Source organism: Salminus brasiliensis, chromosome 6, assembly GCF_030463535.1.
Source record: "Salminus brasiliensis chromosome 6, fSalBra1.hap2, whole genome shotgun sequence".
NCBI classification, from domain to species: Eukaryota; Metazoa; Chordata; class Actinopteri; order Characiformes; family Bryconidae; genus Salminus; species Salminus brasiliensis.
This window is the reverse complement of record NC_132883.1, coordinates 32,467,036-32,611,214: the sequence shown is the minus strand read 5'-3', so window position 1 is coordinate 32,611,214 and position 144,179 is coordinate 32,467,036. Positions and strand designations below refer to the sequence as shown.

At 38.8% G+C, this 144,179-nt stretch overlaps 2 protein-coding genes across 10 annotated transcripts; both read right to left on the bottom strand.

Annotated features, from left to right (window-relative positions):
- Nucleotides 1–60,794: 60,794 nt before the first annotated feature.
- On the bottom strand, nucleotides 60,795–113,768 carry gapvd1 (GTPase activating protein and VPS9 domains 1). 7 transcript variants are annotated; one of them, XM_072682057.1, is made up of 29 exons: nucleotides 113,399–113,768; nucleotides 101,479–101,694; nucleotides 98,373–98,640; nucleotides 97,631–98,206; nucleotides 87,134–87,220; nucleotides 86,830–86,964; nucleotides 85,779–85,971; nucleotides 85,243–85,323; nucleotides 81,941–82,098; nucleotides 80,121–80,250; nucleotides 78,882–79,007; nucleotides 78,366–78,539; nucleotides 76,797–76,934; nucleotides 75,361–75,495; nucleotides 74,752–74,871; nucleotides 74,430–74,507; nucleotides 72,795–73,144; nucleotides 72,484–72,571; nucleotides 70,920–70,952; nucleotides 70,460–70,531; nucleotides 69,001–69,135; nucleotides 68,423–68,549; nucleotides 68,185–68,297; nucleotides 67,039–67,198; nucleotides 66,715–66,902; nucleotides 65,745–65,958; nucleotides 65,576–65,648; nucleotides 64,970–65,167; nucleotides 60,795–64,307 (listed from the first exon to the last, which is right to left on the bottom strand). In XM_072682057.1, exons 2-29 carry the CDS (start codon nucleotides 101,661–101,663, stop codon nucleotides 64,167–64,169), a joined length of 4,476 nt encoding a protein of 1,491 aa, XP_072538158.1. In that variant the 5' UTR covers nucleotides 101,664–101,694; nucleotides 113,399–113,768; the 3' UTR covers nucleotides 60,795–64,166. The 7 variants fall into 7 exon arrangements, with proteins under 7 accessions (XP_072538158.1, XP_072538160.1, XP_072538159.1 ...); XM_072682059.1 differs by having other exon boundaries at nucleotides 81,941–82,095; XM_072682058.1 differs by having other exon boundaries at nucleotides 101,479–101,672.
- Nucleotides 113,769–115,457: 1,689 nt separating this feature from the next.
- On the bottom strand, nucleotides 115,458–127,495 carry unm_hu7912 (un-named hu7912). 3 transcript variants are annotated; one of them, XM_072682054.1, is made up of 3 exons: nucleotides 127,226–127,495; nucleotides 121,162–121,228; nucleotides 115,458–120,532 (listed from the first exon to the last, which is right to left on the bottom strand). In XM_072682054.1, the coding sequence occupies exon 3, from the start codon at nucleotides 120,488–120,490 to the stop codon at nucleotides 117,344–117,346; it is 3,147 nt and encodes a 1,048-aa protein (XP_072538155.1). In that variant the 5' UTR covers nucleotides 120,491–120,532; nucleotides 121,162–121,228; nucleotides 127,226–127,495; the 3' UTR covers nucleotides 115,458–117,343. The 3 variants fall into 3 exon arrangements, with proteins under 3 accessions (XP_072538155.1, XP_072538154.1, XP_072538157.1); XM_072682053.1 differs by lacking the exon at nucleotides 121,162–121,228; XM_072682056.1 differs by lacking the exons at nucleotides 121,162–121,228; nucleotides 127,226–127,495 and adding an exon at nucleotides 125,664–127,209.
- Nucleotides 127,496–144,179: the final 16,684 nt, after the last annotated feature.

Sequence of the window (144,179 nt, the reverse complement as noted above, 5' to 3'; positions counted from 1 at the left end):
GATTATTTTCTCATGATTGTTTTCTTTTTAATGACTCACACATATTGTTACTGCACCCTTGGTGGAGGGTCTTGCCTTCCCTGGCATGCATTCACTACATAATTAGTACTTAATAAAGGACAGAGACAGAGAAGCAAGAAGAAATAACATGAAGGATCAAAGACCCCCGTGAGCAAGCCAACGGCAACAGTGGCAAGGAAAAACTCCCTCAGAGCTGGAGGAAGAAACCTTGGGAGGAACCAAGACTCACAAGGGGGACCCATCCTCCTCTGGTCAGACTGTTTAAACATTAATGATAAAAATTACCAAAGCAGATACAACAGAAAGTTAATAGCGGCAGGTGGGTGAGCCATGGGTGGTGGCGGGTTGGGGGGGACCCGCTGGCCGGACTGGTAGGTAGCAGCTGGTTAGACGCAGGTAGAGGGGACCTCAGCGGGCAATCTTCCAGCAGGTCGGGCTGGGTGGCCATTTACTCGGAGAAGGTAAAAAGAGAAAAGGTAAGTTCTAAGAGGAATTTTATGGAGGGCAGAGAATGTTGAGCATCAGCATCAGGGTATGTCTGACGACCCCGGCAGGTCTGATTATCACAGCATAATTAAAAGGAGAGAGCCAGAAGGTAACACGGACACGGGCGCACCCTGAGAACACCAGCATCTATCTGCTCCACCGTCAACAAACCTGAGTGATCACGTGTAAGCAGCGAGACGACAGCTCCAGCATCTCAGTGTACTACAATTCCCTGGGTCCGGGAACCCCTGGACCTGCAGCCCTTATCTAAGAAACATTAATTACTAAAAGCTAAACTAAACATATAAGTTTTCAGCTTAGATTTAAAGATTGAGACTGTGTCCGAGTCCCGAACATTATCTGGAAGGTTATTCCAGAGTTGGGGGGCTTTATAAGAAAAGGCTCTTCCCCCTGCTGAGGTTTTCTGAATTTTGGGCACGAGTAAGAATCCAGCACCCTGAGATCTAAGTAGTCTTGATGGTTCGTAGTATACAATAAGATCCTGCAGGTACTCAGGAGCGAGGCCATGTAGGGCCTTATATGTTAATAGAAGAATTTTGTATTCGATACGGAATTTAACTGGGAGCCAATGAAGTGCTGACAGAACTAGACTGATATGGTCAAATTTTCTAGTTTTAGTAAGGACCCTGGCTGCAGCATTTTGCACCAGCTGAAGTTTATTGAGGTTCCTGCTGGAACAACCTGACAAAAGTGCATTACAGTAATCTAGCCTTGAGGTAATAAAAGCATGTACTAGCTTTTCTGCGTCTTGTAGTGATAAGGAGTTTCTTAGTTTGGAGATGTTCCTAAGCTGCATAAAGGCTGTTCTACTAATATTAGCTATATGTTGCTCAAATGATAAATCTGAGTCGAATGTGACGCCAAGATTTTTAGCTGCTAAACCAGGAATGATGGAAGCATCAGCCAAGTCTAACATTAAGTCTGATAGTTTATTTCTAGAGTCTTTTGGACCTAAAAGGAGAACCTCGGTTTTGTCACTGTTGAGGAGAAGGAAGTTATGTGACATCCAGAGTTTTATATCCTTTACACAGTCCTCCAATTTTTGTAGTCTGAATTTATCGTCAGGTTTGGCTGATATATAGAGCTGTGTGTCATCTGCATAGAAATGGAAATTAACGCCATGTCTGCTTATAACTGAGCCCAGTGGTAACATGTATAATAAATAAATAAATAATAAATAATAATAGCGGTCCTAAAATTGAGCCTTGTGGAACTCCATATCTTACTTCTGCGTAGTTTGAAGATAAATCTTTTATCTTTACAAATTGATAGCGTCCCGTTAGATATGATTGGAACCATGATAGGGCTGTCCCTGTGATTCCAACCATTTTCTCTAATCTTTCTAGTAATATAGTATGATCTATTGTATCAAAGGCTGCACTAAGGTCTAGTAGGACTAATAAAGATACATAGCCTTGATCAGAGGCAAGAAGGAGATCATTCGTAATCTTCACTAGGGCAGTCTCTGTGCTGTGATTGGGTCTAAATCCAGACTGGAATTTCTCATAGATGTAATTTTTACTCAGGTATAAGCAGAGTTGTTGGGCCACAGCTTTTTCTAATATCTTAGATACGAATGTTAAGTTTGAGATGGGTCTATAATTAGATAATATGCTAGGATCAAGATTTGGTTTCTTGATTAAAGGTTTTAGAACTGCTATTTTAAGGGTTTGGGGTACATGCCCAAGGCTAAGGGATGAATTTACAATTGTTAAAAGAGGTCTGATTATAATTGGGAGAATTTCTTTTAGCAATTTAGAGGGAATCGGGTCGAGTGTACATGTTGTACAATTAGCCGAGGAAATAATTTTTTCTAGTTCTGGCTGTGGAAGTGGGTAGAAGGCTTCCAGCCTTTGTTCTACAACTAAGTTATGTTCTAAAGCAACTACATCAGGTGTCGGCCATGTTTGATTTAATAAGCAGGGTTGGATTTGTTGTCTATATATTTGTTGTCTAATATTTTCTATTTTATTATTAAAAAGTGTACTTGTTGTGTACTTGTAGTTATTACAACTTCATTAAAAAAGATCTGTAAAATGATTACAAACATTCTTCCAACTCAAAACAATTGAGCAGTATGTGGGATATATCCAGTTTTATGTACAACAGGCTTTATTTAATTGGGTAGAAAAAACATTTTTGGGATTACATTATACTTATATTATTTTATGTGACATTTCAGGTATGCTTTGTGGATTACTGTAGTAGCTATTTTCAAAACATTTACAAAGGTCTATTACAAGTATTTAAGAAGTGTATTCAATTAAAATGAATTACATTTCCACTAAACATATACATAGTAATGTATTTATACAAAAAGTACTATACTATATATTGTGTGATCAACGTTTACTTGAATAATAGCATAATTTGTATGTATTTTTAACATGTTAAGTAAGTACACACATTTGCTAGTATATTAACAACATAATTAGACAAATCTCAGTATGTTTTAAATACGATTAAGGAAGCCTTCAGACTTCATTTTGCCCATTTAGTTTGTTTTTACTTGCCTCACCCATCATCACTATCTTGGTGATAACACACTGACTATTGGCTTCATCCAACATCCCGGATACTAGCTTCATCCATGGACATCTGAAACACATGGATACCTCAGTGATAGCACACTAGCTACTGGCCTCACACAACATCGCTACCTTGGTGATAACACACTGACTACTGGCTTTGTCTAACATTGCTACCTTAGTGATAGCACACCGACTAAATTTGCCCAGCTTTGTTACCTCAGTGATAACACACAAGTTACTCGCTTCATCCAGCATCGCTACATCGGTGATGGCACTTCATCTACTGCCCTTGTCCGACATGGCCTCACCCAAAATTGCTACATCTGTGATAACACACTGGTTACTACGTTCAAAATCAATAGCTCGGCAATAGCACATCAGTTACTGACCCCTGCTTAACTCTGGCACAGTATTAGCACCCTGGCTCACTTAGTGAAAACTAGCCTACCTTAAAAAGGCACTAAAAAGCGATTTACCTTGTTTTTTGTATCATGTTCACGATTTTGTAATTGTATATCATCTGTCAAGCTAGGATTAGACTATACAATGTTTTATAATGATCACTATGTCAGATTAGATGTTATAATAACCTAAATAATAATAAATAAAGTCCCTGTCATGTCTTGGCTGGTAGACTGACAATGCTTTAAGTTTAATGCTGATCAATCATCATTGATGTAAATTCATAGGTCCTCAGGGATGAGGGTCAAGAAATTCAGTCATGGCCCTATATGCACTATATGTGATACTGCTGGTTTTGTCTTCTAAAAAACATAACAATTGTGGACTTATTTCTGATTTCATTTCTACATTTATTAGCTCTGCCCTACATTTTCCTGTGCTACAACTTCACCCAACAGAAAACATGTGTTAACAAAATAGGTAAGTAAATTAAATAAAACAAAACAAAAACACAATATTATTACTACTACCCAGAAAGAAAATAAATTATTAACTTAAATATCAAATTATCAGTGTGTTCAAATTAAGGTAATTCAGTACAGTTTAGACAATAAATTCACTTTCAACGAAAATGAGCAGTATATTTTTGTGTAGGTGCTAATAAACGTCTGTTTGGGTCCAACAGGATATGAAACACTTTGCAAATGTTCGGTCTGTGGAGAGTGAACAATGGTAAGTGTTCCTCCTACCAGTTCTTGGAAGTATACAGTTCAACACAAAGAAGCAACTGGTCTCAGTTTAAATGATGTCCATGGCACTAAAGAATCACCCTCTAGGTTAGAGTTGGGAGGGTCACCATCAAAGGGAATCAATCCATCACGATCACCAGGACAAAAAAACCTGACCAATGCCACAATTCAACAAAAATTAAAAATGCAACAATTCAACAAATAACTTCTTGTTCTTCAATAAAGACTTTCACTGTGTATGATACGATACTTTTATTGTCATTGGACAATGTGCAACGAAATTGAGCAGCAATCCTTAAGGTGCTTAAACATACAATAAATAACACAACTAAAAAAAATAAAATATACACACAAATTTACACAGTGGATGATGAAAATATATACAATATAATTACAGATATTGCACAACTCTGAGTAGTAAGATATTTTTCAAAATAAGTGAAAGTTTTTTCAGGTCCATGGTAGTGCTCTGTGAATGTGTGTGTTCAGTTCCCGTACAGCGCTGGAGTAAAAACTGTTTTTCAGTCTGTTTGTCCTGGATGTGATGGACCTCAAGCATTTTCCAGAGGGCAGCTGTTGGAACAGATGATGTCCAGGGTGAGAGGAGTCCTTCAGGATGTTAGCTGCCCTGTTGAGGCAGCAGGACCTGAACAGGTCCTCCAGACTGGGCAGTGGACAGCCGGTGATCTTCTGGGCTGAGTTGATCACTCTCTGTAGTGCTCTCCTTTCTGCCACTGAGCAGCTGACATACCATGTTGAGATGCAGTAGGTCAACACACTCTCAATGGCACAGCGGTAGTAGGACACCAGCAGCTTCTCATGGAGGTTATTTTTCCTGAGAATTCTCAGGAAATAGAGTCTCTGCTGTGCCTTCCTGACCGCAGCTGTGGTGTTGGTGTTCCAGGAGAGATCTTCAGAGATGCGCGTACCCAGAAATCTGAAGGAAAGCACTCTTTCCACACAGTCCCCATTTATAAAGAGAGGTGTGGGGTCGATGCATCTCCTCCTGAAGTCTATAACCAATCTGTTCAGCAATAAGTTGTTAAAGACTGTTTCACAGTGTTTTATCCATGGTACTCATCTTTTTGTTTTGCTCCATTTCTTTAACAGAAGGAGAACCTTCTATCTCGTCTGCTGGCTGCACAAAGAGAGAGTTGAAACCCATGCCTGAGGGAAACCACACTCCCTCAGCTCTTTAATCAGCCACCCTATTGGCCGGCTGGATACGGAACTTTCTTTTTATTCATGTGCTTATTTGTTATGAACTATTTCTCATTTTACTTAGTTTAGTTTTAGTTTAGCTGTCACATTTAGTAATGGTATTTTTTAACTTATTTAATTTAATTCTGTACATTTTAATTAACAGTTAGGTTCTGAAGTACATTATGTTACTCTGGCTTTAAAACCTGGGTTACATGAAGCTTTCTGAATTCTAGGCACCCTGTGATCTAAGTAATTTCAAAGATTCATATTAGGAAATAAAAGGAGCTTTGTGTGACAATAGTAGTATCTATATAGAATTCAATGCAGTTCTGATATGACTGAGCTGTGATGATCAAATTTTCTGTTTTTGGGTATTAATCTGGCTGAAGCAAGTTTACTACTGAAACATCCTGATAATAGTGCATTGCAATAGTCTAGCCTTAAGTTAATAAAAAACATATATACATGACATACAGCTGTGTATTATCTGCATAACAATGGAAGTTTACACCATGTTTGCTATAATAATATCAATCTTAAAATAGAGCCTTACAGAATTCCACATCTCACTTTTGAATAATTCTAAGATAGATCATTTATCTTTATGAACTGATAATGTTCAGTTAAATGTGATTTGAACCATAGGGATGTGTCTGTGATTCCTACCATGTTCTGTAATCATTCCAAAAGAATAATGTTGTCTATTGTATCAAAAGCTGCACTGAGGTTGAGCAGTGCTGATAAGGATACACAGCATTGGTCAGAGGCAAGAAAAAGATAGTTTGTTATCTTCACTTGAGCTGTCTCAGTGCTATGGTAGGGTCTGGATATAATGAAACTGCATTTACTACCAGAAAGAGATATTCCATATTTTTTATTGGAGGTGTGCAAGAAGGAAACGAAAAAAAAAGACGCTTTAGAACAAATTGGACAAATTAATTCCAAATTTAAATAATTTACTGTTACACAGTAACAGAAGACATATTTGGCAGCAGCATTTGAGCACAAAAAGCTCATACCAACTGTGAAGCATGGAAGTGGAAATGTCATGGTTAGGGGCTGCTTTGCTGTATGGCCTGACAAGATCTTGATCATAGAATCAACTATGATTTATTTATTCTATCAAAAAATTCTAGAGGAAAATGTGATGCCTGAAGCTGAAACATTACAGAGATCCTGGTGAGTCCAGACACATCTCTGGGTTATGAGCTGAATGACTTCTAGCAATGCTGATGGAACTCGTAAGAGTACAGTGCCCATTCATTATCATAGAGAGAGACATGTGGAAAGAGTTAAGGGGAGTGAATACCTGGACCTGGACCAGGCGGTATCAGCGTCAGCATCTCTCTACCACCTAAGGGACTGCCCTCCAAGGTGTTGCGGAACTACACACATGGACAAAATTGTTAGTACCCCTCGGTTATTGAAAGAAAAAGCGTAAATTAAAACTTAATTTAAAACTTTAATCTGACAAAAGTAATAACAAGTAAAGATAAGTAAAAATTATATGAAAATGAACAAATGTAAATCCGACATTGATTTTGAACCATGCTTCAATAGAATTCAATAGAATTCAATACAGTAAACTCATTAAACAGGCCTGGACAAAAATGATGGTACCCCTGAAAATAATGTGACCAAAGGGATATGTTAATTAGCATCACAGGTGTCTACAATCTTTTAATCAGTCAGTGGGGGTCTATAGGGCTACAGGTAGTCACTGTGCTGTTTGGTGACATGGTGTGTGCCACACTCAACGTGGACCAGAGGAAGCAAAGAAAAGAGTTGTCTCAGGAGATTAGAAAGAAAATTGCCAAAGCTAAAGGTTATCAGACCATCTCCAAGCAGCTTGATGTTCCTGTGACTACAGTTGCACATATTATTCAGAAATTTAAGATACATGGGACTGTAGCCAACCTCCCTGGATGTGGGCACAGGAGGAAAATTGATGACAAATCAAAGAGATGGTTAATATGAATGGTAACAAAAGAACCCAGAAAACCTTAGAGATTAAAGGTAAAGAGATTTAAAGAGATTAAAGGTAAACTATAAGCTCAAGGAACATCAGTGTCAGATCGCACCATTGTTTGACCAAAGTGGACTTTATGGAAGACGACAATGGAGGACACCCTTTTTGAAAACAAATCATAAAAAAGCCAGACTGGAATTTGCCAAACTACATGTTGACAAGCCCCAAAGCTTCTGGGAGAATGTCCTATGGACAAAAATGGAACTTTTTGCCAAGGCACATCAGCTCTATGTTCACAGATGGAAAAATGAAGCATATCAAGAAAAGAACACTGTCCCTACTGTGAAATACGGAAGAGGCTCTGTTATGTTCTGGGGCTCCTTTGAGGAGTGGGCCAAAATACCTGCTGAGAGGTGCAGTGATTGCCTCAAAGGGTTGTGCAACAAAATATTAAGTTAAGGGTACCATCATTTCTGTTTCATGAGTTTATTTTTTAAAATAATTCTGTTGGTTGAAAAAAATGTCTGACTTTCATTGGTTAATTTTTATAGCATTTTTATTTATTATTACTTTACTAGATTCAAGTTATTTCTGTGACCATTGTGGGTTTTCTTTCATTAACCTAGGGGTACCAACAATTTTGTCCACGTGTGCATTTGTGCACTGTCAAAAACACCCTGACACAGAATATCACAGCCTGGTTTGGAGACAGCACCAAGCAGGACAGACAGGCTGTCCAAGGCCTGGAAGATCATAAAGGACCTCAGCCATCCAAACAGTGGACTGTTCTCTCTGTTGTGGTCAGGGAAGTGCTTTCGCTGCCTGAAGACGAATACAGAGAAGATGCGAAAAAGTTTCTTCGCACAAGCACAACATTATGTTGCACATCCACTTTGAACTTGAGCACTCTGAGCACTTTACACTTAACTCATCTTTGCCCTGTACATTTGTTTGTGTGTGTAAATGTAGTGTATATATTGCTGTTTGTATTCTTATATACTTATTGTTATCTCTGTACATATTTTTGGTTATTTTGCTTATCTTTGTCTTCTCTGCTTATCTTATTTTATATATTCTATCTTATATTCTATCCTGTTTCATCTGAGCATTTCACTGCCAGTTGTACTGTCTATAACTATGTATGGGACAAATAAAACTTTAGAACATTCTTAAATTGTAAGGTTTATCAGCAAGCATTTGATGAAAGCATAATATCAACATATTTCATAACTTATTTTAAATAAGTACATTCATTTGTAAGTATATTTACATCTTGCTTCAACAAACCTCAGTATGTTTTAAATGCAATTAAGAACTATTAATTGCATTTAATAACATAACTGTTATTAAATAACACTATTAATAACATAACTGATTCACTACTAATGCTACTTAAAAAAGTGGACTTAATTATACTAAACTTTGTGCTGTGTTTGTAACATTGTTGTTCGAGCGAAATTCTCCTCTTCTTTCTCATGTTTATTATCATTATGATTGTACTCTATATCAATAGATCTGCTGTCACACAGAAAGCTCTAACAAGAAGTAAACAGATGCCCAGGTGAATAATAACTGTGTAACTCATTAATAACAGATTGGTAATGGTGGTGATGTTTCAGCGAAAGTTTGGCTTCAGATTCTCATACTGATGCACTTGTAGCCACAATAATGATCAGAGTGCTTAAAGAGTGTTAAAATAGAACCACTATTTTTGTACTTATTTTACCTTAATTTGTTAATAAAATATAAAAAAATATATTAAAAATATAACTTTGTGTTAATTGTTACTCAACTGTGAATAACGAGGGGGTGAACTAAAAGGGTGAGTAAACATAAAGCTTCAAGTCTAGCTTGGGCAGAAAGGGCACAGGTCAATTGCACAGGAGAAAAAAAAGGAAAGTGAGTGAGTGTTTGATTATATGTAAAACATTGTGAGTTTCAGAAACAAAAAGAAAAATCTTGTGTCCTACTTTTAACCAAAACTTACAATTAGGCTTCTCTTATACTTATAAATATACTTTTTAAAAATCAAATCTGACAATAATCTACACATAACCAAGCACTTCTTTCTTTCTAAATGTCTGGAGAGAACAATTTCACATTGATGGTGAGTGAAGGTGGAAAAGACACACCCAGCATGCGAATAAGTAGTGCCAGGAGCCAATGGGAAAGTTCACTGTATATTATTGAGTATTATTAACTGTACATTTGTAACTGTATATTATGAAACCAGTACACCTGAATCAGTTGCTAGACATGTTTAGAAATATCAATATAGGATAAATCATTAAATCCAACATAAGTGTAGTTTATTCATTTATTTAGTTTGTGTGTCTGTGCCATTTTTAAGCTTGCATGGGGCAAGCAGAATCAGAATCTCTTTATTTCACTAAAAATGTTAAAAATGTCAGGAATTTTATTTAGTTAGAGCTTAACCTTGTGTAAATTGTACCTAGCAGTTTATTTATTTTTTTATTTATTTAGTTATTTAGTCACGCCCTCGCCGCCGTGCCCGCCCCAGGGGCGGTCTCGGGCCTCGGCTCACAGGCAATCTAGAACTCCCCCTTCAAAGTCTTGTCATGTTCATGTCCGGGGGGGGTGGTCCGCAGTGGATTCGAGCCAAAGACACATAGACCCTGTTAAGTTAAGTGGTTGTGGTCTTTGTTTGATCTTTGGTTTTCGGTCATGTTCATGTTTTCACCCCGGTCTTGTTTCTTGTTTCATGTTTTTCAGCTGGCCTGTGGGGCCCGGGTCCCGGGATGTGGTCACCCCGGAGGAATCGCCACCAGGGCCTGCTGAGGCAAGTCCCCGGTCCGCGTAGTCGCCCCCGGGAGGTTCGCGCCTCTGCTGATGCTGTGCCCTCGCGTCTTCGGCGGTCACGTCCCAGCAGGCTAGGCTAGTGGGGTCCCTTCATGTTCTGCACGTTGCTGGTTGGCGGCCGGGCGGTCACGTCCCAGCAGGCTAGGCTAGTGGGGGCCATTCATGTTCTGCAGGTTGCTGGTCGGCGGCCGGGCGGGTCCCCCACCCCAGGGGCGGTCTCAGGCCGTGGCTCACAGGCAATCTAGAACTCCCCCTTCAAAGTCTTGTCATGTTCATGTCATGTTTAGTTATGTTCTGGACTTTTATGTTGAAAAGGACTCTTGTGTTGACACCCATCGTCGCCATCTTGGTTTTAGGTTGTGTTTGTCATGTGTCTGTTCTTTGTTTGGTTACACCTGTGGGCTGGTGTATTTAAGGAGGGCTAGTGTCAGCTGCCGGTTGCCGAGAATTACTTTTAGTGCACCGCATGCACCCAGGTTATTGAGTTCACGGTAGAGACTCAGGATTCATCGGTCTAGTCTGTAGAGTCCATCCTTGTACAGAGGACTCTTTCAACCTAGCTAGCTTAGCAGGGAAAGCTAACTAGCTAGGCAGCTCTCGTCTCAGGGTCCATTAGGGAGCTACTGCAGGTCTGCGGCGATCTCTTGCCAGGCTTCTTAGGTTCAGCGAGCTTGGGTCCAGGAGCTCCGGGAGTGAGCGGCTCTCCAGCTCGTTTCAGCAGTTAGCTCTCCTCATCGTCGGACCGGATCAGTCGTCTAGGTTTGGCGGCTGACTCCTCACGCTCTCAAGTCTAGTAAGTTCAATGCGCCTGACTAGCGCTACTCTTTATGTCCTAGTTCTTAGTTTTCCCAAGCTCGGCTTGGAAGTTTATGTTTCTGAGTAGCGGTATTGGCTCAGCCCCGGCAGCTAGCACAGCCCTAGTGCCTCACCAGCCCCAGGTGTGTTCTTTTGGTTTGCCCAGTATTGGTTGTCACGGTTGTTGTTTCTGTTCCTCCTTATCCCTGGTAATCATTGCTGCATTTCTGTTTTGTTTACGGTTTATTGTGATCAATAAACTCTCTCGCCTTGGTCCATCCCCTGCGAGTATTCACCCATTCTTGTCAGACCGTGTGGATCATGACAGTGTGCCATGGTTAAGCTTGCCTGGGACAAGCAGAATTAGAATCTCTTTATTTTGCTAAGAATGTTAAAAATGCCAGGAATTTTATTTGGTGAGAGCAACACAAGTTTGACATGTAACAACTACATAGGCTGTTAACAAGGATTACACAACACCACTGTATATTTGCCAATGTCAATGGTAAAGACTCAATTATTACAAGTACATTGAACTTAAACATCTTTAAAATTATCATAAATGTTCAACTCAGAATAGCTAAATAATATGTAGACTATTATCAAAAGCCTCATTATTTATTTCTTTCTTTAAGAAATAGTAACATGCATTCATCCTCTTATATTTTATCTCTATGTCAAGCAAATGCATAGGGGAATGTATCCTGGAAAGAATGACTACACAATGATGGTGAGTGAAGGTGGAAAAGACACCGTATACAAAAAACACAGGTGGAACACAGACACGGGTGGAAAACGCCCAGTATACAAATAGGCAAATAGGGGGTGACACAAGTCAATAGGAAAGTTTTGCCAAGTGGAAAAAAGGTAGACTCAAGTACACTAATCTCCATTTTGCAACAGTGCACTGAAGTGTATTTATATCCACACTAATAATTAATGTACTTAAAAAGTGCTAGCAAACAACTTTTTTGTACTTGTTATACTTTAATTGTACAAATATAGTACAAAAACAACTTTGTATTGTGTGCTTAACTTTACTAGGGTAACACTCAGAGTTTAATGTTTAGGGCTAAAGTTTCTATCTCTGATTATTTTCAGGTTGTTTTGCTGTTGCAGTTTAATGGCAGCCTTGTACATTTGCTTTCTCACCTCTTTGGACCACATTTTACATGTTCCCAAGAAAGGCTACCAACACTTTAAGACTTTTATTTATTTTATTTGTCATGAAATAATGAGGGACTGGGCCACACATGGCCATGAAACTGTTTATCATTAACAATAAACAGATAAAAGTGTTGGGCACCTGCTCATTTATTGTTTCTTCTGAAATCAAAAGTATTAAAGAAACTTTCCTGATTTTCTTGGAGAAACTGTTTCTACTGTTCAGGGACGGATATCTGCTAGGTTTTGAAGTAAAAAGTAGACTACAGTGCACTAAAGTGTACTTGTAGCCACACTAATTATTAGTGCACCTAAAAAGTGCTGAAATGGAGCAAGTATGTTTGTGCTTATTATACTTTTAAAAAAAAAATTTAAATAAAGCTTAACTTTGTGTAAATGTACCTATCTGTACCAAATTAGAACTATTTTTGATAGACTTTGCACACACTACTGCCTATGTGTTTAAGGCCATATGTTACAACATACTTTAAAATAAAGTAAAGTACTATTAATGAGTGTAACAACTGTTGAGAACAGTAGACATTTGCAAAGTAAAACAAACAGACATTAGTGATAATTTCATTAAGACAATTATTGTGTAGCTATGTTCATCAGCAACAAGAGCGATAACACACATTTTCAACCTTTAACATATACTTCAAGGGGAAGGTAGCTTGGGAGGAGTGAATTCACACTGATGGTGAGTGAAGGGGTTGGGGAGACACAATCAGAATGTAAATATGTGGTGCCTGTGAGTTTTATTCAAGTAGGTTGTATTCCACACACAAATCTGCTGTATGTTATAGAACCAGCACAGCTCGGTTACTAGACATGTTGAGAAATATTAATATGGGATAAAGGATTAAATCTAACTTCATTGCAGTTTATTTTGTTTTTGTGTTTTGTGTGAGCTTGTACATCAATTGTACCTCAGTTGTAAACCTATTTGCATACTGGCTATGTCTTTTCTGTCTTCATGTCATGCTGGCTAGGCGAGACAAGGGAACACTCGCAGGGACAGAGCAATGCAGGGAAACAGTCTTTAATGACAACACAAAATGACCAAACACAAACAAAACGAGGCAGCAAAGTACAGGGTCCAATAAACAGAAACAGAAAACAAACAGGTGATAACTGAAATGGGGCTTAACCTGGAAAACCACCTGAGGCTGGAAAGTAGTCCGGGAGCAAAGCAAGAGGGGACAAACCAAACGGGGGGGAGGAAGGCTAGAACGCAAAAGAACCAATGAAACTAGCAAACAAAAGCCTCTCCCAAAACCGCGCTCGTCAGGCGCTGATGAACTTACTCGACTAGGGTGCAAGGGAACCAGACGCCAAATCTCCCTGGCGACCAACCGGTGAACCAGACAGTGAACTCCTGAACGTGAAACCGCTCCGATAGAGCATATACTACTTGAACTCGTAGACCTCCCTAGAAGTCTCCTGAACGTGAAGCCAACCTTACAGCTTGGCATCGCAAGAGTAATTCTCGGCACCGAGGCATCTGCGTTTGCTCCCTTTGTACTCCAGCTCTCAGGTGAAACGAATCAGAACTAAACAGAAAACATGGCGTCTTACTTCGACCGCTGTCAACATAAAAGTCCTTCGTGAGAAAACCAATGGGAGGAACATAAAGTATGTGAACATTGAAATCAACCCAACATCAACTGAAAAGTCCCAAGGAGCCTGTGGACCACGGCCCGAAGCCGCCCCTGGGGGGCCCCCCCCGAGGCGGCCGGTCGGGTCCCCCGACGGGGACGCCCCGGTCGCCGGCCAGATGCCTGAGAACCCAGAACGTCCGGGAGCGGGCCCACTCGGTCCGACGAGACGGGCTGCGGCACCTGCCGACTGGAGAGCCCTCCACGGGCGGGGGCCCGCGACTTCTTGGGGCGACCGCGAGGCCTGGGAGCCGGCTTGTCCGGACAGCGTTCATGGTACTCCTGGACCAAGGCCGGGTCCAGGACGTTACTAGCCGGTTCCCAGGAGCGTTCCTCCGGACCGTACCCTTCCCAGTCCAGCAGGTACTGCATTCGGCCCCCGCACCGTCGGGAGTCCAGTACTCGCCGGGCCGTGTAAGCAGGAGTCCCTTCCACCTCTACAGGCTCCGGCGGCGTGTCCGCCGGGATGGCCTCATCCAGGGGCCCAGACACCACAGGCTTGAGCTGCGACACATGAAACACAGGATGTATACGTGAGTGCGGGGGTAAACGAACCTTAAAAGAAACCTCGTTGATGTGCTTGACAACCTCGAATGGACCCATGTACTTAGCTGCCAATTTCTGAGACGGAAGACCAGTCCGAATGTCCCGTGTGGAGACCCATACGCGATCTCCAGGCGCGTATGACGGGGTCTCCCCACGCTTCCGATCGGCCTGTGTCTTATAGCGCCGCAGGAAGGTCTGGATGTGCTGATGGGTCTTGGCCCAGACGGCTTCGCAGCGGCGCATCCATGCATCGACTGCTGGTACCTGGGTCTCCGCAGCAGTCCAAGGGGCCAACGGGGGTTGGTAGCCTAACATACACTGATAGGGGGTGAGGCCAGTGGTCGCGCACCTCAGCGAGTTCTGGGCCATCTCGGCCCAAACCAGATACCACGACCAGTCGCTGGGGTAGTCGTGACAGTAGATCTGCAGAAACTTCCCCAGCTCCTGGTTAGTGCGCTCGCACTGGCCATTGGTCTGAGGGTGGTATCCTGAGGAAAGAAACGTGCTCGGTACGTAGACTTTGTCTGGGGGGCACACCGCAGGAACGACGGTGCAGGAAAGCGCCTCGGCTATCTCCGTATCTAGGTCCCATTGAATCGCCGCGACTGAGACAGAAGGTTGGAATAAGGGTACCAGGTCGACCTCCCCCCCCCTCCGCCGTTTGGTGGATGCGGGAGAGGGCGTCCGCCTTAGTGTTACGGGAGCCTGGCCTGTACGTGATGTGAAACTGGAACCTGGCAAAAAACAGGGACCACCTGGCTTGCCTGGGGTTCAGACACTTAGCTTGCCGGAGATACTTGAGGTTCTTATGGTCAGTAAGTACTAGGAATGGGTGGGCAGCTCCCTCCAACCAATAACGCCACTCGGACAGCGCCATCTTAACTGCCAGGAGCTCCCGATCCCCTACCCCGTAGTTCCTCTCTGCTCCTGTGAGCTTCTTAGAATAAAACGCAACGGGGTGCAAGCGGTCGCTTACCTCCTGTCTTTGTGACAGGACGGCCCCCACCCCTGTACTGGAGGCATCCACCTCCACCACGAACGGCCTACGGGGATCGGGGTGGCGCAACAATGGGGCCGACGTGAAAGCACGCTTGAGTGCTTGGAACGAGTCCTCCGCGGCCAGCGTCCAAGTGATGCGCCGCGGGGCTCCCTTAAGCAATGACGTGATGGACGCTGCCAAACTACTGAAGAACCTCCTGTAGAAGTTTGCAAACCCTAGAAAGCTCTGTACTTCCTTGACCGAGTCTGGTGACGGCCAATCCAGGACCACCTGAACCTTTGCCTGATCCATAAGAACCCCCCGCTCGCTGATAATGTAACCCAGAAAAGGTATCTCCGGCATGTGGAACACACACTTCTCTAATTTAACAAACAGCTGGTGGGACCTGAGTCTCGCCAGGACCAGGCGGACGTGGCGCACATGGGTGACCAGGTCGGGGGAGTACACCAGTATGTCGTCCAGAAAGACCACCACGAATCGTCCGAGGTAGTCTTTCAGGACATCATTAATGAATAATTGGAAGACGGAGGGGGCGTTGGCTAGGCCATACGGCATGACCCGATACTGGTAATGCCCCCTGGTGGTCATAAACGCCGTCTTCCACTCGTCCCCCTCCCTGATCCGTACGAGATTATACGCACTGCGCAAGTCCAGCTTGCTAAACACTCGGGCCCCCTGCAACTGTTCAAGGGCAGACGGGACCAACGGCATGGGATAGGGGAAGCGCCTGGTAATAGTGTTAAGTGCCCTGTAGTCTATACACGGCCTCAACCCCCCCTTTCTTCTGAATGAAGAAAAACCCTGACGCTACGGGAGACTTAGACAGCGTGATGTACCCCTGTGCTAAGGCTTCGTCTATATAATCCTCCATCGCCCGTTCCTCCTCCCTAGTGAGGGGGTAAACTCGTGCTTTAGGTAAGACCGCTCCCTCTATTAGGTCAATGGCGCAGTCGTACGGGCGGTGGGGGGGAAGCTTAGCAGCACCGGACTTAGAGAAGACATCTACAAGGTCCTCATACTCGGACGGCAAGACAACTAGGGATTCTGGTTCAGGCCTCTCCACAGATGTGGACCCGATGCTAAGGGGGCGAGATTGAGGAAGTGTGTGCGGCAATATGAGGACCAAGATACTATCTCCCTGTCTGGCCAGGAGATGTGAGGGTTGTGTTTACTAAGCCATGGCAGACCTAGTATCAGAGCATGCTCGGAGGCCGGGAGTACCAGCAGTGAGGCCTCCTCCTGGTGTAAGAAACTCGCGGCTAGGTGGACCCCAGTGGTCACATGGGTAATGGGGCGAGGACCCATGGGCTGCCCGTCCAGGGTGGTGATGCGGAGAGGTCTCTGGAGTTCCTCCACCGGGATTCTCAGATGCTCCACGATGTCGGCCCTCAGGAAGCTCCCCTCCGCACCGCAGTCGATCAACGCTGCAACACACACACACTGGGACTGGTAGGTCACTAATACTGGCAACGTGATCGACCTAGACACTAGCCCCGGAACGGGCAGACTCACCGCATTAGCGCGAGGAGTCCCCTCCCCGCGCCCATCGGTGTTTGGGCGAGAAGCCATCAGGATCCTCCTCCGGCAGTCTCTGCGACGATGCCCCGCATCCCCGCAGTACAAACACAGCCCCTCTCTGGTCCTACGACTGCGTTCCTCCGGTGCCAAGCGGCCGATACCCACCTCCATGGGCTCACTCTCCGGTGTACTTGGTGAGGCAGAGGCCGCCGTACCCGCTGAACTGGAGAGTCCTATACTCCCTGGTGCACCTTGGCTGGCCTGCTTCTTGGGGCAGGCGACCGATCCCCCAGCTCTGTGGGGTCTGAGGTGAGTAGGGCGACCTAGGAGCTGGTCCAGCCAGATCGCGAGCGCGATGAAGTCGTCCAGCTCCAACGTCTCGCCCCGACAGGCCAGCTCCCGCTGCAAACGGGGGTTCAACCCGTTACGAAACAGGGCCAAGAGGGCCGGCTGATTCCATCCGCTCCCTGCTGCCAGAGTACGGAACTCCAGGGAGTATTGAGCCGCCGACCGGGAGCCCTGCTCCATGCGCAGCAGCAGGTCGCCCTTGGTGAGTCCCTCTCGGGGGTGTAGAAACACCGCCTTAAAATGTTTAAGGTATTCCAAGAGGGATCCTTCGCTAAGCTCCGTCCAGGTGGCAGTGGCCCAATCCAGAGCCTTCCCTGCAAGCCGGGATACGTACAGTGGCAATCCGGAACTTTGCGAGGGGTTCTTGCTTCAGTGCGAGGTCTTCTTTAAGAACTAGGTGACTAGGTGACTAGGTGACTTGGTGCTGCTGGCCCACCTGTTGCTGCGCCAGGTGGCCAACAGTCTCTGACACGCTCAACAGAGTGTGTTGCTGCTGCCCCAAGAATTGACCTTGGGCGCGAACAGCGTGATCCAAGGCGTCCATCCCTGCTGTTCGGAGGGTGTCGGCCGAGAATTCTGTCATGCTGGCTAGGCGAGACAAGGGAACACTCGCAGGGACAGAGCAATGCAGGGAAACAGTCTTTAATGACAACACAAAACGACCAAACACAAACAAAACGAGGCAGAAAAGTACAGGGTCCAATAAACAGAAACAGAAAACAAACAGGTGACAACTGAAAAGGGGCTTAACCTGGAAAACCACCTAAGGCTGGAAAGTAGTCCGGGAGCAAAGTGAGAGGGGACAAACCAAACGGGGGGGAGGAAGGCTAGAACGCAAAGGAACCAATGAAACTAGCAAACAAAAGCCTCACCCCAAAACCGCGCTCGTCAGGCGCTCATGAACTTACTCGACTAGGGTGCAAGGGAACCGGACGCCAAATCTCCCTGGCGACCAACCGGTGAACCAGACAGTGAACTCCTGAACATGAAACCGCTCCGATAGAGCATATACTACTTGAACTCGTAGACCTCCCTAGAAGTCTCCTGAACGTGAAGCCAACCTTACAGCTTGGCATTGCAAGAGTAATTCTCGGCGCCGAGGCATCTGCGTTTGCTCCCTTTGTACTCCAGCTCTCAGGTGAAACGAATCAGAACTAAACAGAAAACATGGCGTCTTACTTCGACCACTGTCAACATAAAAGTCCTTAGTGAGAAAACCAACGGGAGGAACAGAAAGTACGTGAACATTGAAATCAACCCAACATCGACTGAAAAGTCCCAAGGAGCCTGTGGACCACGGCCCGAAGCCGCCCCTGGGGGGGGGGGGCGCGGCGCCGCAGGGCTGACACTTCACTCACCATCATTGTGTCTCTCCAGGCTTCGCTCCCCTATGTATTCACTTACACAGGAGAAAAAAAAAGTGTTTTGATTATATGTAAAACATTGTTTTATAAATGCAAAAAAAAAATGTGTTCTGATTAAACAAATCTAAAAAAAAAATAGTCCAAAACTTACTATAAAGCTTTTATCATACTTATGAAAAATATGATATAGTATGTTTGTAGCCATATGTATCTTGTATCTTTAAAGACTTATACATTTGCAAGGTGCATTGAAAACAATTTGTACATGAATTCACTTAAAAACCACCTGAAATGTCACGTAAATTATGCAAGTATACCGTAATACTCAAAACGTTGTTTTTACTCAAATTTATTAAGTCTGATGTTCATCAAAACAATCAAACTTCTTTCATTCTTTCATTCTTTGACAAATCTCACAAAATTCTACCAAACACAATCAGAATCTCCTCATTTTGCTAAGAATGTTAAAAATGCCAGGAATTTTATTTGGTGAGAGCAAAACAAGTTTAACATGTAACAACCACACATACGATTAACAAGGATTACACAATATCACTGTATATTTGCCAAGAACAATGGTAATTACAAAATTATTACAAGTATATTATACTCAAATATCTGTGAAGTGACCACAAATGTTCAACTCCATATTGTTGAATATCAAGTGTGTGACATATCCAGTGTTACATATGTACATCAGACTTAATAATAAATTTGAATAAAAACTAATTTTTGAGTTTACAGTATACTTGCATTATTTTTTTTTGTTTTAAGTTAACTATTGTACACATTGTTTTTAATACTAATCTAGCAAAATATTTAATAAAAGTTTATTGAATAATTACTCTCAGTTTTAACCCAAAGCACACTTTGTAATAATGTATTTATACAAGTGTGATCAAAGCTTTCGTGTATGTTTTGGATGAAAGCACAATACAAACAAATTTGTCACATGCTTTAAGCAAATTCAGAAATGTGCTTGTGCATTCACTTTAACAAATTTCATAATGTTCTACATATAATCAAACTGTCATACCTGCCCCTTGTCTGTCTTTGTTTTGTGTTGCTATGTGCTCCCAAGCATGGCTCTGTTTGTGTCTTGTCTGCTCTAGTGGCGCCTGTCTATTAGTGCTTCCACCTGTGTCTCCTCTTTAGCCATGCCCCCTTCTTAGTCCCAGGTGTTCCTTGTGGTTCTCTTGTTAGCGTCTGTATGAGTACCCCTTTGTTTCAGTCGTCCCTGGTCTGGTCTTGTGGTTGTGTGCATGTGCATGTATGTACATTCGCAAACTGCGTTTGTCTTCATGCCAGCACGGTTTGTAGTTTTGGCCTGTTTAGGTGAGTCTGGTGTTATTTATTTTGCTAAACTTTGTGCTTGTTTGGTTTCTCCTTTCTTGTCTTGGATGAAAACATTCTCCTGCGAGTACGTCCTCCTCTGTCTCGTGTCACAAACACTTCTTTCTTAACACACATTTCTTTCTTAAAGAAATCCCACAGTGTATTCATTCACATTTATTTTTCTTGTTCTTTCAGGATAGTGTGGATACTGATGCTCTAGTAGCTTTCAAAAAGGGAATTATGTGACCATTACCATTATGTTGAACTGTCAGTTCCATTCTCTTGAACCTTCTCCTTACAGGTCCCACTGTTATTTGATGGTATTGTTAGCAGTCCACTAAGCACACTGGTTCCACACTGTAAAAAACAGAGCTTAAAATTGCTTGCCTTAAAAGGATTTTTAAGTCAAATATAATAAAGTCATATACAAATCATGTAAAATGACTTGCCTAAACTAACAAGTTAGTACTTAGTAAATATTGACCTCACTATATAACCTATATAATACAAATTGTGGTTGAATCCTAGTTGAGGCCAGGCCAACTACTGCACATGCTCATTTTTACCCCTTAGTTGAACAGGGTTTACAGAGTAATTCAGGCAGGGAGAGGGGTTTGTCCACTTCCTGTTGGATTTAATAATTTCTTTAAGATTGATTTTTCTCAACTAATACCTGGAACGGAGTCAGCTGTGCTTCAGTTTCACTAATACAGCGGTTTTGGTTGTGCCCTCAAACCCATCCCATTGGCTCCTGGCACCAGCTATTTGCATATTGGGCATGTCACTCCACCTCTCACTCAACATTGGTGTGTAGTCATTCCCCACAGGCTAAATTCTCTTAGGTATACAAATAAATCTTATGTGATGGTTGACTTTTTGGTATAAGTGTTGTAGGCTATAGAAGCAAGTTTTTTTTCTGTGCTGCTCTTACTTGTCAGGTTCTAAGTTGCACACATTTGCATTACCAAATGATTATATTGTCAGTTTTTGCCAGATATTAGTTAATATTAGACAGTTACAGGGTAAAAGAATAAGACATGTCTTAAAATGCCCAGCCATTATCTTAATGTAACACTAAATATTTTGGTGGACTAACTAGATGTATTTGATGTATATAAAATGTTTATTGACTGTTGAGCGGGTTTTAAATTCTAGTGTTGTCAGCAGAACATTCAAAACTAATTTCATAGAATTTATAGAAATTAGACTAACCAAAACAGAAAAATTTTTGATAGTGCATATGTAAGCTAAACAATTTAAAATTCCTATAAAAATTCACTTAAAATTTGAAGTTTTTAAACATGTGAAAGATAATTGAACTGAACAAAAGACTATTTAGCTGGCATAACTGTCTGTGAGGTTTGAGTTGGCCTTCATTCTTTACAGTGTACTGGGTGCTTGGGCTGAGCAAGCCAATGACCCCTGCCACCACAATTATAGCATAAACCATTGACCCAATTAGGCCTCCAGCTATCAAAGCACCATCTGCCATGATCACATCCCTTGTATCACCTCCATAAAAGGCTGGTGCCTGTCCAAGAGAAGTAGAAACAAAAACATGAACAGGGGCTCTGCCAATGCTAAACTAACATATTATGCTTTTGTTGTGATTTAGTGTACCACCCAACATGGACTATTTTAAGCCAATCTCAGTCAGATAGAAGACCATCCACAAAAGCCTGCTCGCCAGTGTATGTGTGCAATATTTTTCCTGAGTTTCATTGTAAAATGATTAGGAATTACACTCTGGACTATAAACTTTGGTCAATCTACCATCTCTACCAGACCTGTGGTGTTGCTTAACTGGCCACACTATAAAAGGACAAGTAATGAAAGTTGAACAGAGTGGTCCACTCAACCCCTTATCTAAGGCAGCATTCCCTGTGAAGGAGCAAAAGAAGGTGGTGGCCCTCTACTTGGCCCACAGGCAGGGCTGCTGGAGGACCAGAATCATATTCCTGAGTTATTCCATGAGTTTGAGTCATTTTCATATGGAAGAGGAGTTCAGGAGAGGTATAGCTGAGTGACCATTAACCTTACATCTTATCTGTTTTAATAAGCTGTTGCCACAACTTCAATTCACTCTGTGAACTAAGTACTAAGTAGTACTAACTATTCAAGAAGAATTTCAGAACTTGTGTTTAAGTACATTATCCACCAGCTCATTCAAAAATTCAGTTTCAATTGTACCATTTGGTGGAAATTTCCCATTGCTACATTTTAAGCCAATCAGACTTATAATGAACTGGATAAAATCCATCTAAATCGTTCATGGAGCAGCCCAGAAAGCTATGAATAACTGAATAAACCCTGCTTTTACATTTTATCATATGCCTTAGCACATGACAAAAAAATCATGTTCACACTCCACTCACTCTCTTTTCCTGTCTCTCTCTCTCTGCACAAACAACATATACATACATCTTCAGCACAAAGTCACTTACTTTTGTGCAATGTCTCTCTTTCTTAAACACGCACGCGCACACACACACACACAAACACACAAATGCCTCCATCATACTTACTTCACTTTCTCCAGCTAAACCAATACCTAACACAAGCTGAGGGACATTCACTTGCAATCATTTAAGCCTTACACAAAGACAGTCAGTTAAAACCACACATACATACAAAACCTCCCACTTTGAGCAGATAATTGAACACCAGCTCTATCTGTCATAAGCCATATTTGTGTAGCTGCCCAGTCCCTACTCCAGTTACACGCAAACAGCAAAAAGAAAACTTTCCCTTACCTAAATACACAAATTTGTACAGGAGCTCCTTATGTCTCATGCAGACTGTGAATAACCTGCTCAGAGTCGTTTGAGCCTATTAAACCTATTAAACACAAACATTGTTGTGGAATGTGTACTATCAGGCCCACATGGGATTTCATTGCGTTATTCCTAATAAGGAATATGGGTTTTTAGGTATAAATCTTTTTCAAATAAAAGAAAGTCAATACAACTATGGGTTGACACAAGCTGTGATTGAATCCATCTAGCCCTCCACACACTGCAGGTTTCCTGTGCAAGAGGAACCAAAGTAGCCGCAGAGCATCACAGATGCTATGCTTAACTGTAGACAGGGTGTTATTTTCAGTGTATGGTTCGTTCTTCCTTTTCCAGACATACAGTTGATCCAAACACATCAGTTATTAAAAGCTTTGGGGTTCTGTGAATTTTTTCCCAATGGATAATGTGATGTGTGAGAGTGGGAGAGAGTTGAATACCTCCAAGATTGTGTAATGTTCATTAATATGATTGTAAATAATTCATTTTAACCTATAAAGGGCTTTACTTTTAACAAAATTAATGAAATTAATAACTATATTATCAAAAAAATATGTATTAAATGTGACATGAAATGTATATTTATATTGATTAATATTACTACATTTGTTTTCAGTTATGTATTCCAATGATATAACATCAAAATTAAATAAGCCATAGATGTAAAATGTCATTTTTGAAACATTAACACCGGCATTTTATGATACTGTCTCATGTTTGCCTTTTTATTTTTAGGCTGTGTTTGTATCTTAACAGGACTGCCACTCTTAGTGAGAATAGCAACAATCCTCTATATGTAGGTGATTTGTTTTACTGTGATGTAAAACAAATGTAAAATGCAAAAGAGTAATGCTCTTTTTTCTATCAGTATCAGTGTTACCTGTAGCCAAGGATGAGGTTCACAATACAATACACCTTTTATTTTTTCCCCAAATTAAAACGGCAATTAGCCAACCCATATTTATTCTCCTCTTATCACATGCAATGCTCCCGACCCTGGGAGTGTGAAGACAGACACATGCCTCCTGGACATGTGCCCAGCCAGTGCCTGTTTTTTTTTTTTAAATGCCACCAATGTAACGTCACCAGACAACCAACGCTTTTGAATGACTGTGTACCCAGCTCTAATGCCAGCCAGCATTGAACTATGGTGATTATAGTGATTTTCTTTTTTTCTGTGTGTACAAACAACTTTTCTTTCTTTTTATTGTTTGTTTCTTGCAAACATCCCTTTTGGACGAAAAAAAAAAAATGTGTCTCAATGTATCCACCCTAGTGAAAAAAAGTGCACTTAATGGTATCTAAAATGTGTTGTAAAATGTTGTAAATGATTGACCCACCCTAGTGAAAAACAAGTAGAATCAAGTATACTAATGTAAATATACTACAGTGCATTAAAGTGTACTTGTGACCACACTAACAGAACAACTATTTCAGTATTAATTACACTTTTATTGTCCAGAAAAATGTAAAAAACATTACTTTACTTGTGTTAAGTAATCATCACTGAGGCTAGACAACTAAAACACCATGAACATTTCAGGTGACCACTTAGGGAAAGATAACTTGGTGAAAGTGACTATATATTATATATACTTTATAAGTATTAATATGATTTTGGGCCTGTTTGTTAGGATCGAGAATGGCTTTAAATATCAGACTTGCCAAATCAAATGTATTGCCATCTTAGAGATTTAATAAACACGCACACTCCTTACAAGAGATTCCACACTTGAACACTCACATAAGACAGACTACTAAAATTTCAGCTTAGTGTTTTGCAGTATTGCTAGATATATCCTGAACGCTGATCTGCTGTAGCAAAGACACAAAGAACAATGGGTGGTCGGCCTTCATCACTAAGACAGAATTGATAATGAATACATATTCTTTTTAATGAGCACAAACATAAAAAGGCCTGTCAGAGCTAATGAAAAACTACTCTCTTCATGCTACACAGTCCTGTATTACACTATAGGACAATAGCAGCCTTTGAATGGTCATCATCATCTATTTCAAATAGCCTATTTTTACTGCTGATCTTTGCATTTGATCTTTTGTCGCTCACCAGTGCATTAATTAAATGAAGTCACACAGAGTGACCCAGCATTGAGGCTTATCTCTGCTCTACTGGGAAAAGTAGGAGTGCAGGAGAATAGACTATATTAATTGCAACATATTGAGAAGAGAAGGTGCATTGAGACTCAGTGAAGCGTGAGAGCTCTACGCAGCTACCTGCAAATGCCTAATCAAAGCTCTGGGATGAACCTTGCTTCTGACAGGATGCTTCTGTGCACTCTTCAACCTAGAGAACCTCACATCACAGATGTACTACTCCTACCGTAAACTCTAAGAGCACTTGAGATTCACAGTAATTGTAGAGGTGGAGAAACTTAATTTAATACCCATTTGTCATGTGAACACCAGCTAAAATGTAGTGTGAATTACTGATAGATATGCTAAATTAGATGTGACTGGACATCTAGACTAGACTAACGTATTGATGTCAGCAAAGATGTACACACTTTCTTGACTTTAAGTCTTCTGTTGATGTTCTGATTTTATTGGCTACAGTGGTGGAGAGTATGTTAGCTAAACGATGGTTTTGTGGTGGCTCTTCCCTGGCAGAGATACAGGGGGTTAGAGGAAGTTGGAAGGTTTATGCAGGAGACAGATGCTTAACGACTCCCCTGGGGCCTTGTCACTGGCCCTTTATCTCATCCCCAGTTTGCACAAGTTGCTATAGAAACTGCCCCTGAACACATGAGGATGATCTTTCCTTGCATTACACTATTGTCTGGGATGTGTGGACTCTCTCAATCATTTGAAAACACAAGTATCAATGGTCTGTCTGGAGTATTAACTACTACAATTGAAATTAAACTAGTAATACTCTCATTACAGTATAAATATCAAATTCTGTTCTGTCAAAATGATGTGAATAATGTAAGCTACAGTTCAGCAGGTTGTATCTAAATACTGTGGTTCCATAACTGCAAAAATCTGTAGAATGATAAATGTTTTGCTTTGCAAAACAGGATAACAGCAGCCACAAGTAGTTCTGTCCACCACTCAAGTTCTGATGCCAGCAAGTGAAACAACAATAACCACAACGAATCAATGATGCTCTTTTGACCCTACACCAATTCTGCATAATTGTTTTGGATAGTTTTCTATAACTTTATTCACATATAAACTTCAAGGTATTTATATGAGATAATCACATATTGCATGTTTCACTAGGGCACTAGGCTACTCATTTGTCATTATTTGAGATGTAAATATTAACAGAATTTTTATTTTTAATTAATTTAATGTATAGTTTTTGACTTGGAATGCATGACTTGAAACTTCACTTAGACTTGAGACAGCCACCACATCATTCAACACCACCCATCACCACAAAACCCACAAAGAAAGGTATGTGTCGTTTTAGCTAACTTATTGGTTAGTTGAAATTTCAATATGTGAAATGGCAAATCCCACTGGATTTTGAACTTCTGACATGCTGTTAATATTGACATGCTAATTACGTCCTAGCTATACTGTTTGCAGATCCAAGGTTAATATTATTTTCATTTGATTCTCATTATTTTAAAAAATAGCTTTGACCAAAATATATCCCCAATCCCTCATTAATAATGCAATATCTAAACTATTTTGTTTACTAAATCCCTATAAAAAACATACGAATCAGTACATTAGACACTTTCTCTTTATCAGCCTGCCTCAGTGTTCAGTAGTTGCATGAACAAACCAGCATTCATGTTTAAGCAAGACAGAAATTTCTTTTAAGAACACAATGTAAAATTGTGAAAAATGTAGGGATTAAAAAAAATCCAATGAGATCCGACATTGATTTTGAACCTTGCTTCAACAGAATTATTTAAAAAAATAAACTCATGAAACAGAAGGCCTGGACAGAAATGATGGTACCCTTAACTTAATATTTTGTTGCACAACCTTTTGAGGCAATTTTTGTAACTGTCAATGAGACTTCTGCACCTCTCAGCAGGTATTTTGGCTCACTCCTGCTCCAAACCTGCTCCAGTTGTCTCAGGTTTAGAACAACGACGGATGGTGCGGTCTGACACTGATGTTCCTTGAGCTTGAAGTTCACCTTTAATCTCTTTAGAAGTTTTTTCTGGGCTCTTTTGTTACCATTCGTATTACTCGTCTCTTTGATTTGTCATAAAATTTCCTCCTGTGACCACGTCCAGGGAGGTTGGCTACAGTCCCATGGATCTTAAATTTCTGAATAATATGCACAACTGTAGTCACAGGAACATCAAGCTGCTTGGAGATGGTCTTATAACGTTTACTTTTAACATGCTTGTCTATATTTTTCTTATTAATATCCTGGGACAACTCTTTCCTTCACTTCCTCTGCCAATGTTACCTTCTGGTTCTCTCATTTTTAAATTAGGCTGTTATAGTCAGACCTGCTGGAGTCATCAGACACAATCTGATACTGCCCAACATTCTCTGCTCTCCATAAAATTCCTCTCACAACTAACCCTCTCTTTTTACCTTCTCCAAGTAAACAGCCACCCAGCTGGAAGATTGCCCGCTGAGGTCCCCTCTACCTGCGTCAAACCAGCTGCCACCTACCGGTCCAACCAGCAGGCCCCCCACCTACCACCACCCATAGCAGACCAGCGGCTCACCCGCCTACCACTGCTACCTGTTTAGTGACCATGTTAAAACCATTTTTAACTATGTTATACCTGGTTTGGTAATTTTTATCATTAATGTTTAAATAGTTCTGACCAGAGGAGGATGGATCTCCCTTGTGAGTCTTGGTTCCTCCCAAAGTTTCTTCCTCCAGCTCTGAGGGAGTTTTAAGATAAGATAGTCCTTTATTAGTCCCGCAGTGGGGAAATTCTCAGAAACCTTGCCACTGTCGCCGTTGGCTTGCTCACTGGGGGTCTTTGATCCATCATGTCTTACGTTATTTTCTTCTTTCTTCTTTGTCTCTGTCTTTTATTAATCACTATTCATGTAACGCTGCTCTGTGATGACAACAGTTGTAAAAAGCGCTATACAAATAAATCTGACTTGACTTGACATGTTGAGTGTGGTACACACCATGTCACCAAACAGCACAGTGACTACCTGTAGCCCTATAGATAGGCCCACTGACTGATTGTAGACACCTGTGATGCTTTAGTGGACACACCTTGATTTAACATGTCCCTTTGGTCACATTATTTCAGGGTTACCATAATTTTTGTCCAGGCCTGTTTAATGAGTTTACAAATAAATCTTTTGAAGCATGGTTCAAAATCAATGTCGGATTTTCATTTGTTCATTTTCATAGATTGTTTATTTATTATTACTTTTGTCAGATTCAAGTTATTTTTTGACCATTGTGGGTTTTTCTTTCATTAACTGAGGGCTACCAACAATTTTGTCTGTGTGTGTGTGTGTATATATATATATATATATACAGTCATGCCCGAAAGTATTCATACCCCTGGCAAAGTTTGACTTAAATTTACTTTTATTTAACCAGAAGTTATATTTTTGCCTTGAAACGACACAGGCATCTCCCAGGAGATAACACGATGATGTACAAGAGGCATCATTGTGGGAAAAAGTATTTCTCAGCTTTTATACACATTTGAACAAAAAGTGGCATGTCCAAAATTATTCATACCCTTTGAAAACTGTCACAGTATATGGGAAAATCCAAAGTTCTATACCATTCCAATAGTCCAAGCTGTTTTAAAGCATCCTAATTTCCCTGATTCATTGGGAACAGCTGTTTTAATCAACTCAACAGGAGAAAAACAGCAGCTCTCTGCAGTTGGTTTGTGGACAGTCATGGCTAAGACAAAGGAGCTCACTAAGGACCTGCGGCTGTGCATTGTGGCCGCTCACAAGTCAGGAAAGGGCTATAAAGCCATATCAAAATGTTTTCAAGTTCCAGTGGCTACAGTGCAAAGTATTATTAAAAAATACAAGAAGTTCCGCACTGTGGAAAATCTCAGAAGATGTGGTCGGAAGCCAAAAGTGACACCTGTGCTGGCCAGGAGAATAGTGAGAGAGGTGAAGAAAAATCCAAGGATCACCACCAAGGCCATCCTGGTGAATCTGGACTCTGCTGGTGGCGACATCTCAAGGCAGACAGTTCAACGGACACTGCACACTGCTGGGTTCCACGGACGCAGGCCAAGGAGGACACCACTTCTCCAGAAAAAGCACACAAAAGCCCGCTTGACCTTTGCAAATGCTCATCTGGACAAAGAAGAAGACTTCTGGTGTTCTGTTTTATGGTCAGATGAAACAAAAATTGAATTGTTTGGCCACAATGATGTGTGCACCATTTGGCGTAAAAAAGGAGAAGCCTTCAACCCTAAGAACACCATCCCCACTGTCAAACATGGTGGTGGGAACCTAATGTTTTGGGGGTGTTTTTCAGCCAATGGACCAGGGAACTTGATCGCAGTAAATGGCACCATGAAAAAAGAGCAATACATCAAGATTCTCAACAACAACATCAGGCAGTCTGCAGAGAAACTTGGCCTTGGGAACCGGTGGACATTTCAGCACGACAACGACCCAAAACACACAGCCAAAGTGGTGAAGAAATGGTTAGCAGACAAAAACATTAATGTTTTGCAGTGGCCCAGCCAGAGTCCTGACTTGAATCCAATTGAGAATCTGTGGAGGGAGCTAAAGATCAGGGTGATGGCAAGGAGACCCTCGAACCTCAAAGAGTTGGAGCTCATCACTAAAGATGAATGGGCAAAAATACCAGTGGAGACATGCAAAAAGCTGGTCAGCAATTACAGGAAGCGTTTGATTGCTGTAATAGCCAATGAAGGCTTTTCTATTAATTATTGAGAAGGGTATGAATAATTTTGGACATGCCACTTTTTGTTCAAATGTGTATAAAAGCTGAGAAATATTTTTTCCCACAATGATGCCTCTTGTACATCATCGTGTTATCTCCTGGGAGATGCCTGTGTCATTTCCAGGCAAAAATATAATTTCTGGTTAAATAAAAGTTAAGTCAAACTTTGACAGGGGTATGAATACTTTCGGGCATGACTGTATATATATATATATAGATATATATATATATATATATAGATTATAGTATTTGGTCACCCACAAACAAGCAAGATTTCTGGCTCTCACAGACCTGTAACTTCTTATTTAAGAAGCTCTTCTGTCCTCCACTCGTTACCTGTATTAATGGCACCTATTTGATGGGACCTGATGAATGACCTGCAGAGAGCTGGGACCAAAGTAACAAAGGCTACCATAAGTAACACACTATGCCGAGAGGGACTCAAATCTTGCAGTGCCAGCCATGGCCCCTGCTTAAGCCAGTACATGTCCAGACCCTTCTGAACTTTGCAAGAGAGCATTATGGATGGTCCAAAAGAGGATTGGAAGAATAGCATGTGGTCAGATGAAACCAAAATAGAACTTTTTGGTAAAAACTAAACTCGTCGTGTTTGGAGGAAGAAGAATGCTGAGTTGCATTCCAAGAACACATTTACATTTACATTTACGGCATTTAGCAGACACTCTTATCCAGAGCGACTTACAAAAGTGCTTTGCTATTTACCCAAGAAAAACATTAGCTAGTTAGAATAGACTAATAGTTCAAAGATACCTCTAAGCTTTAGACATTACTAAGCACAAGTCAATAAGGTGACCATAGTTCTCTGCTATTCGTCCAAGCATTCTCTGAAGAGGTGGGACTTCAGTCTGCGTTTGAAGACAGCGGTTCGGCCGTTCGGACACCCAGGGGAAGCTCGTTCCACCACTTCGGTGCCAGGACAGAAAAAAGCCTGGACGCTTGTCTTCCATGGATTTTGAGGCATGGTGGGTCGAGCCGAGCTGTACTTGAAACTCAAAAGGCTCTAGGTGCGGAGGGGCTGGTCCGTTCTTGGCTTTGTAGGCCAGCGCCAGGGTTTTGAATTTGATGCGGGCAGCTACAGGAAGTCAGTGAAGAGAACGCAGCAGTGGAGTGAAATGACTGAATTTAGGAACATTGAAGACGACCCGTGCCGCTGAGTTGCAGGGGCCTGATGGTGACACCATACCTACTGTGAAGCATGGGGGTGGAAACATCATGCTTTGGGGCTGTTTTTCTGCTAAGGGGACAGGACGACTGATCCGTGTTAAGGGAAGAATGAATGGGGGAATGTATCATGAGATTTTAAGCCAAAACCTCCTTCCATCATTGAGAGCATTGAGGATGGAATGTGGCTGGGTCTTCCAGCATGACAATGATTCCAAACACACCGCTCAGGCAATGAAAGAGTGGCTCTGTAAAAAGCATTTCAAGGTCCTGGAGTGGCCTAGCCAGTCTTCAGATCTCAACCCCATAGAAAATTTGTGGAGGCAGTTGAAAGTCTGGGTTGCCCAGCGCCGGCCCAAAACATCTCTGCTCTAGAGGAGATTTGCATGGAGGAATGGGCCAAAAAAAACAGCTACAGTGTGCGCAAACCTGGTGAAGAAACTTTTGACCTTTGTCATTGCCAACAAAGGTTATGTTACAAAGTATTGAGTTGAACTTTTGTTATTGACAGCATCTCAGCCATGAAGAGGTAGGCGGAGTCAAAGCACTACAGACCTCCTGATATCACCAAGTGTAATGCAAAGTCAATCTTGGAACAATTGGTTAATCCAAGATGGCATAAGCATGGCTGCTGTGTTGCAAGCTCCCTCTAGTCTTGATAGTGCTTTGTTAATCGTGTGTTTGTATGTCACTTCTATTGCACTGCATATTACACCTTCCGAGGGGCCTACAAAGCCCTGCCCCGACCATGTGGCAAATCAGATCACTCCTCAATCCTGCTCTGCCCACCAATAGGCTGAAGATCCAAAAGGAGCCGCCCAGGGTGTTTCATCGCTGGTCAGACCAATCAGTTATGCTACAGGACTGTTTTGATTAATTCGTCAAACAACATTGACTTAGTCACCAGCAGGTGTTAAACACAATCACTGACTTTATGGGGAGCTCTCGCTCTGTGGTAAAAACCAGTGCCATGCTACCAGATGAGCTAAACTGCCTGTAAACCAATCACACTGGTGCCAGGAAAACCACCTTTCTCTTAACGACAGCAAGACCAAAGAGCTGGTATTGGACTTTCAGGAAACAGGAGAGAGTCCACACCCCTATCTCCATCAATAGGACCACTGTGGAGAGGGTCAGCAGCTTCAAGTTCCTTGGTGTTGACACTACTGAGGAACTTACATGGATAGAACACACCACATGGGTAGCGAAGAAGGTACAACAGCGCCTCTTCATCTTAGGTGGAGGTTTGGCATGAACCCCCACATTCTCTGGACGTTCTACACCTGCACTGTGGAGAGTATTCTTACGGGCTGTATCACCACCTCGTACGGGAATTGCACCGCTCTGCAGAGTGTAGTGCACACAGCCCAGCACATCATCGGGGTTCAGCTGCCAAACCCTCTGGCTTTAATCTTCTGGATTTATACGCTAGTCATTGTTTAAGGAAGTCAAGGAGGATCATCAAGGATCCACCCACCCAAGCCACTTCCTGTTTTTACAGCTGCCCAGCAGCAGGAGGTACAGAAGCTTGAACACCAGAACCAGTCGGTTCAGAGACAGCTTCTATCCTCAAACAATTAGGCTGCTGAATGAACAATAGCTTGTAGACTCTGGACCTCATCTGTATCATCACACCTCCTCCCCATAAAAACTGCACACTGCACCTTGCACTTACAACTGGAAACCCTATGCTCAGTCACACTACACCCACAAAGACTTTTCCCCACCCACACTACACCTGAATTCACACCCATTCAGTGCCTTTTGTAAATAATGTAAACATTCAGATTATATCAAACCTGTACATTTAAACTGCTTTAAACCAGTGCAATATTGTAAATAAAGAGAATGTATAATGTGTGTATAGGTATAGTATAAGTTAATGTGTAAATATTCATTGTTTCTATTTTGTAAATATGTGTTCTGTTTTTTGTACTACTGTGAGGGATGACCCAAGTTTTTCACTCACCTTAACACCTGTGTAATTTGATGTGACAATAAAAGTGATTTGATTTGATTTGATTTGATGAGGTGGTGTATGGGCACACCACCACTGGACTCTAGAACAGTGGAGACATGTTCTCTGGAGTGACAAATCACATGGACAAGTCCGTTTTTTGAAGGTTGTCAGGAGAGCGGTACTTCTGCATTTTGCCAAGTGTAGTTTGGTGAAGGGGGGATTATGGTGTGGGGTGGTTATTCAAGAGTTGGGTTCAGCCCCTTAGTTCCATGGAAAAGAAGTCAAAATGATTCAGCATCTCAATTTTTGGATTTGGGTCAATTTCATACTCCCAACTTTGCGGTAACAGTTTGGGGATGGCCCCTTCCTGTTCCAACATGACTGCACACCAGTGCACAAAGCAAGAACTGTCCTGACCACATCAATGTCTAACCTCAGAAATGTGCTTCTGGAAGAATGGTCAAAAATCCCCATAAACACACTCTTAAACCTTGTGGAAAGCCTTGCCAGAAGAGTTAAAGCTGTTATAGCAGCAAAGGGTTGACTATGAATGAAGCATATACATCATCTTCATGAATTCGGTGTTCAGAATACGTTAGTAAAAAAACATAGATTTTCTTAAGTAATGTGAATAATATGATAAAATAGTATTTTTAACAACAAATCTATTTAATATTTGGTGGTTTTGCCATGAATGAGTTATTATTTAAAAGACCATTTTCATGCCTTGAGACAGAAAAAGATCAACGGCAAATTTGTGTAGAATTTGCTATGAACAAATTTTTTAATAATTGGGCCTCAAGCGAAAGATTGATTGCATAAAAGCTGATTTCATATGAAAATCCATTAGTGGAAACCATTTTTCCTGCAAACTTTGACATCCCATGATTTTATTCATTTTTATGCCCATAGATGCATGACTCTGGTTCTTTGCCCTGCACAAAAAGAGCACTGGAGAGACATAAACTGATGTTTAATTTACATTGGCCAATGTGTATTAATGATCACCATAGTGAAGAGAGAAAAATTAGAGAATGGGAGAGAAAACAAAAAGTTGCCTAACACCTCTTCTCCTTATCACTCCATCACATATGCATAGATCTCATCACATATGCATAGACCTCAATTAGTAATTTTACTAATTTGCTCCTTTTAATCAATGACAGTTAAAAATGTTTTTTATATTCCAAATCCATTTATTATTATTATTATTATTATTATTATTATTATTATTAGTGAAATAGTTATATGAACAATATGACTTTTTCTATTGAGACAGTTAACATTCCTAATTTCTGAGCACATTGCCTGTTACATTACTTTCTTCCTCTTCAAAATGTCATTTAAACTGGTATGATAGTATGTGTTGGGAAGTGTTCTCCCTTGGAGCTGAACCCTGAACACACATCCTAATGACTGACTTTGCATTCTCATATCAATGAATAGCTTGAGTTCCTTTTTTAAACATGAATGGCCTGATAGACATGACATGTCCCCCCAAATGCAGCTGATGCTCTTGCCATCTTGTGGTCCCCGTCTGTTATTCTGAAGGGACGGGGGCCACTACCATCTGTTCCCCATCCTCCTCCTCCTCCCCCTTGGCTTCAACCCCCATGTCTGCACCGCTCTCCCTTCTTCTCCTCTTCCTCTCCGCCCCCTCCATCCATCCACCTTCCCATCGGCCTCTTCACTCACTTTGTCTTTGCCGTCTCCTTGTAGGTCATACAATGTTCAGACATTCATATTTCAGCTATCATGGAATATACACCTCTTTATTTTGTGGCTGGCATTTGGCATGTCAGTGAGGAAAGAATGCTGTAGCACACAATTCAAAGATTATTTTTGCCTACAAAACATTTATCACATACTCATGCTGATCAAATCAATGCTATATTGCAGCAAACTTGGTGGACAGTGGCAGAATAAGTGAACCCTTTGGAATGACTTAGATTTCAGCATTGATTACAAATAAAATGAGGTCTGATCTAATTCACAATTAGAATGTTGAAGAATGGTCCAAAATTCCTTCTCAACATTGTGCAAATATGATTTGCAGCTACAGGAAATGTTTAATGGAGGTGATTTTAACTTACAGGAGTTTTTTAGAGGTTCACTTACTTTTTTAGCTTCCACTGTGGATGTTTACTCAGTGTCACCATTAAGTGACAGTACAGTACAACTGTTTATGTGTTATTATGTTGATTAGATTGGGATTGTCTATAATTGTGACAGAAATGATCAGATCAGTTTGATTAGTAATCAATGCAGCAATTCCAAAGGGTTCACGTAATATACTTGCAAACAAAGGTTATTCTTAGCTGTTAACCCTAGTGGAGAAAATAAACTCAAGTATGATAAACTTTTATGCAACATTGTACTTGTAGCCACACCAATGATCAGTGTTCTTAAAGATGGCTAAAATTGAACTACTTTTGTACTTATTTTACTTTATTTGTGCAAAAATTGGGATCACACCTCGAAATATGAAATTGTAGAAGAAACAGATGCTACAGATTCCCTAGCTACACACAATCAACGTTTACATGTTTGTAAACAGGAAACTTATGTATAGCATTCAGTTAATTCAGCTAACATGAAGCCACACCCAGCAGCAGAGAGAGTAATAATGTGCACTTACAACCATCAAGATTCAAGCCAGGCAGCTACAACACTATATAGATGACCACATAGCGGAAGGTAGCTTAGGGGAAATGTCTGTACACTAATGGTGAGTGAAGGGAGAAAGACACACCAAGAATGCAAATAGTACTTGTCAGGAGCCAATGGGATGAGTTTTACTCAAATCGGTTGTATCCCACACACAAACCCACTGTAATCTATTGATCTACTGGCCCAAAACATCAAAATGTGAGAAATGAATAAGTCCAACATCAGTGCAGTTATTTTTGCATTCATTTGCCAATGGTAACTAACTAAATGACAAACTCAATTATTGTAAGTTTACTTAACTCAAAGATCTGTAAAATGATCACAATATTTTACCTAATCCAAAATAGTTAAATAATTTCAATAGTTGAATAGTTTTACGTACAACAGACTTTATTTATTTGGCTAAAAACAACTTTTTATATGATGGTATATGATGATATCATGATATTTTATGTGTGCTTTATATGAATTATTGTATTATTTGTTTGTAATACACTTTTTGAAAATGTACAACAGCTTATTTCATGTCATTAATTAGAAAGGCAGCAGGGCTCCATTTATTAAAATAGTGAAACGTCATGTGGTCTCTGATGTGGACTTTTTAGAAAGCAGGAAATACCCAGTACAGGGAATAGCTTGGCTTATTCATTGCCAACTCTTCAGACCTGAACCCTGAGAGGAAGCCAGGGAGAGGAGCTGGAGAGAAGAATCTGAATTCAGTAGCACTCTGGCAGGACGTAAAATCCAGGAGTATCAAAGGGCGTTTCAGCACTCCTCAGCCTTTTCTTGTCTAGAAATCAAGTACTCTCTCCATCTATCTCTCTTTCTCATGCTTGGATCCAAAATTTTATTATCCATGAAAATATTCTGTATATTTTTATGCCTGGAGCTATAAAATGTAATGAAAGAGAAACACCCTACAGTGCATAAAATACCATTGAGTTTTTTTCCATGTGACACTTCTGTGAGTTCTTAAATAGAAGGCCAAAGACTGGATTTTATCTTTTAATTCCCATATTAACCTTCCATTAAAATTATCTATGAGACCATCTCAAGTTTGGGCTCATAAATCGCTGTTCTACGATCCATTCTAAAAGGAAGAATTATCATGATGTTATAGTGTATGTAACATATGTTCCAAATTGCTGAGGTTGATACGACACCACCTATCTATTCATAGTACTGTTTTATGGTAGCATTAAATTGACCCATAATAAGTGACTCCATGGATTTTTTTTTTTTTTTTAGATCAGGCAGCACATGGTGCTAGAAATTAATAGCCTGCAGCCTTGATGGAGACACAGCCAAATCTAACTTTGTCCAAACACTGCTCTAATTCCAATTCTCAGTCTGTCCTATATTAGGCATGGCAATATATCTTGCAAGGCAATATGTTTTATTCAATTCAACTCAATGTGTCTTTATACTAATACAGAGTTTTACTTTACAATAAAACATTGATATGCTACATATTCAGGTCATGATACAATAGTGCAATGACAATAGACAAAACAAAAGTGCATTGACAATGAGTGCAAAGACAATAAATACAATAAATGCAGAAATATAAAAATAAATCGTACATGTGCAAATGTGTGCATGACGGCTGGTGGATTTTGGTGCAAACTAAGTTACTATACTCATAAATACTACATAAATTTGTAGACCAATGCTGTGTTGTGTGTGTAAATGGAAGAGTACAGGAAGTTCAGTAGTGTATGCTAAGGTCGATAAGTGGTATTGTATTGCATATAAACAAGGTGTACAATGCAGTAATACGTATAGCAGCTAGTGTTCAGGTAGAGAGAACAGTACACAGCTTGTGTTCAGAGAGGATGTTCCTGTATGAGTGGGAGGGCAGCTGCAGTGATGTATTGGGCAGTTTTTAGCACTCTCCTCAGGGCCTTGTGTTCAGCAAAAGTGGTGCTGCCATACCAGGATGCAGGCCGTGATGCAGCTAGTCAGGGTGCTCTCCACAGTGGACCTGTAGAAGTTCCATAGGAGCTGTCCTCTGCTTGGACTTCAGTCCAATTTAGAATTTGCGGCTGTTCATGACCAGTCCCTGTGCAACCTGACAGAGCTAGAGCAGTTTTGCAAAGAGTACAATTGCTGTGTATAGATGTGCAAGCCTGATGACACCTATTCACCTGATGAGACTCAGTGATTAAAAGGTGGTAAATAGGGTTTTTTTTTTCATTTAATTTACATTATATACTTTTCATTTAATTGGCATTACTTTTTAATAAATATTTAGCCTCTCAGTAACATATACATATACATAACACATTTTCAATGATGTAGCTACAGTAAGGCATCTAAATACATGTAATACTTTTAAATAACTGCATAATTAACATTTATTCATGTTAATCCTACTGAATTCAATTGTTTTTCACTTTATTTGGAGTGTCCAAGTTCATACGTATGTAGATGTTTACCTAAGAAAACATTGATTAACTGGTCTAATACTGACCATCTCAACATCATCAACAAGCTGTTGACATGATGTTGATACATATTTAGCATATTTGAAGACATATATGATACAGCTATAAGTCATAATGTAAAAACATAACTAAACTAAATAAAATAAACTAAAACATAAAAAGTGAAATATGTGTAATTGTAAATGTACAATAGCAGTTTCTCTTAAATTATGAACAAAAATGAACCTTTTCACAATAGATAGATAGATAGATAGATAGCCTGAACCATCACAATGTGGCTCTTGTCAAAGTGGTTTAGATCCGTATGCTTGCCCATCCCTAGGTACAAGAACTGACTGCTCACTTGCTGCCTAATATATCCTACCCCTACAATAAAGATAATCAATGTTTTTTACTTCACCTGTCAGTGATATATGTGTTATGGCTCGTCTGTGTACATCAAATCAAAATGTGTTTGTGCTGGGTAATAACATTAGTGGGTGAAGGCAACCCTGTGTTTTTCTCTACCAGCATCTGCAAACCACGAAAGGAGAATTAGAAGAAGAAAAAGACAAGATGGCAAGTGACAATTAACCCTTTCTGGGCAGCTGCAGCACGTGAATGGATGTCATCCCCTACTGCAATTAAAGTTTGCCTAATTACATTTCTCTAGCTTTCACTTAATGATCACCATAACGTCAAATCTATTGTTAAGCGCAAGAGCCAGTAGTAGGATAGTTGTTTAGATGACTTACAAATATGTATATATGCAGAAAAGGTATCATCTTTATATTTAGTTACATTTTAGTCAATAAACATGACAATAAAAGAAACAATAGAGCACAAATGTGGCCCTGGGCTAACTCTAATTTGAGGCCCATAACCCATTGTCAAAGAGAAATGTTGGTATTAAGGGAACATCAACCCTTTGTAGTATTGATGTGAAGCATTGTTATTTTGGAGTTCAAAGGTTAAGTACAATAAACATGAATTTGACCATGGATCAAATGTAAAATGTAATGTAAATAAATTAGGACCCCCCATGAATACCTTTGTATTTTTTTAACATACTTAAACATATGGACATTTGGTCCTCATTTGAACGATACTGAGAGATGAGTGTAATATAACTATAAACCAAACTATAAAATATAACAAAAAACCTGAGGAAATGAAAAATGTAATTTATAGAAATACATAAATAATTAAAATACCTTCACATTTATTTCTACTTAAAATGTCTCAAATTAGAATCAGGTGCAAATGACTGAGTGGAAATGATAATAAGGATAGAAATTATGTTGAAGGAGTCTGTCCTATTTAAACCTCAGACATTTTGTTTGATCAGTTTTGGTTTTGGTGCAGTTTTGGTGATCATAATAAAGTTTCTTTCTACTTGTTTTAGTTTTATTCTTCTTTTATCATTCTATTAATGCTGCACCGTTATGTTTACACATTTAACTTAGTGGTTATTAGTTTCATTATGTATGGATGTTTATTATATATTACATATATTTTGTTATATATACAATATATATGTGTGCTTGTGTTAATTTAATTTGACTCTGATATTTCAGTTAATTGATTTGTACTTTTATTGCTTATTTCAATTTCATGTTCTTTCTAAATACATTGTAAATGAGGACCACTCCCAATGTACTTTTAGATTAAATAAAGGTTGATTCATTGATTGAAGTGTCATTTGTAATAGTTTACAAATGTAATGACTTTTGAATATTTTCAAAAGGCACTGTACAAGGTACTAGGTTACACTGCAATTTTATATGTTCCAACCAAAGGCTCCTCTAAACAACTAGGTAGGTCCATAAAAAGACAGCCAAGCCTTTTCAGACTGTAGTTTCTACAGTGCAGACTGTTATCAATTTAGGGGAACTGTGGAGGTCAAGATAAGATCTGATAGTAAACGCATCCATCATTCCAATGTGTAGCATTGCTTCATGAAAGAGCCATATAAAGGAGTAGAATGTGTAATATGCTACATAACATCCAGAGAAGCCAGATATGTTTTAGGGGTGCTGTAGACTGATTAAGTCAAAACAATACTCTTCTAACATGATCATCAAAATCCATTTAATTAAAAAACACCTTGACAGGTAAAGCATGACGTGGTTCTACAATGCTTTGTGGTTGTGCTGGCATTGTTGGCAAAACTTGTGGATATGCAACACAATAATAAAAAGGAAAATTAATCTACTAGGATCACCACTTGTTAATTAGAAAATGTCCTCGCAGAAAAGCTTTAGTGAGAGGTTGTATGTAGAGCTGAGAGTTAGTCACTGCCAATTGTCTTTTATCAGTCAGTGAAAATTGTAATTTGTTAGTCAGTCACATTTTACATGTGTAATGTATTGTAATTCTTTATTATCAATCTATGAAAATGCTTCTTTTCAAAAGGTGTACTTAGTAATTAGATTATGCTATGTAATATAGTAATCATTTGAATTATGTTACAATTACATTTTTAACCTGATAATCAGTAATCGGTTACTGAATACATTTAAAGTAATCCTCCCAACCCTGCTCACACACACACACACACACACACACACACACACACATATATATATATATATACATACATGCACACACAAACAAGCAAGAAGACAGCAGTAAAGTTTCAGCATTGTCATTATTATTTAAAGATTAAACATTTTAATTTAATTACTTTGAGGTTCTGCAGTTGAAGTGTATGCACTAGCAATCAAACACACACAATTAGGACGGTGGACAGCCATTGATGCGGCACCTAGCGAGTAAAGAGGGTTAAGGGCCTGGCTCAAGGGCCTAACAGTGGCAGCTTGTCGAGCTCGGATATCGAACCCACAACCCTTTCAACAATAGCTTGGTGCTATAACTGCTGGGCCCCATGGAAATTGCAATACTATGCATTTAACGCTGACTAGCAGAAGTCAAGTTAAAGGAAGAATCTGTCTGTCTCAACTATTCACCCATCCAGTGCAGGCATACAAGAAATAATATGTTTAGACACAATTTATAGGCTTCCACACTGGTTGTTGGTTCCTATGAGCAGTAACCAGATTTTTCTCTCCTTCTGGCTTCTGTGGTTTTGATACACTTGTGTAACTTGGTGTGCTAAATGCCCAGTTTTGAGATCTGTTGTCCAGTTGCTTGTTAAAAAGTCCAGTTGAGTCTCATTTTAAAGCAGTTTCATTTATATGGAGTGCTGCTCAATCACTGTCATTGCATTTTTCTCTTACTCTTACACACAGTGCCATAGCGCATTGTTCCATTATTCTGTGTAAAATGCCAATGCTGATCTGTATGTGATAGAGCAGAGATCTTGACTTTATTGGGGACAGATGCCTAGTAGACTATTGGATCTGATTTGATTATTAGTGTTGAGTGTGAGAAGCTGTTTATTTAAAAAAATCCTTTGGATGCTTTACAGTTTGTAAAGAAGCCAGCACTTTCATGATGCTGTGTTAAACTGTGTCAGTTCTGCTTTTGGGAGATTTAGAGTGTAGCACATTTGTTTAAAATAGAATTCTAGCAGGATTTAAAGTGATTAACATAAAATATTTTGCATGTCTAACAGGTTGACAGCACAAAGCAAAAGTTCAAAGATATTTAACACATTGCTTGGTCCTTCAAATTTGCAGCAAGTGGCAGTATGCTCTGTGCTCGGTGTAAATAAAATCTTTAGAATGCAGATTCCAAAAGCAATAATGCCTTGACGTAAAGAAAACCTTCATAGCTCGTATCTTCTCACCATACACCTGTTTGGTTAAGCATGCCAGTACGGCTCCCTGGACCGCTTGCTGCTCACTCATGTGAGGCGAGCACAGGTTGTCCTCAGTGCTGCCCTCAGGCACTGCAATGTGTTCACAGACCCGGCTGGGGAAAGAGATGGAACAAGGCAAGGGGGGTAGTGGAGGGTGGGTATGAGAGGGAAAAGTGATGAAACAATGCCATGGCATTTCTATCTCTGTCACAGTAAGGGAAGAATCTTAAGGGAAAACTTAGTAATATATATATATACATATATATATATTTGAATGCCACATTTTATGCGTTACTTTGAAAGGCTACATTATCTACTTTACAATACCCAATATTGTAGTTATAAGGAGGACACTTTTATTGAAACAGATAGAAGCAACTTGTAGTCTGTAAACACCGTTAAATCTTCACTACATGGACAAAAGTATTGGAACATTTGCTCATTCATTGTTTGTTTCTGAAGGGTATTAAGAGACAAGAGTTTTAGTGAGGTCAGAATGCTGGATGATCATCACCCCACCTCATCCCAAAAGTATTGGATGGAACACCATAATTCCAGAGAACACATCCATTGCTCCACATTTGGACATTTAGACATATAGTGTAGATATTGTATGTTAGTATACAGTGAAGAAAAAGGAGGGTTAACAAGATTGTGAAGAAAGTCTGGACTAAAGAGATCTAGACTTCTTGAGCAAGATTTGCCCTTTGTGCATGAAAGTAATACTGCCTCCTCTGTCGAAGATGTTTTTCTTCAGCATGGCAGTCTGGATGTGACTACTGCATTTATCACAAGGATCCATGAGGGGAGGAGAAGACAATAGCTAATGAGAACTTGCTCCCCATTGGGCTAAGGATCCAGACAATGCAACAACATCTGTGCTGGCGTACTGATGTTCCCCCTCCCCAGACACAGACAAGGAGGGGGTTGGGAGGATGCAGGTTCACCTCTCCTACTCTTCCAGACACCCTCTACCTCTATTGTCCTCCTTCTTTCCTTCCCTTCTGCACTTCCAACAGCATACTGAGTGGAAAGCCAAGCTTGCTGAGGGGACTCCCAGGTCAAACCCTCCCACCAGGGTCACTGTTTTTGCTGGAAACCTGAATACCAGAAACATTTAAAAATGTCAAGAGTTTTAGTTAGCACTTTGAAGAGAAAGACATGGCCTAAAGAAATAGCTTTGGAAACCTGCTTTAAGTGATGTTTAATGAAAGGGTGTACAGGGCGGTTTAACACATGAGTAAAACCATAAGGCAGTATGTTTCCTTTTCCCCCTATGGAAAAGTGAGTTTGACCACATATTTAAAAGATGTAAAGCCAACTAACAAATTTTCATAATCAAGAATTTATCCATTCATTGATAGGTAATTCATGAACTTTTAACCTCAGAGACACAGATACTAAGCTATTTGTTGTAGATAGAAATATGCTGGAAGCTGAATCTGGGTAGCAAAATGCTCCAGAACATCAGGAGAAACTCTCAAGCCTGTAAACCTTCAAATACCTTTCTCACTCTCTCTCTCCTTTACAACAGACAGAAGCACACACTGACCCGCTCTAAAGGACACAGGACAAGTGGCTGGTAATTAAAATGCAATATCTGCCACCCTGGCCCCCTGGAGCGGGCACTCAGAGCCAGCGGTGTCGCCCGGGAGCCCGAGGGCATGAGGTGCCACCTGCCCAGCCATGCCACCTGCGCCCATCTTCTTTGTGAGAAGTAAGTATTTATACCACCTCTTCTGTCACCCCAACCCAACCGCACCCCACCCACCCCCCCACCACCACAACCACACACATCCCCCAAAAGCAGGTCTTCTGTGTGCCCCAGTAAAGCGGTGCGTTATTAGAATTAATGTGGTGCTGCAGAGACATGCCGCCAGGCCGGGAGTGGAGGTGCCGGAGGAGAGAGTCCCCAGCTCCCGAGCTGTCACACCAAATAAAAACGGTAGGGCAAGTCGAGTGAGGAGATGAGCATGGACGGCCACATGACAGCACTGTTCTCCATTGGGCCGAGGAGAAAGCAAAGTATTTTTCCTGTACAATCTGCTCCCATGCACATAATAGCCTGTTAAGTACTCACAGAATATATGACAGAGAACCACACAATGAGATCATTTAACTAGGGGATGAACCGGGTGTAGGGTGGGCACCATAGAGCTTAAAATTTAAGTTTTTTAAGAGTTTTAAGAGATTTAAGAGTTTTAAATTTAAAAAGAAATTAAATTCTTCCTTAAATATTCACATTAGACTTTCTTATGATTAGACTGATCAGCTATAAAATTGACACCACCTCCTTGTTTCAACAATAGTTTCTTAATATTGTCCATTATATCAGCTCCACTTACAAGATAGGATCACTTTGTAGTTATGTGATTACAGACTGTAGTCCATCTGTTTCTCTGTATACTTTGTTAGTTATTCAATGGTCAGGACCCCACAGGACCTCCCCAGAGCAGGTATTTTTTGGATGGTATATCATTCTCAGCACTTCAGTGACACGGACATCATGGTGGCATGTTAGTGAGTGGCGTGTTTGTGGTTTCATGGGGTGCATACAGAAACTTTTGCTACTGCTCCTGTCCGTCCCCTCCCTTCCTACTGCTTTTTTCGTACCCCCGAAGAATGCAGAGGAATCAAGCAGTACCTAATACTTCCAAACCAATTGCAGATGCAACACAGAACCAGCACATGTATAGGGGAATTCTGTCTATTTAATTGCATTCATTGTGAATGTTTTAACATCTGCCTGTTGCAAAGATGCAGTGAACTGTATAATCTCACTATACTTCTTGCATGTGTTTTGATGGAAATGAATGCCATTGCATACACTATGGGCGTGCATACAGTGATGTCACTGCAAGACGACTTCCGGGGAACATGCTCTTGTATCCTCCACTGGAAGGATAATGGGTAATTAATGTTTAAGCTGTTGTACAGAAACATTAGCAACACACATGATCTTTCACATGAACTTGCTTGAACATGCACATGAACTTGCATGACTAAAATTAGACTAAACATTTTAACATGTTAATATCTGAAACTATTTTATTCAAATACATTTTGCATTTAGTTAACTTTAAAATGCTGGCAATTTCACTGATATATTTGTCTAATTCTTACTCCAGAAAGCCTGCCTTTGTCTGAATTTAGTGGATGGCTAGGATCACATCAGAGGTCTGGGTGACTGGTGTTTCCAAATGCTTATGAGGCAAAGATGTTCACAAGTCACCAAATACAAGTCCAAGTCAAGTCACGAGTCTTTAGACTAGATTTCAAGTCAAGTCTTAAGATAATAATAATTAATAAAATACACAAAGCGTATATGGTGATATATAAACAAATAATATTTGCAGTAGACTGCAGACTACAGATAGTTTGTCTTGCATGTGTTGAAGTAACTCTACCAGGGAAGGCTTTTTACTTTTTTGGTTTTGGAGCTTTTGTTGCTGGGAGGCTTCGTACCCCACTAGCTCACGCATTAGGCATTGTGCCAATAGGTTTATGTTTATCTGCTCCAGAGAGCCCTGTTCTTTTGACAATACTTCTCTACAGGGATTAGACAAGCTGTGTGTGTGCATTTGCACATCTGTGTCAGCAATAGGTTCAACTTACAAATACAACTGAATGCATTTATTAGAAGGAGTGTTCACAAACATTTGGACATAAAGTGTATTTTAGGCCAGGGTAAGGAGAAGGATAAAAAAACAGCACTAGTTTGATGTTATTTGGTTTCAGTTATTTCAGTGTTTTTTTGGGGTTTTTTTAAATATAATTTTTAAAATATAGTTGATTTCAGTTAATGCAGCATTTTTGAAATGCAGTATTTTTTTATATTTTTTTTCTTACTTATTGTATTTGCATTCTCAGCAGGTATGATCTGAATCAAGACAGAGTTAATCTTGTGATTTCAATCAAGTTTTCTAGCCAATTTATTGTATTGTATTTGTACTTATTGTGAATGCACCCTATTGGTGTTTTATCTTTTGTCCTTGCGTTATTGTACCTTACCTATTCTGCACTGGAGCACAAGACTGTATTAGTATGATGACAATAAAGCTGAATTAAATTGAGTAGTGAACCTAATGACTGATACCTGACAACTGGTAACCGATACCAGGCAACTGATAGCTGATATTTGATAATTGACGGGTAATAACTGAGGCTTAAAGCAGTGTTTTATTGATTCTGTAAAGCTTCTTTGTGACAACACCAGTTGTAAAAAGTGCTATACAAATCAATTTGATTTGATTTGATTTGATTTGTTTTATGATCTTGGAGTACTTGCAAGAAGAAAGAGTCGAGACAAAATTGACTATTATGAGAATTTTTAATAAACTTCCTGGAAGTATACACCTACTGCTATAAAAGGTAGCCTGCACTCACTGTGGATGCAGATTTGTTGGAGTAGGTAGTAATGAGCAATGTCATCAATGTCAATTTTAAAATAAGTAGGCTGGAAGGGTATCATACTCTCATACACTGATGTCTCTAGAACATCATGCTTGCTAATCAGTACCATGGTTAGAGAAAAGCTTGAAAATGTGGTCATGTGTGTTAGTATTGCCATAACATCAGTAGAGAAAAGCTGATCAGAGATTTCATCTCCTCTTCATTGACTCCATAGACCCACTAATAAGCACCCTAACCCTATCATTCAACTGTTTCACACAGCCCTGTCCCACCAGGACAATCGGAGTGGCACATTATGTTAAAATGCTGCTTGTTGACTACAGCACAGCCTTTAACGTCAGTTTCCCCTTTCAAACTAACTTCTATGTTAGAAGATCTGGGACCTCATTCATCCTTGTGTCACTCCAATTTCCTGACAGACCACAAGCAGGGCGGGTTGGCAAGTGTGTCACACGCTCTCCCCCTTAGCACTGGAGCTTACTGTGTGTCACTCCCAGTTCTAGTCACCTAGTCATCTAGCCTGCTGGCCATCTACAGCAAAGACCATACTGAGAGCACATAGGGGATGCTGGTCTAAACATCTAATTATTTATGAATAAAACATCCAAAACTTTATCTGTGTGATCAGGGTCCCACTGGTTAAAACACCTCACAATTCAATTTGGTTTAAGTTCAGTATAACAATAAAAAAAGCAATACAACAACAGATAACAACAGAATTTAACACTGCAGCTTGTCAGAAGTTCCAGAAAAAGTGCTGTTATGCCAAAAAGTTAAATGTAAATTTGCTGGTACTGTGTACCGGTGACTATTAAACAACTCTGAGCAGTTGTGACACTCATCCATGTCTTTATGGACCATGCTTTGTGCACTAAGAAACTTGAAGCTGCTCACTGTCTCCACAAGAAAAGAACTAAGAAACTTGAAGCTGTCTCCACCATTGTTTCCTCCATGCACAGGAGTGTGTGCACTCTACTTCCCCTCCTAAAGTTAACAACCAGACAGTGGTCTGCTGGTCAGGAATGCCCATGATCTAGTTAGTGTGTGACTTATTACAAGTGTGTTAAATTTGAAGACCAGTCTGAATGGGATGATGGTGTCAAATGCAGAGCTGATCAATCAGCTGAGTCAATAAAGAGTGTTTGTTACCTCCAGGTGGTTAAGTGCAGTGTGCAATGCCAGGGAGGAATTATGAATTATTGTGATGGATTTGTCATGACTGACTAGGTCTGACATTGAAGGTGAACACTCACAGGGGATGGCACGATGCGAGAGTGTTTATTAACAAATAAAACAGGGGTAAACACAAGAAAACGCCTCCCCAACGTCCTCGTGGGATCTCAAACCCTGAACTTGAACTTGAACTCAAACTTGAACGCCAACACACCAGATTGGCTTAGCGTATTTACTATCATGAATACATCCACCTGAGTATGTTTAATTCTCTGCAAAGGGTAGCTAGTGCTAGCCCCTTAAATACCACAGCCTCAGGTAAAACGTATCAGTTTCAGCTAAACCATATGGGGCAGTGGTGGTTCAGCAGTTAGAGCACCGGGCTATCGATAACAGGGTTGTGGGTTCAATTCCTGGGCTTGGCGAGCTGCCACTGTTGGGCCCTTGAGCAAGGCCCTTTACCCTTTCTCCTCCCCGGGTGCTGGAGTTTGCTGCCCACCGCTGTGTGTTTGTGTTCACTACCACAGATGGGTTAAATGCAGAGGACACAATACTACAGTCAGTGGCTAGTTTTCAATATATTTTTTGATCAAAGTGACACAGTGACACATAAAATTCCAATAATATTTTTCTAATACTTTAGGGAAATAAATGGTAAGGTTATTTTACTATTTTCTCACATTGGCCAATACTTTTATGCAATACTGTAAAGTTATTAATTGTTTCCTAAAAAGGCCATGGATCATTGCTAAATTGGTTGTCAGACATTAAAGTTACTCCATCTCATCTCACGGACTTCAGTTCAGCATTCAACACCATCATCCCTCAGCACCTGGTTGAAAGACTAAGCGTGCTGGGCCTGAACACCTCCCTCTATAACTGGGTCTTGGATTTCCAACATGTAAGCCCACTGCTTTTCACTCTGCTGACTGTGCTGCAAAGTACAACACAAATCACATTATGAAAAAAAATAAATAAATAAATATTTGCAGATGAGACATCAGTAGTGGGCCTCATCACCAAGAACAATGAGACAGCATACAGAGAGGAGGTGCAGCTGCTTTTGGACTGGTGCAGAACCAACAACTTGTCTCTGAATGTTGACAAAAATAAAGAGATGGTTGTTGACTTCAGGAGAGTGCGAGGTGACCATGCCCCCCTGAACATCAATAGCTCTGTTGCGGAAATAATCCAGAGCACAAAGTTCTTCAGCATCCACATCAAAGAGAATGTATTCCACCGGATTTGGTCATTCCAATTTGTCATAAATCATCAATTAGCAAATCCTACTGTGATATATCTATTCTGCACAATGCAGTGACATTAGGTAGCTAAAGAGATAGTATGGTAGCATCAGCAACAGACGGTGGGAAGGCAATTTACAACCTTTAGTCACATTTTCACTGCCTGTGGAGTGACATGCAACAAATCAGAGAAAAAGATTGAGAAAGACAGAGAAATTAAAATGTTTATTTTAAAACAAATTTAATGTTTCTTGAAAACAAACCAGAATCTGATATTTTAAGTTGTACATAAAAAACTGTTATAGACCTAGCTTGTGGAGCAAAAAAATGTAAATGAGTTTATAAATTTAAATAAAGAATTACGATAGGGAAACAGACAGAAGACTGGACATTAGAGAAAACAAGAAATGAGACAAAAGGCAGACTGGGGACAAACAAGAGACAGGACCAGGCACAAACAGGCACACACCAGAGATGGGATGTAAGACAGGGCAGGAAACAGAGCAGAAAATGGGAGTGGAATGAATGTATGAATGCATGAAAGCAGACAAAACAGAACTCCTCACTGGAGACTGGACAACAGACTAAACAGGATACAAAGGAATTGTGCTGGGGATACAAATGTGAAAGAGGACCTGGGACTGGATGGGTGACAGAGACAGGCGTAGACAGAAAGAAATAGACAGGTGTCAACTTTAGAGAAATACACAAGTACCTGTCGATTCTGAAGAACTTAAGGCACTCTGGAGCAACGTGGGGTGGCGACTCTGGAGTGTCTTACATGAGCATATGGTAGAGCCTGAAGCATAAGCCCGATATCTAAGTGCTCTCATAAGCACTGAATGGTGCCAGTAGGCAGGCAGAAGTCCCATTGGCCTTGACTGGAACAGTGGACTCATCAGCCTATCAATAGATTGGGATTACTGACTGTGGAATAGGAGTGACTAGAACTGGGAACACAGGCTTGGGGACAGTTGCGTCTGGGACCACTGGCCCAGGGACAACAGGACATGGGAACAGGAACCACTGGAACAGCTGGATGGTGACAGGTGCAGCTGGGTTCTATTTGTCTGCATCAATGACTTTGATTGCAGGTGGAGCAGGTACTTGGCAGAAGGTTCTAGAGCTGTTGGCCAGGACAGCCAACTTAAACATCAGCAAGAAAGGAGATTCAAAGCTCTTAGACTGGGCTGCAAACTCAGTCTCTATAAGAAGGCTAGGAAACCTGGGGATGGCATAGAGGTTCTGTGGAAGGCTGTTCTGCAATGATGTCATTGGAGAAGGCAACTCAGCTGTGGCATTTTCATGAAGGCCACAACACTCATGACCAACTCCGTTGCCAGAAGAGCTGAGTTCCTAAAATGAAAATGCGTTGAACAACCTGTTTTGGTCCAATTCAGTTTAATTCAATTTGACCACTTTTCTTGCCTATAAAATATTGGCTTGTTTGAGTTGAACTGCGACTTACCTAGGCAGTTGGAATGAATGTAAATGCTAAGAGGAAAGTCATAAAGATGGGAGGCAGTAGGCCCCCATAAGTCTTTTCAAAATGACTTGAATATACAATAATATAAATCTATATAATCTAGTCCAGAGATGAGCGACAAACCCTCTTCATATTGCAAGTTAAATGATGGAAAATACCAGTATTACATGTTTTATGTGTGTGATAGTGTATTCATCACCTTAGCAAAGAAAAAACACATTACACAATTACACATTGAACATGCATGTAGTCTGCATCCCCAACACTGAATCCTCTTCTTTGTACTCCTCTGCCTGTATGTAAATTGTATGTACTTGAAATGATGTTTTAGTGCCAGTGGCACTGTCAGTGTTTGATGCCAGTGCTAGTTCTAATATACCAATAGAATAGTATCACTGTTAATGCCAAAATGCTAATACTAAATGCTAATGCCAGTACTACTGCTAAAGCTGATGTGTTTGAGCTAATGCAACTCAATATCACAAAGGTTAAAACGCAGGAAAATGTGAAGGCTTGGGGTGGTAGCCCCCTCGACGATTAACTGGAATGAATATTCAATAGGAAAGTAGTTCTTAGTTGTAATTTAGTCCCCCTATAAACTCCATACAATCTAGCTATCACTTTTTTAATGTAATCTTAACTTATGAATTTAATATTCAACCTAATATTTAATAGAAAATTCTAATTTTTTTTCTTTTTATTAAATTATAATTTAATTTTCTTTCTAATACAAAGTTAATACTGTCTTATAATAGTCCAAAACATAGAGTTTCACAAACTCAGTTGCATACTGTTTTCCCTATCTACTAATCTCAATTCTATGATTACTACACTTAGCAATATCAAGTGTTATAGGTAATGGCCTATTGGTAATGTAATATATAAATTGCACAACCTTGAATGGAAAAAGGTGGACTGTGTAAAATTAAACACAGCAATATAATCACAGTAAAATGAATCAAGCCATCAAATCAGTCAAACTCAGCAATGTAAACTAAGCTACAGGGAAATACCAATCTAAACCTGTGGTATATAAGCTAACAGCAGAAGTCAAACACAACCACAGTCAATGAAATTGAAATTAAATGCAATAACATTTAAACATCCTTAATCTTCTCAAACATAAGCCATCCTACATATTTATTTCACTACATGGTTTGTAAAATTGTACAGAATTATCAATAGTTATTATTACCATGAGACACTCCTTCCCTGTTTCCTACTTTCATATTTTCCTTTTGTAAATGACATTAAGATAAAAGAAAGGAGATTAAAATAAAATGTACACTATTACGGAATGAAATGATTGACGAGAAGAATAATAAGGGACTGTAACATATGAAAGGACTGTTATGTGAGAATTGGTCTCAGCCTGCAGTTGAAATGGAATTCACTTCAATACAACCTGCCGTACATACAAATTGAGCTCCCCTCATGGACAGCATGGTACATGTGCATTTGTTAACAGGTTTAAGGATAGAGAACCATAAAAGAACCATGTTGAAGGTAGAGTACATATTAATTTTTACTTTGTTTCCACTTTGACCAATACAGCCAATACACTGATCTCAGCCCTAATAATGAGTGATTCATATGTACTCCCTGGCTTCACTGTACACGTACACACACACACCTAAACAAGCACTACACCTTTGTCCAATCAAAGCTGAATGAAATCTTAGCAAGACAAGGTTTTTGTACAGTGTCTAACTAGTTCTAGCAAAGAACCAAGGGATCACACGTCAGTGGTTCTATGTACATCTCATTGTTATGTAAAAGAATAACAGCTTCTGACAGGTGCTAGGCTCCCACAACCCATTCATGTAATGCCTCATTTTTCTTATTGCAGGTTAGAAGGTGAAAGCTTAACTGGCTATTACTAAAATACCAATTGTAAAAAAAAACATTAAAACGTTCATTGGTAACATACATACAAAAAAATAAAGATATATGAAGCCAAACCATTCATTTAGTCTGTAGCAAAAAATAAGAAGTGGTAGGTGAGGGCGCTATGCTAAGCAGCAAGCTGTCAGTACAGTGTGAATGGCAGTAGAGTCTGGATTTCTGCTATTGCTGTGCTTCTCCATAAATGCCTCAGGGCCACTATGCTGTCCACCATGTGCTGCTACTTCCGCAGAGAATGCATGATTTGTGAACTCTTGCTGTCTTTGTAATTTCATCAGAGTAATGGTATTATATATTTAGAATTACTGCTTCTTCTTTCATTCTGCCTCTAAGCTGCTCTGACAGACATGAAAAACTTGAATAAAATGTACATCAAGCGCCCACACTTGATTAGATTAACACTTTAACACTCACTGGAATTGGGACGGGGACCAGGAAAATATTGTGCTCATTTATTCATTTTTGCTGACGAGTCACAATACATTTTTAACGACCAGTGTCTGACCTCCCTTAGGTCTCCAGTGCTTAGGGGGTTAATAAAGTCGAGCAGTCTGATGCCGAGAGAAAACAGGTGAGATAACCAAGAGGAGCAAAGGGATAGTGCAACATTTAAAAGGAACGATAAGGCAAAGGCCTCATAACAAAGGACCCTCCCCTCCCCCAGTAGGAACCTGTACGAGAGCTACCCTAGAGAGGCAGAGGGGAAAAAAAGACAATGTGAGAGAGACCAAGAATAAGATGCTATTCCACTTACATTCCAAATCTAGCAGTCTCCAAGGGACAATTACAGAAGTGTGGTAGCGGTAGTGTTTTTTCTGCATGCTCTCTGGCGTGCATATTAAAACTGTCCCCATGACAGTGCAGAGAGAGACAAAGAGTCAAGGCAAGGCAATAAATGTTTAATAGAAGGTAAACTTTGTTATTTTTTTCTATAGGCTTCAGGAAAAGGGAAATTGCCTTGTGATCGTGTATCTTGGGCAAACTACACTAAGATTAGATTGTGTGTGTACATGTACACTGTAAGTGAGTTTGCTTGGATGCATCCAACAAATCTACTCTTTCTCTTTCTGTTCCACTCATCCGTTTGAGACTCTGATATCTTGAGGAGTTAAACTTTTTTTATTTATTATTTATTAATGCTAAGGGTCCATTTGAAATGGCTTGTGATTTGGACACAGTGACCTTTAAAGGTCTTTCAGGAATTACAGCCTCAGAACTGGCAGCAAGTGTCATTGAAAGCATACAGCTGAAATTTTATCCTGGCATTCATGGCATTTAGCCATGTTCGTAAGATAATTCTGATGGCAGGGAATTTTTATTTTGAATTTACATGATTCTAACAACCTTCTTTGGCAAAACATCCACTTGTTGTCTACAAATATTTTCCAATTTGTTACCAGGTAACAGTTACATTGATCACAAAAAAAAAAATTGGCATTATATAAGTTAGTGTTGTATAGATTATTGTAGAAGTATGATCAAAGAATTACAGTGTCCTGATCTCTATTTGTTAAGAACTTTGCTTTGCTTTCGGCTCTTTGTTCAAAACTCTCTCACCTCCGGCATCTATTTACACCAGTCATGACTTGATAATAAGTGATTCATAGGCAGTCAAGCACAACTTGGAAGAAAAATGATATCTATCTATGTATGCCTTTTTTTTTTTTTTTTTTTTTACTCCACATGAATTATTTTTGTCTAATTGTTCACTCTTTTCCTACAGCTCTTTGTCAGAGGCCACATAGGAGAGAGGAAAATTACAGACTACCTGATAATTAGCAAAGTTCAGAGCCAAACTCAGATCTAAGCGACGCAAGCAGCTCCCCGCCACCACTAGCTTTCTCTTAGCAACTAATTAAGGCTGCCTTAAAGGGCTCTGGTTGTGGAGGATCTAGATGCTGCAACATCACAATCAAAAAGGAAATAGGGAGGAAAAAAATAGCTAAAAAGTGGCTTTTAGTAGTGTTTTCCGCAGCTTATAAACGGAAATGTAAAAATAACATGGCTATTTTTGCAGCTTTGTTATTGTTTCATTCATTAATGATTTTTTCCTAATTGAAATAACAGTGGTGATCAGCATTGCATGCAACTCCAAACATCAAGGTATGCTCAGCTCATTATGGACATTCATTATTTGGAGGACCATAGTTGTATAAAAGAATATGGCAGAACCAAAAAAAAAACAAAACAATAATAATAAAAACAGAAGTGCCCAATGGGTATTAAGAGCAAATTTGTAATCTCCCATGGATTACTTTTATTATAACAATTTTTGTGATTTTTAGCAATTCTGTCCTGTACCGAGATGCCTCATCAAATGTCATTACTCTCACATACTGGGTGCTAAAAAATATCTATAGAGACCTTGTTGTGGGATTTTTTTTCCTTTTGTACCATAATAATATGCTAATGTATATGCTAAAGTAGTTGTTTTAAACTGTGTTTAAAATGAGTTTTGAAGGCTATTGAAAGGTAAATTTTAAATCTGATCACAACAAAGGTAATACCTTGAAAAGATAAATTCCTGTTAAAAAACATAATAAAAAAACAATATAAAGAAAATCAGACCACAGTGAGAACTTTACTTATTAGAACACCTAATTTCTACAGAGTTGGTGGGTGACTTCTGCAGCCAAATGTGCTTGATACAAGAGAAGAGAAGTCTTCTTTGCAGAGAAGCTCCACTCCAGGAGTGTTTATGATGCAATCCAGGAAAGATGCATGTGGCTAGGGAGTGGATGCAGAGGCAGTCATTATTTTCAGAGCAATTACGGAAACCTAAAGTCCTTGATAACAAGTGCAAATATTCTGCATAATTAGAAATACACCACAAACGGCATTATTGTCAGGAGAACACCAGTATATAATGAAGCAATTATAAATGAGTGGCTGAGCTCCTGTCATTAATTTCAGCTTTTAAGAATGCATATAGATGAGCAGATGCTATATGTTTTAGAAAGGGAGCGAGAGATGAGAAAAAGGGTGGCCTGTGTACTGTGTCTTTAAAAACAACAATGTCAGACATTTTATGTGTTTTAAGAAAAGATATTCAACAACTAATACTTCCCAGCACCCAATATAGCTGGTCACACACCCCTTAGCAGCAATGACTGCAACAAAATGCTTTCTTTTGTTGATTAGTGCCTCACAATGCTGTGGAAAATATTTGGACCTTGATCCTGGACAGTTTATGATTGAATGATAAGAGCATTCACTACTGTGGGGACACCACAGTTAGTACAGATTAAGTCACTCCTTCACTTGCCTGAACAAGTATCAAGATAAGGTGCAAGATTTTTATTTGAGAGCTATTACGACAGAAGTGGTTTACACATAGAAACAGAATTAATTTTATTTCAGACTTCAGTTAACTATTTATCAACAGTATCACTTATGACTAGACAGAGAGAGAGAAAGATTATGAGGAATATTTCTTATAAGAAATGTATTGATCCTTCTTTGAAATGCATGCTACATTCTTTTAAACCATGCTATCTAAAAAGTAATTACATGCTCAACACTTGTTAGCCAGAGAGAGAGAGAGGGAGAGAGAGGGAGAGAGAGAAAGAGAGAGAGAGAGAGAGAGAGAGAGAGAGAGGGAGAGAGAGAGAGGGAGAGAGAGAGAGAGAGATGTCACTCTGCCTTCTTAAGGTCCAGGGAATTGAACTCAGAAGACGTCCTTTGCAGAAATACATTCTTATTAATAGGCAGACACATGCTACAGGCATGCTACATCATTACTGTCTTGAGAATGCAGTGGTAGAGAAAGAGGCAATTAGACTGGGGAAGCTGCGAGGTTGCTATTATTTTAGCATTTAATGACCAGCCAGTACTGCAGGAGCTTGATGCAAAAATAAGGGTCTCAGCGCTAAAATTATGCATTATATGGCAGATCTTAGCACACCCCCTTAGACTCTCTCCTTCACTGTGAATAAATTTACATGGGAATGCTTATTTCTCTCATTTAGGCGGTGAAATTAGAATATACAATACAAATACACTGGTGAAAGAAAATCTACATGCTGTTCTGCTTTTTAATGAACCTATTCCTCTCTCTTTACATATCCTCAGATCAGGTGTCATTTTGAGAAAAATGATGTATTTGTGTTTTTAATAAAATCTCAGCTCTATACATAGAAAGTATGATTGCTGATCTAGAAACAGTTGGGCCAGGTGGTTCATAGAAATAATTTTCATGCAAGGCATGAAATAAATAATATTTTCCTTTTGACAAGTCATGTCTGAAAAACTTGCAATTTGCCATAGTTACATATTATACATATATCCATATATTTTGGTGCTTGCAATATGTCTTGGCATCAGGAATACAGCTAATTTCTGAATTAGAGGCCACCGACATCCAGAAGAGTCAAGAGTTACGAGAAGCTTGTCTCAACTGCTGAAAGATGTTCATCATTCTTGATCTGGCTCTGTCGAGCTCTGGTGTTTTAGTGCCTCTCGCCATTAGGTGGAATTGACAGGCCAAGAAGGCAGCACACAGCAGAAACGTGTGAAATTAAGGAGGGCATGGGGGAGTGGGTAGGGAGAGCAAGTGGAGTGTGGCCATCATTTAATGTGCAATTTATCAGTTTAGGCTGCACCTCATTATAATGGAGGGATATCGGTCCTGCTTTCAGGAGGGATGAGATGCTATCTTGTCTGTTCCTCTGTCTTTCTCTCTTGCTTTGCATGCACCTCTTAATGTTAGATGACAGCATGGCAGCCACATTTAAAAGAGAGAGATGGGGTTAAGGGATTTGTATTATTATTATTATTATTATTATTATTATTTCTGAAACTCTCAATAAATATATGCTACTGTTGTTCTCTACACAGGTAAATAGTGCAGCTATGAAAAGAAATATCTGTGAACACCATGCATTTTTATACACTTGGTCCCTGGAGAATGTTACAAATGTACAGGTCAAAGCATAAACAGTGGTCAGTAGGACAGTGAATGTTACAGCCGTACTAGCTGGTCCCTTTAATACTAACCACTCTCACCTTTGTTAGCCTGCCGTGTGGACAAGCAGGGCAAGGAAGCCACCTCTGGTTGTGCTTTTTGCCAGAGCTCTACCAAACTGCATTACACAGCAGAAAAAGGGAGGTTAATGTTAAATCTCTTAATGTTAAATATATATATATACCACAATTAAGATTTCTCTGTCTTTGATCTGTACATGGGAACTGTTGAATAGACCATATCCTTTTGAAATCTACAGTTTTGGGTTTCCCTTCAGCCCTGTCATATGTTGGAAAACTAAATTTCCCTTCCTTGTTGACAAAAAAGCTTGATGTATTATGTAAATATTCTAAGTACTGCAGTTGATATATAGTGAAATGCAAATGTTTGACCATTCCTTTTAAATAATTTTCTAAGAACAAATATATTATCAAAACACAAATACATTTACAAATAAATGTAATAACATTGTTCTGCATATATTTATGTATTTTTTTAATTTAACATGGGAAAAAATAAAACATGTAATATTTTGCTATATTTTATATTATACTTTATAATATTTTACTAACATTCGGCTGATGTGTTTTTTCTCTGTAGTAAAAGTAAAAGTGTTCTCACTTAGAAAACCAACAAAACATGTCTTTTGACCAGGAGTACACAGGACACAGTTACAGAAATAGCTTAAACAATATTAATTCTAAATCATAAAATGAAGTTGAAAATATTGTGGACTAGAAGGTAAAAACATGCAATAAAACATACAATATAGCCTCTTTTAAAATCACAGCAGTGTTATGAATATGTGGTCTGATCAGTGGCTCTGATCTAAAATCACATCTGCCTCATCAATCTAGTTTTTCTTTTCATATGTGGACTTAACCTCTCTCTGATCAAGATATGGCATTCCCTATTCCCTATGGTATTCCCTTTGTTTGCAACTTAGATCACTTGTTCTAGGGACATGTGGTTGTCCATGCAAGTCATATCAGCTGTGGAAGAAACTGTGAAAGCCCCTATTTTAAATTGGTGTACTGATGAAATACGGAGCCCCTCAAAATCACCTCAGTGCTGATCTCCGATATTAACGTTGACAGAAATCAGTGTCACAGACATCAGGCACAAAGACGCAGGCCAGATCGCTCTCTGGTCGCACTGGAGACATTAGCTATCGATGAGACATGACTGACTGACTGAGTGACTTACAGGCTGTGAATTTAAAACACAGGACATTACAATATATAAGAATTAAAAGCAAACCTTTTATTGTATGTTTCTTCCAAACGAAATGAACAATCAGTCTAATTTTTATTTGAAATCCTGCCAAGACTTTTAATAGGATTAGGCTACAATAACACCAACCAAACACCTTAGATTTTACACCAACGGAGTCTCAATCCAGCCCAGTCCAGAAGAAAAGTGCTACAGTTGCTGAACGCCTCGCTGCCTCCCCCGTTATTACAGGTTGGGTGGGGTTTCATTATTCATGGCTCTGATCACCGTCGGCGCTAAGACTGTAGATCCTCCTGAGTACCGATCTGCGTGTCCTGCAGCCGCCTCAGGGCTATTTCATTTAACTTTCATATGTGCACTTGAAATTTTCTTCATTTAGTCCGCCTCTTTAATTTAATTGACGTGATAGTGCCTTGTTTTGTTTGTTTTCTAATCAGTAAGGGGAGTTCTTCCATTCAGCAGGCCCCTTTTCTCACTGCCTGTGGTTATAGAGCAGTTATTTTGAGTGGATTTTTAGCGCTAAGGAGTCACACGAACATTTCAATGTTTGTAGTTCACTTGTCCAGGAAAAAGAACTGGCCAGCTCTAATTAATAGAGGAGTATATTAGTAATTCTACCATCAATCAACAGTATGGCACACTACCCAAACCTTTCAGTTTATGTGAGGTTTTCCCAGTCGGTGTTTTTGCATTTCTTCAGTCTTTACGTAATATTCATTCTTTCTATACAGCAGGTTTCTTTATACGAATGAGTAACACTTATATTACGACAGATTACGATTATTTAGCCTTTTCTCCCGTTTGCTCCTATTCATCTGAACATATAGCTAATTGTGCGAATTCTTACACGCCCGAGATCCTCGGTTTTGCCAAAACGTGTACGTTTAGTAGCAGACTTGAGTTCTTTAATTACTGATACAACTATACTACTGATACTGATACTACTTTTCTTAATTGTTGTAGGTAATGTAGGCTATTACTTAGTTGAGAAACTGAACCACATTCACTGTATTGGTTTTTGATGATGCTTTTACATTCCCTTTCTAATTTACGTGTTAAGTAAGTTTTATTCGGAGAGTATCGTAACAGTAAAATTTCTACAATATTTTTAAGAGCGCATAGCAAGGCTACCGACAAAGCGGCACACTTTTATGCTCGTTTGCTCTGTGAGGTCGTTGCATATGACGTGACTGCCATCTGCCGGTTTCTCATTGCATTACGTCCAAACATAAAGCAGACTCGAACTTGATTTTTTAACGTGGACATTACAATGTAAAGTAAACTCCTAACGTCCAACAATGATGTCGTTTAAAATAGTTCAATCTAAGCTTTACAGTTATAACATCATAGGTTACAACTATCTGAATATAATCATTACAAGGGTGGACTTCAGAAACCATCTATTTCAAATAAATCTTGATTCTGTTGGAAAAGACAGGAAGCAGGCATGTATGAGCAGTTTTGAAGAGGGAACAAGAGCTATATAAAAAGGTGTATGTTCTGGGTGTAGTCATGCACAAATCTCACTGGATTGATCTATGATTTCTGTGCCATCTGGGCTTGGCCTGAGGCTGTTTGGACCCTGGTGCAACAATCTGACAAATATGTAACAGTTGCATCAGACAAGGCTAATTCCAAGTTCCCCTCCACAAACTATTTTTTTTCTAAACCAGTAAAATTTTTAACCCTAAAAGGCTGGAATGATTACCACCATGGCAATTACATGTAGTTTATTAGTATAAATGGAAATGGAAGAGGTTTAATAATTTCATATTGTGCAAATATTCAAGAGCAGCTTTGGTCATATTTTGTGGGCAGTCTATCATTCTCTCTCACAAAAAGCAAACCATTTTAGTTTACTAATACTATTAACTTTTTAACCAAATTTGAATTTAAATGAACAATCGTAGATATCATCAGGAAGTGCAAAGTATTTTCCAACAGAAAATTACAGTTAAAGCAGTGGAATGAAACTATTAGACAGAAAATATTCGATTACAAATCCACCATACACTTGTCAGTGGTAATTAAACGTTTGGTGAATGAGGGCTCTGCTATTTGTGGCCTAGAAACGACACCAGTCTAGTTTCATCATACTTGAACTCAATGAATAAATTTGGTGGACATGTGATTATTGTGCTCAGGAAGGAGCTGGAACAGAGAGTCCAAATAAGGCTCTTTTGTTATTGAACGTTTATATTAAACATGGGATCAAAATGTTATGTATGCAGGTTTGCTGATGTAACTTTTTTTTAGTGCTTTGCAAGAAAGAAAGAAAAAAATAATCACATTCATTAACTGTTTAGAGGAACATGAATACACAGAGAAAACCCTTTTGAAATATTTTCAGCCACTTTCATTTTTAAAATAGACTTTTCAGTATCACTTTTCAACTAAAACAAGAGGAAATGAGCAAGCAGAAAATATAAAATTATTGATTATTAACGACTTTTTGCACCAAAGTACCTTTTTTAATGGATGTTCTTTGTTACAGTCTGGTCTATTTAGCACTGCAGCACCAGGGAGAGGAAGCAGGTTCTCAGCATCCACAGTCCATGATAAGAGCATAGCTGACCAGTGCATTATCATGCTTTCCTCACAATTTGTTTTACCATAATCTTAAACGAATTGCCTAGGTGTATTTGCAGTGATCAGAGTTCATTATTAAAAATATTGTAAATACTTATTTCTAAACATTTAGTAAAATTGACATGAAACAGAAAAACAATGCCAAACTTTTACACAATGCTAGACACTGGCTTAATCAAACAAAAAAATGAGATGATGAATCTACATAAAATCAAGGTGCATGTATTGTATTTACACACACACTTCAAATACAAACACTTTCAATGAGTTATATTAAAGAGAATTTTTTACAAACCTTTTTTGGTTAGAATCTAATAATCATTCAGTATGAATACCAAAATGCCAACCTGCTGCTTTTGGTATCATATAATGTAACAATAATCGAAGCAAAATAAAATTCTTTACTGTGATTCGTAAGAGACAGGAATTGTAATCTGTAAGAGCAATCTATTTTTAAGAACACAGCACTAAGGAAAGCTGAAAAATAGTTGGGTGTTGTACACTTTAAGTAGTATACTTTCACACATTATTCAAATCAGAAGGAAAAAAGATAATACAGAAGCATAATGACAAAAAGAAGAAATTACACTTCATAGTACAATTTGATGAGGGCATTCAGTGTAAAAATGATTTCCTGACTTTTAGATAACCACATAATAAAATACCAGATAACCCCATCATATCTTATTAGTCCCAGTGCACCAAAAAAGATTAAATACAATAATGACTTCAATAAGTCATTTTATGTACAGTTCGGTACACAAGTATTTGGACAGCAACACTTTGTAATGTTGCCTTTGTACACAACCTTAACAGATTTGAAATAAAAAGAACTGAAATGACTGAAGTGTAGACTTTCTGCTTTAATTTAAGGGGTTTAACAACATTGCATTAACCATAGCCATTTTTTAACAATCCCCCACAGGCTTTGAAGTAATTGAACATTTGACTATTAAGCAGTTTCATAGCTACATAGCTATGGCCTGTTCAATCATAATTTCTTGACAAATTAAGGAGATTAAACATCTAGAGTTAATTTCAAGTGCTGAATTTGCAATTGCTAGCTGTTCATAGGGACTATCAGTATGCTGTCCAATAAGGTAAAAAACAATCAAATCAAAGAGATTGCAGAAAGTGGCCAAATTGACAATATTACATTAAAAAAGTTAAAAAATAATGCGTCAAAAACAGAATTGCATGAGCATGTATAACTACCATTGGAAATGGGTCACTGGTGTTTACGAATGTAATGATGTGATTGCTGACAGACGTTGCAGGGCATATTCTCAAGTGTAGAGCTAAACCTTTTGCTGAGATTTAGTCAAACTCTGCAAAACTGAGCTACAAAGTCTCCAAATACTTGGTACTTGCACTGGCAATATAAATACATTGACTTTATAAACTTTGTCTAACAATCAGAAGCGATGGGCTACTCCAAGCAGTACACTTTAGAATGTATCCTGCAACTTCAATCAGCATCCTATCAATAAACACCAGTGACCAGTGATTCAGACATTCATGCATCATGTTTAACCGATAATGTGGAATGCTCAAGATTACTAACCCTTCTATTCCTTCACCATACTGTTAATCGGCGTATGTAAAAACAAACATTTTGCCAATCTCTGTGTTCTTGACTTGACTATCATATACTTTAGTTGTCTACTGTGGTCCTCCAGGCCTTTTGGTGTTGTCAGTGCCTTCATTCTACTTACAAATGTACCAAATAGATGATGTGGCCACCCCTAAAGTTTACCTCTTCTCACTTACATCTGCACCTCTTTGGACAGCATACTGAGTGTTCCCATAAACAGCTACCAAATAAATTCAAGACTTGGAATCTACTCGAAACATTCTATCTTATTTTTTATAAAATAACGAGGAAACAGGCCACATTCTAAACATTAAAGTGGCTTATTATTTAGCGGTGTAATTATTTTTGAGCCTGTAAAAATGGAGGTACTGTATAAAAAAATAGATATTTTAAAAAGTGGCATGTTTCACTCATTTTATTAGTTCTGTTTACCATATAGGAGCACTTCTCCATTATGGTAGAAATTCTACAATTACAGTCTGTAGTCCATCTGTTTCTTTGCATACTTCTTCAGTGGTCAGGACTCCACAGAACTACAACAGAGCAGGTATTATTTTGGTGGTGGAGTTTTTAAATACCTCAGGGTAACTGCTGGACTGAGAATAGTCCACCAACCAGAACTATTTAGCCAATAGCATACACCAGTAGGCAGCGTCCTGTAACCACTGATAAAGAATAGGACACACATCAACACCAATCATGTAGCAACAGACTTTACATCTACAAGGTGGACCAATTAGGTAGGGGTGTCTTATAAAGTGGACAGTGAGTGTCAAACTCCAGCAGCATGACTGTGTTGGATCCACTCGAAACAGCACAGAGAATGACCCACCCATACCTGTTCTGTGGTGGTCCTGAGCATTGAAGAATGGTGTGAATAGATGCAGAGAAACCGATTAACAACTGACTGTAATTATAGAACTACAAAGTGCTCCTAAATAAATGGTGTCGGTAAAGAGCACTGAAAAAGAGAGGAGGGGACACACACACCAATGAGTGTAGAAACAAATAAATGGTTGGTGTGATCACACACACATCTCAAAATATGCACACACACGCAACACCTCAAGCACTTTATTAGGAACATCTGTATACCTACTCATATGTGGCACACTTTTGAAACATCTTGTCCATGCCATGCCATGAACCAAATCTTAGACAGTACAAGGAGGCCCGACCTATTACAAGTGTATATTCCTAATAAAGTGCTTGGTGGGGTATATACTCCCAAAGCACTTCAAATTTCATTGCAACAGTGCACATTCAGTCCTTAAACCATTGTCTGTCTTATGGCTAGTTTACTTAACTACATTATACATGAAGCAATGGATTAACCACAGGAAGGAAAGTAATAAATACAATTTTACATAAATATGTGGCCCCCTAATTCCAAATTGTCCACAATACCAAAATCAGCATACATTCATTTTACAAGCTGCCAAATAACTTGGTAACCAAAATGTAGCACTAACAGTTTGAATTTGTAGATTTTGCATGTAAATTGTACAATTTACATAAGAAGACATCTCTCCTTGAATCACTTAACATGATTACATGATCATTGCAAGAAAGCCTGGTCCCTTTTTCAGTTCATCAATATTTTTATATAACCAAGCTAACTACAGAGCAACAACAACCCTGCCACCTTATTTTACTCTCATGCTAACAAGTTATGTAGTTCCAAATTCCAAAATCAGTTAATGGTCAGTTTAAGCCACCCCTCTCTCTATCTCACCATAATAACACAGACCTGTTTCATATAATTGTATATACTTTATTTTTCCTGCTTTAAATGTTAAATGTTTTTGCAGAGCTATGTACAGTTATACAGAAGTGACCAGGCAAAGAGAGTCACTGCCTTGTTAGGGGGGGGGGGGGGGGGGGGGGGTTGTGAGGGGAGAGAATTTTGTTAAGATGCCTCATCATTTTCTCTCTCTCTATCTCCCCTTTCCTACAGTCTGCCCATACAGGTGGCTGTTCTGCTTCACTTGCGATCATCAATGGTTTTAATGAATTCCACAGCGGCCGTGAACTGCATCCACCAATAGCACTCCTCCCCACTCAGCCGGCTGGCATAGAAATTATTGATGTACTGAATGGTGGACAGAAGGCAGGGCGGATTTGCCTGGAGGGAGGGAGAGAGGAAAAGAAGAGAAAAAGACAGGGGGACAGAGACCAAACAAGAAAGAGCAAGAGATTCACTTTGGTGGGGGGGGGCATCTATGCATGACACAGTTCTTACATGGCAAACAAAGATGTATATAGACCAGATCAAGGACACCCTGAATTATACACATAAACCTTTTAATTTCTGCTGCAGTCTGTAAATCTTAACATGGGAATAAAGAGAATGACAAATGTCTTAAAAGGGGTCTTTTATCTGCAGCAAAAAAACCCACTTAAGACAATGGAGAAAAAGTCCAGATTGGAGACCAAACACTCACAATCAATGTTCTAAAGGGACGATTATATACAATACAGTATATACTGCACACATCACTTCAGGGCAGGTACAATACAAGAAAGTGTAGAGGAACACACTTTTTTGCAGCATTTAGCTAAGACCGCTCCATTAAAAATGTGCCACTGTATGTTGAGTCATACGAAAGGACTCAGTACAATGTTAAAAGTGTAATATTTGAAAAAGGTGAAAAGGATCTCTCAAAGGTTATCCAGTCCAATTTACAAGTGCAGTGGTGCACCCTTTATCTTTTTTTAGCTGTCAAACAGGACATTTTGTCATTTACATGTGTCTAACAGTGTTAAGATGCGTGCAGCTCAGCTCACCCTGATGAGTACAAATACAAGCACAGGCACAAAGTCATCGGCTCCAGGCACAGCATCCTCATTGGCCAGGCTGAGCAGGTTCATGATAGTGGAGCACATGCGCAAGATGCACTGTACTTTGTCCCTTGGCGTTTTATATGCACTGATTGTCCTGACCTCTGCCTGTGCAGAGGGCCATGGAGCCTCTTTCAGATACACCTGAAAGGGAACAATTTTTTTTTTAATAAATAAGCAAATGATAAACACATATTTGAGACAATTTTTGTAAATACAGCAAAAATGCAATTCTAGGCCATCACCACTTTTCAGAATTATTCACACAACCGCTACACTTTCTCCCTTTCAAACAATAGGTCCAACTTTAAAATGCAAAAATCTAAATCCGTCTTGAGTAAGGACACATTTTGAATATGTTTTCTCCAACCCAAAACATTAAATTTTTTGAAGCCTTTTATTAGTTCATGACAGTTTAAATGAAAATACACCTAAATTAATGTGTGGCTTTTTGAGGGTTTTGAGGCCTAAGAAAGTGCCATTCCATACTCTTTGGCCCATGTTTGTGCTCTGTAGAGTAAACGCAGGTGCAGAGTTTATAAACGCAGTTACCTCTGGAATTTGAAGAGCCTTGTGGTTTGCAGTCACTACTTTGGACAGACGATTAATATGCTCTTGCAAGACCCTGGGGACAAGATTTAACTCATATTAGCAAATTATGGAAACAAATCTCTGTAGTTAAACTGTAGTTAAGAGGAAGAGGAAAAGAAAGATTCTTCACTGGTCTCTGAGAATGTCTCCATCCTGATTAGGATAGAAGGCCAGCTTGAAGATGCGATTCATAACACTGCGTTCAATGGCCATCTGGGCATCCTGGAGCTGCTCCTCACTTGCATACTGCCAGATGGCATCATGTGCCATTGCCCCATACAGGTAACGAAGAAAATCCTCCACTGCTGCAGTCTTATCATCAGCTGCGGTAAAGCCCTGAAACGCTACCAATGTAGACATTAAACATAAGTCTTACTAGATATTGAGCTCAAAGGCCAATGATTGTATTTGATGTTCCGATGTAATCAGCCACTGTCTTTGACTGACAGACAGGTACAGTCACTTAAAAAATAAAGTGCACTTTTTACATTTTATGGTTTTACATATCAGGACATTCAAAAACAACATCTAGTCCTTAGTAGGCTGTACAATTAAGTAAATACAATTTCAGATTCACACCACAGATTTCAGAACACCACCACACTCCACCACATCAGTATTTAACAAAAATGAAGCCAAATTGTGGAAAAGCTATGTGTGGAAAAACCAAACACACCCTGAAACAATAGCGTGTAAAACATTTTAGCAGCAGAAGAGGCTTTCTCCTGGCAATACTTCCAGACAAATGTGCTTGTCTTTTTTCTAACTGTATAGTGATGAACTCGAACATTTAACACTAGAACTGGGGTGAACGTTAACCTTGGAGTGAATTGAATGATGGACTTCCAATTGTCTGGAAATGACCTTATAACCCTTTCCAGAGTGATGGGCAGCAATAACTAAATTATACAAGATGTCTTTCCTCCTTGGCATTGTGTTAACACACACTTAAATGCTCAGTCTGCTATAGACCTGATGATCAATTAATCAAGGGCATTTGATTAGCAGCAACTCACTGCTACTTACCCTCTTAATTATGATTTTTTTATGTCCTGATATGTAAAATCATAGAATTCAAAGAGATACATTCATACACACACCTTTGATGAAGTCCTGCATTTTGGATTCCATGTGCTCCAGAAGCAATCGAACACAGACAGTGGTGAAATAGCGGTTGGCCACTTCTTTATCTCGAAGTACCCTTTGCAGCAGCCTCTCCAGATGAGCCTGTGATGTCTGCAGCCCTTGGCGACACCGTGTCAGATATGCTATGTATGGAGCCCGCTTCCTGTCAGACACAAAATACCCAACTTAGCTAAACAGCAATTCACTGACAAATACTAAAATGATTTTGCTTCTTAGTATAAGCCTCATAGTACGGTACTTCACTTGTCCCAATTTAAAGCTTTTGTGTCTATGGGTACCTGTAGTCCTCTGCGATGGCAGTGAGTAGTTTTCTGCAAGTGCGGGGGTCGAGGCGGCTGACGCAGCGCATGGTCTCTTGGATCTGAGCCATCTGGTTTTTATCCTGCAGGTTAATAGCCTCTGCCAGCTGCACCTTCAGAAAGCACACAATCTCATTGTCTAGAGAGAGAAAGAAAGAGCAAGAGGAAAAAGAGAGCGACAGATTCAATGACAGTGACAGAAGGTTACAAATATTCTGAGAACTAAAGAAAATAGTTGCTGTGAGAATATCAAGAAAACTATAAACTGATAGTGACCTCAATAATAGTTTTTGATATGGCTGTCTATTAGCTTTCAAACCACAAGGCAGTGGCTACTGCATAACACACATCAATGTTTTGACAATTTTAAATGCAAAAGAGCATTACAATTCTTTGCATGAGCATTATTGATTACAATTATTAAACTTCACAGACAAGACAAAAATAACATTTATGCTTGATTGTCATTTTGTGCATAACCTCAATTTCTTAATGTTGTTGTTTTGCACTATGAAAATTTAATACACAGTACAGGACTACTGATATACATTTAGTGGCATGCAAATGTTTGGGCACTGTCGGTGAATACCTAAGTGAGTGAAAGATGGCCTAATTTCCATCAAGTTAAATAATGACATTTCTTTATGAGCCCACAAGACTTTTTTTTCAAAAGCCATCTGGTTTGTTTGGGTATTCCTTTTTGAGGTGATGATGCAGGAAAGGTTTTCTTCTAAGAACTTTCCATGAAGGTCAAATTTGTGCAGGTGTTGCAAAAGTTTTTTAAGCTTTAAAATTTGCATCACATGCCTCACTATTGAGAACAAGCCATGGTGCTTAAAAACATTTTGTACTGTACAAAACAAGACACTAAAATAAATTAATCTTACTTAAAATGTTGACCCAAACGATTGCATGCCACTGGACATTCCTGGTCTTCCAAGTGTTTGGGTGTTGCCAAGCTGTCCAGTGCATTCTTTCTGTTTAATGTACCAAATTGCCACTTTTAAATGTTTCTGCCATCTCTTTGATGGGTTTGTTTTGCTTTTGTGTGACAATCCAAAAACATATGTTCCTGAATGTTTCTTTTTTTCTTGGAATGTGTGCATGTGGAATTTCTTAATATACCCTCGGGGTCTGTATGGTCAGGAAGGCCATTCCGTGTAGTTGCAAGAGACATAATAGGAAAAACTATAGAATCTGCAGAGCATAGAGCCAATCGTAATTTCTTCTTAGCATCACTGAGAGAGAGAAAGAGAGAGAGAGACACACACACACACACACACATACACATCAACCAAAGTTATCTACAGATATATAGATCATGTTTTGAATATAGATCTAAAATGAGCCAAAGATGTAAGACCTGAAGGAGAACTTCTCCTGAGGTTGTGCTGTCTGACTGGCAGAGTCCAGCAGGTCATCTGTAGAGATGTTCTGCAGGCCCTCATCTCTAGGGGAGTCATTTTCACTTTCACCCTCTCTACATACCTCTGTATAACACATTCATACATGATACATTTACATACACTTAAAGCATGCACCTAATAATACCAAAGAAGCGATTACAATATTACAAATGCAGTTAATGTTTTAGCACAGTACATTGAAAGTACATTAAAATGTTCTGCTGTTCTTGAGTATAATTAAAACATTCTCAAATGTCGGTTTGAAATATTGATCAAAGCTAATTTCAATCGTGGTTACAGGAACCAGTGACTGCAATGTCTACAATGCAAATTTAGCCATTTTATTTGCTATAAAAAAATAAAAAAAAACTACATGTCTACAACATGAGATTTTACATACAATTCTGGCAACAGTGATCAATCCAGGAGTAAAAAAAGTTTCCTTTGGGTACAGTTTGGGCACAGTAAAGCAGCAGTGCAAATTATATTTTGGTTTAGGGTCTGTATTAGTCTTCTTGAAGTCATACAATCTTACCTGGTCCATCATAGGTTGCAGCTGTCGCTCCCTCACTAGGGCTGGATCTCTTGATATTTCGATATTTATCCAATATGTCCTCTGCTGCCTGAGCATGACAGCTTTGCCTAGGTAATGACGACTCATCCGACATAGCTAACAGACACATATACAAAACCAATTATAATAGATCTATACTATTCATGTTAAATCTTAGCATGTGTTTTCAGGTAGCAATTCCCTCGATTCCTAATATAATTACAAAATGGCAGTTAACAGGAACTGTGGAGGTCAAGCTGAGTTCTAGAAGATCAATGACAAAAGGTGTGACAGAAGGGTGAAAGGGTACAGAATCTAAAAATATAAACACCCATCCAACTGTTAAGCGCAGGGGTAGAACAATAATGCTTTGGGCTAGCATGTCCAGGAGTGGGAACATTTCGCTGGTAGATGAAATTCTAATAAATACCACCAAATTCTAAAAGCAAACATCACCTTTGTAAAAAGCTGAAGATAATAATAATTATCTTTTAAGCAATTATCTAATAATAATCCTAAACACGCCTCAAAACACACTATGCACCTGTACCTCAGGCAGCACCTACATCTACTGTACTGGCAATGCAGGGCGCTTTTGCTACAGGCTCTTTTCCTTTTTATTCTAAACATGTAGAACTGGAAAAAAGCAACTTTGTTTAAAATTTTGAAGAACTACTTTATGCCTTTTGGAAATTTGCTCAGCTACTCACGGCAACATTTTGACAGGGGTACACAACTTTTGTTTGCCCCTTCCATGCCCAAATGGCCTCTAGTCTTTTTAGTGAACGGTCATTATAATCTAGTTAACCATGTACCCTGAGTGACAGTTGGTAACAGACAGAGAAAGAGATATTATTATAAATTATATTCACATTTACATTTAAGGTATTTAGCAGACGCTCTTATCCAGAGCGACTTACAAAAGTGCTTTGCTATTTACCCAAGAATAACCTCAGCTAGTTTGAATAGGCTAAAAATTCAAAGATACCTCTAAGTTTAGACACTACTAAACACAAGTTAATAAAGGTGACCACTCTGCTATTCGCCCAAGTATTCTCGGAAGAGGTGGGTCTTCAGTCTGCGTTTAAAGACAACGAGCGACTCTGCCGTTCAGACACCCAGGGGAAGTCTGTTCCACCACTTTGGTGTCAGGACAGAAAAAAAGCCTGGACGCTTATCTTCTGTAGATTTTGAGGGATTGTGGGTCGAGCCAAACCGTACTTATACATCTTTGTTATAATTAACTACTTTTATTTGTTATTTATTATTTATATATATTATTTATTTATTTATCCTCAGAATATTTATTTTTATATTAATAACAATTTCAAATGTTCAGCTTTTTTAACATATAAAGTACATTTAGCAAATAAAGTACATTTAATTGATCAGAGAGAGAGTGAGCAAGCAAGAGGTGAACAGAGGTTAAACAGTAGAAGACCTTGAGGGATCCTCTCGACTCCTTGCTCATCCTTCTCCTGCTTGTCCCGTTTTCGGAATGCTGCAATTGGTGCTACAGTGAAAATAAAAGAATTTACTGGTTTATTTAGGTCACAAAAGAGTCATGTAAAAAAAAACTAGACAACTGCGTATATGTTTACATAACTGAATAAGTGTGAATAAGTTTTCCAAAAAAATTACTGTTCTTAACATTGACAAATTTTAAAATGTCAAAAAAGTTTAGGCCGATGGGCCCGCCATCTGCTTGCATATATCGAACATCACAAAACAAAACAAAAACAATTGCACGGGTGAGGATGTGAAGCTTCAATAATGCATGTCACAGCTCCAGCAATCACACAGTGTGACGAGTGAGTCTACAGGATCTAGAATGGGACTACTGTATATGAAAAATTCAGCCTCTGGCTTACAGCGCTAGCTTATGAGAGACACAGAGTTACCTGGGATCTCACTCTCTGCAGTCCAATAGAGCACTGTGTGAGGAACACAAACAGCAACACACAATTGGGCTTCAGAGACAAAAAATCATTTGCCTCAGCCATGCCAGTGTGTGGAAGGGAAATACACTTTCCGTGCGAGTGTGATTTTGTAGGATCATGGGATGATATTAATAAACTGCACCTGGGCACATGTGGTTAAAACATTAGGGATACGTTACATTAGGGATTACGTTTAAAAAAAATCATGTCTTAAAATAAATAAATAAATAAAATCTTTGAAAACAAACAAAAGATTTTTTCAGAAAAGAAATTTGTAATGTACAGTTAGGTCCATATACATTTGGACACAAAATGGACTCTTTTTTCTTTACTGAAACATATTCAGGTTATAGTTATATATAATCAACATTGACAATACAGTCCAGACTTTCAGCTTTCATTTGAGGGTATTTACATAAAAACTGGATGAAGGGTTTCGAAGTTTCAGCTCCTTAACATGTGCCGCCCTGTTTTTAAAGGGACCAAAAGTAATTGGACAATTGACTCAATGTCTATTTCATGGGCAGGTGTAGGAAATTCCTTTGTTATGTCATTCTCATTTAAGCAGATAAAAGGCCTGGAGTTCATTTGAGATGTGGTGCTTGCATTTGGAAGATTTTGCTGTAAAGAAAACATGCGGTCAAAGGAGCTCTCCATGCAGGCGAAACAAGCTTAAGCTACGAAAGCATCCGAGAAATTGCTACAATGTTAGGAGTGGCAAACTCTACAGTTTGGTACATCCTGAGAAAGAAAAAAAGCACTGGTGAACTCATCAGTGTAAAACGACCTGGATGTCCATGGGGAAAAAACAGTGGTGGCTAAGTTCTATGGTAAAGTGAAACCCCTTCACAACAGCCAACTACATGGTTCATAATACAGATAGATAGATATTACTCAAAACATAAAGCCAAAGCAACCTGGTAAAAACTAAACTTCAGACAGAAAGACAAAAAAAAAAAAAAAGCTGACGACTGCTGCAGTAAAGGCAAGCAAAGTAAGGCAAAGGGTTTTCAACCAAGTATTAGAAACAAACATTTTACTTACAATTATTTAATATGTCCAATTACTTTTGAGCCCATGAAATGAAGGGATTGTGTTTAAAAAAATATTTAGTTCCTCACATTTTTATCTAATCATTTTTTTTTAACCCACTGAATTAAAGCTGAAAGTATGAACTTCAACTGCATCTGAATTGTTTTGTTCAAAATTCATTGTGGTAATGTACAGAACAAAAATGAGAAAAATGTTGTCTTTCGAAATATTTATGGACCTAATGGTATACTGGCAACTATGAGCCAGTAACTGCCCGCAAATAAAATAAAAATCTCATTTAAAAAAATAAAAAAATAAAAAAATAAATAAAAATGAAAAAAAAACAGAAGTGGAATTGCAATACGTGCATCTGAGAATTGAACAAAAATTGTGTAATAATTATAGCGTGGGAGTTCCGATTAAGCTGTGCTGCTAATCAAGATCAACCAAAATCAAGCAGTTTTAAAAATGTGCTCCTGTCATTTAAACTTACCTTTAGGAATGGCAGGAACAAAACGCTTCTTCCACCAGGGTCTATTTCTGTCAGACTTCTCATCATCACTGTCCTTCCTGTCTTCAGCCTGGTAAACACACACACATGCGCAATTCAGTGCATTATAGAATTCATTATAGAATTCAGTGCAGTAGAATTTATTCTACATCCAAAGAGATAAAATCAATTCAGCATTTTGAAAACATTCACTCATCTAAAGTGAAAACAATTAATTAATTCACTGTATCATAAACAGGCTAAGACATGCAGCAAGAACCATAATCACAAGGAAATTCCATGCATCTCTGCACCTCTATGCGTAATGAGTCTTTGCTGGGGGAGGCTATGGGTCCTGTTGAATAGACACTGGCCTGGTCCCTCTCCTCCAACATGGTCCTGCGGTTAATGCCTGGGTCACTGTTGGGTCTGCGCCCTGCAGACACTACATCTGTGCTGCGGCTCCTGACCAGACGCTCAGGGTATGAGTGCCTCTGCTTGGCATGCTCCAGCTCAGACTGGGCCAGGCAGTGGGGGGCAAAAAGTGATGGCCTTGGCTCAGATGGCCCCACGGCACTGGCCTCCGGGATGGGGGGATCTGGGGGAGGGTGTGGAGGCCTGGCGTAGTGCACCTTAGGACGAACTATGGTGCCAGTGCATGAGCCTTTGAGAAAGAGGGAAAGTATTACTTTAGTTTGTGGTGCTTTTTAGATGAAAACTGAAGAGTTGGAGTGATGGAAAAAGACCAATGCAAGAATAGGACTATTTTTGTTTTAAGAAAACAAATACAGGAGAGTTTTTCAGAGAGCTGTCATAGACCGAGACCTCCAGTAAAAGTTGGCCACCTGTTTTAAGGTGGCACACGCATATCTTCAACCCCTGGCATAAATTGTGGAATCCCCATGCCTCAAGGAAGATTTTAGTGAAGTGTTTAATTTTGTAGAAAGAAATTAAATCCAATTTTTCCAAATTCCGACCTTATGGCATTAAGAAAACAATAAAAAAAAGACCTGTTGCACAAAGTGGATTGACATGAATCACAGCTCCAACACGAGATATGCAAATAGAAACAAAAGAGAATTATAAAACATCTTCAAAAAGATAAATGTTGCACAGAATGTTGCAAACTGTAAGAAAACTCCTAAAAGAAAAAGGATTTACATACAGAAAAGCCAAACGAAAGACATTATTAAACACAAACATATGCTACAGTGAATCAATCCTGGACTGTGGATGACTGGATGAAAGTAATCTAAAGTGATTAATCTGCATTGGACAAGGTGACGATGCTGGAACTTTTGTTTGGTGGCAGGCCAATGAAATTTATAAAGATGACTGCCTAAATAAAACATGTAAATTTCCACAGTCATTTATGATATGGGGCTGCATGTCAGGTAAAAGCACGGGAGTGATGACAGTCCTTACATCTTCAAAACATTTCTAAACTGACACTGACATTTTGGACACGTTTCTTATTCCATCAGCTGAAAGCGTTTAGTGATGACAATGCATCTTGCCACAGGGCAAAGGACGTGAAATCTTTCCTTTAATAAAGACATTTAGTGCCAATGGCATGGCCTGCAAATAGTCCAGATCTCAATCCAGTTGAAAATCTCTGATGGAAACTGAAGAAAATGGTCAATGACAAGACTCCAACCTGCAAAGCCGATCTAGAAACAACAATAACAGAGTTGAAGATGGATGGTTTGTCATTAGTTAAGTCCACGCTTCAGAGAATTCAAGCTGTAATAAAATCCAGAGGGGGTGCAACAAAAGTACTAACGGTACTGACAGCAATTATATTGATTTCTTTTTTATTGTTTTCTTAATGCCAGAAGGTTGGACATTTGGGAGGAGGGGGGGGGAAATCATGGCATATCAAGGTACCACTACACTTACATGCAACTCTAATGTCATCCAAAGTAGAGCAGGCAAGTACTTGATATTACCTTCTCCTGAGGAAAGGGGGTCAAACATGGCCAGTAGAGTGTCGGCTTGAGAAGGGGCGCAGGACAGAGCATGAGCTCCTGGAGACAGAAATGGACAGAAAACGGGAAATGTACTAAACCCACAACAAAGATATACATCTGTTATGACCGCATTCTGGTGTTAGGGTATTGCTTAATTACTAATACAGTAAATGTTAATAAATGTTTTAGCTCACAGAGTTCCTTCTTAATTTACATTAAAAAGTCAATGTAACAGAATTCCTGACACACTTTCAGTAATACTTTCAGATAGAGGACAATAGTGTCAACTGGTTTGTCTTACCCTGTGCAGACTCCTCTCCATCAGGGCTGGTTACAGAGTCTTTGCCACCGAAGTCTGAGCTACATTCTGAACGCAGGTCTTCAATCTTGTTAGGGATGTCTTCGGATGTTGCACTAATACCTACACAAGCAGGACATAACATTTATCAAAATCTTTGTTTTCCATTAATTTCCATTTATTTTTAAAATGCTATTTTCTTTCATTATCTTTGTTTGTTGTACAGTTGTACGCTGCATTGTGTTTGTTGTGCGATTTTAAAAAAAAACTATTTAGCTATGTATCTTTACATAGAGATTGCAATGGTTTGTTTATAGAGTGTTATTTATTTTCACCAGCATCTCTCACCATAGGACATTTTTCCCCAAGGAGAAAATGTGAAATAACAGTCAGCCCCCTGAGCAACACAAGAGGGTACAGGGTACAGTGTGGAAAAATGTCAATGCAGCAATACAGCTGAAAAGGTGCAACAGTGTCCTCTAACTTTGAGGTGAGAGTGGAAGACCTGAAAACCTGATGTGATTTTAGTTCTGATTTCTTTTTAATCATCAATTGGTTGTGTGTGTGTGTGTGTGTGTGTGTGTGTGTGTGTGTGTGTGTGTGTGTGTGTACCTGAGACAACACTTAGCCCTGGTGTGCTGGGTCGGGAGCTGACCTCTCGGACTTCGGTGTCATCTGAAGTGCTACCCACTCCTGAGCAGCTCTCTAGCTCCTGTAAGCGTTCCTCCTGCTTTAAATCTGCAGTTTCTACAAAACACATCAAATAGCAAGTGCTTAATCAAGCACATACAGATGCTGGAAAAAGTGAATCCATTGTAATTTCCACCAAAATGATTACTAATAAAATGTGGTCTGATCATTACCTACGTCACACAACTACAGATAAACACAATTTAGCAGAACTAACAACAAACAGATGTACTATTTATGTCTTCATTCAGCACTTTGAGTAAACATCCACAATGCATGCTTAATGACTTTTCAAAGAGCTAACTGGAAAGAATGTTTCAATTAAGGTGCAATCTCAAGATGACACTGGGTTTCACAGGTGCAATCAAATAAAAGCACAAATAGGCTACTGACGAATCTGTCCATCTTAAAAAAGATTGGTTAGTGTGTCTAAATGCAAACAACTTTTAAAAGACACCAGATAACATTTCATGAAGACACATTTAGGACTGTTGCTACTCTCCCTATTATAGTGTCCTGTTAAGATCAATTCTAGTGCACAAGAGAAAATCCTAAAAGTGGTGAGAAAGAATGCAAGTGACCAAAAGAAGACTTTACAAACAGCAAAAAACTGTGTTCATGTGTTCACTACTTTATTAAAAAAAGCCACAAAGCTAGGTTTGGAGGAAAATGAACACAGATTAAACTTTACATTGAAAGAAAATAACAATGAACACAAAAATCTCATGCAGCTTTAGCGGCCCAGATGCCCTGTGATCATTAAGAGAAAAATGGATTTGCATGCACATATGTTTAGGAGCGTGAACAGTTCAGACGAATGTTCAATATAGATCACATAAGAAACAGCATTTGAAAAGTCTTTAAATATTTATTAAAAAAAAAAAAAAAAAAAAAAAATATATATATATATATATATATATATATATATATATATATATATATATATATATATATATATATATATATATATATATATATATAAAATGAATAAATGTTATGAAAGACAGTAATTGTGCATTGGGATTTTCTAAAAGGTGTTTTATATTTGGAATTAGCTATCTCTCAATTAAAAGAAAATGACAAAATGTGATATTTGGACAAGTTCCCAAACTTTTAAATAAGACTCTATACATAGATATGTAAACTCGACAATTTAATTATGGAAAACATGACCTAAATAAAATCACTACATTTAGTCATAAGGCATCTTGTATTCTGACATTACTGCCTTCTTATTGAAACATCACATGGATACCTCCACTGCAGTTGTTTACTGCAATAGCTCTCTTTCTCTGCAACCTTAATTTTCTGACTGCAATATTGTACAAAGACTATATGGCTTCTCAGTGACTGCTTACCTGAGTCACTGGGTAGGACCTCCACACTCCAAGCCTCACTCGTTGTCTCAGAAATCGTAGAACCATAAGGGTCCAAAAGAACAGAGCCAGGTCCCGGCAAACACAGTAGACTCCCCAGCATGTTCTCAACTGTTGCCCCTAAACAGAAAGAGCAGACATTATACACATGTAAAGGAGTTCAAATCAGGAAGGAAAGGGAAAATGTGGAACAAAGCCTTTCTCATGACCTCAAGTGTGCATTTGTATACCACCAAACACATGAGCATACTTTGTAATACCAGTAACAGTGTTTACCAGGTTTTAGAACATCCATATATGCATGAGTATATTTTGAGAGGGTTGGGTATAGGTTTTGTGGGGTAACCGTAGCAGGAGATATTTCTCCTGCTGGCCATTTTTGCAGTGAGTGAGGCAGGGGCTGTGAGCCGTTTGTGCATAATTGAGTGAGTGGCATCAGCCGCGACTCAACAATTAGAATTTCTGCCTTATTATCATGGTAATCTTATCAGTGTGATAACAAGGTATTAATGGATATTTAATGTGCATCTCATAACCCTATCCCTCAGAGAATACATAAGGAAATCTTTGTAAATTCACTTCACGTTGGAAAAGTCCCCCAATGCCATATTCTGAGGTGTGAAAAATTGAGTCTGTAAATGAGAAAGATCCAAAGAACCTAGGTCAATAAGACTGCAGACACCATAGAAATGTACCATAGAGAGGCAAAGAGAAAGAGAGACGAAGGATGAAAAAGAGAGAAAGGAAAAACAAAATAGACAATATAAATAAGGCAAGACTTGTAAGGCAAGACTACGTTTCATAGTAGACTCTAAGAGGGGAAGTTACTAGATGACATTTTTATATGCTAAAATCTGTGTTTTAGGAGAGTTCTTTGGAAAAGAAAAAGATTTTATGTGTTTTCTATAAGAAAGCCATGTGATATGCAAGGTAGAAGGTTGCTAGAGGGTCAAATGATTTATCGTCATTGGCTACTTATTTCTCTTAAATATTTTACTAATATCACAAATATTACAACGCAATAGTCTAAGGGGGCATTTCATATTGTAGTCAGACCACTACATTGGTGTGCTGACATAAAATTAGTCACACATGTAAATTACCTGATTTGATAAGTCTTACAAACAGTCTGACTATTATATTGTATTGCCGTAACACATTTGGTCCATCATGGTCAAGCCTTGTGAAAAATATTAAGCCTGCTGAAATGGGATGGAGAGTAATAGCTCTTCTTGAGAGTGTGAAGTTTCCGGCTGACTTGTAAAACTGCAATTAACATTTAAGAAAAAAATTACCCACCATTTTCAGTTCTGCTGTAAAAACTGTGTTATGAAGGGGCCAGTTTTGTCAGAAAATTCTTACACTACATTCTTTCCAATTCATTTTCATACACACACACACAGAGACACAGAATTTTATTCTCTGCAGAACGGACTGTAATAAAAGCTTATTTTACACAACTGCTAAAATTAGCACAAGATGGCAATAAAACCAGCAGCACCAATGCAACTAACTTCATTTTAAATAGAAGGATGGATAATGGTTTCTCACCTGCTATTTCTTGGAGTCTGTCTTCATCAACATTAGGATCAAAGTCACTGCCAAGAACATCAGTGCTCCAGGTTTCACTGACTGTCTCTGAAATATCCCGATCATCTGTCAGGCCCATCATGTCCCGAATCTCAAATTTGCGGAGTTTATCATCCAGATTATCTTGTGTAGTGGCTAGAAGATGATAATTTATAAATTATCTTAACTCATACATCAATAGCCATTAGAAATACCACAATCACTTGTTAAATACACAGTGCAGTAAACAGTCAATGAAGTCAAGTCTTCAGTCAATGAATTAACTAAAACCATGGGCCCAAAATTGCATTACAATTTCACAATTAGTCACATGGCATCTAGCAGACTACCCTATAAGAGAATTCTCTATATTTTTCCAGCTCATAAGTCAGGCTAATTTCTGACCGTCACAAATTTGGTTATGTTTAGATTGACAGGGAGAAAAAAAAATGCAACTACAACCAACAGAATTAACTTGCAGCACTTTGCACACTGTACCTTGTTCATGTTCTAGTAGCTGCAGAGCCTCAACGCCATTGCTGCTTGATGGTCCTGGGCCTAATTCTGACACAGATTCCCCTTCCAGGTCCAGTGAGGAGACAGAGTTTGAGCGGTTTGATGGCCCTACATAGACCAGAGCATTTCTCCCATCAGTTTCACTATCTTTTGAAGCTCAGTCTATATCAATGTCTCCAAAAATGTATACTCATATAAGCAGTTTTAATAATAGGTGTTTGCATCCATTTTCACAGATTAACTCGCAAAAGACCATCAGTAAGTAAGTTCATGTTTATTTATACACTTAATACTTGATTGGGCTCCTCTCCCACAAATGAGTGCCTCCATGCCACACCGCATTGATGCAATTAGCATGCTCAACAAACAACTTGGCACTTGCTACTACCAAGTCCTGCAGGAAAAGTAAATCAGCAAGTTTTCAAAACATAAGGCATTATACTGGTAGATGTCTTTGTTGACTTTAGACTTGATCAAAGACCAACAGGGGACCAACACAACAGATGATATGGCACTCCAAACCATCAAAAGGGAGAAGACACTTCACCGGACTTCAGACACCTTGGATTCTGTGCTTCCCCACTCTTCCTTCAGACACTATCTTAATTGATTTCCAAATGAAATGCAACATTTACTTTCATCTGGAAAAAAGGTCTTTGGCCCACTGAGCAACAGTCCAGTTCTTTTTCTTCTCAGCCCATGCAAGACAATTTTGATGGTGTCTCTGGTTCAGGAGTGGCTTGATATTAGGAATGTGGCAGGTGTAGCCCTTTCATGTAGACGTTCATCCGTGGTGGCCAACTGTGGCTAGTGTCTGAGATGTACATGTTTGTGGTTTCTCTGAGCATTGCATGGCCTGACTCTGGAGTGAACTTGATGGGAACGTCCACACCTGGGAAACAAGGCACCTAACCCCCAACTGCTCCCCGGGTGCTGGATTTGGCTGCCCACCGCTCTGTGTGCGCTTACTGCCCCAGTGCACTAGTTTATGTGTGGGTGTTCACTACCACAGATGGGTCAAATGCAGAGGACACATTTCATTGTACAGCAACAAATATTTGCACCTTTTAGACCTTTCAAGGACCGTAATATTGTTTTATTACGTCTTGATATGTAAAACCACAGAATTCAAAAAGGGTGTACTTTGTTTTTCATATAACTATGTGCTCTGTGTGTGTGTGTATAGACAAAGTTCTTTACTGGTAATTGGAGAATACGCACCCTCAGATATACCCTCCAGATTGTCACTGCAGAGTGAAAAGCGCAGGGTTTTATCAGGTTTTCCATGCAGTTTTGTCTCATCAGCTGGTGTGTCGCCTTGACCTCCATCTGACAGCTGCAAGTTTAGGACCTGGATGAAAGGCAGAATAGAAGAATTCTTTGTTTTCTGCTTAACAGTAAGCTGCATATAGTATACATTTGCTACTACTTCTGTCTAAAACAGAGCCAAAAGAATCAGTTATAATGCGATAAACTCTGCTAAAGAAAGTAGTGCTGAGCTTCAAGTAGGCTCTGTGATGTATGAAAGACATGCATCTGGACTTTTCTCTGTCCTGGCTCCGAAGCACTGGAATTAACTTTTCACCTGAGTGTCTAAAAGTGGCATTTTGCACTTATTGTGACTGTACTGCGCTGTCTTTTTTGACATTCAGGCAAAGTGTAGTATAACGGACACAAGACACACTCTGAAAAACTCTTTCCCTCAACACTTAATCCAGGGGAAATAGCACACTGCTTTTAGTAGTATGTCTGTACAAGTAAACCACATACAAAGTTTTCTTATATCCTCTTTAACAATGTTATTCCCTTTCCAATTATTGTCTGCCATTTTGTTAGGTATATATTCATATTCATAAGAGCTTTATACATTTTAGAGATGATTTTACAACTCCCTTCATCTTTAGATGTATATGCTTTGACCAATAATTGTACTAGTTCAATCTGCATGCCCCCACAACCCTATTGTCCTGTGGTTTTCATTAAGGTACGATTTCTGTGTAGTATGTCTGCTTGTCACTAATGCAACAAAAGATGTTGCAACAACGTTAACCCAACACTTTATCATCAGAAGAAGCACATGGAAGGCAGATGAGCAGTTGACAACTTTATCTATCAATCTATCCATCCATCCCATGAAACTTTATTCCTTGACAACTTTATCCTCTGCTTACAACAACTTTGTGTATGTATCTACCTACAACTACCTATCCCTATACAACTTGCTATGCATCTCTATTTATTCCACAACAATTTTTAAACAGATGGAAAGATATCAACGGAGTTGTAGGTAAATTGACTATGATTCTTTCTGGCTATGACAATTATCCCTCTACAAATCTATCCATCCTTCTATTCATTGACAACGCTATACATCTATCTAACAAATCGATCACATTTTTGTTACTTTTTGCTTTGCAACCAATGGTATAGCCTTTAGACAATGCATATCTAGTTAGTATAATGGGATCTCTAGGAATCCCTAGGTTTTACTAGCAGGGCTGAGCGATATGGACAACCCCCCCCCCCCCCCCCCCAAAAAAAAAATCATATCTTGATATATTTTAGCTGAATGGCGATATACAATATAATATTATATATATACTATTTAGATACATTTATTTTTAAATTAGAAGCCCAAAAAAATGCTTTTGTTTTTAAAAATAAAAAAGTAGGGTATACTTCGTTTTGGAAAAACTGTCTAGTCTAAGGACATTTTACATTGTATGCTGTAGCTAATTTAACAGAGGATGCTTTTTTATGAAATAAGTAACAAATATGTAACTGATATAACATTGCAAATGCACACAATGCTTAATCCCAGCTTTGATAAATATAACAATACAGCAGTCAGGTCACTGTAAATATTGTAGTGTTCTGATTAATTTGTGGTTAGTTAAATACCCATATTTTACACCATTCAGGTACATATGGATCAGTGACACCTAAAATGACAGTAAATAATCATTTTAGTTGGTACTGGTCTCATACAATTGTATGTAAAAACTACATTCACAATACAAAAACTTCTATATAGTATTTACCTCATTTTCTGACATCATTCCAGGCACAGTCTGAGGGGATGTTCCCAATGAGATGACGAGCACCTCCTCAGGCAAAACCTCCTGTTGGGAGTCTTGGGAGCTAACATCAGGCTCACTGTCTTGAGCAATGTTGGAGCGGGATCGGCTGCGTGAGGCTGCTGGGGAAAAATGTACATCGACAAACTTTCAGTGTAAGGTGCAGACTAAATCTAAATAATCAATAAATAATAGTGAATACTTAATTGCATTTAATTTAGCACAATGAAAGTACACCAAATACGCAGAGCATACGTGGAGACAAGTTTGTTCAGAAACTAATTAGGACTGGGAACACTTACCCCTTTATTAAAAAAAATTACAAAAAACAGAACGCATGAAAAACAGGTTTTCCTTCTTTCATATTCAGCACCGAGCTGTGCTGCACACTACAATGCAATACAGTACAGTAAATGTCACACTGCTATACAAAAAAGTGCTTAATTCATCCCTCTTTTGCTAATTGAAACCTGCCATGAAGTCACACACAGGAACAAAAACGGATTCACTAAATAGCAACAGCAACTATCTTTTTTTCATATTTCTGTCAATGCGACCCAGGAAACAGTACTATCTACTGTACTACTATAATCAAATAACTAATATGCATGTGCTACGCAAATACAACCATAATGCGACAAACAAGGTAGGTAAAAGTAAATAACTAAATGAGTCAATGAGTAAACAACATTTGGGAAAAAAGATATTAGAAGTATTATACTCCAACAACAACTCAAATATAAACAAGCAAGGCCTTTAATTAATATAACTTTGGGTTACAAATGTTTCTCAGATAGCTTTTTTTTCCCCATTCAATAATTTTAGTACAGCATCACTTTACAATTTAAAACATCTGCCCGGGTACCTACTCCAAAATGCATTCTCTCAGTCACTGCAAATAAGCACTTTCCTTTTTACAAATCACACAAGGATGGATGTTCTGGCAAGACTTCACTTCTGACTAGAGAACAGTTGGTACATAGGTAACTGAATATATGGGCCAACTGATCCAGTCAGACAAGCTAATGATAAACCACCACGTAATAGTTTCCACGCAATAGTTTGCTCAGCACAGCCTATACTTACTACTATGAAAAGAATGAGAATATACCTAGTTGGATGACTGTAAACCAAGATCAAAACAAAAAAACATTTTTCAAGCTGATTGCACATTTACTTTTAGAGTCAGCCAGTTTATCTCTGTGATCTTATTTCCATCTTATCTCTATTCTCAATTCCAACTGCAACGCAACAGAACCATTGACACAGGGATGTTTGCTCAATACATGTATGTGTGTCAGATTGTAATTTTTTTTGTAGCCAGTTAAGAGTTCTTTATTATTTCTTAAGGGTTTTGTTTGGTTTTTATCTTAAACACACTACTCATTTGAAGGCTATCCAAAAGTTTTTGCTAACGGTCAGGAGGAGGGCCAAAACAAACGGTCAAGGAATCATGGTCATTAAAGTTTAGCCTTTAAAAAAAAAAAAAAAAAAGGAATCTACAAAGAAAAAAAATCTAAGGGAAAACATTTCTCAAAAGTAATTAAGTAAAAATATGCCACAAGTGATTGTATAAATTTTCACACATTCCACAGTATTTCTGGCTACAAAAACAAAAGAACACGCCACATAACTTCTAAAAAGGTTATTGAAACGTAAAGTCACGGCATGGATACATACATGCATAAAGAACTAAATAAATACAAATAATAATTCACCGAACAACCCATTTGTTAATTTCTCAAATTGGAGAGACTTAGCCCAAGTTCTTCACCAGTCAAAGCTTAATGATAGTGTGGCAAAGAGAAATAAATCACAACTACAGTTCCCCCAAAGGCATGTGGAAAACTGTAAAGAGTTTTTTTTTGTTTGTTTTTTTAAGGAGTTCATCAGTCTATATACTGTTTGGCAGACACTAAACACTGCACATCACCACAACAACTTGGAAGAAGATTTACTTACTAGTAAGACAATAATCAATAATCAACCAAAACGTTCTTTTTTGACTTATCCAGTCCACAGGATACATTTTCAAAACGCATCAGGCTTGTTGCATTGCAACATGTTGCACTGAAAACATCTGATGTGGTGAGGAGGCTGGAAAAGTTTTCTTCTGAGTAGTTTTACATTAAGGTCAGATTTGGGTCTGACCAGTAACCACTGTCTTTTGCAATAAATCGTGGTTTTGATTTGTGGTTTTAATAATCCTACAAGCAGTTCTTTCAATGTTTTTTGGTTTTTCAGGCTTCACATTGATCTCTACTATTCCCTTGTAACCACCAGAAAATGCCCCTTACTTAATTACTTTATTACCTTTTGGCCTTCATTTTCGGAGCGGTAGGTAGCTACTAAGGTGAACCCATTGAACCCTGTTTGTACAAGGTTTGAAGAGTATTTATAAATCTTTGCATCACTTGGTTTTTCTAAATAATGAGAATGAGAAGAAGCCATAGTCTTAACAAGATGTTTAAGAACTGAGGCCTTGATAAGTTAGGGCCCAAAATTTCTCGGAGTGCCCCCCCCCCCCTCCCTCTAATCTTGCTTAAAATGTTAAAAACATGGTTTCATCACTTAACTAGCAACAGAAATGTTGATTTTTGTATGCCACTGCATGGTCAATTAAACAATTTTAAAATGTACAGTAGTTTACTCCCAAATAATTGATTGGCCCTGCATTCTCTCCAGATGGCATTGTACCATTCTTTGTAAAGAACACACCCTCACACACCCTCCACACCTAGAAAATCGTTCCCTCAGAAAAGAAACTAAGTGAAGCTGACAAAATCCAACATGCTACTTCTGATCAAGTGGCAATCCTTTAAAGAGTTGTCCACATCTTGAAACATTTATATCACCAATATGTCCCACAACAGCTTGCACAGGAAATATACTCAGACTTACTTTATTCAAGCCCATTCCTGTCACTTACATTATATAGAGTGATATTTGAATGACTTTTGAATGAGTCTCAATGGTCATAATAGACATGTACCTAGTGGTCACTTGAGTAGGTACATCCCACAATATGCACATTTACTACTCCATGTTTCACAACTGTCTTTTGAAGCAAGCTTCAGAAAGTACATGTCCAAAACAACAAGAGGCAGCAGTAAAACAGTGAAGACAAATATGCATTAGAACAATGAGGCTTGACTATAACATTGACAAGAGAAATTAAGGGAGCTGGAATCTATGGGAAAATAGCACAAGCACACACAGGGCCTGAGCTCAAATATAAGTCATAGCCGTGCAACACTGCTACCCACCAAATGGGGCTACTAAAGGAATATGAGCAGACAGGGTTGTGGCAGAGGAATCCCAACACGTTATGGCAGCTAACTGTTGTCCTGGTGGTCAGTGGCAGCAAAGAGGGACAAAAGAGAAAAATAAGGGAGAATAATTGAAAGGGTCATAAGAATTGATTGAAGAGGGAGAAAAGCAGATGAGGGCATTTGAACAAAAGATTTGTGTGAGCCAAGTATCTTAAGAAAGTTAATAGAGTACAAACAATGAACGCTATGTTTAACATTTCAGGCAGTTTAACACAGCAAACCCTTTAAAACAGCACACAAGAAAAAGTTCATGTTTTTAATTTCTCTTAAACTTCTCCCTGCCACATTCTAAGGTGTATATTTTCAGCACACAACTGGTAGAAAACAAGCACTGTGCTATTAAAAGATCAAACCACTTTTGGTAAAGAAATATACAAATTCTTAAAATCAGCAATAATGATATGAAAGGTCATGAATGTCATTCTGTTTACTACTATAATAAGTAGTGCATTGTAACACAGTGCAAATACCTATGGGTAGTCTGTTCTTCTTGTTGGCAGGTGTAGTAGCAGGAGAAAGCTGGGGTGTGTTGGAAGGTGTCAGCTCCAAGCTATTGCTCTTGACTGTACAGGACTGTGGAACATTGGAAAGCAGGGTCTCCAAAGCTAGGAGTTCTTCCTCTCTAAGCTGGTCACCTGCAGTCACACTCCGGACAAAGTCCACCTGAACACAGCAAATACACAGTGTGGGGGGCACCTCATTAGGAACGCTAGAGTAATACTTTGAAGGGACTCCCTGTACTCTGAAAACAGCTATAATTCTTATAAGATGTTGGAAATATTCCTTTCAGATTCTGGTCCATGTTGACATGATTGTGTTAAGCAATTCCTGTAGACCTTTTTAAAAGAAAACTCTCCTTCTAACACATGCCAAATGTGTTTTTCTGGGTTCAGAACCAGTCACTGGAAAGGAAAATGAAAAACTCTTTTCATGTTCATGAAACCAGTTTAAGATGACTTGCTTTGTGCACAATCATGCTGGAAGTACTAGCAAATAAACTGGGGGAAATTGTAGTCATGAAGTAATGCACATGGTCAACAATCCTCAAATAAGCTGTGGCATTCAAGCAATCAATGATGTCATTAAAGTGTGCCAAGAAAACCATTCCTAATCTGTTGTACCACCTTCACCAGCCTGGACTGTTGACACAAAGCAGGTTGGGTCCATGAATTCATGCTGTTGGCATCTTGTTGGCATCTTATTCTGATTATTGCTGAGGCAATCAAGTTGTTTCAGACTGGCCTACGTTTTCAGTCTTCAGCTGTCCGTTTTTGGGGAGTCTGTGCGCACCGGAGTTTTAGCTTTCTGTTCTTGGCTGACTGGAACCCAATGTGTTTTTTGCTGTTGTAGCTCACCTGTGTTTGCTCAAACTAGCCTGGCCATTCTCTGTGAAAAAAGTTTCTAAATCTCATTTACTGCTTGTAATTGCTAAAATTCTGCTGTTAGTGAGTGACTGACATGTGTTTAAGTTATGCAAAGCTTACACTATTCACTGTTAAACTCTTCAATCAAAAAACCTACCAAAGCCAGGAGCTGATTGTGTGTGATATAAACCACAGTTCGTGTGAGGCCCTCTAAAAGATTCATTGATGACATGGGAGGGGTCTCCACAGCTCTTCCACCGATTACAACATCTAAAAAGGCAGCAACACAACTCTGAGGACACAAACAGAACAGCCAGTAAATCATAAGCAGGGTTGAAAATATCACAGGATATTAAACAGATTAGTGAAAACAATGTACTTGTTTCCTTGTCTATAAAAACAGAATCTGAGACTGTATGGTTTTGATAGAATGGATCACATATACCGGAATGCATTCTTACTTTATCACATTTGGACAAACTGCTTTTGCGTCGAGGATCTCCATCATCTGCATCAGCCATGGCTAACTGTTGTAATAATTGTCCCACCTGAAATATTGAGATAAAAGTGATTAAGATCAAGAACATGCAGAAGGTCCAATGCAGTGTAAATGCGCAAAATGGCTAGAGCTCTGTACTCACTTTTGTCAGGTTTGTCTTCTCTAGTATGTTTATGGTGGATTTTGAACTTTTTGCTAATGGGAAGTTGGCACTGTTTGAGCAAGACATGGGTAGAGTATTTGCATATTGTCAGCTCAGAATTGCACATTTTGTTTAATTATTCCATATTAATAATTGTAAGGTGATCATGGGTTGGTCATCATTTGTATGCATTATCAAGAAGGGTGTGTATGCCTAACTTGTATGAACCAGTCTACTAAATGTGCCTAACAGTTAAAGACACTCATTCACTTAACTTGCTCTGAGACTTAATCGTCTACACATGCATGATTTGAGCCTCAGTTAGCTGGAACACAAACGGTGATGTGGTGTGTGTTTTTTTTTTTTTTTTTTTATTAAACATGTCATTGATTAAGTCAGTGCAGGAAGTGTAAGAAAACAAAAAGATGCACAGCCCTCAACCTATGCCCACATCACAGCAAGGCCCAGTTAACCACAAGAGCACTAATACCAATACCTTTTAAAGCTTTGTTTTAAAAGGTATAAATATTTACATATTTTAAAAAGATAGCTGCTCCACAGAACTGAGGAATAACTAGGAATTAGACTGTGAAGGCTAAAATAAAGAGAGATCAATAGTAGTATCAAAGAAATTTAAATGTATTAATACATTTAGTCAAGTAAGATTGTTCCTCTAAAAAGGCTGAGAAAGCAGAACAAGAGCTCTAATAACAATGTTTTAAACACTGAAAGAGTGTCTCTTCCATGGTGTCAACAAATAAAAAATTAATAAATAAAAATCTAAAAAAAAAATAAAAAAAGCACATTAATTCTACAGAGTTTATCAATGTCTTTCAGCTCCACTGTCCTCCGCTACTCTAGGTCCATCTGGGACTACAGTCACATGCTCATTGTGAACGGTGAGGGGATGTTGTAGGTAGTTAACAGTGTCTCTGCATAGGGTCTAATCAAGATGGAAGCCACGCAAATGTAGAACCAACTGAATTACTAGCACAACATACAAAACACGAAATGCTACTCACCACTGCTTTTATTGTGCAAAAAAATGACAGTAACAAAGCCAACATTACCTGAACAGCTTATTCTCTATAGGTCAGAAAATCAAAACATAACTAACTGATGCCCCAACTTGTGAAACAAAGTCTGCAAGGAGGTTCTGCGTTCCTTTCCATGTTAAAGATGTAAACCAAACTGCTTGCAGTGCAAGATACCACGTCATGGTTCGTTAGTCTTCCATAATCCATGCCTTGGGTTTGTTTATGAACATGAACACTCATCCAGCAGGTGAACACAAAGACTTTTATGGCTCACTTAATGGCATGGGCTTCCTTCTCTTCTGTCTTGCATTGTAGCAGCTTAGGTATAACACTGTGTGCTCTTCACCATAAATTAAGGCAGGTCCTATGCTAAAAGCGTCCACAGTCCTCCATCTGGGTTAATGCAGTTAGAGGTGAAAAGATTGTGTATAAAAGGTAACAGTAGAGCATCCAAAATTATGTTTGTGTGATGTCAGGTGCTCCACCTTCAGATGAAGGGAAGATTACTCCATCACATCACAGCTGGGGGTCTTCATGTTCCCTCCACTGCCGGAGATTCATGGATGCTGGTGCAATTGTGATATGAGACGGGACATGAAATTCTGGTCTTAGTCTTAGATCTCATCTGGCATGCTTACTCTATCAGGAGGTTGCAGAAGTGCTGAAATGGAGGTGGTAATTGGGAGGTAACTGCAAGGGAACTGCTTTAGGGATTTAGGTGGCATAGTCACATATTACAAAAATGTACCTAAACCCAGAGCTACTTTTCTACAGAGGACCTATAATGTCAATGGCAAAATGTAGAGGTTTGTTAATGTAAAATGTAAATGGGGTGGATATAATAGACATGTTCCTAAAGTGTGCTGTTTGCATGGTGGATGTGACTTTTTCAAAGCAAGAACTACAGTATTTTGTGACATGCATACACAGAAGGTAAAAAAAAGAACTGATCGATCACACTTTTCAATCACATTAAGTGGTAGAATATTCTTAGCAATGTTATGTCATTGACCCGCTGGGATGTTTTGTCATTCAGTATTGCATACAGTCATACAGTACCTCTGTATTGTGAACTGTCTGAGCTGTTTCTTAAGATGCGACAGTAGGTTGAGAGTGACAGGTTCAGTACTTCAAAGTATGAAACCATTTGGGATACCATAGCAACCGCCTAGCAACACTATATCAACACCTAAGCAGCCACAGAACCCATGAAGCAACCACACTCATACACCCCACAAACACTAGGACAAGTGTCCAACAATTTGAACACTATACAGTATAACTTAAGTATCTTAATATTGTAAACATAAAACTTTATTGAGCTTGAATGAAACTGTCTGTCACAGTACTGCACATATTGCACATAGGACGACATACATTGTTAGAATAAATATAACAAAGGTTACAGAATATCCTTGAAAAGTTATTACGATTTTTCCAAAATGGATTTGAATTTGTTTGTTTCATCACACAAGACAAAAAAAAAAAAAAAAAAAAAAAAACTTGCACTATACACTCTTGATAGTATAGTGACAGACCTGCTTAATGAAAGTTATGGGCACTTTGGATATACCTATATTTCTATAGTTAAGTCCACTCAGGACTTAAAGTAGACCTGTGGGCCCAAACACATCCAGATCTTTATTTCAATCATTTAGGTTCCATTTGAGAATGCAGAATACTTCAGAAATAAATAGATATATAAACAGAATACTGCAGAATACTGGGGAAATTATAAAATAAATAAAATTATAAATAATAATTGTCACCACAATCTTGTAATTAAAAAAAAAGGAAGATACATATACATTCAGGAGTTCCAAAGCATGTTCAACAGGTATACACTAGGCTGTTTCCAAAGTGCCCATGACTCAATAAAAAAAAAAAAAAAAAGAAATTATATATATATATATACACAGTGGGGAGAACAAGTATTTGATACACTGCTGATTTTTCAGGTTTTCCCACTTGCAAAGCATGTAGAAGACTGTAATTTTTATCATAGGTACTCTTCAACTGTGAGTGATGGAATCTAAAACAAAAATCCAGAAAAATACATTGTATGATTTTTAAATAATTAATTTCCATTTTATTGTGGGAAATAAGTATTTGATACACCAGAAAAAGAAACTTAATATTTGGTACAGAAACCTTTGTTTGCAATTACAGAGATGAGACGTTTCCTGTAGTTCTTGACAAGGTTTGCACACACTGCAGCAGGGATTTTGGCCCACTCCTCCATACAGATCTCCTCCAGAGCCTTCAGGTTTCGTGGCTGTCGCTGGGCCACACAGACTTTAAGCTCCCTCCAAAGATTTTCTATTGGATTCAGGTCTGGAGACTGGCTAGGCCACTCCAGGACCTTAAGATGTTTCCTACGGAGCCACTCTTTAGTTGCCCTGGCTGTGTGTTTTGGGTCGTTATCATGCTGGAAGACCCAGCCACGACCCATCTTCAGTGCTCTTACTGAGGGAAGGAGGTTGTTGGCCAAAATCTCACGATACATGGCCCCATCCATCCTTCCCACAATACGGTGCAGTCGTCCTGTCCCCTTTGCAGAAAAGCATCCCCAAAGAATGATGTTTCCACCGCCATGCTTCACGGTTGGGATGGTGTTCTTGGGGTTGTACTCATCATTCTTCTTCCTCCAAACATGACGAGTGGAGTTTAAACCAAAAAGTTCTATTTTTGTCTCATCAGACCACATGACCTTCTCCCATTCCTCCTCTGGATCATTCAGATGGTCATTTGCAAACTTTAGACGGGCTTTGACATGCGTTGGCTTGAGGAAGGGCACCTTGCGTGCACTGCAGGATTTTAATCCTTGACGGCGTAGAGTGTTACTGATTGTTTTCTTTGAGACTGTGGTCCCAGCTCTATTCAGGTCATTGACCAGGTCCTGCCGTGTAATTCTGGGCTCATTCCTCACCTTCCTCAAGATCATTGATGCTCCACGAGGTGAGATCTTGCATGGCGCCCCAGACCGAGGGAGATTATCCGTTATTTTGCATTTCTTCCATTTTCTAATAATTGCACCAACAGTTGTTGCCTTCTCACCAAGCTGCTTGCCTATTGTCCTGTAGCCCATCCCAGCCTTGTGCAGGTCTACAATTTTATCCCTGATGTCCTTACAAAGCTCTCTGGTCTTGGGCATTGTGGAGATGCTGGAGTCTGACTGATTGAGTGTGTGGACAGGTGTCTTTTATACAGGTAACGAGTTCAAACAGGTGCAGTTAATACAGGTAATGAGTGGAGAACAGGAGGGCTTCTTAAAGAAGAAGTAACATGTCTGTGAGAGCCAAAATTCTTACTGGTTGATAGATGATCAAATACTTATTTCCCACAATAAAATGGAAATTAATTATTTAAAAATCATACAATGTATTTTACTGGATTTTTGTTTTAGATTCCATCACTCACAGTTGAAGAGTACCTATGATAAAAATTACAGTCTTCTACATGCTTTGCAAGTGGGAAAACCTGAAAAATCAGCAGTGTATCAAATACTTGTTCTCCCCACTGTGTGTGTGTATATATATATATATATATATATATATATATATATATATATATATATATATATACACACACACACACACACACACACACACACACACACACATATATATACACATACATACATACATACATACACACACACATATATATATATTTTTTACGTGTGTGTGTATATATATATATATATATATATATATATATATATATATATATATATATATATATATATATACACACACACACACTTTTTTTTTTTTTTTTTTTACGTGTGTGTGTATATATATATATATATATATATATATATATATATATATATATATATATATATATATATATATATATATATACACACACACACACACATACACACACTATACTATGTCACTATACAATATACAGGCCTTGTGTGAAGACAAATTCAAGCATCAATCAATCATCAAGGATGAAAAGATACAAAACAGTACAAATGCACCAAAAACTTTTCCAACACCACCAAATAGACATTCAAGGTTTTTAGAGGCAAAAGTCTAAACCAGAATCCTGACACTAGCCTGTCTTCCAGCCGAGGTGTAAGTTGTGTCCACAGATGGGGGAGGGTAGAAGCTGAAGGTCCTGGGAGAAGAAGAGGTAGGAGAGATATTAAGTAGGGGAGTGCCAGATCAAGCTGTTTCACTGCAAGACACCGATAGGACAACATGAATAAAATGACAAATAAATAAAATGAGCAACATTTTGCTAACAAAATAACAGCTGACCCCTTTTTTTGACCCTGAATCTTCCAGAAAGATTCAGGGTCATCAAAAGCAGCACAACCACACATGCCCATAGCCTTTCCCCCAGAGCTGTATTGCTCATCAACTACAGTGGACACCACAAACTAAACAAACCTAATAACTGTTCATACAGCGGGGAAAAAAAGTATTTAGTCAGTCACCAATTGTGCAAGTTCTCCCACTTAAAAAGAGGAGAGAGGCCTGTAATTGACATCATAGGTAGACCTCAACTATGAGAGACAAAATGAGAAAATCACATTGTCTGATTTTTAAAGAATTTATTTGCAAATAATGGTGGAAAATAATTATTTGGTCAATAGCAAAAGTTAATCTCAATACTTTGTTATATTTCCTTTGTTGGCAATAACAGAGGTTGTTATACAGAGGAACGTTTTCTGTAAGTGTTCACAAGGTTGGCACACCCAGTTGCTGGTATGTTGGCCCATTCCTCCATGCAGATCTCCTCTAGAGCAGTGATGTTTTGGGGCTGTCGGCGGGCAACACAGACTTTCAACTCCCTCCAAAAGGTGTTCTACGGGGTTGAGATCTGGAGACTGGGTAGGCCACTCCAGGACCTTGAAATGCTTCTTACGAAGCCACTCCTTTATTGCCCTGGCAGTGTGCTTGGGATCATTGTCATGCTGGAAGACCCAGCCACGTTTCATCGTCAATGCCCTTGCTGATGGAAGGAGGTTTGCACTCAAAATCTCACAATACATGGCCTCATACATTCTTTCATGTTCACCGACCAGTCGTCCTAGTCCCTTTGCAGAGAAACAGCCCCAAAGCATGATGTTGCCACCCCTATGCTTCACAGTTGGTATGGTGTTCTTTGGATGCAACTCAGCATTCACTCTCCTCCAAACACAACAAGAGTTGTGTTTGTACCAAACAGTACTACTTTGGTTTCATCGGACCATAAGACATTCTCCCAATACTCTTCCGGAACATCCAAATGCTCTCTAGCAAACTTCAGACATGCCCGGATATGTACTGGCTTAAGCAGGGGAACACGTCTGGCACTGCAAGATCTGAGTCCCTGGCGGCGTAGCGCGTTACTGACGGTAGCCTTTGTAACGTTGGTCCCAGCTTTCTGCAGGTCATTCACTAGGTCCCCCGTGTGGTTCTGGGATTTTTGCTCACCGTTCTTGTGATCATTTTGACCCCACGGGCTGAGATCTTGCGTGGAGCCCCTGATCGAGAGATTAGCAGTGGTCTTGTAGGTCTCCCATTTTCTGATTATTGCTCCCACAGTAGATTTCTTCACACCAAGCTGCTTGTCTATTGCAGATTCAGTCTTCCCAGCCTGGTGCAGGTCTACAATTTTGTTTCTGGTGTCCTTCAACAGCTCTTTGGTCTTCACCATAGTGGAGTTTGGAGTGTGACTGTTGTGGGCAGGTGTCTTTTATACTCTTAACGAGCTCAAACAAGTGCCATTAATACAGGTAATGAGTGGAGGACAGAAAAGCCTCTTAAAGAAGTTACAGGTCTGTGACAGCCAGAAATCTTGCTTGTTTGTAGGTGACCAAATACTTATTTTCCACCATTATTTGCAAATAAATTCTTTAAAAATCAGACAATGTGATTTTCAGATATTTTTTTCTCATTTTGTTTCTCATAGTTGAGGTCTACCTATGATGTCAATTACAGGCCTCTCTCATGTTTTTAAGTGGGAGAACTTGCACAATTGGTGACTGACTAAATACTTTTTTTCCCTCACTGTATTATTCAGTAAAATTCTGTTTGTATTATAGTTTTTATAGTATATATGTACTCAGACCTGCATATGTTTAGATTTATACTTGCACAGACAATCACATCTCTTATACTCTTCTTAGGGGGGTTTATTATTCCTTATTCTATTTATTGCAATCTTAATTAAATTGATCCTTCCATAAAATATTTTGAATAGTCTTCCTGCTTGCGTGAAACATCTAGTACATTATGCTTTACGCCTTGGTGATTGTATACATGTATACATAAAGTGCTTCTGATTCTGACAAGAAAACAAGCATAAATTACATACAGTTGGGCTAAATCAATACGGAAATGCTACATGTGTAATACATACAGTGTATCACAAATACAGATATTTAAGTATATCTTTTCATGGGACAACACTGACAAAATGACACTTTGACACCGGCAACGAAAGTGAGTACCCCCCTAAGAGACTACACCCCTAAATGTCCAAATTGAGCACTGCTTGTCATTTTCCCTTCAAAATGTCATGTGACTCGTTAGTGTTACTAGGTTTCAGGTGTGCATAGGGAGCAGGTGTGTTCAATTTTGTAGTACAGCTCTCACACTCTCTCATACTGGTCACTGAAAGTTCCAACATGGCACCTCATGGCAAAGAACTCTCTGAGGATCTTAAAAGACAAATTGTTGCACTACATAAAGTTGGCCAAGAAGATTGCCAACAGCCTGAAACTGAGCTGCAGCACAGTGGCCAAGATCATCCAGCGTTTTAAAAGAGCAGGGTCCACTCCGAACAGACTTCGCGTTGGTCGTCCAAAGAAGCTAAGTGCACGTGCTCAGCGGCCCATCCAAATGCTGTCTTTGAAAGATAGGCGTAGAAGTGCGGTCAGCATTGCTGCAGAGATTGAAGTAGTAGTGGGGGGGGGGTCAGCCTGTCCGTGCTCAGACCATACGCCGCACACTACGTCAAATTGGTCTGCATGGCTGTCACCCCAGAAGGAAGCCTCTTCCTCTTGTACACAAGAAAGCCCACAAACAGTTTGCTGAAGACATGTCAACAAAGGACATGGATTACTGGAACCATGTCCTATGGTCTGATGAGACCAAGATTAATTTGTTTGGTTCAGATGGTCTCAAACATGTGTGATGGCAATTAGGTGAGGAGTACAAAGATAAGTGTGTCATGCCTACAGTCAAGCATATTGGTGGGAATGCCATGGTCTGGGGCTGCATGAGTGCAGCAGGTGTTGGGGAGTTACATTTCATTGAGGGACACATGAACTCCAATATGTACTGTGAAATACTGAAGCAGAGCATGATCCTCTCCCTCCGGAAACTGGGTCGCAGGGCAGTGTTCCAGCATGATAATGACCCCAAACACTCCTCTAAGACGATCAATGCTTTATTGAAGAGGCTGAGGGTAAAGGTGATGGACTGGCCAAGCATGTCTCCAGACCTAAATCCAATAGAACATCTTTGGGTAATCCTCAAGCGGAAGGTGGAGGAGCACAAAGTCTCAAATCTGCCAGCTCCGTGATGTTGTCATGGAGGAGTGGAAAAGCATTCCAGAGGCAACCTGTGAAGCTCTGGTAAAATCCATGCCCAGGGAGAGTTAAGGCAGTTCTGGAAAATAATGGCGGCCACACTAAATATTGACACTTCAGGAACTTTCACTAAGGGGTGTACTCACTTTTGTTGCCGGTGGTTTAGACATTAATGGCTGTTTATTGAATTATTTTCAGGGAAGAATAAATTTACACTGTTATATAAACTGCGCACAGACTACTTTTCATTGTGTCAAAGTGTCATTTTGTCAGTGTTGCCCCATGAAAAGATATACTTAAATATCTGCAGAAATGTGAGGGGTGTACTCACTTATGGGATACACTGTATGCTAAATTTTACACTGCACTGCATGGTTAACAACAGGATTACGGTAGAGTAAATATACTTAACATGTATTAGACATTCTCTAATGTACACACCTTAATTTAGATGCATGATGTAGATGTAACTTACTTGTCGACCACAGCGTAAAATCCGTGCAGGAACGCCATCCCTTTAAATGTCAGCAGCCACTGCAACGTCGCTCTTTAAGAGCATCCAGCTGATCCTTCCAGATATACAACTTCTCTTGAAACTCAGCCACAGTACATTTCCATCTTACTATGTCCAAAATTGTTCAACACTTACTGGCCAAATAACGAATATGAAGTTAAAATAACCATGTCTAAACTCTTGGCTGGATCTACGGTCGCTGTAGGTTGTGTGTAGACGGCTTAGAGGGAGGAAAAGAATTATAATATCAAATAAAAAAATATTTAAAAAAAAAAACGATAACGCCAGATAACCACCCACAAGCTCACAAAGGGGTGCTTCTGCACAAACAGGTTAATTAGCTTGTTATGTCATCACTAGGAAATGCCATCACTAGGAAATGCTATGCCATCTAGGAAAAAGTGAATTCTTCTGAATTATCTGGATTACTTGAATTATTATCTATAAAGTGTCCTCAAAATATAACAACTAACACACTGACAATTATACCGTTCATGTTTTTCACTGAGCACATTTGGTAGAGGAAAAACTTTAAAAACTATTTAGAGGTTTGGACTAGAATTGGTATTTTGCTGTGTAAGGATCTATGAGCACACAGGGTAAAGGTACCATTTGGTATTGCATTTCCTTTTCTGTACAAGACGTAGTATCTGCTCAATTTAATTGTCTCAAAGATATTAGCAATTAAAGAAAACTGATGCATTACAAGTGTTCAACATTACATTGAGTGTCCTCAATTGTAGAAATCCAAATAAAGTTAAGGTCTTATTAGGATATGTGTGGATCTCAGGGTAACAAACCATAGCAGAGGAACTGATGCTCTAATAGCATATCTCAAACTGAATCACATACTGTCTTTCCAGTATTCGCTGATTGTTTTCCATTGGTCTTTGGGTAACACATTCTACACAGCAAGATAGAATGAATAGAATGAAACCACCATTCAGTACACCTCACTTTTCACACACTCACTATTCTCTGACTAAAAGATGTGTGGTGAAATACGAACACACCTAACTCTGCTCTGTCAAGTTCATTTCATTTCTAAACTTATGTCAGTAGAACATCAGTTTCCTGGGTACTTTGGAATATCATCACCCTGGATACAAATATCTTCTAAATGAACAAATACGAATGGGTGTCTATGTTGCAAAACAGGGTATAAACACTACCTAGCACAGCTGTAACATATGATGGTTAATCTGACAAACTGGCATGACAGATCCTACCTGCATGAGATTGAAGCGTGCCACTTCATTGATTGGAGCATCTGAGATAATTCCATATTGTTCAGGGTTCACAATGGCTGGGCAGATGAAGCATGTCAGCAGCAGGTCTGTGCACATAGTTTTCACCTCCCCCACATCCAGCCTCTCCACTCGTGCCAGAGTCTTGTACATCTGAGACACAATCCAGCGCAAGCTCTGGGGAAAGCAGTAGGTATTCTGCTTCAGGTAGCCAATAAAGGAGTTGACCAGGGCCACTAGCTTGGCTTCGTTGTTTTCCACAGCGGTCTGCACTTTTCGACGGTAAGCATCAGACCCTTTCTCCCCAAATAGGCGCTCTTGTTGGGTGGAGGTAAATCGTTCAGTCAGCTTTGCTGGGTCAGTCTCCAAGTGATCTTCATCCTCCACTAGTAACTGCATTATGGGCTCATGTAAAGTAGCAGTGAGGAAGAGTTTGGCAGAATACAGGCCTTCAGAGAAAAGCTTGAAAAGGATGCTAAAGGCACACGTGCCCCGCCGCAGTAGACGCCGAGGGTTGTCACTCTCCTTAAGCTCAAATTCAACTAGGTAACGTAGGACCTAGGTGAAAAGGTGAAAATAATTTTCAGTCAAGATGGCACAACCAGAAGCAGTTATTGCAATGCAACTAAATAAATTATAGCTTAGAATGCAATCAAATAACCTGTCACATTCATTATTGGAGATGTGCACTACATAAAACAAAACATTCCATTTATGTACATACCTGCAGCAAGTAGCTCTCATCCTCTTGCATGATACAGTTGCCATAGAGTGAGGTAAAAACTGTGTGGATCACTCCTTGTGTATATTCCTGGTTAAGCCTCTCCCCAGCAACAAGACAGGAGGCCACTAAACGTGGATTCTCCCTTAGCCGCCCAAGGAATTCTCCATAAACGCTCTCTTGAAAGCCCAGCGTCTTATATCCATCCACAAATTGTGTGTCCTCTAAAACCTTGGCATGCTGACAGCATTCGGCCGGGGAGGCTTCTGCACTGTTGAAAAGATATATAAAAGAGGTACAATTTGATATGTTACAGTGAGCAGAAAGTTAAACATGCCATTCTGAATCTAGAAAAAAAAATGTGTATGGTGGTATTAGAGGTATGAAAAGGTTTGGGCATCCCTGATCATTTTGATGATTTTCCTTTATAAATCATTGGCTGTTCCGATCAGCAATTTTAGTTAAATATCTTATAGCAGACGAACAGTGATATTTGAGAAATGAAATTAAGTTTATAGGATTTACAAAAATATTAATAATTATTAATAATAATATTATTGTGCAATAATTATTTAAACAAAATTAGGCAGGTGAATGCATTTGGGCACCCTTAGTTCTATTGATTTGAATACCTTTAGCTCATTGACCCTTGACCTACATACACATTTACACTTACATTTACAGCATTTAGCAGACGCTCTTATCCAGAGCGACTTACAAAGTGCTTTGCTATTTACCCAAGAAAAGCCTTAGCTAGTTTGAATAGACTAATAATTCAAAAGATACCTCTAAGCTTAGACATTGCTAAACACAATACAATAAGGCGACCATAGAACTATTCGTCCAAGTACTCTCTGAAGAGGTGGGTCTTCAGTTTGCGTTTGAAGACAGCGAGCGACTCGGCCGTTTGGACACCCAGGGGCAGCTCGTTCCACCACTTTGGTGCCAGGACAGAACAGAGCCTGGACGCTTGTCCTCCGCGGATTTTGAGGGATGGCGGGTTGAGCCGAGCCATACTTGAAGCTCGAAGGGCTCTTGGTGCGGATCGGCTTTTGACCATTGCCATCAGGTATGGAGGGGCTGGTCCGTTCTTGGCTTTGTAGGCCACCGTCAGGGTTTTAAATACACAGGTGAATCCAATTATAAGGAGGTTGTTAAGGTGGCCAATTGCAAGTTTTTCACCTCTATGCTCCCCTTTGCTCCTCTGAAAACAACGATTGTTCAACATCATGGTTTAGGGGAAGGATACAAAAAGCTATCTCAGATATTTCAGCTGTCAAGTTTCAACTGTGAGGAACATATTGAGGAAATGGAAGACCACAGGCACAGTTCTAGTTAAGGCCAGAAGTGGCAGGCCAAGAACAATCTCAGATAGGCAGAGGCAAAGGATGGTGAGAAGAGTCAGTCAACCCACAGACCAGCTCCAAAGACCTACATCATCTTGCTGCAGATGGTGTCACTGTGCATCGTTCAACTATTCAGCGCACTTCGCACAAGGAGAGGCTGTATGGGAGAGTAAAAAAGCCTTTTCTGCACACGCACAAACGGTCACTTGAGGTATGCTAAAGCACATTTGGTCAAGCCAGCTTTATTTTAAAATATGGTGCTGTGGGCCGATGAAACCAAAATTGAGTTATTTGGACATGACATAAGGGGTGGTATGCCAAAAAAGAACAGCATTCCAAGACAAAAACTTGCTACCCACAGTAAAATCTGGTGGCAGTTCCATCATGCTGTGGGGCCGTGTGGCCAGTGCAGGTACTGGGAATCTTGTAAAAGTTGAGGGTCGCATGGATTGCAGTCAATATCAGAAGATTCTTGAGAACAATGTTCAAGAACCAGTGACAAAGTTTAAGTTGCGCTGGGGCTGGATACTTCAAGACAGCGACCCTAAACGCTGCTCAAAATCTACTAAGGCATTTATGTAGAGGAATAAGTACAACATTTTGGAATGGCCATATCAGTCCCCAGACCTGAATATTATTGAAAATCTGTGGTGTGATTTAAAGCGGGCTGTGCATGCTCGGATACCATCAAACCTGATTGAACCGAAGATGTTTTTAATGTACCAAATGTACCAAAATACTTTCAACCAGAATCCAGACTCTCATTGGAAGCTATAGGAAGTGTTTAGAGGTTATTTCTGCAAAAGGAGGATCTACTAAATGTTGATGTCATTTTCCTGTTGGGGTGCACAAATTTATGCACCTGCCTAATTCCGTTTAAATAATTATTGCACACTTTCAGTAAATCTCAAACTTCATTTCACTTCTCAAATATCACCGTGTTCGTCTGCTATATGATATATTTAACTGAAATTGCTGATCCGAACAACCAATGACTTATAAAGGAAAATCATCACAATTATCAAGAGTGCCCAAACTTTTTCATACCACTGTATATTTTTTTACAATCATCCATAAATATATGTATATCTGTATGACATTATCTGACTGGGCAACCTGTGTGGTCAGTGTTTAGTACTACCCCCTTCAGCAAGTATCAATATAAATTCACTACTCTTCCTTGCTAAAAGTTTCCAGCCTCGTCACATATTCTGAAGACAATCTATTCGTGATTAAATTGGGAGGATAAAAAGACAAACCACAAACTAGATAAAACAAAATCTGCATTTCAGGAAACAATGTTCACTAATTTAAATATATCGTGTTCGAGGTGTAGACTCCTGAACTTGGATTCAGCTGTGGGAGAAGCTATGTAATGTGAAATGTGACCTCACTAAACATGAGGACCAGACACCTTAGCATTAAGAAAATAAGAAGGTTTACAAATGACACCATAGCTTCACCTTTCATAAGCAAAATCTGTAAATCTCTGTACCCTCCAACCCTCTAACCCTCATCTAACATCTGATTCTGTTGACGCTCTGATGATCAACTAAAACTCAATAGTTGTTAAATGTTATGGATAAGACTGTATCGGGTAAAATTAAAACCATATCAAAAAACTTCATATTTAAGGCAAACAAACACTACCCCAAACATGTATAGGTTATCAGCCCTAGAGAAGAGCTTTTTGTAAACTTTACCTTTGCTGAACAATAACATATCAATTATTGTGATTTTTTTATCTAGTGAGGTAGGTTTACCTGGTAAGGATGAGGCGGTCAAGGTTAATCCTCTGTTGCTTGGCTATCCAAGCTGCACGGTAGAGCCTCTCTGCTGTCTTCAGCACCTCACCATTGAGCCGTTGGATAAGTTGTTTCTCTGAAGCCACATACAGTCTTTCTTGCTTCAGGTGGTGGGCCAGAGTGTGGATGTCTGGCTTCACCATTTTTTTTACCTAAGCCAAAGATAGGGTCACACTGTTGACAGAAAAGCTGCTTAGAAAATGTATTACAATCATTCAGGCAGTTTTTGTAATTATGAATCACTACTAACACAGGTAAAGCATGCCAATAAAGTAAGACTGATTTTGCTATGAAAACATGCTATTGTATTGCAGTTAATTGCTCTTAATGTCACAATATCACAGGATGGTATTAGTAAAAGTGCCTGGTCTCTTCAGCCTGCCAGATCTTTCTACATCATTACTGGATGAAAGTACATCACGTTACTCCCCCTTTATTTCGTTTTATTTGAACAAAACCCAATTTTATGACAAATTACTCAAAGCAGGAACACTATATGCAGTATTTCAGGAACACTATATGCAGTATGTTGTTATACCAAAATTCTGTTTATTGGCTGAATAGCCAGCTGCTAACATAGTTTAATCCACATTATTTAAATAGGCAACATATAGTTTATAAACCAAAATACACAATATTTAGAGTGAATACATATTTTATACTGAAAGTTGACCAATTGAACCCCGCAGAAATGCTGCATTTCTTGTTTTCAGCCCATAATAAATATGAAGTGCATGACTATTTATGTGGCAAATAAACTTTGATTTTACTTAGTAACAAGTTCGTGGAGTAAACCCTCATGCAAAATTATGCAATATTAACATATTTGCCAGCACATTTATAGCAGTGACTACCACCTTAAAAGATTAGAGATTATAGACAGACTATAACAGGTATTTTGTTTAGTGACTGAGCTGCTAGAGTAAAAGAGCTTAAAAACAAACAAACAAAAAAATAATAATAGAAACACAACCAATAAAGGGTAAGAGTTCTATGGGGCAAAATATTTTACTACATTTCTGAACACTAGAGGGGAATGCTGTTTTTAGCCATTCTGTGAAAAAAATGCTTACTTTCTAAAGGCACTGGGAACTAGCTCAAGTTCCTCTTTTCACTTCTCTAAACCTAGAGGCGCATAAGATCAGACACCACTATAGCAGGTAAAACAGACAAGAACTAAAAGAGAATGTGTGTCAGACTCTGTTGGGTGAGGGGGTGGGAGCTTTGCAAGAGAAGGCCCTGAAAGAACTCTAATTTAAACTATTAATTCACTTACCGCAAAATGTTTTATTTTAATCAAGACTGTTGGTAACAGTATAGGTGACTTGAGTGGACTAGTTAGGCAGCAGGTCTTGTGCAAAATACTTGTGACTAGGCTATTCATGCAGTGGAGTTAACACGTTTTAAACCAGCTCCACTGTTGAGACAGGAAACATATGTTTAGCTAAGTAACTGCATCAGTGATATTGTGCTACTTTGGCACGGCATGGCCAAAATAAGCTTGCAGTGTCATCTGAACTGGCTTAAGCATAGTGGGTAAGCATAGTGCGCTCCCCCCCCCCCTTCAAATTTGTGCTTCAAATTTGTATACTAAAAGTGATTACATTCAAAATGGTTTCCTGTAAAGGAATTATTTCTTAATTTTCACTGTGAAATTCAACAAAATGCATCACTTGAACAGGGATGATGGTTGGTGTGGCGCAACAGATAACACCACTGCCTGCCACTGAGCTACCACACCATGTGGGAGACTGGGGTTTGATTCTTGGTGACTATGCTGCGCTACATCAATAAGAGTCCTTGGGCAAGACTCGTAACACTACACTCACCCACCTCTGTAATACGATTAACCTTGTAAGTCGCTCTGGATAAGAGCGTCAGCTAAATGCCATAAATGAAATGAAAATGAAATTAAATTAATGATTCAAATGTGTGCAAAAGACTGTGTGAGAACTCAAAATGAAAGTTATTTCACTACCTGTGTTTGGCTATAGACTCTTCCACTTCACTGATGAGTGACTGACCACTGAAAATCTCACAGCTCATGAACTGGAAGGCTTCTCACAGACAAGGCCGTACAAAATTATTTAAATTTGATTCTAAATCTAAAGTGTTTTTTTTTTTTAAATAAAATTAAAAAACTCTGAAGGTAAATGGTTAAAAACTGTAAAGATGCACAGACGAAACAGCATTGAATGCTACACTAATAATGGGTAAAGTTTGGACTGTTGGACATACAGCAATGTTGACTAGGGATGTTACGATACCAGAAATCTGGTAGTCAGGCCAAATGCCACTGAAATACCACACTTCCCAAATATGAGTGCAAATAGCCTAGGTACTATAAGACAAAGTAAGTACTATAAGACAAAGTATTAACACTACAAAAACAGTGGAATGAGCCTCCATGTTATGAAATTTACTTAACCTGTTATGGCACAACATGTCAACTGTGGTCCCCAGTCTGAACATAAAACACAAACCGGTAAAAATCTTGGCTTCACTTCTAGGTATAAGGAAGTCAGATCCGCGTGGCACTTCTAGTGTTAAGAAAACCACAGAGGTTGCTGCACACCCAGCGTGCAAATATCACTGGTTATGAGCCATAGTAGTGTTACCTTAAGTTAAAATTTCCTTTGTGAATGCAACTTACAAACAGTGATAACTCGCTTACCTTGGATTCTGTATACAGAGCTGGATGTCGACCTTTGAGGTAATTAAATAGGTTTTTGGTACCATAGGAAGCTAGTATAGTCCAGTTTCTAGAATGTTTATTTGTGTTCATTTTGTTACAAAAGTATTTACTCTCATGACATCCTCAGGTGGGAGCATCTCTCCACAAATGGATATAAGTGATAGAATACCTTTGCCGTTTCACAAGCAAGTTACAACCAAATTGGGTAGTTTTGGTGGCGTGTGGCCCACACCAGACATAAAATACATTTATAATACATTTATAAAAATGGGAATATGTGGAGCTAAAGGTAAAAAGAAAAGGGCACATTACACACTGAAGGGCTATTGAGACCACATCTCCTGCATTCACTGTTCATTCCTCACATTTACAGGTGTCCAGGTGATTTCCTGACGAAACCTGACAACAGTGCAGCACCAGTCCAAGGTCTCATAAATCTTCCTTGATGTTTTTTGCAGTTAGTTGAGGATTTTGGTTTGCTTGCTCAACAGCTCAGCAGTTGTGCTGCATTGACTTGATATGGTTTGCATGTTGGGCGTGTGTAGAACCAGCTGCAAATTAGTGTTTACTTACTGGGGGCTGTTACTGCATTAACTTTACCATCACCCAGGAGTATGTGTACAGGAAATAACCATAAAAATACTTCTTTATGATGAAAGGGTGTTGTAGTTCCTTAAACTCCCAGGAAGTGATTTCAGTTTCTCACTTATTTCCCCTACGAATTATTAGGTTTGGTTGATTTTGCATTTACCTGTTACTTTAGGTGTACTACAAATAAACAAATACATTTGCTATTTTCTATACACATAAATGTTGCACTAGATGTGGCTTTCTTATATTTGTTCTTAAAACTTGGACTTCAGACTATGATTCCAGACTGTTTTAGCATAATAAAACCTAACAAACACAATAAGAGTATACAATAAGAGTCAACTTATAAGCTACAATTAATCCTTCTGTATGTGTTTTTATAGAACTAACACTGTTACCACTGCCAACATGTTAATACAGAGTAAGTAACTGCCGCATGTTTCACATTTTGTGGTAAATTAACATGTTCAGAATTCTATATGTTCTGTTCTGTGTACATTTCTCCTGTACATCCCTGAATCCTCTGAATTACAAATTCATTTAAGAATAGTAATGACACATGAAAGCAAATGCTATATCGCATCAGTTAGACATCAGTAAGCTACATCAAATTGGTGAAGGAAGTTGGCTTGTCCTCAGTTCACTGCATAGAAGCATTAGTGTAAATGTAGCAATATTAATATTTTGAGCCAAATCGTCCACTGGGTTTAACTGGCTTCTTTTACAGGAGTAAAACTGAGGAATATGTTGGCTGAAAGCTCCAGATCAATAATCAGATCATATGGACACATTCTGGCACATTCTAACTGACTTTCTCTTGTATTATACATTCAATTTTGGGTGTATTGGACCATGTTTGTCAAAAAAAATTAAACTTTGAGCTCCAAATAACATTGCAATTTAATTATGTCAGGAAGATGTTGACAGTCTTTAGAATGTTCTAGAAACCTCAACAAATCAGTACATATGAAATTAAGTATAGATTGTGTATAAGGAGCACTGGTTCATTTTGACAAACTCTGACTTCCTTTCCTTTTTTTCCCCATCTCTGTACAGAATCCTAAAATTGTATAAGACCTTGTTATGTCCCACAGGCCAATGCAGTAAAAGGCCTCATCGCAACGCAAACCACTTTGTTGTTTAACCTTTAAGCTCAATTTGGACAATTAAGCTCTTTCTTCTAGATTTTTGGGTAAACTGAATCATATGCAAAACCTACCTTTGCAAACTAATCATCAAAACAGTCTGAACCTTAATAATTATTTTTAAAAAGTGGACGTTTGTAAACAATATGGTCAACATATGCAAATAAATTCTTTTCAACTAGAAGCAAATTTATTTATAAAATACATTTTGCCTCATAACTTAACAAGACTTGTTCAGCACATGATTCTGAGGTGGATTCTGAGTTTGGCACAACCTGGATGTTGTTTCTATCTAAGAACTGTCAAATAACCAGTAAAGTTTCAAAACGACTGTCTACCAGAGGGCGCTATACAAAAAAAACAAACAGCTCTCATTATACTTTGAACTTGGCCATATGAAACATGCTTCATTCTATGTATGCATCAGGACTTCACGAGTGAAAAAAATACTCAAGCACACTAAACGTGATCATGTTTCAGTAAATTAAAGTGTACTTGTAGCCACACAAATGATCAGTGCACTTATAAGTGCTAAAATGGAATAACTTATTTTTATAACTTATTTTATTTGAACAGAAAAAAGCATAACCTAGTGTGAACTGTACTGTAGTAAAATGTAACTATTTTAAGTACACTTAGGTGCACAGACTTAGTCAAGTATTTAAGACAATAAAATTAAATACTTTATAATAAACACACACACCAAAAAGTATTTAGTATTCAGCCACTGATTGTGCAAGTTCTCCTTAGAAAGATGAGAGGTTTGTAATTTTAAATCATATGTACACTTCAACTACGAGAGACAAAATGAGAAAAAAAATCCATGAAATTACATTATAGGATTTTTAAAGAATGTATTTGTAAATTATGGTGGAAAATAAGTATTTGGTCAATAACAAAAGTTCAACTCATTACTTTGTGACATAACCTTTGTTTGAGGTCAAACATTTCCTGTAAATCTTCACCAGGTTTGCACACACTGTAGCTGGAATTTTGTCCCATTCCTCTAGAGCAGTGATTTTTTAGGGCTAGGCCACTCCAGGATCTTGAAATGCTTTTCACAGAGCCACTCCTTCGTTGCCAAGCAGTGTGTTTGGGATCACGGACATGCCATAGCCACGTTCTATTCTTCTTCCTCCAAACATGATGAGTTGAGTTTTTACCAAAAAGGTCTATTTCGGTTTCATAATACTCTTCTGGATCATCCATATGCTCACTGGCAAACTTCAGACAGGCCTGGACATGTACTGGCTTAAGCAGGGGGACACGCCTGGCACTGCAGGATTTGAGTCCCTCTCGGCGTAGTGTGTTACTGATGGTAGCCTTTGTTACTTTGGTCCCAGCTTTCTGCAGATCATACATCAGGTACCTCCGTGTAGTTATGGGATTTATGTTCACAGTTCTCATTATCATTTTAACCCCACGGGATGAGATCTTGCGTGGGGCCCCAGACTGAGTGAGATTATCAATGGTCTTATATGTCTTCCATTTTCTTACAATTGCTCCCACAGTTGATTTATTGACCAACCTGCTTGCCTATTGTAGATTCACTCTTCCCAGCCTGGTGCAGGTCTACAATTATCATCCTGGTGTTCTTCGACAGCTCTTTCACCTGTCCACGGCCTTAAACAGTCAGACTCCAAACTTAACCATGGCCAACATGGTAAAGTTTGGAGTCTGACTGTTTAAGGCCGGGGACAGGTGTCTTTCATACAGATAACGAGGTCAAACAGGTGCCATTAATAAAGGTAATGAGTGGAGGACAGAAGATCTTCTTAAAGATGTTACAGGTCTGTGAGAGCCAGAAATCCTGCTTGTTTGTGGGTGACCAAATACTTAGTTTCCACAATAATTTACAAATAAATTCTTTAAAAATCCTACAATGTGATTTCCTGGATTTTTTTCCTCATTTTGTCTCTCAGAGTTAAAGTGTACCTATGATGAAATTTACAGATCTCGCTCATCTTTCTAGATAGAAGAACTTGCAGAATCAGTGGCTGACTACATACTTTTTGGCCCCACTGTGTGTGTGTGTGTGTGTGTGTATACAGGGAATATATTACTTATCACAAGAGTAAGCAACAGATCTGCTTAGTTTTGGACATTTCACAAACTTGGTGTATACATAGACTCATTGGGCCTATTGTGCTGGTTCTTTAGGCCTCATTGGGCTTATAGGGCCTGAGCATGAGGTGCTTTAAACCCTAGTGCTAGTTTGAATTTTCAATATTCCTATTGTGTTGTGTAATGTTGCTATTGTGTTGCTGGGGGATTTTGTGATCTCTTAGGTGGTTGCTATGGTGTTGCTAGGTGGTTACGGTGGTATTCCAGGTTGATGCTAATGTGTTGCTAAGTGGTTCAATTGCTATAGTATCCCAAGTGGTTGCTAAGGGAGTTGCTCTGCTATTGCTATAGTAACCAATGCAGATGCTGTTTCTATGCGTTTTATCCCAGGTAGTTGCCAAGTATACACTTTGGTATACCATGTGGTTGCTAAGGCGTTTCTAGGCTGTTGCTTTAGAATTTGCTATGGTATTTTGGTGGTAGCTAAGGTGGTAGTGTGGTTTTATAAGTGTGGTGTCAAGGGTGTGGTGTAGAGTGTGCAGTTTCATATGTGCAGATTATAGAGAGATAGCTATAGATAGAAAGACAGTTGTAAAGATACAGGCGGACAGACAGAGGTTCTGAAGACTGAGGGACAGAGAGAAAGTAGGGCTCAAAGCATAAGCACAATGCCGGCAAACTGGTTCAAGCCGGTGTATACTTGATGTCACAATTGCTCATTATGAGTCTATGCAATATTGTTCTAGCCTTTCTTTAAGATCTTAAATTTTCTATGTAGCTATAATACTTTAAGTCATAGCCGCCGTGCCATTTACAAGGCCGACACAACAATGGTTTAATCAGCAGGTATTTTAAAGGTTTATCCAGTCCAAATTTTAACTTATTGAAATAGATTTTTTAATCCAATATAGTGTTCCAGACAAAAATTCAAACATCTTGCAATTTAATATTTGTATCCATGACACTTGAAATAGGGCTGTATATCTTGGTCCAGATTCTCCCCAAGTAAGTGCAACAGCACTCAAAAATGCTCAAAATTGTTGAAAATAAAATGATATTATGTAATCCTCAGACAAAGTATTGGTTCATTTTGAACCCCCCGTTGTGACCAATGCAGTTCCAATCAATTTGGCCACTGGAGAGCTATTCATTTTCATATCAAATTTTCAAATTTTTACCTTTTGACAGAAAAACGGGAAAAATGCAGTATTTCAGACAAATTCAGAAATAAAAGTTTGCTTAATAAATACTTAGTTTATTCATGATTGTTAAATGGCTAATGAACTGACATTTAAAAACCTATTTGAAAACAGGAATACTATTTGTAGGTTAATATTGGCTTATTTTACAACTGAAGTTTATTACCAAAAAGGAATATTGGGCAAAACAGAAGTAAAGAACAATAATGTAAAACTGATTTCTTTGAACCTGAAATTTTAAAAAGAAAACAATGTGATTAACAGCAGTTTTACCCCAGGAAGCCTTTAGTTTTCAACATTATTGTAGCATGTTCAGAAAACATTTGGAACCCCCGTCTGTGTGCGCATAATGTAGAGAGGGAGACAAATTAGCATGTGCTAAGCTATCTCCAAAACTGTGCCATTTACTATATAGCACACAACTTTGGGATTCTTCCGTCTTGTAGTGGTGTCCCAAAGCAGAAAAGGTAGTAGTGGAGTCCCAGAGAAGAATTTTCAGTGCACTATACCAATCCTATAATGCATCACAATATGTTTTGTACAAGTGATACACCCTAGCAACATGGAATACCTATAATTCATTGCACTGTTCGATCTAAAGTTTCGCCGCAGCCTTTCTAAGGAAGACAGGCGTCAAGATTCTTTATGCATACTGAGATGTCAGAAATCATTTATTATCTGGTCGAATTCTGTTTCCTGGTGTTTCGGATTTTCACATATAGGCGATATTGAATAGGTCACAGATTTGATCACAACGCTAGCCTACTGCCACTAAAAACACAGAGCATTTTTTTGAGGCACTTGAGGAGGTACATAGTTTCATTGTGTCTAGAACAGATACCTCGGGTCGTGCAAGTGGCTAATCTTAGTCAAGTAAAGAAGACCTCTGAGTCGCGGCACTTCTAGCAGCTTCTCTGGCAGTCATGCCACGGTTTCTGAAGTCATGCCCGAGGTCACGCGTGAGAGCCCAACACCATTCTGCATGAATGCAAAAGCAGTCTGTTGTGCATTGGAATTAGCAGTAAATCTCATCATCGTCTTACTTAAATAAAAAGGTGTGGAAAACTAGTCAATAGTTGCAGACTGCTCTAAATTTTAATGAATTCATTTTATTGTAAATTAAAGCCTGTGGTGGAGTAGATGGACGCTAGTGTTTCAGGGTGCTCCCGTGTCTGTGTTACCTTCTGGCTCTCTCCTTTTAATTAGGCTGTTATAGTCAGACTTGCCGGAGTTGTCAGCCAATTCTGATATTGCTCAACCATTACTTTACCTTCTCTGAATAAATGGTCACCCAGTCATCCAGCCCAACCAGCTGGAAGACTAACAGCTGAGGGGCCACTCCACGTGCGTCAGACCAGCTACCACCTACCAGTCCAACCACCAGGCCCTTTTGTTAATAATTTATACATAGTTCTGACCAGAGGAGGATGGGTCCCCCTTGTGTGTCTTGGTTTCTCCCAAGGTTTCTTTCTCCAGCTGTCAGGGAATTTTCCCTTGCCACTGTCGCCGTTGGCTTGCTCACTAAGGGTCTTTTTTCATGTCTTCTTACATTGTTGATTTATTGTCACTTACTAATTACTGATTGTGTAAAGCTGCGTTGTGACAACAATAGTTGTAAAAAGCGCTATACAAATAATCTGATTTGATTTTAAGCTTAAAGGGTACCAGAGTCAAGAAAAACTATTATTTAGTAGTCATCAATATTGTTTGTTCATATTAAAACAATGTAAAATTTAAGGTAGAACATAGATAATTTTTGTTACAAAATATTGCACTTACAATTTACAAACACTGCGACTGCTGCTCCACTTTGGCTTAGTGAGCTACCTTTAAGCTCATTTACATTGAACAGCTATATAAACTAGATTTAAATATCCTGAAAGAACTACAACAGTGCTTGAATTGTGGCAAGTAGAAAGAATGTGAGCTTGGCTATGTTGATGCTGTATAGTTATAAGCATGTATATCTTTATTTTAAATTACAAAACATTTCAATTAAGATCAATATTATAGTATGAGAATAATATTTTATTGTAACATCACTTATGCTGCTGGAACCCATGCCTTTTGCTCTAAAGATTCTGCAGTGTAGATGCTGGTGATCCTAATGGGTATGCTCACCCTATAATTTTAAATAACTTTAAAACATCACAGGGAGCGCTTTATAAAAAGATTCAGCTGCAAGAGGCACACATCTTGCAAAAAGGAAGGTAATACTATAAATGGGCGACAGTATCAAGATACATATAATCATCAATCTTTTACAACATAAAAAAAATCAAAGATATTATACTAAAAAAAAAAAAAGCACATTTGCACCACAATACAAATTGTCACACTGGCCACTTCATGGGTGAAACATTTTTCTGATCTACATTGCAAACCTGGATAACAGTTTATTTTTTGGTTATTAGTTTTGTTTTGTTTTATGAAGTGGTCAGACCTCTCATACATGACTTCGTTGTTGTTAAGTCCCAATCTATATGCAGCCTATTCCAAATTACTATGCACCAAATATGATCATGAGATGTATCCAGAGACTGTGTACTAAAACACTTTAATAAATAAAAATGTAATTATGTACATTTCATATGTATTATGTACATTGTTGTGTGGCACAACTAGCAATCTTCACATGGTGCAACTAGGTAAAATATTCAATTAAATCAATGAATAATAGGTTACAGTAAACAAACAGTTGATTATGATGTGAATATATATTTTATTTAATGCTTAAACAAATATTTGGTTGCCCCAACTGACATTTTTGAGCAGTTAAGTTACAGCTAAAAATTTAAACATTTAATAAATGAATCTTGTTCAAACAAACTGCTCCAGACTAAAACATATTCAGACAGTATATAGAGATTTAGTCATGCAGTCATCTTAACACATAGCGATAAAAAAAAAAGTTTACTTTGAAACACCAACTGACTATCCTTTTTTTACCCTTTTTATATAGCTAGGCAACTTGTCAGAAGGAACTACAAAAGCAACATTTGTGCATGTGAATTCAAAGCACTTTAAAAGTACTTTTTACAAAGCTACATACACGTGAAGCAGATTACACTCCTGATCGTAAACATATATATATATATATATATATATATATATATATAAACACATATATATATATATATATATATATATATATATATATATATATATATATATATATAAACATATATTTTTTAGTGTTTCTAAAATTACGTTCACAATTGCAACTCTAGAACGGCAAGTCCATATAAAATCGAATCATGACCTTTCAAACGCAAAATCAGCAGTAGCAGGAAAGTAGCTAGGTAGGTAGCATAGCTAGCTAATTACGTTTTCAAACGGAAATAATGTCAATGTCACTAAATTTAACATCTAACCAGGCAGACGTATACGCCAAAACAGGTTAGCTTTAGTCATAGCTTAAGTCACTAGTCATAATACAAGATGGGCGAGTTTTAGCTATCAAGTCGCTAGCATTAGCTACATAGCCAGCCGGCCATTAAGAGACTAGACATAATTTCTAGTGATATTACTAATTTCACCATGCATAGTCCATATGGAAAGCACCAGCTAGCGCTAAGTAACCCAAAATAAAAATCAGATTAATAAGTCACGTAGCTACTAATAAGCTACTTGACTGTGTTACTGCGGAAATAGCAAATATGGCTAGCTAACTAGCTAGTGCTAGCTAGCTGTTCTTCAACAAAGCCTTGCCTTATTTGTGCAGTTAACGTAGCTAACCTTTGCAGTTACAATACGCATCGGTCATTAGCATTCAAGTTACTAACTTTGATCGGCAAAACGATACTAGCCAGATATGTAGACTGTCAGTTATTTCTGCCTGGCCAAGTGCAAAACAGGATAGCTAAGGTTAGCTAGATAGCTAGCTAGCTAGTTAGTAACTAGCTAGCGCTACAAAACTCAACATATATGAACATCAAATACTGTTCGGATACGTCGCTAGCTAACTAGCTAGTTAGCTACAATTACAAGTGTACATTCAGCAGGTTAGTCGAATAACGCTGGTAGCTAAATATGTAGCTAGCTAGCACTTGCAAGTCCATGTCTTTGGAAAAACAGCGTTAAAATTGTAGGTAGCTATCTAGCTAGCGTTAGCTACCTAGCTATAGGTTAGCAAAATGACGTCTAGATCTACACAGCAACGCAGCACAAAAAGCTTCACTTACCAACAACTCGGCTGTTTACAATGCACTGTCGGTTATGTGTTTGCTCTTCGGTAGCTATAATCCTCTGTCCCTTCTTCCAAGATCCCACTACAGCCTGTTTAAAGACCTATACCTAGCTAAAAGAGATCACCCCGTGTTGCTACGACTAGCAGTCTCTCACAACTGCAGATGTCATCACCGTGAGTCTTGCATCCGCATGCGTATAATATAGCTAGCTACCATAAAATAGAATTAAAAATATATACTAGCTAGCTAAGTAACTGTGCGCGCAGCCATGTGCCATCGCTTAAGTACCCTACTAAAGTACCAGAATTACGGCGTATGATTTTATGCTCAAATTACAATAAAAGAACGTTGCTTACTTATGTCAAATACCTTTTCACCAGCAAGTGGCGCTTAAGTCTCAAAAACGCAGAAATAATGACAGTGCCTAAAGTGGAAAATGGTCATTTATATTAAACTGCAACCTAAACATATTCATTAAGTTATGATTTTTATTTTAATAATGATTTATGTCCTAATCTAATTTTATTTGCAAAATTTCGGATCCACTAGACATTCTCATCCACGTTCATTTATTCAAATAATAAGCTTGAGTTCTGATTTAGAATCATTACGTCCGCCATTTTAATCACCGCTGCGAAATGTTAAAGAACCCTCCTTACCAAAATGTTTTCTTTTACATTATTGTGGTAATTGTACGTACAGGTTAAAAGTCTTTCGATTGTTTTGGTGATCATTTTCCCGGCGCTGTTGTTCCAGAGAACCATTCTGTCTATTTGTCATTCTGGCTCTTCCTTTTTAGCCAGGGTGTTATAGGATGGACGGCCATAGTAACTGTCTGCATTTTGTTACATCCTATATATTGCAAGACTGTCAACTCTGATGAATATGTACGAGCTTGGTAGTTATGTAGATATTCGATATTCAGCGGATATTTGTTCGCCCCCTCCTCGTGCTTACATTTATAAACATAAATGTCTAAATCGTGCCGACATGGTGTAAAAACATTCACAAACGGGTCTGTCAGTGACTAACCTTAACAATTTTATCAGTTTAATGGATGGGTTTTTGTTGCACTTTTCTGAACAAGCATGTAGTGAATCTCTTAAACCGATCAATTACTACTGTGACGCATCCAAAAGACGTTAAAATCTCTGATCACTTGTAGTGTACACACCTTACGGCCGTAATATATCATACCTAGGTTGAACTGGTTGATTTTTTTATGTAATAAATTGCTACTGTGCCACATCCATATGACATATAGGGTGAAACCGATATGAACCGAAATGAGAAAGTCTACGGCGGATTTCCTGTGTGCGTCACTGAACTGCTGTTCCTGTCCTTCCCGTTGCGTCACAAAACAAAATTAAACTCTTGATTTTGCAGTTCATGTTTATTTTGGAAAAAAAAAAAACATATTTCAGCAAAAGTGTGGTTATTGACATTGGCATACAATGAATCTCGGGATATGTTGGCTGGCGAATGATCCACCCGTCGAATCCTTTACATTACAAACATCTTTCAAATTCAACCAAGTAAGATATGTCTCTGTATACTACAAGTGATTTGAGAACTGTACGTGGTATGGATGTGTCACAACAGGCTCCTTATGTTTGTGAATGTATAACATGCCTGCTGCAGTGACACCAGCTATTTTTATTGAATGATTGTAGTTTATTCTCTGTTTCTAGAAATGTAATTTCAGAGATTTTAGTATGTTTTAGTATAACGAAGAAACTAGCTACATTTTTAGTCTTTATTTGTAATCAAGATTAAATAGTTGATTAAAATGTTGTTTCTGTTGTTATTTTTGTCTTTGCAGCTGCTGTCCAAAAGTGATAAAAAAAAGTATAAAATTTCACATTCTGTGGCATCTGTGGCAAGTATTTACATAATAATTTTTTCAATAACTAGAAAAAGACATCTTTTTACCTTTCATTTTCAACCAAAATGGGACATTTTTGGATGTTTTTTTTTTTCAACACCTTTTTAATAGCATAGGACATACAGGTCAAATGTTTATGCAAATATGCAAAAAGTGCAATCACGCCACTTTTATGTAGCTAGTAAAATATTTTATTGTATAATCTCTTTGGTGGTGCACTTCATCGATGTGCTCTGGCCCACTGACACTTCAATAACAACAACATTACTGTAATAAACACATTTATTTGCTTTCCACTGGGATTTTAATTACATGAAAAATACAATTTAAAAATAGTTTTGTCTTTTTTTTGTGCACAAAATTGTAATCAGTATTACAGACATAATTCTGAATGCCACACAAACATTACCATGCAGTGAGCTGTTTAACTTTGCCTGCTTGTGTAAGAATTGAATCATTATTTTTTGTTACAGATGTCTTAAAATGTACATCAGTTTTTGCAGCTATGATATCTGTCTGCAGTGTCAGCCTTGCAGTTTGTTTGCTAGTGTTTTTCTGAACCGATGTTAAATAAGCTATTACCATTACTGGGGTGGGGGGTCGTGGTTAACAGTCACAGAGCACAGACCTATAATCTCTATATATAAACATACATAAAGCAAACATAGCAAACCTGGCATTGTTATACAGAGCATGTTCTAGTTTCTTTTCAATTTTAGTACTATTAACAATGCAGAATCTTTATAAAAAATGTTTTTTACAATAACCCCTCAACTTACAAACTATAATTTTAAACCCAATATTATGGATACATGTACCTGAAAATATACTAAAATCTGACAACAAATGGTTACAACCAAAGAGTGTTTTGCTTGTATCCTGTGAAGTTTTTTTTAACTACACTACATGCAAGTGTATAATAATTACATTAAGAGGCTAGAATTAGTTGCCTGTTGATTTGAAAAAAAAAAAAAACATACAGTAAGTGAAGATTGATAAGTCACAATTATAGACAAACATAATGTAACTAAACAAATTAGTTTTACAGTTTTACTCTTCATTAAGTAAACATCAACAGTGTAGACTAGAAAAGTTAAGTTTTGAATTTAATAACCTGAAGATCCCCTTTTTACCTACACCAAATGTTTCCAGTACAATGCACAACTTTTGTACAATGTTATGAAGGAATTCTGGGTCAGTGGATTTCTTTGTGGTTTGCTTCCATGAACACAATTATTGTTTCCATAACACAATTAACTATTTTCTAATAGTAGACACAAAAATTATAGTTTTCTTTCTTCCCACGTACAGGGTTGCTTATTGTATCTTGAAGTAATCTATACAGAATACTGTAATTTTCTTAACCACAGACTAATGTACACCCAGTAGTGCTTGAAGGGGAGTGGTCCCATTATTTGCATAATCCGCTCCGTAAATTATCACACCTCCACCCCATATAAACCCTAAACTTACTACTGGAACTCCTATGCTCAGTCACACATCACCCACAAAGACTTCTTCCCACCCACACTACACCTGAATTCAAATTCCTCCAGTGTCTTTTGTAAATAATGTAAACATTCAGATTATATCAAACCTGTACATTTAAACTGCTTTAAACTTAGTGCAATACTGTAAATAGAGAGTATGTATAGTGTATAGTGTAAATATGTGGTGGTGTTGTTTTTTACTACCGTGAGGGACAAGTTTTTCACTCACTTTTACACCAGTGTAATGTGACGCAACAATAAACATAATTTTATTTGATTAAAAACCATATTTATAATATATGCAGAAATCTGTGTAAGGGGTTTTCTTTGCAACTGTCCCTGCTAGTTGCAAATGAGTACCTTTTGCAAGCTTTGTGCCCTACAAGCATTTTCTAATAAGCATGTGGTTTGCCAAGAGAGCAGATCATAAAAAATGTAATGATTAAAATACATATTCACAAACATCAATATTAAATACAATATACCTATGTACACAAATATAAATCTTTATAGATAAAGATAATGTTTTTTTGCCGCTTTTGGATACTGCAGAGATGCAGTGTCTTATGTAATATCATCTAGTAGGTGTGGTGCACAAATCCAGTCTAGTGTTCTTGGCTCAGAAGCTGCCATGATCATACACATGAATTGCTTCCCTGTTCTCTTATCTATGGGATAGATCGTTGTCGGAGTGAACCTCTTGTTGTTCTCTACAAACTCACAAAGTTGGTTGTATATTTGTGGAAACTCGTGGCGAAGGAAGACCCCTCTTGTTCTGAGTTCCTTTTGAATATTAATGAAACAGATCTCCCGTGCTTTCCTGCCTTCGTGTCCCTCTTTATCAATGGCGGATGTCCCAGGAGGAGGGGTGAGAATGAGCGTCTCCATGTCATTTTCTTTTTTTAAGACTTTTTTATCTGGGCTTGTGGAGGCCAATGACATCTTTGCATATTTGCGCACTGTTGTCGCTTGTAATCTTGGTGAAGTTCTGTTGTCAGTGATGGCTATGGAAACATTCAAAAGGAAACATTCACTGGGATCATAGTCCTTGCCTGCATCTTGAAGTTCCTTACAATATTCCCCAAGGTTATCTTTGAAACTGTCCAACTCTCTGAGTGACAGATATGTTGGAGATGTGGTGATCCTCTCAAGTCCAACTTTCAGAAAGGTATCTGCAGAATCAGTGTTTTGGAAACCTATGAACAAGATCCCTCTGCCTCGGGACAGATAGCCTACTTTAGCAATACGTGAGAAAGCTTTATGAATCTCAGAGTTTTCTCTACAATGTCTTAGGATATGCCTACAAGCACTATTGATGCGGCCATGCAGGCAGCTATCTTTGTGGGTATCCCAGTCCTCCCGTCTGCAGTTTCTGGAGCAATAATAAGTATGACAACTGTGGCAAGACTTAAAGTACAAGCTGGCATTAAACAGAGTTTCCATATGTTGGCATTTTTTGTTGGAGCACATCATAGAACCATGCTCATCAGCACTTTGGTTCATTGTGATGTCCTCAGCATTCATCTGAAACCCCTCACAACCACTATCTGGATCTTTAAAGGTATCTTGACTAGTCTTTAAAGAACTGGTCTGAGTGTTTAAAAGTCCAGAATCCTCTTGATCTGTTATTGACTTCTCCCCTTTTACTTCATCATTAATCAACAGTTTGAGCTGGTCTATTAGGTCCTCACTGTTTTGAGGTTTGTAATCAAAGACCAAATCGGCTAACAATTCATCCAGCTGCTCAAGACTCTGCTGAAGAGAGCTGTTATTGTGTTTTCTCTCTGAGGGTTCTGATAAATTTGAGGGCTTTGGATTATGAGTGTTTGTATTTTGAGCCTGTCTACCATCCCAGTTTCCATCTTTTTTTCTGTTGTTACCTGAACAAATTTCATTATCAGTTATTGTAATCTCTGGAGTTACAAACCAGTGACATCCTATGCCAGTTCTTCTTTTGCTAGCACATTTCTCCAGAGAATTTTCAGAGATGGATAAGGCAGCATACCGTCTTGGTGAACTAGAGAGGTTAATTATGACTGGTTTTTGTGTGTTGTCAGAAGGAACTCTCTCTCTCCCTTGATGATACAGGTTTTCATAACTCCTGCCGCGTGAAATTCTGTGCTCCTTCTCCATATGGGGGATAAGAATGTTCTCCCAGGACTTTGAATAGTTCCTGACATCTCCCAATGGGCTAGGCTCGGTCAAGTGATTGGCACACTGACGGCTCACTGCTGGAACTTTCTGAGGTGTCACTTGGGAGGATGGGTGATGACTGGAACATGTAGCTATGCTTGATCGGTACCATTCATCTGGAAACATATCTGGAAGATGTCTTCTCTCTTTGTGGAATGCCTTTATTGGAATTGGGCATTCTGCTGGGGAATGAAAGGGCCTTGTGCAGAAAATCTTGGAATAATCAGAGGGGAAAGCATATTCCCTTGCACTTTCTCTACAGTGTGTTCTTACCGCTGGTGAAGGCATGAAGTATGGTCCAGGTTCACTCACTGAGTATGGTCTACTGTAATATGCATTCAATGGTTCCTGGTAAGATTCAGCATAGTGTGTATGCAGAGGCATTGTATGAACCCACTGGGACCTTGAGTCATTCATACACTGACCACTGAGGGAAGGATTCTGTCTGTTACTACTGTTAATAGTGTACTGATTCTCCTGAAAATAGGTTCTACCTGGTGACTGGACTGAACACCTGATGGGATCTTCTGTGTAGAAGAATTTGGTTGGAATGTTTGGGATAGACAGATTTCTGTACTTTCTTGGATATCTAAGAGAAGTCTCACCTAAAGGAATCTCTGCTGGCTGAATGTAGGCCCTGGGCATAGAGTTTGGATAATGGGAAGAGTGCTTGTAGTCCATGCTGTAACTCTCACTGGGAGTAGGTGTTGTGGAGGTGGACATTTGGCGAGGCACAGACATACTTCTGAAGCTTGATGAAGAATAACGCTGCCAGGGTATGTCACTTCTGGCAGTGGGTTGTTTCCATGTAGTATGTTGAAGAACTGCTTCATCTGGTTTGATATCTACTCTGTATCTAACATGAGGAGAGTTGGCAGGCTTGTCCAGTCTGTTCTCTCTAAAACAATCAGAGACAAAAAGGGGTGTATGAGGCTGTAGCTTGACAGGGTGCACCTCATTAACCAAAGGCCGGCTTGTGTTAAAAGATGATTCTCGGGTTTGAGAAAACCCACCAGTTTCTTTTTTGTAGTACACTGGGGATTGCCCCCTCTTTGAGGGTTGTGAGACTGTAATGGGTACAGGGGTAAGGGGGCCTCGAACTTTTGTGGCACTTTGTGACCGGGTTTTGCCTGGAACAGTAGTCTGTGCTGACTCACTGGTTTTGTCAGTGCTGGTCTGTTGATGAAATAGCTTTGTGTTGAATATATCAGGAGAGGAGAAACGAAGATGTCCTTGCTGTCCAATGCCATACCACACATCTTTATTCACTGTTTGCCTCTCAGATGTGTATGGGTTCTCCATGGATAAAGAACAAATATTTGGGTCGTCCAATGACTCGATGAAGTCAAAGCTACGGCAATGTCTTTTGTTGATGGTTTCAAAGTCTTGATTTTGTGTTCCAACCATTTGGGAATCACATTCTTTAACAGGCAGAGAATACTTTGTGAACCCACAATTTGGGCCAATCGTTAGGTCTTGATAAATGGTTGATACAATTATGTCAGAAGTCCGTGTCATCGTAAAGGAATTCCTCTACTTTTATCCCTCAGACCATACCACCTAAAAATGCAAAAACATGTTAAATACTAGATAACAACAATTACAAATAAATAGTATGTGGATTACTTTATTAAAAGGAAAAACGCTCAATTAGACCATGAGAAGAATAAAAATACATTTGTTTAACTTGGGCACTGCAATAATAGAAAATACATTGTACACACAGAGAGAGAGAGAGAGAAAGAAGGAGGGGGGGCTGTGAGCAGAGCACAGACTCATAATGAGAGAACAGAATAAGATATTAAGACAATTCTTAATATTCAGTGGCTTAATTTTAGCATAATCATAATTATTTTTTTAACAGATTTGCAATTAACACAGGCTACTCTGAAATGAGTGCCACTTTTCTAATACATGATTTTATATATATATATATATATATATATATATATATATATTTATATATATATATATTTATTTTTTTTCTCAATTTAAACAGATTTTATAGGTTTGCATCAATACCCTGGCTATTGTGTCTGAATCATTTTTATCAGTCATCAATCATGTGCTGTCTTTCTTAGTGTTCAATCACAATAATGTTGAAAAAAGGGTTTTATCATACAGCATCAATTTCAGCATGGGATTTTTGTCATTTAAAGGGATAATAACAAAGGGCGCTAAAAGTGTACCTCTGCCAGCTCTAAAAACCATCTGTTCTTCCTGCTGAGACAAGGTTGATCAGCATCCTCCCACATCCTTAAATGGTTCCAGACATAGTATATACACACACAAAAATATTTTTTTTGAGCCATAATATTTAAAATCTACAGTTCAACACTAAAACTGAAAAATCAACCAAGTACAGTTCAAATCAAGCTCCATTTGACTGCCTTTTACTTTCATTAAAGTAAGATAGACAAAGTAGTGACACTTTCGTTTATGGAGTCCTGCCTTCATAACCCACATCACTAACAGGACTGGCTTTGCTGTTTCTTACTAACGTGTGAGAGGCTGTGGTTGTACAAATATGGAACTAGTGGCAACCCTAAACACCAGGTGTGTTTGTGTGTGTGTTTGGCAATTATCCTAATTATGTTATATGCTCAGTCTAGATGGTAGACACAAAAAGAAAGGTGGACATTAGCTACTTCACAAGCCATCCAATTTTTTTTTTTTTAAATTAAACAACAATAATGTCAACAATAATGGTTGTAATGAAACTCAACAACGCCATTAATGTTTTTGCTTACAGTCATATGCCATGCATCAGTGTGTCAGGTGACAGAAACAACCCGACTGTGTTGCTGATGATGTTGGTTAACATCAAATTAAAATTGAGTAATATTGACAGTAAAGAAACTCCCTTCATGAATGTGTTGGCTACCATATTTATAAATTAAGGCTCTAGATTACAAGAGACTGTTTACTGTTACAAGTCTACCAATAGACATGATGCAAGGAACTCAAAATGAATTCCAATGAAATCTCCTTCTCTTGGCTCTACAGAGAGGGGATACTTGTGTCAAGGTACAATCAGAAGAGAATTTCTTGCCGTATATTTTCCTTAAGCCAGGCATACAATTTTGTCAGTGTATTTACAGTTCAACCTATTGTGGTGCACACAGACACAGCGTCTAAGTGCTCCCTAAAACATTACCACGTTTGGCTGCTATTTGTGTTGTTTATACTGATTAATACCCTGGAATTCATACTGGGTACACAGAAGCTTTTCTACAACAGAGTTCCCATCACGAGTGACTTTAGTACTTTAGTAGACTTTAGTACTCTAATCGAAAATCAGAGAGAATCGCAAGAACCCTCTCCAATGATCTCTCTACCGAGTGACGGGCATTAAAAGCAGCAGAGAAGAGGATAGGCTAAAGAAGGCTTCTAGCAGACAACAGCTACCTAGCCTTTTTGTTGCAAATGTCAAGTCCCTTGGCACAAACACTGTTAACCTGATCCATAGCTCCTAGTAGTAAAATGCAGGTAGTAGCACTCTGCTACATGATAGCAACCATAAAAACAAACAACAGAATGCTTACCCCAAAGCTGTCTTATTTGTTTCTAGAAACTTTAACCATTTTAATTTACAGACTGTACTTTTAAAATTCTAAACTATGTCTATTCTAACGTAAATAAAGGATACAGAGCCTCTCCCATCTCACATGTTGGAAAATCTAATCACTTGTCACTGTTTCTAATTACACCTTACAGGCCCATTATTATGAAACAGCAGCCCACCACCAGAACTATCCAAACTTGGCCTGAAGGAGCATCCCTACAACTGTAGGACTGTTTCCAACGTACTAACTGGGACGTTGCTGATGCACTTGTAGAGGCGTATACCACAACTGTTCTTTGTTATATTAGGACCTGTATTAAAAATGTCACCATCAACAAACATATTTGTGCTTTCCCAAAAAGAAAAACATGGATGAGCAATGAGGTCCAGACATTTGTAAAGACACACAATGCATTTTTTTTTAATCAGACAACAGAGAGCAGTAAAGTGTAGCCAGGCACACATCTGAAAAAGGCATCAAGCGGGCTAAAGCATATTATGCAGTCTATAGTGCCATATGATTCAGTACCAGGTCCTGAACAATCTTTTTCGTTATTTTGACTAATTCATTTAAAGAAAACAAAATATTGGTTGAAGGCTCCTGATCAATAACCATAAAATATGGACACCTTTTGACAAATTTAAACTTTCACTTGTACTGGACATAATTGCATGTATATGAAAAGGTTAAACTTTTGTATCCAAACAGCATTGCAATTACAATTATGACAGAAGTCATGTATTTTGACTGTATGTTGACAATCTATATATATCCTAGACTTGGCTAATGCTTTATGCTCTGTGCTGCATGCTTTTTGGGGAAAGCATTTGAATTCTTCCTACTCAGGATGAAATGATGGCTTATATCCTGGAGAAACCATTTAAGAGTTTAGGTAGATGCTATAGTGCAGGGGGAGATTGTGTAGTTCAGGAAGGACACGGTGGAGGCTATTGATAAGTATTTACTGCCACATAAACTAAAAAAGTGTGGTGTCTGCAGTTTGGCTTGCTGTCTTGTGTGAGGTGGTCAAAGACGGTTTATAAGGTTCCAATTACTGAGGTGCAGAGGCTACAAAGGATCATGAATAATGTTTTAATGAAGTGGCTCGGAGTGCCCCGTTGTCTGGGTAGTATGGCATGGTTTGGGAAAGGGGTGCTTTCAACAACAAGTTTAGTTGTCAGTGGCATAAATAACCAGGGTCAACTGACAGACTTATTCAAGCGGCCTTGCCAGTCACAAAGCCAGAAAGAAACCTTAATCCCAGAGAGGCAGTGCAATCAGTGAAGAGGGCACTGAAGCACAGGGATGTAAAAGGACAATTACAAAATGGACAGGGTCTTGTCTTGTCTCTGTCTTGGGGTAAGGTGGACCTGGAAGCTGTGTTAAAGAGCCAAGTCCAACCCATCTCTCTGAGGTAACGGTAATTAGAAACGAAAATTTTGTCCATCATTAGTAAATAGTAGTCATGTTTAAGGGTGTACAAATCTCCATCTCCAAAAAGACCAGGCTACTAAAGTTAGGACCAAACATTAGCATTTACATGTTTAAATTGTGGTGTACATTTCCATCTTCTGTGGCTTTATTTGGTCTCAATATGACTGTCATTCACCGTAGTAATGGCACCGTAGGAATGCTGCCTGGAGCACTGGAAGGCACTGAGAATTGTGCATTGATTGGAGTTGTTGAGTGCTGGCATGCTTCCAGTATCTAATTGTTCATAGGTCAACTTGATAGTTTTAGTTTGATGGCAGATATGTGGATGCCCGTGGATGTAATAATATGGGTTGGTAGTTCGCAGTCAAAAAGGTAGTGCAGTCAGCAATTTCATTAATAGGATAAAGAGTGTGAGCGTTGAAAAATGCAAAACCAAAAATCAGGCAAAGGTTGAGAACTGGAAAGAGCAAATACAACCAGGCTGCAAAAACAAAAGGGAGATTCATAAGAGCCATTCAGAAAAGCACACAGTATGCAGAAACAGATAACTGCTCAATATGCAACTGACAGAATTGGCAATACTTGACTAACTAATGAACATTAACAAAGGTATGTTAATGTGATTTTAAGTTGAAATTATATTCATGAAAAATATATATAAATTAAAAAATAATATATATACAGTGCCCTCCATAATTATTGGCACCCCTGGTTAAGATGTGTTCTTTAGCTTCTAATAAATTGAGGTTTTTTCTAAATAATATAGGACCACGATGGAAAAAAGAGTAAAATCCAACCTTTAACTCAAGTAAATTTTAAGGGGAAAAAAAAAATCCCTGACTAAGAAATAATTATTCTTCATAAAATCACCTGTTCCACAATTATTGGCACCCCTAACATTTCTTAGGGAATAAATGTAATTAAAGTATTTCTGTCATTTCTACAGTAGTTTACGCAGTGGATCAGAGTATGTAGGAACATTTAATTAGTAATTCACAACTTCCTGTTTCCCTGGGGTATAAATATGACATGACACAGAGGCCATTTCTCTTCAACATGGGAAAGATAAAGCCCATATTTAATATACTTTGTTAAAACAGAATTTTGCACATTTTGAAAAGTGTATTAAAACAGCTACTACAGTAATTCACCTAAAGCACACCTGAAATGTCACATACAATTTGACATACATTTATCTGGCAAGCAACTTTTGGTATTAGAGGTAGACTTACATAATCGTAATCACATTTTAACTGTGATTAACTGTGAATGACTGTAGCATTTGTTTTTAATACATTTTGCAAAAATGTACATAAGTCTATTTATGAGAATTTACAAAGTATATTAAAATAAACTATTTTTTTTTAAATATACAATTAAGTGCATTTTTACTTGGATTCCCTTCCGTTCTACAGAAATTAAGCCAAAATTATCTGCCATGTTGTCAAATTTTCAACCAGAGACTGCAATAGAGACCAGAGGCAGACATGCCTACTCAAATGGTTTACCCGCTCCCATTTGGTAGACCTTTCCCTGACCAAGTGTGTTTCACACCGCCTTCATTCAGCTTACAACGCTGCCTACTGGGCTTCTATATGAGACATTTTTCTTTGAACACTGTCATAGGGACATTATGCTGAGGTGCACAATCAGTGAGCATCACAAATGTTTAAACAGCAATATACACTCACCATGATGATTTTCTGGGTCTCTGTTCCAGTAATATAGTGCAGTGGTAGAAATGATCAGATGAACATGGTTGCATTCTCATGTTCTCTTTATTAAAACAGATCTCTCTAATTAGTTTTAGCTAGAGACATTTAATTCATGCTTCACATAATTTCGGAATTAACAACTATCACAAAATGGTAGAAATGCCAGAAATGACAGGATAGTACAACAGTGAGATGAGGGTGAAATTAAATGTACAGTGAAAAAATACAATTCATATTAGAGGTTATTTCTCACTCTGGGTTATCAAACATTTTATTATGAAACAGTTTTAATTTCCATAAAATTACAGTACTGGAGCTCAGCTCTGTTTGCTGCTGAAATAAACCAAAACTACTATGGCCCAGTTTAACCCCTGACCTACTGCAAGAGTCAGCATGCACCATTGGCGGTTAAAATAAGAAAAATAATGTTTTAAGCAGTAATTTGACTTGGTTGGGGATAACTAACTGTTGGACTTAGACACTGTAGATGGAAAGTTTAGAGGAGAAAAATGAAATGGAAAATGGGCTGTTTTGACATTGGGACATATGGGGATGGGCGGAGTTACACATCATACTGCAACCAGCTAGCAGAGGCACTAAACCCGTGGTTAATTTACTTATGAGAGATGTTGCGCTGTCCCTGTTTTCTACAGTCATTGGCAACAATATTTCCATTATTCCATACATATCTAATGTAAAAGCTGTATACCTAATTGCATCGATTGATTGAGTGTTAATGGTGTATTTGTATTAGTAAGATATGAACTATATCTTACTAATACAAATACAAATACACCATTAACACTCAAGGTATATCTCAAGGTATATAGCTCCAAGGTATATCTCAATTTTTTTGCACCCCATATGCTCCTAGGACTAGGACAATCTGGAGTTGTAATGATGTCAATATCTTTAAAACCGAGGGACGTGTAGCGCAGCAAAAATCTAGCAAAAATAATTAAGAAGTAGAAGAAGAAATATATAAATCGGATAACAAAATAACAATACACAGCCATAATAATAAGCTATGGGAGTCGCATTTAACAACCCTAAATTTGCTGCTTATCTACTTACATAAGAATTCTTTACAGTCACGACATGCTTGTTGTATTGTTGTTTGAATAACACACAACTATAGTACTATTGCCTAGACTACTTTACGCTGGCTGCAGAGTTTTTGGAAAGCAGCCATCAGGTTTAAGTCGCCACACAGCAAGCAATGTCACAATGCCAACGTCTACCCTTTTGGCAGCTTCGTATTTGTGGTGATTTTCGAATTCATATTCAACGTAACAAATGTAATTTTTTTGTGAAGAAAGTATATCTACGTCACAGGAATAAGAAAAACAACAACACGCTTCGCTCTGGTAAAATTGTTGCGGCACTGCCTCCGCACGGTGCAGCATAGCTCGAAAAACGAGGTACGCCTACCTAAAATGACATCATTCGAGATAATCCAGGTCAGTAGTTTTAAAGCCTCAAAAATTATTTAAATATTTATTGTTACGTTTAGAACGCAGCATGAATGTTTGACTTACCGTTTTTACCCATAGTGTGGCAAGCAGCATTTGGTTTAGGGTTTAAGCGATCTTCCGGTGTTACTCCTAAAACAGAAGCCCTCTATTAATCGATTATGTAGTCTCCATTACGTTCTGGCATGTGGATGGGTTGCAACACACAGTATTATTGCTCACAGCGGGTATTAGAAGCGTACTGAGACGAGAGGTGTGACTGCGTATCTCTTCGGAAGTGCGATGAGGTACACAAATGCTCTTGTTCCGTGTGTGTGTGTGTGTGTGTGTGTGTGTATGTGTGTGAAAGTGCGTGAATGAGTACGTGCGCGTCACGCTGACCAAGCATATGCGATGTACAATTCTTCCCTTTAAAACACCCTATAGTAAACACAACCAATAAAACATAACCAATACCTAATACACCTCTGAATTATAAAGATATTATCTTTGACTTTCGCACACGTTTATTTGTAAACTAACTCATTGGTTGATCTTTGATCCTTATTTCCAATTTTTAAACTTCCATTGCAATCATGACCTTATTTTGGTCAGACAAAGCCATACAATATTTCTTTGCTAACTAATGCTGATGAATAATTTTAGAAAATGTACAAATTGGAACTAGATCCACATATTCGGTATATTAGATAGTGGTATCTCTAATCATTGCTGTGTATTTTAAAGAATGTTTGTAAACATCAGCAGTAAGGTTAGTGAGAAATCCATTAGTAAGCTCTATTTCAGATTACTCTGCCGCAGCATTTACATTCTGTTTTCCATCTTGCCTCCTGGTACACTTGAGTTACACTGTGATATCAGAACAGACCATTTAATTTAAAGTCTTATGTAAAAAATTTTTTTAAAGAGATTAGGAAAGCAGAGTAAAAACGGAGACCTTCATGTCCATCATGAGATTAACAAGAGCCACCTTAAACTACTTAATAAGCAGATTAAACTGGCTAAAACATTCTCTATCTCAAGCTTAAATTAAAATGTAATCATAGTCCAGTTCTTTTTATCTCAATCAATAATAAAATAATAAAACATATAATAATAAAACATGCATCTCATAGAGCATTAGAGCTTTTAGTCGACTGGTGCAATGTCTGCCTTCTTTGTTAACAATAAAATAACTTCTATAAGAAACAATATTGCAAATTGCTATCATACCTCAATACAATCACATACAAAGTGCTAGGACAGGTAGCTGTATGTTTGTGTTTCTAAATACTATCAAATAAATAATCTTTAGAGTAGTATCATCACTGTCCTCTGCTGGCTGCCACCTTGACCCTTTAATTATTACATTTTAAACAGGACGCTGGGCAATGCCATTTTTAACATTGTTAGCCAATCGTTAGAAAAAAAAAATTATCCACAATGTCTTTAAAAAGCAGCCACGAATCCTCTCTTTTAAAAAGCTATTTAAAAACCCTTTTTTTGAGTAAAATCAATGAAAATGTGACATCCAGACTCTCCATCAGACCAAATTGAGCTTGATAGATTAACTAACGGTTTAGAAAATACCTTTTGATCTACCTCAGACAAAGTGCCATTGCTTAAATGTAAAATGACAAAGCAAAAAAACTTGTACTGTGGCACACTAAAAAACGTACCTTAAAGCAAACTGTATAAAAATAGTGTATAGTGGAATAGTGGAAATGGCAGTCACCAGTCTGGAAGTATTCCACTCTGCATGAAAGGACAGTCTTATTGAATATAGAAAGGCAGTCATTAAAGCTCATGCAGCATATTTGGCCTCACTAATCAAAAATAACAAAAACAATCTTAGAATGCTGTTTAGTGTGATTTATAAACTTAGTAAATGTCAGGCAGATACCAATCCTCAGATTCCAGCCATCTTAACCAGCAGTTTTTAATATTATACAACAAATCCAACCCTCTGTATTACATCTAATGTCTGTCACCTGGTTTAGCTGATTTACAGCAAAACTGAAAGCCTTCTACCCACTTTCACAGCCAGAATTAGATTGTACAACCTGCACACTTGACTCAATTCCCTAAAAACTACTAAAACTACTAACTACCACATCTTGTGTGGTACCTGTGCCTAAAACACAGCACCTGAAGGACCTAAACAGCTACAGGCCAGTGGCACTGACCTCTCATCTGATGAAGTCACTGGAGAGGCTGGTCCTTAACCACATCCGCCCTCTGGTGAGCCCATCCATGGACCCTCTCCAGTTTGCCTACCAGTCTGGTGTCGGGGTGGATGAGAGCTCTTTCTCACCAGGAGAAGCCCTGCAGTACTGTGAGGATCACCTTCTTTGATTTCTCCAGTGCTTTTAACACCATACAGCCAGGGCTTCTAAAGGACAAGCTGGGACATTGTGGAGTGGACAGTCACCTGTCGAACTGGATACTGGACTACCTCATCAACCGACCACAGTATGTGAGGGCATGGGACTGTGTCTCTGACTTGGTGGTCAGCAGCACAGGAGCCCCTCAAGGAACGGTCTTGGCACAGTTCCTCTTCACCCTGTACACTGCTGACTTCATGTACAGCTCACCAACTTGTCACCTCCAGAAGTTCTCTGATGACTCAGCGATCGTTGGCCTCATAACCAATGAGGAGGACAGCGAGGACAGAGAACTTATTCAGGACTTTGTGGACTGGTGTCTGCAGAACCATCTGCTGATAAACGCAGGAAAGACCAAAGAACTGGTGGTGGATTTCCGCAGGTGCAGACAACCCCCTCCATCAGTGAACATCCAGGGTATGAACATCGAGAGTGTGGACTCTTATAAATACCTGGGTGTTCATCTGAACAACAAACTGGACTGGTCAGTTAACACTGCTGCACTCTTCAAAAAAGGCCAGAGCAGGCTCTACCTACTGAGGAGACTGAGGTCCTTTGGGGTGCAGAGAGCATTCCTGAGGACTTTCTTCGACACAGTGGTGGCATCTGCCATCTTTTATGGAGTGGTCTGCTGGGGCAGTAGCATCTCGACGTCAGACAAGAAGAGACTGAACAAACTCATAATGAGGGCCGGTTCTGTCCTGAGGTGCTTCTTAGACCCAGTGCAGGTGGTGGGAGACAGGAGGATGACAGCCAAGCTGGCATCCATGCTGGAGAACAGCTCCCACCCCATGCATGAGACTCTGGCAGCACTGGGCAGCTCATTTAGTGACAGGCTGCTTCATCCCAAGTGTGTGAAGGAGCGGTGTCGCAGGTCCTTCCTGCTGCCGTCAGACTGCACAACCAGCACTGCTCCCAGCAGACCACATACACACACACTTAACTACACACACATGTTCAGGGACCAGAGGTCCCTCAATGTAAAAATACTATGTGCAATACCCTCAGTGTAAATTATCTATCTACATGTCTTGCTATCCCTTTCTGCTGTGACACTGAGAATTTCCCCACTGTAGCACTAATAAATGACTATCTTATCTTATCTTATCTTATCTTATCTTATCTTAAAAGAAGTGCTCCCAGTTATAATCAGACCTTAGGGCATATACCCAAAGCTCTTAAGATGTTAGAAAAAGCTGTGGCCCAACAGCTTTGCTCATGTCTGGATAAGAACCACATGCATGAGACATTTAATATGAGAGAGAGAGAGAGAGAGAGAGAGAGAGAGAGAGAGAGAGAGAGAGGAAGGGTTGAATTCTCCAGATGTTTCATAAAAGTCAAGTCAGATTTTTTTGTATAGCGCTTTTTACAACTGTTGTCGTCACAAAGCAGCTTTACATAAATAGTGATTAATAAAAGACAGAGAAAAAAAAAATAACGTAAGACATGATGGATCAAAGACCCCCAGTGAGCAAGCCAACGGCGACAGTGGCAAAAAAAAACTCAGAACTGGAGGAACAAACCTTGGGAGGAACCAAGACTCACAAGGGGGACTTATCCTCCTCTGGTCAGAACTATTTAAACATTAATGATAAAAATTACCAAACCAGGTACAACAGATAGTTAATAATGGTGGTATTAATAGTGGCAGATAGTTAAGAGTCCAAGTGGCAAATAGATACCTTTAGAGTCCATTTTCTTTTTTAGGTTTTAACATGGTCATTAAACAGGTAGCAGTGGTAGGCGGGTGAGCCGCTGGTCTGCTATGGGTGGTGGTGGGTGGTGGGCCTGCTGGTTGGACCGGTAGGTGGCAGCTGGTTTGAAACAGGTAGAGGGAACCTCAGCGGGCAATCTTCCAGCAGGTCGGGCTGGGTGGCCATTTACTCGGAGAAGGTAAAAAGAGAGAGTTAGTTCTGAGAGGAATTTTATGGAGAGCAGAGAATGTTGGGCAGGACAGAATGTGTCTGACGACACCAGCAGGTCTTACTATAACATCCTAATTAAAAGGAGAGAGCCAGAAGGTAACACAGACACGGGAGTACCCTGAAAACGCCAGCATCTACCTGCTCCACAGTCAACAAACCTGAGTGATCACGTGTAAGCAGCGAGACGACAGCTCCAGCATCTCAGTGTACTATAATTCCCTGGGTCCGCGAACCCCATGGACCTGCAGCCTTTATCTAAGAAACATTATTTACCAAAAGCTGAACTAAACATATGAGTTTTCAGCTTAAATTTAAAGATTGAGACTGTGTCTGAGTTACAAACATTATCTGGAAGGTTATTCCAGAGTTGGGGGGCTATTATAGGGATATAATATTTTGCAAGTGTCTGTGCCTAAAGCCCGGGCTTAAATACTAAACTAATCAGAAGTATGGTACAGATTAGTATTCAGGTGACCGAGAGCGTGGATGGATGGCTGGTAGGAGTCATATGATCACTCATATCACAGTTGAGTCCGGAAACGTCGATGTATTTAGGTAAAGGTGCACATATTTGTCACTGTACAGTGTGCACTGTACAGCGAAATGGGTCCTCCGCATTTAACCCATCTGTGGTAGTGAACACACACTCACACACACACTAGTGAGCTAGTGCCCCTCTTGGTGGAGTCATGACAAAACCTGTGGAAGTCTCCTGTAAAGTAAGTCTAAAAGCAGTTAATATGCATAAAAAGCAATATTTAAACTCAGCAGACATAAACATATAATTGCTAGATAGCAGAAAATGAGCTAAACAGAGATAATTGTGTAAGCTGTCAGTAAAGTATAAGTTAAACACAGACAATGTGCTTTGAACACCTGCTTCACAGGATCAGCAGGAGCACTGAGCAGGAGTACTGAACAGAAGCACAGAGCAGTATACTAAAGTATTAGTTTAAACTAAATTGTTATGATCAAACCACTTAAAGAGAGCTAAAACTATTTATGTAAGTATTATCCTTTATTTTATATACTTTATTATACTTTATTTTATTTTACAAAAATAGACCTAGGCCTGACTTTAATTTAGTTAAGTATACGTAAGTTTGCTAAAATGGAATTATAGACTTTAAGTCTTTAAGTTTAAAGTCTAATTGTAGACTTTAGACATACTACTGCATATATGTATCTAAATCAATATTTGACATACACTAAAAGTGAAATGATAAAATACATTTAATAAGTATTAGCAACTAGATCACTATAGATCATTATAATTTAAATGCATTCGATTTGTACTAAAATAGACATTACATTTATTTACTGGTTATTATACTAGTTTCCAGTCCTGGATTTTGTTATCGATTACATACACCCAGTATGTAATTAGATGGTGCCAGGGGCCAATGGGAAAGGTAAGACAACTCATTTCACTGTAGTCAACATCACGCAATTGAATAAATTTACCCTAACTCCAAAAAATGTGTGCATCTCTATCATTTTAAAATGTTTTAATTATTTCATTAAGAATTGTAGTTAGGTATTACAATGTACAAATATACTTAGTTACTACCTTACCAAAATAGTACACTTCTAGGGATATTTTGTAATGCAAAACAAATGTATTTGATTATACTGTACTACACTTTTAACTTTGTTACAAATATACTAGCAATTTAATTAGACATTTCAAGTGTGCTTTAAGTGAATTACTGTAGAAGGTGTTTTTAATACACTGCAAAAATGTACAAATGTTTATTTGACAAGGAGTATTTAAATTGAAATAAGCTATTTTTTAACTAAATGTATACTTTATAGTAATATAATTTATAGTAATAAAGTGTGATCTAAGTTTGTGATGAAAGCATAACGGTATGTTATTAGAAGGTTTTAACGGTATTACAGATTTTGAATAAGTACATACATTTGCTAGTATATCTACATATCTACAAGACAAATCTCAATATGCTGTACGTACAAATAAGTGAATATTTTTTCATTAAGGTCATCATTTTTAAGATACTGTTTCTGTCATATAACAGGGAATGTACCAAGTAGTATGTGTACATTTGAATAACATTTAAAGTAAAGTTATTTTCCCTGTTTCTCTTGTCTTTTTTTTTAAACATTTAATATCTGTCTCCAATCATTTAAGAAACCCTGGCTGGCAGGATCCATCTCTACCCTTCAGGACTGTTTTGAGTGCACTGCACAGAGACACAGTTAACCTGGAACAGTATAGAGCATCAGTGACTGGCTACATCAGCAAGTGCATTAAAGATGTTACTGTCTCCAGGACCATCATCTCACACCCAAACCAGAAGCTGTGGATGACTACTGAAGTGCATGCGCTGCTGAGGCCCCGGGACTCTTCAGAGCAGGTGACAAGGTGGCCCTGAGAAAAGCAAGAGCCAAATTGTCACGAGCCATCAGAGTGGCAAAGTGCTTACAAGCTCAGAGAATCCACGGCCACTGTAAGGACACAGGTGACATGCGACACATGTGGCAAGCCATCCAGGCATTCACCAACTACAAGACAATGTCACTTTCCTGTGACAGTGATGCCTCCCTCCCTGATGCCCTAAATGACTTCTATGCACGGTTTACGGCACAAAATGAGTCGGTGAGGATGACCACGCCCACGTCCAGACGAGCGGGTGTTGTATCTGACTGCGTTGGATGTGAGGAAAACTCTGCGCAGAGTCAACCCATGGAAAGCTGAAGACAACATCACTGGCAGAGTGCTCATAAAATGTGTAGACCAGCTGACAGATGTTCTCACAAACATCTTCAACATCTCTCTTAGTAGCCTCACTGTCCCAACGTGCCTCAAGACCACAACCATCATCCTGGTGCCAAAGAAGTCCACAGTGTCCTGCCTCAATGACTACCGTCCCGTTGCACTCACTACCATCATGAAGTTCTTTGAGAGGTTAGTCCAAGTTGGGAACAGCGCAAAACACAGCATAATCATGTATCATAACATCATTTGATGATACAAAAGTACTGGGTCTGATCAGCAAAGGCGATGAGTCAGCATACAGAGAGACGGTGCAGCGGCTGACAGACTGGTGTAAAGTCAACAACCTTCACCTGAATGTAGACAAGACCAAGGAAAGGGTTGCTGACTTCAGGAGAGCACAACACAACCACTCTCCACTCAACGACGGGTCCTCTGTGGAGCTCGTTTAGAGCATCATGGTCCTCACCTGAACCCTGAAAACCAGCTCTTCAGCCAAGAAAGCCCAGCTGCATCTCTACTTTCTCCGGAAGCTAAAAAAGACCTGTCTCCCTCCACCCATCCTTACCATCTTCTACAGAGGCACCACAGAGAGCATCTTGAGCAGCTGCTTCACTGCTTGTTTTGGAACTGCACCGTCTTTGACAGCAAGACACTCCAATGAATAGTAAGGACAGCTGATGGGATCTTCGGAGCCTCTCTCCCATCCATCACGGACATTTACATCACCTGCTGCATCCGCAAAGTAACCAGCATTGTGGATGACCCCACCCACCCTTCACACAAACTATTCTCCCTCCTGCCATCAGTTAAGTCAAGTCAAATTTATTTGTATTGCGCTTTTTACAGCTATTGTTGTCACAAAGCAGCTTTACATAATTAGTATAAGACAGAAAAAAAGAATTGAAGCATCCAAGACCCCCAGTGAGCAAGCCAACGGCGACAGTGGCAAGGAAAAACTCCCTTCTCTTCTGCTAGCATTTGTTTATATGCTTCTAAAAACTAGCTTGTCGCCATATCTAGAACTGTGATCACTGTTGTGATCACAGAAGTTGCTTTCAAAGGTGCTTTTGGCTTCGTGCAAAGCTTTGTAAACTTTGTTTAGCCTGAGGCCTTAAATAAATAATACAAACACTGGAGCACCCTGCAACACTGGCATCCACTCCACCGTCCACCAACCTGAGCAATTGTGTCCAAGCAGCAGGACAAATGTTGGAGATGTTGGAGGCCTGTAAATAGTAATGAATAAGAATGCATTCTTATTTGTGACCGTATTGGATATATTAACAGAAAGAATCTCATTGGAAGTGATGGTGTCACAGTGTTTCTGATTAATATATATATATATATATATATATATATATATATATATATATATATATATAATAGCAACATGCTAACTCTCAATAATGCTTTAATAATGTTCCGAAAACAGCCCTACATTTTTGGTGCACAAAATCCAGGACACTACAAATGCTCTCTCACTGTACACCCACACTATAAGCTGAAACTGTGAAGGGCATATAACATTGATAACGTCAGCATATAGAACTGGATAAATATTTAGCTGAAAATTCCACAAAGCGTGTGCTGTTTGTACTTACTTTAAGGTATAGCATTTATTAGTGTGGGAGAATGGCAAGAGCATTAATGTGAAATTCACTTTTAGCATCAGAACACAATAAAGGCTTGTTAGGTAGGAAAACTCTAAAAGGGCAAGTGATAAAATGTGTGTGTATTACCTAATACTGAACAAGTCCTGCACTAAAAAAGCCCATCACTGTTATTGGCATGGCAACACAGCTAGCTCCCCATCGGTTAAGCCTACTCTCCATCTGCCTGCTCCCATATGAGACTGATATGATGCAGCGTGACAAGAGCTGTTCCCACACTGCACAAGGCGTGAAGCTCATGCACAATGCCAGGGGGTCGGCAAGTCCTGCTCAGTAAAGCCTAGGATCTGGAATAAATGACACAGGTCCATGCAAAGATTTTAGAAGACATTGATATCTGTCCATCAGCCAGGTTACCAGATTTCTCAGAAGCACAAAGGGGTACGGAAGATCAGTGCATTGGCTGCAAATCCTGCCCTTGTTTTTACTGTTTTTTTCCACTAATATTTGTGATGGAAGTTTAAAGATTGTTACCTGTATTTCTAAAAATGTCATCTAATGTCTTTAACAAAAAGCATCTTGTTGAGAGAAGTCATTTGTTAATTGCCTCAAGAAAACTGAGAGTAAGAGGCTTTGACTTAGCTACTTAACTGTTTTTAATAGATTTGTTGTTCCATGATATCTGTTTTGAGCAGAGAATCGAACCCACAACCCTGTTATCGATAGCCCGGCGCTCTAACTGCTGAGCCACCACTGCCCCTAATGCCCCTTAAGTGGCATTATGAAGGAAAATATACAGCTTTCAGCCACTGGCACCATGTTTTATACTAGGCGAAAACAGAAAATCAGCGATTTTCAGTCGTGGATTTGGATTTGTTGTCTGAACTCAATTATTTGGGTATTTGAATAACTGGAACCACACTTTTGTATAAGGTTAACAGTAAATGTTACAAAATAATTAAACAGGATTTTGGACAATTAATCTGCTTTAAGTATATTTTAGTAATCTGGATTAAAAAAAAATTTGTTAGTTTTTTTTGCAATTTGACAGACATATGTACTGTCGTGGTAACCTGCTTCTGGAGCTTAACTTACATAATTCAGTCTCTGTTTTGTTGTCATATTGCTACTCTAATTTAGTCATTAACATTCCAGTTGCACTTAAACTGCAATTTACTATATAAGTGGGGATCAGTGTGATCCGGTGTGATCAGTGCTGAATGCCTGATATTAAGTCACAAATGTCACTGTAAATTTAATTAAAAAAAATTGAATGGGTTCTTAAGTTGATATTATTATTATTATTATTATTATTATTATAAAATGCTCATTTTTAGAACTCTTGAACAGGTCAGATGAAACTACATATTTTTAAACCATCGCAACAAAATAAGCAACATTTGAGGACGATGAAGGTATTTGCAGTATTTGGTGAATCCACAGTGTCTGGATAACTGCATGGTAGGGGGTTGCTTATTATGGTCTCCAGTGAAACTATATAATTGTACTACTGATCTGATTACTGTCAATAAAACTATGTTAGTTTCTTTAAACTGCAATGGATTATTTTGGTTTTTACAGTAATCACAGAAAAAAAGGTCTCTCATGTGCACTTGTGTTTATCATATAAAGATAATGTTATAGGTTTTATTTTATAGTTTTTTAATGGCATCTCCAACAGTGACAGTTTCGTAACTTTATCTTTTAATATTTTAGTTCATTTGAATTGGCAAAGTATTATCTTTAAATAATTTTTAGTACAGGCATTACAGTCAAAATGTCAGAAACACACTGATTTTGTGTTTTCGCCTAGTAAAAAACATGGTGCCAGGGGCTAAGAGTTATATATTTTCCTTCATAATGGCACTTTTATTAGACTTATGTGTCGTGTGGCAGATTATATTCATGCCAGCGCAGTGCCAGCTCAAAACTTTATTTCCCAGTAACACTAGTTTTAGTACAGACATTAAATCCACTGGTTTTCTGTATAGAATTTCTATTTTTCTATTTTCTATATCCAGTGGCTGAAATCTGTATATTTTCTTTCATAATGCCACTTTTATTTAAGATTTATGTGTTGTGATTAAGATTATATTCATAAAGTACCAGCGCAAAATTGTACTTTTACTAACACTAGTTTTAGTACAGACATTACAGCCAAAATACCTTGTGTATTCGCCTAGCATAAAACATGGTGCCATTGGCTGAAAGCTGTATATTTCCTGCCACTTTTATTAAACATTTGTGTGTCTCGATTAAGATTATATTTTTAAAAAGTGATCATAAAACTGTTTCTCAGCCAGACTAGTCTAAAGATAGACACTATCGCCATATTGTCAGAAATAATGTCAAATTTCTTAAAGCTTTATTGTGGTTAGGATGCTAGGGGGCTTCAAGTAGGCCTAAGATGTTGTCCATGGCAGTGTATATGTCTGAGGGTAGGAATAATAGAAAATCAATTTTTTTTTTTTACATAATTTACATTATGTTTTTAATTTTCATGCCAATTATAAGAAGTACATGAATAAAATGAAAAAGTCACCAATTTGACCAATGGCTGCATATAGACGGAGGTACAAGTTGACCAGTAGTGGCAGTGAGAAGGCGGGGCTTAAGCGGCTTGGCTGAAGTGCTTTCAACAGTAGTTATAAGAAAACACTAAGGGTAATAGTAAAAAGCCACTCGAGCCAACAAGTTTACCCTGACGTTTTTCTCTTCATGTCGCTATAATAATTTTCGATAGCAAATCTTTCTGTTTAAATATACGACACAAGCTGGCTGTTATTTTGGCGGAAGAGTCACATGACTTTCCAGCAATTGTTGCTCATTTCGTGGAGATCCTGAATATTATTTCTCTCCAGCTAGCCTACAACGTCACAAGAGTTGTCCAACACAATGGAATTGATTCTGAGTCTGCCTTCTCGTCTGTACTTGTGTTCATGTGGACTAGTGAGACCAGTTGCATCCCATGTATTCTTTCATTCACAAGTTCACATCTAGCCAAGTACAGTCCAAATGCCCGGATGTGTTTTTGTTTTGACTGTAGAATCGAGGATGCATCAGGACTTGACTTGTGTGGACTTGACACAGCCAAATATCCTAGAATGCAATTGGAACAGCAGTGTGATGCGTAATTCAAAATTACCATACAGCGACCTCCTGTCCTTGGGAGTTTGTACTGGTGAGTCCAACTTGCCAAGTCAGTACTATCAAGTACAACATTCCGAATTTGGCATATTTTGTATTGAGAATCCCCCTGGGATTAAGCTTTGTCTCAAAGGTTTTGTTCACTTCCATTCATTTCATGGTGTCTTCCAACCAATAAGAAAGGAACCTCCAAGTTTTTGATTATGACACGACCCATGCTTTCTTTTACAAAGACCAGACTTTGTCATTGATCCACAAACATAACAAATACTTCATAGCTTAAAAACCGTCCAGCATGACAGCATGGTTGTTGTGTTTTCATTGAGGTAAGTTATAAGGGATTTATGGTTATAAGGGAAGGCCTACCCTGCAGTGAAGTGCCAGAATAGTGACTGGAATTGCAGTCACTGTCTTGTAGAACGGTCCCTAACTTTTTGTCTTTAGTGGTCAACCTAATCTTAAAACTGTGTGTAAAGTTAAAATGACAAGTTCCTTTATCATATGGAGTTGAACCGCTGCACTGCCTAATTAACCTGGAGGAAAATAATATCAATAAAATATTTCTTTTGATTTGTCAAGGAAGACAATGTCACTTTGTGCACTTCCTGCACTTCCTGTCTATCCTGTTTACACATAGGGCATTTTTGTTTACACCTGAAGGTCTGCACCAAAGTCCGAACAGAGGTTTGGACATTTGGTCCAGTTTGCTTTGGTAGTTTAGTGAGTTCACTAAAGAATTTAGCTACGTCCCATCACCATCACTTACAGGAGCTACGTCTCCATATACTTGATGGTTTGAAGAAAGGCGTGCAAATTGCCTTTCCAGATGTTGAATTCTGCCTCACTACCAGAATCCAATTCCCTTTGTGTGCACGTGTCATGCAGCAGAATGAGCGCAACAGATGACCCTCTGATTCCTTTTATTTATGTTTAGAAATAAGGGTTAATTTACAAGGTTACAGTAGATACAGGAATCAGCAGCATAATCTGTTGACCCCATACGGCTGCATGACACGTGCACTCTTGAGTGCACTCAAAGTGGATTTTTGGAACAACAGTGGTTCTTTTTATTTTACTGCTATGTCTCAACTTTCTTTAATTGGAACAAAAGTGGGTAGTGGATAGACACGTCACTGTTTACACTCGTCTATCGTGTTGCCAAGCTGGTCCAACAGACCAACTGTCTTTCGATTTTTTTTAATGCCTGTCATTAAATATACAAAGTTATGTCAGTCTTGACAAGTTCCAGATATGTTTAATATGTTCTAGCAAAAAGAACCAATTAAAATGTACAGACATATTTTTAAGGGAATAATGCAGCAAGATTAAAAGGCAAATGTATACACAGGTGATGAACATATACACAGTTTATGACTTGTAATCTTACTTTTGCAACTCTCCTCATGATTACAATATGTGTATTTTGCAGCAAGAAGAGGAGCCAGTGTCACTGACACTGTTGCTCTTCTCAGTACTGGTGGAGTCTTTTTTAGCCCCATGATTTCAACATGATTAGCTGAAATACTGAACCAAGCAAAACACTTGAATGCACATGTGCATAAATGTTCTAAACATGTACACTGACTAGCCATTTTTTCACCATTGTGTCTGATCCAATTGTATTAAATGAACACACACTAATACACCACCAAAGAGCACAAGTGTCCCAGACACCGTGGTGGTTTGTTAGTCTGTGTTCTGCTGGTACAATTATCCAATTGTACCAGCAGAATACAGACTAACAAAACACCACGGTGTCTGGGACACTCACATACAGGTGTTCATCCACTGTTTACTTTATTAGACACATTAGCACATCTTGATAACAGTGCCCTAATAGGAACAGTTTGTAACCATTTTAATATGCAGTTGTTTTTATAACTTATTCCTGTGAATATGCTTTTTGACAACATCACAAAAATGCCATACAAATCATTTTGACCTTGATTTGATATGTACACAAGTGTGCACACCCTTTGATATCACACCCAAAAATGAGATGAGGTGCATTTTGTTCAATGTTCAATTGATTGGGCATGATTGGGGATTGCTAACACCTGCCTATATAAGATCCCACAATTGACCGTGCATATCAGAGCAAACTCCAAGCTGTGGGGTCAAAAGAAATAAAACTGAGGCCAAACATTAACTTAATCTATTGTAGAATAAGTCAGTAACATAATAAAACAAGGAGAAGGTAAAAGGGGCAGGCAGACTTTTCAGTTTGACTGTATGTCATGGAAATTGGGAACAGTGCAAGAACAAGTTTTACCTTTGTTTTAATCAGCACGAAAGTTGTAGCATAATGTGTATGAGTTAATTTGCCTTACGTGACATTGCATGTCCTACAATGTGACTACTGCGCATATGCATATTGCAGTAGTGATGAAACAATTTATTGTGTAGCCCTAGTACATATGATGAATTATTAAATTGTCAAAAATACAGATTTGTTTTATTATAAATCATTTAAATACATTTACATTTATGGCATTTAGCAGACGCTTTTATCCAGAGCGACTTACAAGGTTACTCCTATTACACAGGTGGGCCAATGTAGTGTTAGGAGTCTGGCCCAAGGACTCTTATTGGTGTAGCGCAGCATAGTCACCCAGACCGGGAATCGAACCCTGGTCTCCCACATGCTTTTGTTGTAACGCAATGGCAGGTGGTGGTGTTATCTGTTGCGCCACACCAACCACTTGTCAAATACACTTATTACACATTATCTGATAAAATATGTATACATATGTAGGCAAACACCAGCCAGCCATTATATTTACCTTTTTTCTACACTTATTGTCCTTTTATACCAGTGTCACTGCAGTGCTGAGAATGGCCCACCACTCAAATACTATCTGCTCTGGTGGTTCTGTGTGGTCCTGACCATTGAAGAACAGGTTGAAAGGAGGCTAACAAAGTATACAGTAAAGAACATGGATACAGTCTGAAATTATAGAACTACTAAGTGCTCCTATATGGTCAGTGGAGCTGGTGGACAGTGGACAATGAGTGTATAAACAAGGAGGTTGTATTAAGATTATATATTTATTGATTTTGTTTCATGGAAGCTTTCATGGTGTAGGTATAAATGATGTTCTAGGGAAGATAAGTGCTCTTTTTGTTTACCTGCAGATGTTTTTCATATTTTCACATCTGTTGTGCTCTAAAATATTTAATTGTAAAATGTATTTTAAGCTCTGATAACAATTGTTAATGCCTTTTGCAATGGCAGCCTGTTTTGAGTGTTTAATAACATTAATAAATAACTTTTATTGTTACGTTGGTGTTATTTCATGTTTTGTAAACTACTTGCTTAAAATTGAGGGTTTCTTGCTTAAAATTGAGGTAATTTATTGACTGAAATGATCTTGACTAGGATTGACTAGGTGTTTCACACACAGATTTTTCCAAAAGCAAAAAGTTGTGTACCATATATTTTGTGTTATGGATCATATATTTTTTTTTGTGTCATGGATTACTACATAATTTAATTATGTAGTGCTTACTAAATATTTTACAACGTATATAGAATATTTACAATTTAATATTGTTTAAGTTAGTACATTTATAAAAAACATTGTATGTGAAGTTTACTTACATTTTCTTGGGTAATTGGATACAACAAATGTTTTTCATTTTCTGAACTTGTTTTGTTTTACAGTGTATAAATCAATAAAAGATAACAACATGCCCAGGCTGATCCCACAAGTGTCCTTACTTGTTCCCCACATCCTCTCCACTCACAAATTCTGGAGGTAGTCTCTGATATGCTGTGGGTGCAAGCATTGTCATCTTGGATGATAGAGTTCGGTCCCAGACTGTGGAGATATGGGACTGCCACTGGTTGCAGAATTTCATCTCTGCATTGAGATTGCCTCCAATGTTGACAAGCCTTGTTTTTCCAGTGAGGGAGATTCCACCCCACAACATCACACTGCCTCCACCAAAAGATGTCACTCTATCGGTGCAGCAATCAGCATAGCGTTATCTGCATCTTCTCCACACTTTGACCCTATGATCCAACTTGGTTTTGCGGAACATCAGCTTGGAATATGCTTTATCATATGTATAAAGTACTAGAGACCCAGACTATTGCTCGAAAAAGTGACTTGTGTAGAAGTAGAAGTGTTCTTTAAGCATCATACTTCTATGGAAGTACTAAAGTACTCAACATTTTTGTAATTAAGTATTGCAAGTAGTTTATTCTAAAATACTTAAGTACTGAAAGTAAAAGTACAAGTATTGTGTTATTGTGTATGTGTAAGTATGTGTAGTTATTACAGAAAGCAATTTGAATGTCATTTTTTATATTATTTCAAATACTTAGACTTAGGGACTGTCATAATAAATAAAAAATATAAAAACATTTTTAAAATTATTCCCCCAAAATATTTTGGAAATAGCTTGTAAGGCCATCACTAATTATAGTCTGTGATAAAAATATCTCCATTCTGGGAAAGACTGTAGATTATATCCATGGTGTTACTGTCATGGCGTGCTAGGCCAGACACAGAGGGACGAATACTTGCAGAGATGGAGTCAAAGTAAGCATTGTTTTATTATAGATTTATTAACACAAGGGGCAAGTGAGGCAAAAAAAAAAAACATGGCAGCAAACCATGAACAGTGATCAACAAAAACATAAGCGTGGCAAACAAAAGGGCGAACCAAAACGAACCTGGGACTGGGGGTTAAGCTGGGGGACCAGCTACTGAACAAAAAAGGCTAGGCCTAGCTGATACGTGGGTTGCCAGTAAATCCTGGCCATGAGCGAGCGAGCCTCGCTGATGACTTGATTAGCAGGGTGACCTGCTCCTGAACGTGAACACTGAGCAGAAGCTGGCCTCAACACACTTCTACTGTACGTGGAACCTCTCGTGAAACCTCAAGGTCCCAAACGATACAATTCTCGGCACAATTACTCATGAACCAAATCAACCTGAAATAACCAAATCAACCTGAATCGACACAATGACACAACTTATTTGGGCCTGTGGGCGGGGGCTGACAGTACTCCCCCGAGGAGAAACAACACATCATACACCAGCTGGATAAGGAGCTTCTGAATAGTCTCTGCCAACCAGAGCTCAGACCATAAGATCTTACGTCCTGTAATTTGTTCCTTTCGAGCCCATACATCGTTCCCTCAGTTCCCCTTCTGATTCTTCCTAATGAAGAATTACTTAGCTATATTATGTCTACAAGTACAAAACATTTTTATTTACACTGTTG

Excerpts from the sequence above, each read along its gene's own strand:
- unm_hu7912 (XM_072682054.1), bottom strand. The coding sequence starts at position 120,490 with ATGACACGGACTTCTGACATAATTGTATCAACCATTTATCAAGACCTA.
- gapvd1 (XM_072682057.1), bottom strand. The coding sequence starts at position 101,663 with ATGGTGAAGCCAGACATCCACACTCTGGCCCACCACCTGAAGCAAGAA. Across the intron at positions 80,251-81,940 it reads GAATGATGTCAGAAAATGAG|GTCCTAAACTTGCAGCTGTC; the intron begins GTAAATACTATA and ends CCTTTCATCCAG. Across the intron at positions 66,903-67,038 it reads GCCATCGCAGAGGACTACAG|GAAGCGGGCTCCATACATAG; the intron begins GTACCCATAGAC and ends TGTGTCTGACAG.